The sequence below is a fragment of the Mus caroli genome, unplaced genomic scaffold (genome assembly GCF_978045245.1).
Source record: "Mus caroli unplaced genomic scaffold, Mus_caroli_1 scaffold_4, whole genome shotgun sequence".
In the NCBI taxonomy this organism is placed as follows: Eukaryota; Metazoa; Chordata; class Mammalia; order Rodentia; family Muridae; genus Mus; species Mus caroli.
This window is the reverse complement of record NW_028227259.1, coordinates 99,243,769-99,387,947: the sequence shown is the minus strand read 5'-3', so window position 1 is coordinate 99,387,947 and position 144,179 is coordinate 99,243,769. Positions and strand designations below refer to the sequence as shown.

At 40.9% G+C, this 144,179-nt stretch overlaps 6 protein-coding genes and 1 pseudogene across 6 annotated transcripts; 5 read left to right on the top strand and 2 right to left on the bottom strand.

The window, feature by feature from the left end:
* Positions 1-7,989: 7,989 nt before the first annotated feature.
* LOC147005280 (AMMECR1-like protein) lies at positions 7,990-9,294 on the top strand. The gene is made up of 2 exons (XM_085836283.1): positions 7,990-8,924; positions 9,041-9,294. Exons 1-2 carry the CDS (start codon positions 8,092-8,094, stop codon positions 9,150-9,152), a joined length of 945 nt encoding a protein of 314 aa, XP_085692409.1. The 5' UTR covers positions 7,990-8,091; the 3' UTR covers positions 9,153-9,294.
* A 7,887-nt stretch (positions 9,295-17,181) lies between these two features.
* LOC147005279 (PRAME family member 8-like) lies at positions 17,182-21,143 on the bottom strand. The gene is made up of 3 exons (XM_085836380.1): positions 21,061-21,143; positions 18,499-19,089; positions 17,182-17,548 (listed from the first exon to the last, which is right to left on the bottom strand). The coding sequence occupies exons 1-3, from the start codon at positions 21,141-21,143 to the stop codon at positions 17,182-17,184; spliced, it is 1,041 nt and encodes a 346-aa protein (XP_085692506.1).
* A 9,042-nt stretch (positions 21,144-30,185) lies between these two features.
* On the top strand, positions 30,186-32,562 carry LOC147005278 (PRAME family member 20-like; annotated as a pseudogene).
* Positions 32,563-66,856: 34,294 nt separating this feature from the next.
* LOC147005277 (PRAME family member 8-like) lies at positions 66,857-69,601 on the bottom strand. Its single transcript, XM_085836282.1, has 3 exons — positions 69,294-69,601; positions 68,252-68,842; positions 66,857-67,424 (listed from the first exon to the last, which is right to left on the bottom strand). Exons 1-3 carry the CDS (start codon positions 69,578-69,580, stop codon positions 66,857-66,859), a joined length of 1,446 nt encoding a protein of 481 aa, XP_085692408.1. The 5' UTR covers positions 69,581-69,601.
* A 5,704-nt stretch (positions 69,602-75,305) lies between these two features.
* Positions 75,306-77,953, top strand: LOC147005276 (PRAME family member 8-like). The gene is made up of 3 exons (XM_085836281.1): positions 75,306-75,592; positions 76,033-76,623; positions 77,386-77,953. The coding sequence occupies exons 1-3, from the start codon at positions 75,306-75,308 to the stop codon at positions 77,951-77,953; spliced, it is 1,446 nt and encodes a 481-aa protein (XP_085692407.1).
* Positions 77,954-90,283: 12,330 nt separating this feature from the next.
* LOC147005275 (PRAME family member 8-like) lies at positions 90,284-92,931 on the top strand. The gene is made up of 3 exons (XM_085836280.1): positions 90,284-90,570; positions 91,011-91,601; positions 92,364-92,931. The coding sequence occupies exons 1-3, from the start codon at positions 90,284-90,286 to the stop codon at positions 92,929-92,931; spliced, it is 1,446 nt and encodes a 481-aa protein (XP_085692406.1).
* A 12,283-nt stretch (positions 92,932-105,214) lies between these two features.
* Positions 105,215-107,862, top strand: LOC147005274 (PRAME family member 8-like). Its single transcript, XM_085836279.1, has 3 exons — positions 105,215-105,501; positions 105,942-106,532; positions 107,295-107,862. The coding sequence occupies exons 1-3, from the start codon at positions 105,215-105,217 to the stop codon at positions 107,860-107,862; spliced, it is 1,446 nt and encodes a 481-aa protein (XP_085692405.1).
* The last annotated feature ends 36,317 nt before the right edge of the window (positions 107,863-144,179 follow it).

Here is a 144,179-nt window from a genome sequence, read left to right as displayed (position 1 = left end):
GGAAACAGGAGGGAACATGTTAGTCATAAAGATCTGATTTCTACCTTACCAAGACTCACATGGCTAAAAACATAGAGCATACTTGTCTCAAAAAATTATATGGAAATATACACTCTATAATAGAAATACATTGGTAATGAGGCTAAAACTTTATTTTGAATGAAAGCCAACATCTTCAACGTGTTCCTCTAAAGAGACAGAAATTAAAATTTGGAATCCTATCCTGGAGTCTAAATTTCTCTACTTCAAACTGCATGACTGAAGGGAAAATAATGACATGCCTATTGTAAGCCCTGCAGATCGGTCTCTGAGTCCCAGATGAACCAGGCAGCTATCCAGGCTCCAGCTCTCTGAATATTATAAATGTCTCCACTGAAGCCTTTATAAACCTCTCTGCCTACTGCTCCCTGTTGCATCCATTCCTCCAAACACAAACTGGAATTGAATTAGATTTTTAAACTCCACCCTTTCAATTGTATTCATAACATCCATTATACTAATTGAATCAGAACTCATTGTGAGTATACCTCTATATCACCCTACGCCTCAAACATTTCACTTATTAACATCACATCACTTAATTTGTGATATTTTTCCTTCATTTGCTTAATTATTGTGTAGTTTTGAGTTTGGTATGACAGGAATGTGTCTTGCTCTAAAGCTAAGGTTTTATAAATCTAAGTTCTAGCAATCCTCCTGCCTCAGCATCCCTTTTCCTGCTAGTATTACTGTTTTGGATCACTGTACCTGGGTGAATGTTGTTCATATGATTAAATCAGTCTGATTTGCCTCGGAACAGTGTTTAGTCTGTTGCTGATAATAGACATAAAATAATTCATAGATATTATTGTCACTCTATTTGGGAAAAAATAATTTTTTAATAGTCAGGAATATGTTCTGGATCTCAAGGACTGAATTAGATGCTTTTGCAATAAACTGCAGTAATACCTACAGAAAATTTAGAGGAAGGGGCAAGGCTTGATTCCATTAACATTGTCCCAGAATTCTGGGTGTGTATTCAGTTTGTAAAGAGTTATCCAGCATACAGGAAGTCCTCTCTCCAGACCACATGCAAACAATATGACCATGCCTAGAACATCACACTTCAAGAGTTGGAAGCAAAAGGATCAATTCAAGGCCATCCTCAGCCATATTGTTAATAGAAGGATAGCCTGAGCCTTATAATTGGGCCCACTTCTAAACAGAGCCAAAGACAATCAGAAAACGGTGGGTCTGAGAGAGATGCTAACCTTAGCAGACAGAAAACAGATAATGTGCCAGGAAGGATCATGCCAGCACGGTTTCTCAAGATGAAATCAGGTGTGGGATCGGTGCTGTGGAGTTAGCTGCCCAATAATGAGCACCTGTTAATCTTCTATTCCCAGCACCTACTTGATCATGTGACTCCAGTTTTTTTTTTTTTGAAATATGAAGCCTCCTTCTGACCTTCTTGGCATACATGTGGTGCACATTCATATATGCAGGGAAAACACCAAAACAAAGAGAACAAATCATTAATAGAAATAAATCTGTAAGTAGAACAGTGGCAAACCCCTTTAATCTCTCAAATCTGGAGGCAAAGGTAGCCTGGGTTCGATGAGTTTGAGACTAGCCTTATCTAAGTAGATATTTATTAACTAGTGAAGCCTATGGAGTAAGCATCTGTTTTAGAATTTAACTAGAGCAGGCTGGGCTGGCATGTGATTCTAATCCTAGCACCCTGCAGACAGGAGATGGAGCTTTACAGTGCAGACCAATCTACATAAAGAAATGTGAGACGGGGGGGGGGGGGGGACTCTAAAATAGAGAAACACACTCTCAAAAACCGAACCAAACCAAACAATACAAAAATCTAATTTAGCTGGGGGGTGCTACTACAGGCCTTTAATCCAAGCATTTGCGAGGCAGAGGTAGGTAGACCTCTGACTTTGAGCTAGCTTAGTCTACCAAGTGAGTTCTGGGACAGTCAGTCCTGTTAAACAGAATGCCTGTCTCAAAAATGTAAAAACAAAAAATGAAAAATAAATGTTTTCTAAGAAAAAAAACTTTAAGAGATCTTAGTAGGCTGTGAGATGGCTAGTGGTCAATGGTACTTCCTACCAAGCCTGAACGCCACAATGGGACCACAGGTGTAAGGAGAGAAATCACTTCAGGTTCTAGTGCTCCCAAGCCTACATGCAAAGTCCTCTGCCAACACACCAACACATTCCTTGCACTCAGGTAAACTATGAAGGCCTGGATGGAATTTAAGGCCTAGGTAACTCTTACCTGGCTAGTCTGTCAAGTATAAGGCAACTTTCTCATATGTTCCTGCTCACACTAGGAAACTGTCCAATCCCAAAATCAATTACAGATTCTGTTATGTACTGTGCCAATAGAAATAGATCATGATAGAAGTCAGTAGATCTGTTTTGTATAGTTACCCACAATAAACTAGGACCCAAACCAACCACCCAACAGCACTACATGCACTTATGTATAAGATTTATGGTACTTTCCTTTACTTTTTTTCTGTTTCTTTTTTTTTAATTGAGTATTTATTTCAATTACATTTACAATGCCATCTCAAAAATCCCCCACATGCTCCTAAATCAGATAGGGGACTAATATCCAATATATATATTATATTATATATATTCAGGTTTTAGTTAAAGAATCAGCTCTGATGAACAAGTCACCAGAACAACTAAAGTGAAACCTTTGCTTTCCTGAAATATCAATACAGGTTAGCTGGGGCTTAAGAATCAGCAGAGTTACATTAAGAGACCAGCATTATTGAGATGAAGTCATCTGTAAAGTGTTCTCTCAGAATCCAAAGAAGCTGTATTCCAAGATTAGCAGCTGAACTTGGTAGTGAAAGAGTTACCCAGGTGGTGCTGGTTTTGAAGGTAATTAGGGGAGAACAGATGAGGCTTGGCATTGGAGAGCAGTTCTGGAGTCTTGGAGTCTATGAAAGGCTATGGGTGAAAGTGCTATCCAGTTGAAAGACCCCCAGCATTTGTAGATGCAGTACCTAGGCATGAGTACCAAGAACAAGTATGGAGTTGATCCAGCCTGAGCCTAGAAGACAAGATTTGTGTTCTGTACAGGGAAGAGTGAAGAAGTGACTCAAGCCCTTTAAAAGAGCCCAGAAGAGAGTGAGTCGATCCCAGATATAAGACATTGAGTACTTTACTCTATTGCAGTTGAGGTTTGCTCTAACCTAATTATGACTGTGGCCTGGTTCTCTCCTCTTAAAGTACAAATTTAATCTTTTTTATTATTTAAATGCATTTTACACTCAAACAAAATAATATTGAGCATTTTGAGAATCAAATACTACATAAAAATTATTCAACTTTTATATTCATATCTTTTTATACCCTAAAATATCATTAATGAATATTTAATACTATCCATAACTGAGGATTCTACATATAATGATGAATAATAAATTGTTTCAAAACATGAAAAATAAGCATAGTAAAATAGCATAAAATATTAATAATGAATCATTAAGAAATATATTCAAAAGCCCTCATGTAATATCAGCTGATATAGTGAAAGAGTTTTTAAAATGCATTGTACATTTGTGTGCATTGTCTAACGATCAGTTTACACATAAAAGATTATGAGTGTTTCTAGGAGATACATTTTATTATTCGTAAGTATATTTTAAAAATTTCTAAATAGGATCGGTGGGAGACATCTTGGTTACGGGACTCTGCTGAGAGTACTCTGCACAGGTAAGAGTGTGGACGAGAGCCACAGAGCTTCTGAGGCAGCCCCCTTTTCGGGCTCCAGACATCTGGGTACCTTCCCTGCCAGAGGAGAGTTGTCTGCCCTGCCTGGGAGGGCTTTGCAGGAGCACCTGGGGAGCCATCTTGGTTCCCGGATCCCTTTGAGACTAGTTTGTGCAGGTGAGAGTGTGGACTACAGAAGGTAACAGCTTCTGGGACAGGCCGAAGCAACACAGCTTCTGGGACAGGTCCTGTTTTGGGCCTTCATCTTCAGCCAGGAGGCATTCCGAATACCAGATAGCTGTGCACCTTCCCTGTAAGAGGAGAGCTTGCCTGCAGAGAGTGCTCTAACCACTGAAACTCAGAGGAGAGAGCTAGTCTCCCATGTCTGCTGATAGAGGCTAACAGAAACACAAGAGGAACAATCTCTAACAAGAGACAACATAGCAAGTAACTCCAGATATTACCAGATGGCGAAAGGTAAACGTAAGAATCTTACTAACAGAAACCAAGACCACTCACCATTATCAGAACTCAGCACTCCCACCTCGCCCAGTCCAGGGCACCCCAACACACCGGAAAAGCTAGAGGTGGATTTAAAAGCATATCTCATGATGATGGTAGAGGAAAACAAGAAGGACTTTAATAACTCACTTAAAGAAATACAGAAGAACACTGCTAAACAGGTAGAAGACCTTAAAGAGGAAGCACAAAAATCCCTTAAACAATTGCACGAAAACACGACAAACCAGATGATGGAATTGAATAAAACCATACAAGACCTAAAAACAGAAGTAGACATAATAAAGAAAACCCAAAGTGAGGCAAGGCTAGAGATAGAAACCCTAGAAGAGAACACTGAAACCATAGATGCAAGCACCAGCAAAAGAATACAAGAGATGGAAGGGAAAATCTCAGGTGCAGAAGATTCAATAGAGAACATCCACACAACAATCAAAGAAAATGGAAAATAAAAAGAGATCCTAACTCAAAACATCCAGGAAATCCAAGACACAATGAGAAGACCAAATCTACGGATAATAGGAGCAGATGAGGATGAAGATTTTCAATTCAAAGGGCCAGCAAATATCTTCAAAAAATTATAGATGAAAACTTCCCAAACCTAAAAAATGTGATGCCCATGAACATACAAGAAGCCTACAAAACTCCAAATAGACTGGACCAGAAAAGAAATTCCTCCTGACTCATAGTAATCAGAACAACAAATGCACTAAATAAAGATAGAATATTAAAAGCAGTAAGGGAAACAGGTCAAATAACATATAAAGGCTAGCCTATCAGAATTACATCAGAGTTTTCACCAAAGATTATGAAAGCCAGAAGAGCCTGAACAGATGTTATGCAGACACTAAGAGAACACAAATGCCAATCCAGGCTACTATACCCAGCCAAACATTAAATTACCTTAGATGGAGAAACCAAGTGTTTCAAGAGTGAACCAAATTCACACTTTATCTTTCCATGAATCCACAAGAACAGAATGTCAACTTTAACAAAAAATAATAGGAAGCAACAATTACTTTTCCTTAATATCTCTTAATATCAGCGGACTCAACTCTCCAATAAAAAGACATAGACTAACAGACTGGCTACACAAACAGGACCCAACATTTTTCTGCTTACAGGAAATCCATCTCAGGGAAAAAGATAGACACTACCTCAGAATGAAAGGCTGGAAAACAATTTTCCAAACAAATGGTCTGAAGAAACAAGCTGGAGTAGCCATTCTAATATCTAATAAAAGCGACATCCAAACCAAAGTTATAAAAAAAGACAAGGAGGGACACTTCATACTCATCAAAGGTAAAATATTCCAAGAGGAACTCTCAATTCTGAATATCTATGCTCCAAATACAAGGGCGGCCACATTCATTAAAGAAACTTTAGTAAAGCTCAAAGCACACATTGTACCTCATACAATAATAGTGGGAGACTTCAACACACCACTTTCACCAATGGACCGATCATGGAAACAGAAACTAAACAGGGACACAGTGAAACTAACAGAAGTTATGAAACAAATGGATCTAACAGATGTCTGCAGAACATTTTATCCTAAAACAAAAGGATAAACCTTCTTCTCAGCAGCTCATGGTACCTTCTCCAAAATTGACCATATAATTGGTCACAAAACAGGCCTCAACAGATACAAAATTATTGAAATTGTCCCATGCATCCTATCAGATCACCATGGACTAAGGCTGATCTTCAATAACAACATAAATGATAGAAAGCCATAATTCAGGTGGAAACTGAACAACACTCTCCTCAATGATACCTTGGTCAAGGATGGAATAAAGAAAGAAATTAAGGACTTTTTAGCGTTTAATGAAAATGAAGCCACAACATACCCAAACTTATGGGACACAATGAATGCATTTCTAAGAGGAAAACTCATACCTCTGAGTGCCTCCCAAAAAAGAAACTAGAGAAAGCACACATGAGCAGCTTAACAACACATCTAAAAGCTCTAGAACAAAGGGAAGCCAATTCACCCGAGAGGAGTAGATGGCAGGTAATAATCAAACTCAGGGGGGAAATCAAACAAGTGGAAACAAGAAGAACCAACCCAAACGAGGAGCTGTGTCTTGTGAGACTATGCCAGGGCCTAGCAAACACAGAAGTGGATGCTCACAGTCAGCTATCGAATGGATCACAGGGTCCCCAATGGAGGAGCTAGAGAAATCACCCAAGGAACTAAAGGGAACTGCAACCCTATAGGTGGAACAACAATATGAACTAACCAATACTCCGGAGCTCTTAACTCTAGCTGCATATGTATCAAAAGATGGCCTAGTAGGCCATCACTGGAAAGAGAGGCCCATTGGACTTGCAAACTTTATATGCCCCAGTACAGGGAAACGCCAGGGCCCAAAAGGGGGATTGGCGGGTAGGGGAGTGGGGAGGTGGGTATGGGGGACTTTTGGGATAGCATTGGAAATGTAAATGATGAAAATACCTAATTAAAAAATTTAAAAAAAAGAAAAAAATTTTAAAAAAAGAAAAAGAAAAGAAAGAAAGAAAAAAAAGCAATCTACAGCAAACCAGTAGCCAACATCAAAGTAAATGTTGAGAAGCTGGAAGCAATCCCACTAAACTCAGGGACTAGACAAGGCTGCGCACTTTCTACCTACCTATTCAACATTGTACTTGAAGTCTTAGCCGGAGCAATTCGACAAGAAAAGGAGATCAAGAGGATACAAATTGGAAAGAAGTCAAAATATGACTTTTTGCAGATGATATGATAGTATATATAAGTGACCCTAAAAATTCCACATGAGAACTCCTAAACCTGATAAACAGCTTCAGTGAAGTAGATGGATGTAAATTACCTCAAACAAGTCAATGGCCATTCTCTACACAAAGGATAAACATGCTGTGAATGTAATTAGGGAAACAACACCCTTCTCAATAGTCACAAATAATATAAAATACCTTGGTATGACTCTAACTAAGGAAGTGAAAGATTTGTATGATAAGAACTTCAAATCTCTAATGAAAGAAATTAAAGAAGATTTCAGAAGATGGAAATATCTCCCATTCTCATGGGTTGGCAGAATCAATACAGTAAAAATAGCTATCTTACCAAAAGCAATCTACAGATTCAATGCAATCCCCAACAAAATCCCAACTCAATTCTTCAGCGAATTAGAAAGGGCAATCTCCAAATTTATCTGGAATAACAAAAAACCTAGGATAGCAAAAACTCTTCTGAAGGATAAAAGAACCTCAGGAGGAATCACCATGCCTGACCTAAAGCTGTACTACAGAGCAATTGTGATACAAACTGCATGGTACTGGTATAGTGACAGACAAGTAGACCAATGGAATAGAATTGAAGATCCAGAAATGAACCCACACACCTTTGGTCACTTGATCATTGACAAAGGAGCTACAACCATCCAGTGGAAAAAAGACAGCATTTTGAACAAATGGTGTTACAACAACTGGCAGTTATCATGTAGAAGAATGCGAATTGATCCATTTCTATCTCCAGGTACTAAGGGCAAATCTTAGTGGATTAAGGAACTCCACATAAAACCAGAGACACCCTTCTTTTGCCTGCTTGCACACGTTTGCCAGCAAATCCGTTAGATCTTAGAAGACCGGCTGAAAATCCTGTTGGGACTGAGAAACTACTAGATTCTTGAATTTCTCATCACAACTGACCTTTGTTGGGTTAGTTGGACTACGGACTGATTGCATTGGAAGAAGGAATGGAATTGGAAGAAAGAAGATTCATTCCAGAGACAAAATAGCTTCCCTTTCCTATTGTAGCTATTTCATCTGGGACTATAACCTTTCTGCTTTCAGGTTCTGCAGCATTCCAGATCACGAACACCAAATCAGGATGGGAAAAAGACGTTGTGTTCCTCCCCTTGAGCCCAAGTTGGCAGCAGGCTGTTGTGGGGTCAAGAAGCCCAAACTATCTGGAAGTGGAACACACAGTCACGGGAACCAGTCTACAACTGTTCCTGGCTCAAGTTCAGGACCTTTTCAAAACCACCAGCATGTGGACAACAGCAGTGGTCGGGAAAATGTATTGGACTTAACTCTGGGACCTGGAAACTCTCCTATTACACGAATGAATCCTGCATCTGGAGCCCTGAGCCCTCTCCCCCGGCCCAATGGAACTGCCAATACCACTAAGAACCTGGTGGTGACTGCAGAAATGTGCTGCTACTGCTTTGATGTACTCTACTGTCACCTCTATGGCTTTCCACAGCCACGACTTCCTAGATTCACCAATGACCCCTATCCTCTCTTTGTGATCTGGAAGACAGGGCGAGACAAGCGGCTTCGTGGCTGCATTGGGACCTTCTCAGCCATGAATCTTCATTCAGGACTCGGGGAATACACATTAACCAGTGCACTTAAGGACAGTCGATTCCCTCCCCTGACCCGAGAGGAGCTGCCCAAACTTTTCTGTTCTGTCTCCCTCCTTACTAACTTTGAAGATGCCAGTGACTACCTGGACTGGGAGGTAGGGGTCCATGGAATTCGGATTGAATTCATCAACGAAAAAGGCATCGAACGCACAGCCACATATTTACCTGAGGTTGCTAAGGAACAAGACTGGGATCAGATCCAGACAATAGATTCCTTGCTCAGGACAGGTAGTTTTAAGGCTCCAATTACCAGTGAATTCAGAAAATCAATCAAACTCACAAGAGCAAAACCAAAGTGCTATGAATTCTGTTCTGATGGCCCCGTGATGTGGCATATTCACCTGGGGATTGAGACCTTCCTATAGCCAAGGATCCATTAACCTGCTTCATCAGAGTTTGACCCAGAATTAGGTATCGAAGTGAGAAGGTGACAATCAGTTATGCAGAGTATATTGCTTCTCGACAGCACTGTTTCCGGAATGGCACTCTTCATGCCCCGCCCCTCTACAATCATTACTCCTGACACACGGCTACATGACCAGTCCCACCCCCCTGTGGCCACCAATGGCTATGACATCATTGGAGCAGATGCCTCCTCTTCCTGGTCCAGTTACTTCTATTACTGCACCATTTTATGATGCTAGCTTCCCTTGCCAAGTCTGCCTCCTGCTGAATGGAGGGTGTGGGGATACATTGAATGCAACAGAACATGAGGGGCCCAAGCCTTATATCAGCCTTTCCTCAATCTGGGGTTCTGTTGGATCAGGGCTCCCCAATAACCAGTGAGAATGGCTGTGTGGGTTCAGAAGACGTTGTCTAGTGATTTCCCACAAATATTGGCCACACACTGAAAACTGGAATTGACTGTGATCCATGGAGGCTTCTTCCCCAATCCCCCACAGCCCACCACATCAATTAGGTGTACTCCCTGGCAGTCTGGGCAACAGAGACCAACATGAACCACTTTTAGGTTGTTTTAAATTCCTTTTTTTAAACTTCCAGTTTATTGTGTACCAAGAGTTGATCGATCCACAATCTCCATGCTTCAGAAGTGAACACCATGTTAGGGTTGAACGTGGGCACCATGAGCCCCTGTGAGTCCTGGATAAGATTCTCAAACCAAGATCAGAAGTCCTGTGATGGCATTTCATCGTACAGTAAGCTGTAAAGGTTTTCATGCTTACCTGACTCTCAGTGGACATTCTGGTACTCTTCCTGCATTGAGTCTCCTGGTGTGATCTCTGTGGCATAGCCTGCTGATGAATGAAATGGAGATGCCTATAGAGGTCCCAATGTCATCGTCGTAAGCAGGTGTGAAAGGAGAGATCTCTTCCTAACCACCCGGCTACCTCAACTCTTTTTCTGGTAGCAGTGCCTATGTAGCTGCATCTCGGTTCTCAGAAGCACAGGCATGTAGACAGGTGGTTGGGTTGGGCCTTAGCACATACTGTCACAGGAGAGCTTTCAGGGTCTCTGAGCTGGGTTTCTTCACAGGCAGACATCCCGAGGGACCTTTAAGTAGGGGAGGTCTTTATTCTGATTTGCCTGCAGAAGTAGGAAGACTTGCTACATCAGTCCTCAGTAGAACTAGAACAATGCTGTGTAATAAAACAAGGTGAACCTTTAACTTGCCTACCATACTGGGACTCCTCACCTCACCAGTGCAAATGTCCAAACTGTTCGTGTTGCTCATTTAAACTCTTGACATTCCCCCTCCCATCTTTACTCATTCCAAAATAGCTGATAGCAAATTCTTTTCATTCACTTGGTGGCAAAACATGTAGTACTAGGAAACTAGGGAGGTGCTTTGACAGCTCTGTCTCAAAGGCACTGCTCAGGCAACTCAAAGGAAATGGCCGGCTGGAAGAAAGGATCCTGAGGATGGTGCACTGGTTTTCAGCAATGTTCATAGAGACTCGGGAGGCAGATGTGGCCTCAACTTGGTGAACATCTGTTTTGATTTCTTTTTTAGGATTGATGTGGTGATGGTGTGGCTTTCCAAAATGGGCAAATATTCAAGTCATAGCTCATAAGTTCCTTGTGCCAGGAATGGAGGAAGGGAAGTAGGTGTACTTCCATATGTGCTATTCTAGGCATCACTTCAAAGTTCCTGTGGTTTTTGTTTTGTTTTAAAACTGGGCAGAGAGGTTGTACCAGGAGTGATGACAGACCTGGAATGGATGAGGGAAGTGCTGATAACATTGGAATGCCCAGGATGCATGGCCCTTACTGCCAGGGTGGGTTCCTTCACATACCTAGGATGAAGGGGTCTCATGCTGCCTGCTGAGGAGAATAAAGGCTATGTTATCGACATGTGATAGCAGGTGCTCTCAGGTGCCATGGATTGATGCAGGGTGCTCAGCTCTGGACTGAGGTACCCACTTCCAATTTGTAAAACAGTATTGATACATAGGGCTACACTCATTACTGTTCAAGTGTTCTATGTTAAGAGTTGTTTGATTTCTAAAGATTTAAAGCAAAATGCAAAAAAAAAAAAAATGGTGCTAAACTTCACCCCTGAGCACTCAGTGAGACTGGTCATGCAAGCATCTACAGTGCCATGCTCCTCAAGCCTGTTTTTCTTGTAGAAATGTTGCCCTATCTTGTCTTTCCCAATGTATAGTGTGTATTTTGTTTTATTGAGGGTGGGGTAGAATACTTGCCAATTAAGAAAATGAACAGAAAGACCCAGAAAGGTGGGGTTGTGGAATCGGTAAACAAGAATCCAGCTGGCAAGGCCCAGCATCACACTGAAGTGGACTCAGTGGTTTCAGAGGGAAGAAGCCTTACTCCTGCACATTCCCTCCTGTTCCCAAAGCAGTTCTGCAATGCAAATGCTCAAGTTCCTCCTGCCTTGTCAAGGAGACCCGGAAATCAGGCAAGGGAAATTATTTGCCCCCAAAAACATGGGCTCTATTGGTGTCAGTCCTGACTTGAGCATAGGCATTCACAAGTTGAAGCACACAGTCTTGGTCACCATGGGAACATGTGGCAGATAGCTCTCAGGAAAAAGCAATTGTGGATTGTCCACTTGGGAGCTTTGCATAGGGAGGTAAAGCTCTGAATTAGAACTGAGCTGCCTTTCATACATTGACCAAAGCAGTGATAAGGGTGGCCAGTTAGTGGTGGTAGTGGAAAGGGAAAGTTTCCTGCCCTGGGTTTCCTTTAGCTATAGGCTGCAAGGTACCCACTGCTCTCAGAGAACCAGCTAAACTGCTGGCTTGGTTTGGAATTTGTTTCATCCCTAGCTGTGAGTGCCTTTTGGTCTGGAAAGATGGCTTGTCTCATCATACCCACAGCTAGGACATATACTCTGTAATTATGAATTGTTCTTGTTTTCCTGAGCTAAAATCGAATGTCTTTGATCATTAGAGTTTGTTAGTGTTGGGTTGTTTCCACTGTGAGGTTCTTAAAATGTTTTTGCTTCCTAATGTTAAAATAACTCATGTTAGAAACCCTGTACACATGAAAAAGGGTTTGTAGTTGAGACATATTTTACTGTTTATAATAAATCATCTATACAAAAAAAAAAACTAGAGACACTGAAACTTATAGAGGAGAAAGTGGGGAAAAGCCTCAAATATATGGGCACTGGGGGAAAATTCCTGAATAGAGCTGCAATGGCTTGTACTATAAGATCGAGAATCAACAAATGTGACCTCATAAAATTGCAAAGCTTCTGTAAGGCAAAAGACACCGTCAATAAGACAAAAAGGCCACCAACAGATTGGGAAAAGATCTTTACCTATCCTAAATCAGATAGGGGACTAATATCAAATATGTATAAAGAACTCAAGAAGGTGGAATCCAGAAAAATCAAATAACCCCATTAAAAAATGGGGCTCAGAGCTAAACAAAGAATTCTCACCTGAGGAATACCGAATGGCTGAGAAGCACATGAAAAAAAAAATGTTCACCATCCTTAATCATCAGGAAAATGCAAATCAAAACAACCCTGATATTCCACCTCACACCAGTCAGAATGGCTAAGATCAAAAATTCATGTGACAGCAGATGTTGGCGAGGATATGGAGAAAGAGGAATACTCCTCCATTGTTGATGGGATTGCAAGTTTGTACAACCACTCTGGAAATCAGTCTGGTGGTTCCTCAGAAAATTGGACACAGTACTACCAGATGATCCCACAATACCTCTCCTGGGCATATATCCAGAAGAGGTTCCAAATAGTAAGAAAGACACATGCACCACTATGTTCATAGCAGCCTTATTTATAATAGCCAGAAGCTGGAAAGAACCCAGATGCCCCTCAACAGAGGAATGGATACAGAAAATGTGGTACATTTACACAATGGGGTACTACTCAGCTATTAAAAAGAATGGGTTTATGAAATTCCTAGGCAAATGGATGGACCTGGAGGGCATCATCCTGAGTGATATAACCCAATCACAAAAAATAAAGCTCACATGATATGTACTCACTGATAAGTGGATATTAGCCCAGAAATTTAGAATACCGAAGATATAAAATACAATTTGAAAAACACAGGAAACTCAAGAAGAACAAAGAGCAAAGTGTGGACACTTTGCCTCTTCTTAGAATTGGAAACAAAACACCCATGGAAGGAGTTACAGAGACAAAGTTTGGAGCTGAGACGAAAAGATGGACCATCTAGAGACTGCCATACCCTGAGATCCATCCCATAATTAGCCTCCAAACGCTGACACCATTGCATATACTCGCAAGATTTTGTTGAAAGGATCCTGATATAGCTGTCTCTTGTGAGACTATGCCGTGCCTAGCAAACACAGAAGTGGCTGTTCACAGTCAGCTATTGGATGGATCACAGGTCACCCAATGGAGGAGCTACAGAAAGCACCCAAAAAGGTGGGGTTGGGGGGATCTGCAACCCTAGAGGTGGAACAACAATATGAACTAACCAGTACAACCGCAGAGCTTGTATCTCTAGCTGCATATATATGTCAGAACATAGCCTAGTCGTCCATCATTGGAAAGAGAGGCCCATTGGTCACGCAAACTTTATATGCCTCAGTACAGGGGAATGCCAGGGCCAAGAAGTGGGAGTGGGTGGGGGAGGGTGTGGGGGACTTTTGGGATAGCATTAGAAATGTAAATGAGGAAAATTCCTAATAAAAAATTAAAAAAATAAGAAAGTATAGTAAAGTTCTGCACTAAAACAGTCTGGCCCTTAGCCATTTTTTTTGGATGCAAGACTTTTAATGATTACTAGTAGTTCTGTAGGGGTTATAGGACTAGACAGTTAACTTGACATTGAGTTTTAAACTTTGTAAGTTGCATTTGTGTTGAAAATAATCCATTTCATTTAGATTTTCCAATTTTGTAGAGTACAGGTTTTTGCCTTAAAACCAAAAGATTTCCTTGGTGTCTGGTGTCCCGTCTCCCTTTTCTTTTTTATTACTGGATATTTTCTTTATTTCCATTTCAAATGTTATCCCAGTTCCTGATTTCCCCTCTGAAAAGACCCTCCTCCATCGTGTTCTACTTTCCCCTTGCTAAGTCTGTGGCTAATTCTTCCTTTTCTTTTCTGATTTTATTAATTTAGATTCTTGCTCTGTGCCCTTTATAGTTTGGCTAAGAGTATATCCATTTTAGTGCTTTTACTCAAAGAATCAGCTCTTCGTTTTGTTGATTCTTCATATGATTCTCTTTGTGTTTTGTTTATTTGTTGGTTTTTTGGTTTTTTGTTGCTGGGGATTTTGTCTCCGATATTTTCTATATTTACATTTCAAATGTTTTTCCCTTTTCATGTCTCCCTTTTGCAACCCCCCTTTCCCATCTTCCTCACTCTGCCCCTGTGAAGGTGATTACCCAACCACTCAGAACATGGGGGTTTTGGGTCAATATCTTAGAGATGATATGCCCTGATCTACTTTCCATACATATTTCTTTATTTTTGAGTCATCTGATGTAGACTAACCTAGCCTGCAGGTAATTATGAAGCTGAGGCTAGCTTGAATACTTACCCTGATGCTACCACCCTTAAATCCTGAGAGTGGGGCTGTGGACCACCACAGCCAGCAGTGAAAACAGTTCCTGTGTAACTGCGTACTCTTGTTCTACATTAAGGAGAAATTGGAGAGTAAAAAGCACCTTTGGTACTGCAAGCTACTGTTTGTAATGAGCGGTCTAATTTCAAAAGCCATTGAAAACCTTGCTGGAGACTGGGCTTGGTATATTGACCTCTTGCCTTCACATGGAAAGAAGAGGGAGGAGTATCAGGAGTACACAGCTGTCTTACTGCAGAGGCAGCTCATACATGACAGCCCATCTCAACAGCAACAAAGAGCCCCAAAGAAGCTAGTATAGAGACTGATTTTCTGAATGAGATCATGTTCTGTTTTCTTGGTCACAGTGTGCTCTGCTTACCTGGTTCAGTGTGCCCATCTCTTGACCAAATGGGCAAGCACACATTACAGATCTTCTGGCTGTCTCTAAGACTAGCATGTGGCCCAAGGTGACTCTGAATATTTTTCTTTCCTCATATAAAGACATTTGTGACATTGGCTTAAAATGATGTTTATTAGTATGAGGAATGAGGCAGGAGATTTGTAAATTTGACCAAACCTGATCTGAAGAATAAGTGGCCCCCAGATAAAAAAAAATCTCTTAGGGACTGCACATCCTCTTAAGTAGACAGAATTATCAGCCAGGATAGACTATGATGTAAGACCCTGGAAGTACATCAGAAATGAACAACTAAATGAGTAGATCAAAGTCAACATGAGATGTATCTCAGTGGTTCGATGCTTGCTTGGCATGTATGATGTCTTGGGACTCCATCTCACATAGTATGAAAAGAATTTGAAATTTTCAAATTTGATGGATCAGCTCAGTGACTAATTAACACTATAGCTCAAGTCTAGTTACTGGTCTTTCTCTCTCCAGACTGGGTAAACTAAGGATGTGAGGAATTGCTATAGGTAAAGTAATTGGATATATACAATCAAGAGTTTATTTCACATACAGAGAATATTTGGAATTTTCTTTAAATTTTCATTCCCAATACTTTCTTGTTTTCATTTGTTTAGTGTGTGTGTGTGTGTGTGTGTATGTGAATGTATGTGTGTATTGTAGATTCTTTAGGCAGGAACCCAGTATGTAGAACTGTTGAGCAATACTAAGAGTCCCAACCACTGTCTTGAAAAGGACTGACAGGAAAATAGACAGAAAGATAGATATGTTCTAGGATGAAGTCCTAGTATTCTTTCAAACATCCAAGGTGCAGGCCTCAAACCAGAGCCCAGAAAAAACTGGGCTACTACTCCCCAGTTAAGCTCAATGAAAATACCTGAATCTTCACACATTCTCTTCACACTGTGGTGGAGGGGGAATACCATTGAAGACACACAAAACTCAGGTAACTGCTACTGACCAATGTCATTTATTCAATTACTTCATTTTTCTGAAGTCTTTGTGAAATGGTGTGATTTTTGTCTACAACATTCTCAATTTTGTGTATACGCAGATTTATTGTACATATTGTGCATGTAAATGCCAGGATCCACAGATGTCTGAAGAAATGATATTAACACCTGAAGCCTGAGTTGCAGCTGGAAGCACCTGATGATAGTTCTGAAAACAAATTTTGCCCTCTTCTAAAGCAACATGTACCATTAAAACATGATTCATTGCACTTTTGGGCTCCTGAGTTTTGTTTGTTGACTGGTTTGTTTTTCTGAAGAGCCTGAGAGGAATTTTCTGTGAGCAAACTTCCAGCAAGTTCACATGTTCCAAGCAACAAGGCCTGTGAAGGTGAAAGGCAGTCAGGGAGACAGGGTGAATGAAAGAAAGAAAAAAAGGAGTGTGAGAGACATGGAGATTGTATTTTGACTTCTTTACCACCGGCCAATCAAGATATCCATATGTGAACCACCTTAGCTGATAACTTTATCCACCTACCCAAGATTTTGAATCATGATATGTCTGGCATCCATGTGTTCATTTTGACTCTCAACAGAGGGCAGTTGCTACAGAATGCTTAAAATTAGATACTTTATTCTACTCAGACAACAGGAATAACATCTAAAGAACCCATGTTCTATGTATTCACTTAATAGTATAGTGAAGAACAAAAAGTTTACAAGTCAATGACAAAGGATCTAGTTAATCTGTCCTGACAGAGTCCACTTAAATTAAACAAGTTGTCTTTATCACTGCACAAGGCACCTGGACACACAGTCCATCTGTCTGTTCCCCAGGTCAAGCTCAGCCTCCAAGATCCCAGTTATTGTTCATCCTTTTCTTTCCAAGTATCTGTACACTGCCTGAAGTCACATTCTCTGAGCAACCCACATCAGAGATGTGTCCCAAACCTGTCATTTATTCACATGCAGAAGTTCTGTATCCATGTTCACCCCCAGCAAAAACATAGTCTGACTCCCAGGCCATAGACACAGCACTCGCCACATTTGTGGCATATATGTGTAGCAAAAGATGGGCTCTTGGGCTGCCTAATTGCCCTCAGTGTATCCATGAGATCCTGACACAGTTGGGCAAATCTTTCTATAGAGACATGGCCCAACTCATTATAGCACTCCAGAGGGGCAGGGTATTATTCCACATTCATCTTGCTCCAGCTGGCTGTGTGCTGTAAAAGGTCCTTCAGGATGGGCATGGAGAAGTCATTGTTGTAGAAGTTGATCTTGGTGAGCTGAGAGCATTGTATGAGGGAAGGTAGGAGTGCATTGAACTGGGAGTCCTTAATCTTACATCCCTGCAAATTCAGAGTCTCAAGAGTTTTTACCACTTTCTCTAAGAGACCTCTCAGAGGCATCACATCCAAAACCTGTAAGACCACACCTTTCATCTCCAGATGTTTTAGCTGAAAGAGACTCTGGCAGCAAGAGAAGGAATCCAAGTCTGACTGTGAAATTTGGTAGTGAGTGATGAAGAGGGACTCCAAGGATGTCATCAGGCACCTAGGGATAAATGAGACCAGATGGTTAGATCAGGAAAATGGTAAGGGAAAGCATGTATGGGGTTTACACAGTCATAGAAGTGACCAGGTGACCAAGCTCAGTGTGATCAAATGACCATAGATATTATCTGAGATGCTTCCTTTTGAAATCAGCTTAGTCAAGTCAAACACACAGGAAATCAGCTGGCTTCAGTCTCAAGCAGAAAACCAGTTTAGCCCCTAAGACACATAGAGGAATTTCCATAGCAAGAGAGTCCTGACAGGATCTAGGGATATTACATGTAGGCTCATTCAAAGCTGCATTTAATCGCAGCATCTGAACTGTCACTCTTGCTATCCCTTACAGTTCCATACAATCCCTCATGTCCCTTGTACTGCACAGTACTGGGGCTCAAAACCCTTTACTCATGGGAAAACAGGGGAATATAGTAGGCTGTTCCCGCATATCTTAGCACAGAGCTCACCTCCTCACGTTGATGATATCTCCCATCTCCTAAATACATCCTCACCTCCCTGTTGGCCGTGATTCCTCCCGCATATCTTAGCACAGAGCTCACCTCCTCACGTTGATGATATCTCCCATCTCCTAAATACATCCTCACCTCCCTGTTGGCCGTGATTCCTCCCGCATATCTTAGCACAGAGCTCACCTCCTCACGTTGATGATATCTCCCATCTCCTAAATACATCCTCACCTCCCTGTTGGCCGTGATTCCAAGAAGAATTACAGTTCCTTCTGACCTGATCTGAGCTACTCCTTACCTCCCTTCAGTCTTCTGCTTCAAGAGTAATTATTTGAGACTTTGAATCATTACACATAACATCCATATTCTAAAGGGTCCCTAAATTTTGTTCCAGGTGGCTGACTGTAAGGCATCGTATATGAATAATCCTTAAAATGGACAAGCAAAAGTGCTCTGCTAGGTAATCCAGCTCTCCCTCCTTGCTTACCTGAAGACCTGATTCATGTGGTCTGTGAGAAAGTGGACACCACACATGGAGAGATGCTGGAGACAAATGAATTTGGAGAAGATAGAAATGAACTCCTTGACACACTTGTCTTCTCTGTGTCCTGTCCTATTGGCAATCTTGAAGACGTTCTTATAGAGGGGTGCCAGGAGAAGTTTGCAAAGATTTCTCATCTTCCCGAAGCAGGGAGCAAAATGGGCCAGATTGAACACATTCCACTCAGTGTTCAGTTCCAATTCCTCTATGTGCTCTGGATGAAAGGCATTCAAAATCTCTAAGACAAAGTTCATGGGCATAGCCCAGATCTTCATGTTTATACAGCACAAATGTAGGGAGTCCTTTCTCTGCTGGGCCCACTTCAAGAAGTATGCTTGTGACTCATCCTGGCGGGGCCTGAGGCACAGGTCAGCCACCACCTTCAGCTGCCTCCTCCATGCATATCTTGGAAGGACTTTCACTACTTTAGGCTTCTCATCCAAGGGCTCTGATGAACAGCTACCATCCTCTGCACCAGCCCATATGTCCCAGAAGGCATGGTGCACATTCCTCAGGTCCAGAACCTGAAGGTTTCCCCTGCCGGGAGTGAAACATGTCAAATGTCAGCAGACATGACTACTCTTAGTCAGCTTTGATTACCAAACTCTAAACTCAAGTCTCTCCCACCTTGGTAAGGTACAATTTCTTTAAACAGTACAATGTGCACACAAACATAGTACAGAATCTTTCCTTGAGCTGCATGTGTAGACCTGACCACTTTCCTTCCACTAAGGTACTATTATTTTTCTCCTCAATACCATTAATCATGCTTGTGGGAAAACTAGGGATAGGCTCATTCTAGAGGTTACTTATAGTAAGTTGCAATCCACTGATAACTGTCCTTAGTCCAAGAAGACAATAGCTTCAAGGTTCCTGCACCACTGCCTGATGATCCCATCAGAAACCATTCTCCTTGACCCCACAATCTCTACTGTGTACCCAAATGCTCCCTTATAGACGACTTGATTATTACTCACCTGGGGTGAGATTCTCTTGTCAGTCACATATCTATTTCATCCAGCACAGCCTACAAGGTCTCCAGGTTAGGTGACTTCATCAAAGACCCCACAGGGAGACAAGGAAAAGTCCAGGCTGCCACCATTGCCTTAATGAGCTTCTTAAGTCTGCCAGTGAAGGCGTCCTTCAACAGTGCTGGCAAGAGCAGAAAAGGTACCTCCTCCAGAGAGGACAAGGCCAAATCCTCATCTCTCAGCAGAGCCTGCAATGCCAGCTTTTGGAGTGTGGATGGAGTCTGAACACTTATCCTCTTCAGTCTCCAGTCAGAAGGCTTCTTGGGAAGGATTCAGAAAAAAATATACTTTCAAGACAAAGTGTGCAAAACTTCCACACCATTACATAAACCACTAAGCTTCAGAGTTACTACTCTGACAATGACAGAGAAATCAATTTACGTCTTCAACCTAAACTGGTGGTGGAAAGATAGAATCTCACAACCGGGTTCTTTCTATCAAACAAATGAGCACATAATTTTCAAATCAAAATCCTTTTTGTATGACCCTTTCTCAAAAACAATCTTAAAAAAAAAATTCAGAAATCAAACAAAACCAACCTACCGACCAACCAACCAACCAACCAAACATAAATTCTTGTGTTGGGGATTAATATTAATTCCCAGTAAGCAGAATGACTTCAGTGCATTTCTACAATTTTTAGGGTTTCCTGTGTCTGGGAAGCAAATCATGTACACAGAGCAAAGCTATGTGGAAAAAATGAAACGCAAAGCCTAAAGCAATACATATGTATAACTCAAAAGTTTCACTTGAGCATTGAATGAGATCAAAGATACATGGTCTACAGGACTACAGTGTGAGCCAGGATCTCTCTCCTCTCTCTCCCTGTCCCTCTCTCTACCCCCCTCTCTCTCTCTCTCTGTCTCACACACACACACACACACACACACACACACAAACACACACAAACACACACAAACACACACACAAACACACACACAAACACACACAGACACACACACACACACACACACACACATACACACAAACACACACAAATTCAGTGAAGGGTTAACCTGAGGGAACAGGTTAGTCAGAATGATCTGCTTTCCAGCTTACCAGGAGTCACATGGCCAGTTCTAAGAGAGTTTGATCAAGATGCAGGATCCTTGTCTCAAAAAAAAATTATATGAAACACACTAATGAAGTATGAAAGTTATCACAGAAATATATCGGTGATGAGGCTAAAAATTCATTTGGAATGAAACTCAAGGACTTCAACCTATTCCCCTAAAGAACTCTAAACTTCTCTACATCAAACTGCATTATCCAAGGAAAAACCAGTACATACCAGTTGAGCACTGCAGATATTTCTCCAAGTCACCGCTGCACCAGGCAATTACTCAGGCTGCAGGTCTCTAAGTGTGTTCTCTGGATCCACTGGTTCCTTTATATACCTGTCTGCTCACCCCTCCCTATTGTAGCCACACCCTCCAATCCAAAACTGGAATTGGATTTCCTGGTTTAATCTCCACACCTTAAATTCCGGATTAAAGATCTAATCATTTCATTGGTTGAATCAGAAGGACTTGTGTTCACATACTCTCCACTCTTCTCCATCTTCAAAAGTTTCATGGAGAAATACAAATATTCCACTTGTTAATTAACCATAAAACATCAAGTTTGTTGACTTGTTCCTTCATTTACTTAAGGCTTACTTAGTTTGCAATTTGTTCCGGGGATCTTGTCATGCTCAGAAGCCAAGGGTGTTTTAGAAGTCTAATTCTAGAACTTCTCCTGCCTCAGGATCCTTCTTATTGATAGGATTACTTTTATGAATAAACACATCTGGTTGGATTTTATTCATGGGACCAGAGTCATTTCCAGTTTTCATCAGCTAAGGGTTTAATCTGTTGTTGATCAGAGACATAGCATAATTCAAAGGTATTATTTTGTGCTGGATTTGGGACAGAATACAGAGTCAGAGTTAGGAATATGTACTGGAGCTCAAGGGCTGAAGTGGATGCTCTGTCAGTAAAATGTAGCAGCAGCCACGCAAATGGTAGGGCAGGAGCAAGGCTTGATTCCATTACTATAGTAGCCAGGGTGTTGTGTGTGTACTCAGTTGGTAAGGAGCTACCCAACATTCAGGGATTCCTCTCTAAAACTCTCTTTGCAATAGACAAGATGGGGCATGCCGGTAAGCTCAAAATTTGAAGTGGGAGGTAGGAGGCTCATTTTAATGTCATCTTCAGCCAAATTTTAAGCTGAAGTATAGTCTGATCTAAATGGACAAAGACCTGTGTATTAGTCAGGGTTTTACTGCTGTGAACAGACACCATGACCAAGGCAAGTCTTATAAAAAACAACATTTAATTGGGGCTAGCTTACAGGTTCAGAGGTTCAGTCCATTATCATCAAGGTGGGAGCATGGCAGCATCCAGGCTGTCATGGCTCAGGCAGAGCTGTGAGTTCTACGTCTTCATCTAAAGGCTGCTAGTGGAAGACTGACTTCCAGGCAACTGGGGTGAGAGTTTTAAGCCCACACTCACAGTGACACACCTGTTCCAGCCATGTCACACCTATTCCATCAAAGCCACAACTCCTGATGATGCCACTCCCTGGCCCAAGAATATACAAACCATCACATTCCACTCCCTGGTCCCCATAGACTTGTTCAAAAACATGAGTCTATGGGGGCCATACTTAAACATAGCATAATGCAAATGCATTTTGTCCAACTTTCTTTTTTTTTAAGATTTATTTATTTATTATATGTAAGTACACTGTAGCTGTCTTCAGACACTCCAGAAGAGGGCGTCAGATCTCGTTACGGATGGTTGTGAGCCACCATGTGGTTGCTGGGATTTGAACTCTGGACCTTCGGAAGAGCAGTCGGGTGCTCTTACCCACTGAGCCATCTCACCAGCCCTTGTCCAACTTTCAAAGTCCTCATAGTCTTTAGTAGTCTTAATAATGTTAAAAGTCCAAAGTTCAAGGTCTCTCCTGAGATGCATCCAACTAATTTAACTGTAATCCCCAAAGCAAGGCATTAAACCAGCTGGGCAAACTACAAACTCTGCATCTCCATGGCTGATGTCAAAGCAGTCTCCAGATCTCCACTTCTTTTTCATCTTTGTTGACTGCAACAAACCGCTTTCTCCTGGGCTGTTTCCACTCCCTGTTATCAGATTTCCTCAGCATATATCTGAAGCTGCCGAGTTCTGCTGCTGGCAGGAAATAGAACATGACCCAATTGTACTATTATATTGTCACTGGCTTTCTGTTTTCCAAATCCTTCACTGCCTAAGCTTGGCTATCCTGGATCTTGCTCTGTAGATTGGCCTTGAATGCAGAGATCAGCATGCCAGTCTCCTGGTATTAAAGGTGTGTATCACCATGCTTAGATCTAAATTTATCTGGGTAGGATCTTGCCCCAAGGTCCCACTCCCTTAATCTGTTATCTCCTAGAACACAAGATTTTGCTCCATTCCACTCCCTGGTACTCCTTTAATCATGTATTTTATATTTTTCCTTTCTATGCTTACTATGCTTGTTCAATCTTCTCTTCATAAGACTTAACCGGAGAAAAAAGCCTTTGCTAGGCTTTTTTGAGACTTCCTTTGACAAAGCAATTAATCTGAGTCTTCACACCTCCAGATGGTGTCACTCCTTGGTCCAAGAATATACAAACCATCACAACCTGCTTTCTAAATGGACAAAGGAAAACATGAAAAGGAAGGTGTGAGAGAGATGGTACCCTTGGCTGCTCAGGAAACTTAAGTAGAATCAGCCCGACAACATTCCTCAGGGCTATGAGATGTGATGTGGGTCTTGGGCTGGAGACTTGGCTTAGAAAGAAGGAACACCCGTCAACCTTCTATTCCTATCATCTACATGGTGGCTTGAAATGATCTGTGAGTCCAGTTCCAGCAAATGTGAAACTGCCTTCTGACCTCAAGGGCAGCAGGCATGTGAGGGCTGCCCATTCATAGTTGTAGGCAAAACACCCCTACATATAGAACAAATCTTACTAAAGCAATACATCTATAGTCGGAATGGTGGCATACACATTTATTCCCTCCTCTCAGGAGTCAAAGTTTGACTGATTCAGGGAGTTCAGAGCTACCCTTATCTAAATAACAAATCACCAACCAGTGAAACCTATGGAGTGAGGATCTTTCATAAAATTGAACCAGAGCTGGGCAGGGTGGCACAGGACATTAATCCCAGCACTACAGTCAGAGACAGGAGCATCTTTGATTTCGAGGCCAGACTGCTCCTCAGAGTGGCTTATGGGACATGTAGGGCTCTTAAACAAAGACACCCTGTCTCAAAACAACAAAACAAACAAACACACAAACAAGGGTAAGTTTCCCAGACTGTGCAGGTTCAGACGTAAACCCCAGGATTAGGGCGGTAGAAGCAGGTGAATCTCTGAGGTCAAGGTTAGTCTGGTCTACAAAGTGAGTTCAGGAAGAACCAGAGATGGGTAAACTGACCAGCCCTGTCAAAAAAATCAATCAATCAATCAATCAATCAATCAATCAATCAATCAATCAATCAAACAGAGAGGCAAAAACAGAACAAAAAATGCCCAAAACACAAAATAAAATTCTTAAATAAAACCTCAAGAGACCTGATGTGCATACTCTATTTAGCATGCATGAACAATGTCACACATCAGAAGGAATGGAGGCCTTTGTATACATACCCAATGGTGGGAAAAAATCTTTCTTCAGGCTTTGTGCTCAATGGGAGGGGGTAGATCCCTGATCCTGTTATATTGCTATGAGTTTACTTCTAGAGATTTTCTGTAATTGACCTGTGTCCCTCTGAGCACTTTGTGCAGGCTGTCCTTGGGGAATTTCATGTAGAGTAGAATCTGTTGTTTGGGTGTCATTATTTCACCAAGGTTCTAGGAGCCCTGTCCCGGTGAGGTTGACCTTCTGTTCCATGCTCATCAGAGTAGAAGGATAGAAAGCCTCAAAGGTATTCTTGTTATTTGTTTCTTGTTTCTTTGTGGGGTTTTTTTTTGGGGGGGAGGGCGGTATTTTTTACTTCTGTCTTTGTTTCCAGTGTTTCCTCTGGACTTGGCTGAAGCTGAGATCCTGCTACTAAGCCTTGTTCTCTGTCTGGCTATGAAACTTCTAGCCCCCTTGCTCATTTGGTGCACAGAGCTTTTATTCTGGTAGCTTGGTGCCCACTACCACCTATGCAGATGTAGCAGCTCCTTCAACAACCGTGCCTATAGTATTTAGCCATTCACATCTTCCTAGCACACACAATTCCTTTCTGTTTACACCTCTGAGTCACACCAGTAGGACCAGGGAAGGAACAATGTGAGCCTAAGAGCAACACCTGTTTGCTGCCCAAAGCTATGAGCAATCATTTTCTTCCTTGACTGACAATTGAATTTTACAGGCATAAGTCAGAGACTAAAATCTAGAAATCCAATGGAACTGATAAGCTCGGCTTCTCTCATTTATGTTCTCCAGAAATTTGGCTGTGACAGGACAATGGCCACATCTAGGCTTGGTCCTCAACCTTTGCATATCTTGAAAATCTCTACCAGATGTGTCTAGAGAGTAACCTCAGAGATCATTTCAGAATCACTTCTTCCAGGTGAACACAGCATCAATGACACAGGTTCCTATGAAAGTAGAAAACATATATCAGCTTCCTTCCAGTCCAGTGGACACCTTGTAAAGGCTTACCAGCTACAAGTCTTGGAACAACTTCTCTTGAGGCACTCTCCTCAATACTGTGCCTCATTCAAGGAGCCACTGGTCTTCTCCATGTTGGGGGCTCTATCATGACCAAGAGTGCTATAGCTCCCAAATTTCAAGATTCTAAAATTGTACTATCTTACTTATCAGGTCTAGATATTGAGATCCTTTCCTGTAATGAACCCCATATTATTCGTTATGGCTGCCTAGGTGAAATAGTTTCCATGTATAAACCCGTCTACACTCCAATTAAAGAAGATACTATCTCTGCCTCTTTGTGTAGTATGAGCCTTTTGCCCGTCTAGTTCCTATCTTGGTGGCATTATCTGTTGACAATGTGCTAAGATTACACTCCTTCATGTTAACCACATATGGGATAAAGAGATGGTTCAGGAGTTAGGAGCATGGGGGATAAAGACAGAGGAGCTGACACAGAGAAGCTTGGAAATGATCCTGAGGTATCTGTTAGAGAAGCCAGTGCTCTAACTATTCAGTCATATCTCCCTCCCCTTTTCTTTGCTTTTTCCTTAGTGAAAATATTTTTTTTTCATACAATGTGTTGTGATTATGGCTTCAACTCCCCCAACTCCTCTGAGATCATTCCCACATTATTTTCCATCTCAATCCACACCCTTTGTATCTCTCCTGAGAAAAGAAACAGGCACTTAAAGAATCCTGAAACATGTGTGGCAGTATACAAGTGTACTCCCAGGACAGGGGAGAAAGAGGCAGGACCACCTCCAGCCTGGCCTAGGAAGTGAGTTACAGAACAGTTGAACTTACAATCAGACCCTGCTTGAAAAACAAACACAGAAATTAACAAATCAACAAAAAAGCAACAGAAAACCAAAAGAAAAGAAAAACACACAAGTTGGAACAGGACAAAATAAATAAACCAACAGAAAAAAGGGAGCCAATCCCACCCCCTCAAAAAAAAAAAGTAGAACCACCAACAACAGCAAAAACAAATCCCAAAGAAATACAGAATACATTCAAAGACACAGAAATCCCAGAAAAACAGGAAAATGGTAGCTGTAATAGACAAGCAAAGAACTTATAATCTAAAATTAAAACAATATAAATAAACAAAAGTACATGACACAACTTTCTAACACTCAGATTTGCTAAAAAGTCTTTGAGTTTGTTTTGCTTTCCTACCTACAACTGGTCAATTAGTCTCCCATTAAGAGAGAGATTTGCACAGGGCATGGTGGCGCATACCTTTAATCCCAGCACTGGGGAGGCAGAGGCAGGCAGATTTCTGAGTTCAAGGCCAGCCTGGTGTACAAAGTGAGTTCCAGGACAGGCAGAGCTATACACAGAAACCCTGTCTCGAAAAACCAAAAAAGAAAAAGGAAAAAAGTAAAAGAGAGAAGAGAGAGAAGAGAGAGAGAGAGAAAAGAGAAAAGAGAGAAAAGAGAAAAAAGAGAAAAAAGAGAAAAAAGAGAAAAAAGAAAAGAGAGAAAAAAGAGAAAAAAAGGGAAAAAAGGGAAAAAAGAAAAAAAGAAAGAGTGAGATTTGCATCCACAGGAAATTCCCATTTAACTCCAGGCAGAGGTGGCACACACCTTTAATCCCAGCACTTTGGAGGCAGAGGCAGGCAGATTTCTGAGTTCCAGGCAAGCCTGGTCTACAGAGTGAGTTCCAGGACAGCCAGGCCTACACAGAGAAAAGCTGTCTCGAAAAAACCAAAAAAAAAGAAAAAAGGAAAAGAAGTTTCCATTTAACAAGGTTAGTGTTTCATTTTTAAGACTTTATGGATTGGAGACAGCTTTTGGGTTAGGAAGGGGAGCTTCTCTCAGTACTGTCATGTGGTATAAATCTGTACATGCCCTGTGCCCGCTGATTCAAGCTCTCTGAATTCATATGTGAATCAGGTCTGCTGTGTTTTAGAAGGCCTGGTATCTTCAGTGGAAGGACGGCTACTATGAACATAGTCAAGCAAGTGTCTTTGTGGTGTTGTGGGTCCTCTTTGGCTTTCTGTCTGGGAGTGGTAAAGCTGGCTCTAGAAGGTAGAATGAATCTCAAATTTTGAGAAACTGTCAGATTGATCATACAAGTGGTTGTACAAGTTTGCACTCTCTCCACCAATAGAGATGTGTTCCCCTTGTTCCATAACCTCCCCACATGAGCTCTCAAATGAGGTTGAGAGCTCTGACTCAATATCTGAAAAGGCTGCATGTTACAAAAAGAATTAAAAGGGTGGAGTTTACCCATCTAATTCAATTCCAGTTTGGGATTGGTAGGTGTGGATACAAAAGGGAGGGGTGAGCCATAGGTATATAAAGGCTTCAGTGGAGCCAGAGAACACACTCAGAGATCTGCAGCCTGGATAAATGACTTGTTTGGCCAGCACTGAGAGACCTATCTACAGTGTTCAGAAGTAGTAGGTAAGGATATTCCCCTGGGTCATGCAGTTGGATGTAGAAACCTTTAGTCTCCCACATATGACCAAAAAATGTTAATTTTTATCTCCTTACAGGAACACATTGAACATCTGGTATTTAATTCCAAATGAAGTTTTAGCTTCATCACAAATATATATGTTAAGCAGTTGATTTCATTATTATGGTTGATTTTTTAAAAAGAAGGTCTTTCTATTTTGTTTAAGCTCTCCTAGAAATGACCATGTGGCATTGGGTAGGCTGAAATGCAAGAACCTCCTTACTCATAAGCCTCCTCAGTGCATAGATTACTAGTGCATTCCCTCACATTTCCATTCACTCAAATGTTTGTGTTTGTTTTTGTGAGTCACTGGCTCATACTGGAGTCCTGGAGACCATGTATCTTTGAACACCTTTAACTCACAATAGCTGGAGTTACACTTGGAGAACATACTCAATGTCTTACCTTAGGCTTTGCCTTACATCACTTTCACATAGCTTTGATTTTTTTGATATGGTCTTCATTAGGGACCCAGGAAACCCTGATAACTATAGGAACCCATTGTCATCATCATGCTTAGTGGGTCACTATTGATCCAAGACACAAGGGTTTGTGTGTGTGTGTGTGTGTTTACTGTTTCCATGATCATTGTTTGTTGCATTTTTGTTTTGTTGGTTGTTTTCGTTTTCTTTTTTTTTCCTTTTTTGTTGATTATTTAATTACATTTGAATTGTTGTTCTTTTTCCCAGTCTTCCCTGACCATCGTCTATCCACTTTGACTCTAAGACAATACTCCCTTACACACACACCCAATTCCCAAAAAGCCTCCAGAGGACCAAGCATCTCCCTTCCCATGGATATGAGATAATTCAAACATCAGCTACATATTTATCCAGAGCCATGGATGCACCCATGTACAAACTTTCGGTGGTGGTTTCATCCATCATAGCTCTGAGGGGTCAAGTTAGTGGATAATGTTGTTCTTCCTATGGGGTTTCAATCTCTTTCACCTCTTCTGTTCTTCCCTAAGCCTTCCATTGTGTTCCCCTGGCTCAGCCTTATAGTTGCCTATAAGTGCCTGCAATTGTCTTATATACTGGCACAACCTCTCAGAGAACAGCCATACCAAACTCCTGTCTGTAAGCACATCTTGGCATCAGCTATAGTGTCGGAGATTGGTGTCTGCTGATGGGATGGATCCCAGGGTAAGCAGTCTCTGGATGGTCTTTCCTTCAATCTCTGATTTATATTTTGTCCACACTTTTCTTTAGATGGGAACAATTCTAGTTTAAAAATGTTGAGATGGATAACTGGGCCCTTCCCTCACCTGGGGACACGCCTATCCACTGGGGCTGGTCTCCTAAGGTTCTATATCCTTTGTGCTGCACATTTTGGTTTGGGCCATCCACATTAAGTCCTGTGATGCTTGTCAATTCAATATTTCTTTCATGCTTTTTTTTTTTTTTTTTTTTTTTTAAGAGTGGATCACAAACAAAAAAAAATTTTTTTTTTTTTGAGACAGGGTTTCTCTGTGTAGCCCTGGCTGTCCTGGAACTCACTTTGTAGACCAGGGTGGCCTCGAACTCAGAAATCTGCCTGCCTCTGCCTCCCAAGTGCTGGGATTAAAGGTGTGCGCCACCACGTCCGGCTACGAACAAAATTTTTGTTCCAAAAATTAGATACCCATTTTTGTGGTAGAGAGGCTGCCATGATGCCAGTGTGGGGGACTGTCTTTCCATCACCAGTATAGGATGAATAGGTAACTTGAAGTCTCTAGCATTGCATGAGCAGTAACTCACTAGCTTAGTGGTTGATGTGATGGTGAGGAAGTTTTATAAACTTTGTCTTAAATGAATATTCATTTCTGACTCCTTCCCCAGGATCCTTCTGATTGGAGACCTTTAGAAGATGTGTGTTCAGGGGACCCTGGCGGGTGACAGTCCGGGAAGCATGGTCGAGGCTGGCAGGGCCAGGCCCCTGCAAGGTTCCCCCTGGACCCTGGCCACCACTGCCAGGAGCTCTGCTTCCTGTGGACCAGTGCCCGCGGGCAGGTCTGAGGGAACCAGAAGAGGCAGCTTGGCCTGGATCGCTGAGAAGAAGGTGCAGCTGTGCTCTGCTTCATGGGCAAAGAAGCTGGAGAAACTCGGCGTGTACTCTGCCTGCAAGGCAGAGGAGTCCTGTAAATGCAATGGCTGGAAGAACCCTAACCCTTCTCCTATTCCACCAAGAGGAGACCTCCAGCAGATAATCGTCAGTTTGACAGAACCCTGTCAAAGCTCTAGCCATGCCCTTGCTGCTCATGTTTCTCACTTGGAGAATGTGTCAGATGGTTTCTTCTATATTGAAAGCATTTTTATGTTTTCTAATTTAAAATTAATATTTTCTTATAGATATTGTGCAATAAAACAGAAGTAGAATGTGGTTTTTGCAAAGGCTTTAATGGCTGACAAAAAGTTTACATTTGAAAAATTAATATATTGTACTGGTACAAAATAGTTTTAAATTATATTTTGAAAGCTAAAAAAAAAAAAAAAAAAAAAAAAGGAAAATGAGTGTTCATACCCCACCCACAATCCAAAAGCTGGCAATTCAGACTCTGGTGTGAGAGGAGGCTTTAGGCATGTCTGATCTGGAGGAGATGGCCCATGGACTCTTCCCAGCACTGTTCAAGGAAGCCTTCAATGGCAGACATGTAAAGCTCATAAAGGCATTGGTGATAGCCTGGCCTTTCCATGGTCTACCTGTGGGGGCATTGATGAAGACTATTAATGAAACATGGAAACATGGCAGGCTGTGCTAGATGGAGTAGACATTCATCGAACAAGAGGGTTTCACTGCAGGTAAGCAGTTTCCAAGTCCTGTAGAAGGGAGCAGAAGGAGTACACATTAGACATGGTCAGGGAGATTAGTTTTGTCATAAATGGATCAGATGCTTCTGATGTCATCATCAGGCATGGATACAGGGTTCTTGACAGCTACTGCTTACTTGTACTGAGGATAGTTGGCTCTGGATTAGATTTGAATATGGACTAGAGTAAATGTGACCTCACAGTAGAATGTGCCTATCCCTGACATCCCCACAAGAACTAATAATATAAGTAAGGAGAAATAAAGTGTACCTTACTGAAAGAAAACTATACAGAAGCACAGGAAAGCTTCTGTAGCATGCCAGAGTCCAACGTGGATATCAGGTCCTGAAAAAAACATACAAATTAGTAGGGAAGAGAGCCGAGTTTAGATTTAAGTAGTAAAAGCTAATTCAGGGTCTGCCATCATTCATATGTGTCACCTGCAGGAGGAAAAAACTGCAGTTTCTCGACCTGCGGAACGTGTACCATAACTTCTGGAGCATAAGAACTGAGTCAGAGGATAGTGACTGTTCAGCAGATATCTTGGATGAAAAGCAAGCCATGAAGGTCCGTCCCACATATGCACTGAGGCAGCATCTGAAGGTCACAGTTGACCTGTGCATCAGGCCGTGCCTTGATGAAGCACAAGCATGGTTCTTGAAGTGGGCCCAGAAGAGAAAGGGCTCCCTATATTTCTGCTGTACAAAGATGAAGATCTGGGCTCTGCCAGTAAAAGATCTCAGACATATCTTCCATGTTTTTCATCCAGAGCACATCATGGAGTTAGAACTAAATACTGAATGGAGTCTGTTAGAGTTGGCACATTTTGCCCCCTATTTAGGGCAGATGGGAAATGTTCACAATGTATTCCTGGCACCCCTTCACAAGACCACCTTCCCTATTATCAATAGAACAAGAGTCAGAGAAGCCAAGTGTATCAACAAGTTTATTTCTCAGTTCTCCAAATTCAACTGTCTCTAGCATCTCTTCATGTTCTACATCTATTTTCTCAGAGACCAGATGAATCAGGTCCTAGGTTAAGCAAGAATAGACAGTTGGATCAGCTACCAAAGCAAATTTGTCTGTCTTATCTAAAAGATTAGTGGTACATGATGCCAGTCAGTCACTAGGAACAAGCATTTAGAGATTCATAAGACTCTGAACGTTGTCTCTTGTTTCCATGTTCACTGAGATATACAAGGGAAATTTTACAAGTTAAATCAGTTTCTGAAATGAGCACTCATGATATAGAGAAGTGATTTGGTGTAAAGAGAAGGTCAGAACTAGTAAGAATAGGATGTCATTCTTTCTGGAATCAAACCCACATAATCAAATGGAAAGGGAAGAGAAACGGGAGTCTATAGTGAGGAGTCAGGGTACTCATTAGCACAGTGTGAACTTGAGTTATATGCTCAGAACTAGAAGAGTAGCCTTCTATCTTCTTTCAGTCACCATGAGTAATATATTTTGAGGCCAAGTAGTGCTGAGTGCATTGGGCAGAAGGACGAGCCTGGGATGTAATGAGAGCAAGTATGACTGCAGAGAGTATGATAAAATGCAGATTCAGTGAGCGCACAGCAAATATTAACATCCTGTGAGAATTTTATTGGGATGGAGTTTCTTCTGTGTGCTTTCTGGGATTAGAGGACAAACCAGTTCTCAGGTTTAGAGTAAGGCCATGAGATAAATTGCGAGGTTGACATGACTGAGCAGTTTCCAAAAGGAAGCATCGTAGATGATGTCCTTGACCATTTAGTCAAACTGACACTAGGGCACTTGGTTCCTTCTACAACTTTGTATATCCCAGTCAAACCTCTACAAGACTATTTGCCAGAAATAACCATCTGTCTACTTTATCTCTAGGTGCCTGAATACACCCTTGAAGACCCTCTCCATTAGTTACTCCCTGATTTCACAGAGAAATTTGGATTCCTTCGCCTGCTGTCAGAGCCTCTTTCAGCTAAAACATCTGGAGTTGAGAGGGGTGGCCTTACTTGATTTACATCTTATGCCTCTGAGAGGTTTCCTCATGAACGTGGTAGGCACTCTGGAGACTCTGGATTTTCAGGAGTGTAGAATGAAGGACTCCAAGCTCAGTGTCTTCCTACCTGCATTCAAACAATTCTCTCAGATATCCAATGTCAACTTCTATAGCAATGACTTCTCCATGCCTATCTTGAAGGACTGTTTGTGGCACACAGTCAACTGGAGCAAGATGAATGTGGAACAATACCCTGCTCCTATGGAATGCTATGATGAGTTGGGTCATGTCCTGTAGAAAGATTTTCCCAACTTTGTCAGGATCTTATGGATACACTGAGGATAATTAGGCAGACCAAGAACAGCTCCTTTGCTACAGATATCTGCCATACATGTGGGATGCACCAAGTCTTTGACCAGGTGTCCAGACTTTGTCGTTGCTGGCAGTAAATTGGAAACGTTCTGGATTCAAATGAACAATAGGCTTGGGACACATCTCTCACCTAGGGAACTCAGAGCCTGTGGCTTCTGACACCGTTCAGATGGTTAGAAACTAAAGGATGTTCATTGACTGGTATCTGGGAAACTGAGCTTGACAAGGGGAACAGTTGGATGGACTGTGGGAACAGGGCCCTAGTGTAGTCAGAAACACAGCTTGTCATTGTTACATGTCTTCTCCCTGGACAGACTAACTAGTCTGGATACCTATAAACCTGGATACCTATAAACCTGGATGTTCTCTCAGTGTGGTCCTTGACTGTTACCAACCTCACTACCAGGTTCAGGGTCAGGAAGGTTCAATGGGTAGAGAAATGGAAAGACACTGGTATTTCATGAGTGAAGCAAAGGTATTGGTAAAATTAACGTGATATATTAAAATGAAAGTTTTCTTGCACTTCTCTTCCTTGTCCTTTGCCTGGGCTACATGTACAACAAACCTGTGTGGCTGAACAGTTACATGCACAAAACATTTAAACTAATGGGAGCAACATAGACACACCTACTATGAAGGAGAATTAAAAGGATCACAGATAATTAACATCTAGTACATTCAGACCACAAGGAACCTTGGACCCATCAGACATGCCTAAAGTGAAGAAGAGAACATAGTGCAAAGTAAACAGGATTTCCAGTCTGGCATTGTAATCTTGACCTTTTTGTAAAGCTTTACAGAGATGACTAATGGAACCACTAAATCCATCTGTTATGTCATATGTCCCTAAATCCTTATTCCAATGTACTCCCAAACTCTATGAAGTACCCATATTTATTTAAAGATATCCAATGAAATGCAGGTTTCTCTTCTCCATAAACCATTTACTGTACAAAAAAAAATGTATTTTAAGTCTTCAGTTGTAATCAAAAGAAGAGAGAAATATCACCCTCTGCCTTGTCATTATATCCCCTTTCTGTATAGTAACCTCTTAATAAAATAATTTGTTACTCTATATTTATTGAACACTTAAAACAGGAGTTCTTTCTTTAAATATCATTGTCATTGTCCAAATTGAATAAAGCATGTAAATTTAATGGCTATGCAACAATCACCCTCTGGAGTGAAGTACAGGTCACAAACTTGGGAAGGTGGATAAAGTTATCAGCTATGGTGGGAAACATATGAACTTCTAGGCTGGCCTAAAGTAAAGAGGAAGACAAAAAATAAAGAACATACCTCTCTCAGGCTCGTTCTTTCTCTCTTCCTCCTCAACCTGTCTCCCTGTCTGAATGTCCAGTTACCTGACCTTGTTCCTTAGGACCAGTAAACTCACCTGAGATTTTCTGACACTTAAAATGTTTTCATATTCTTAAAAAAAACAATGTGTAGATGGAGAGAGATTATTCACGGTGAAGAGCACACACTAATTTTGCAGAGAACCAAAGTTCTATTTCAGAGCTAATTATAAGTTGGCTGTCAAATGGAACTCAGGGTTCAGGTGCTAGGAACCTCATTTCTGTCCTCTATTGATCCCATCTTTCACATGCACAAATCCACATAATACACATACATGTAGCTATTCAAAGAGCTGAAGAAGTCTTTAAAAAATGGACTTAATTTCACGAAGGAATAAAAAATGGCCCAATTAATTAAAATGATCATTTTGATCAGGACCAGTTGTTCGGCTCTTTCATGAGAGCATGTGGAGTTTAAGGCATATCCTTTGAGCTCCATTGGTGAGCAATAGTGTAGGGTGGTCTGGGCTCCAGAAGTGGACCTCTGGCACCATGGGTGAGTGAGAGGAAATTAGGAGTTTGTCACTGTACAACATTTCCTTCTGTATGCATTTTATGTATATTCCAGTTCTATTTGCATGTATCCTTGCATGACAGAAAAAGGTATCAGAATCTTGTATAGATGGTTGTCAGCTACCAGATGGTTCTCTAGAACTGAACTCCAGTTGTCTGAAAGAGCAGACAGGGCTCTTGCTTACTGAGGGAGGATTCTTACAGGCCCATGTGTGACAATGGTAAACACACTCATGGATACACAATCACAAGGAATCAGGAGTCTCTTTTGGACAAAAGCTTATGATTTGACATTATCTTTAATTCATTTCAATTAAAACATTTTGTGTACATGTGTGTGTTGCTGGTTTGCTTGATTGTTTGCTTTTTTTTAGATAGTCACTATGTAGATCTGCCAATGTAATACCAATATCCTGAGTCATTCCAAGAATGGTCTGGATGTGCATCATTTCATAGAATGTTTACCTAGCCATTCACAGGATCTGTGAACCACATTAAACAGGGTGTGATAATATGTAACAGTTATCTCAGCACCCTATAGGTTGAGAATTCAGAGCAGAAATTCAATATCATTCTATGTACTTATCTAATACCTAATTTAAAAATTCTAGAAACTTCTTCTTGACTTGGAGTTAGAGTCCCTGAGCACTTTCCTTGTGCTGTCTCTTGACTTCATGTTATCCCTGATCAGGAACGGAATAAAAACTGTGCAAAATAGGTAAATAAAAATCAAAATAACAAAAACACCTAGACGATTTCTATATTATGAACTTTAAGGGTATGTTGATAACAGAAGAGAATGCAACCATGTACAGATGGAGGGAGATAAGGACTAAAATAAATATGACCATGGCTATTTATGTCTGAGGGAAACGTCTGACTGAAACAACATTCTTTGTAAAATTTACATAATCTAATGATCAGTTATAAGTACATACTAACTATAGATACAAAGCTTCACACCAATGTTCAGAACTTTATTTTATATCAAAATAATTGCTATTTTCAAGATTATTTAGTGTAATTATAATTGCCTCGTGAGAATATATGTTGCTAATACATATCAGGAAAACTTTTTTCTATTTAGTTTGTGCCAAGTTTAAATGCTAACACATCTATCTCCCTGTTGATCATTCCCTTTTTTTTTTCATTAATTCATTTGTGTATTCACTTTACCACCTGATCACCTTTCGCCTTTCCTTTCCACTAAGTCCTACCGTCTGACCTTTTCCCCTAATTTCCTTCTCCCATTCTCAGGAGAATGGTGCCACACAACCCTGACACACCAGGTTGCATCAGGATTAAATGCATCTCCCTCTAAAGCTAGACAAGTCAGTCCACAATCAAAAAGGTTCCAAATGAAGAGAAAAAGTTCAAAAACAGAAAACGCCCAATCTCATTTTTGGGATACCCACATTAAGACCAAGCTTCACATTTGTTCCATGTGTGTAGAAGGCCTAGGTCTAGGCCATGCATGCTCTTTGGTTGGTTCAGTCTTTCTGAAGCTCAATGGGTCCGAATGGCTTAGCTCTGTAAGTCTCTTTCTGGTATACTTGACCACATTGTAAGACATTGATGACCCATACCTACTGGAGACTGCTAAGTAAAGACTCAGAGCCAGTGATCAATTCAAGAGCAAGAGAAATTGATTATACCAGTTTCCTGGGGTTGTCCTACAACTCAAGAAGTGGTGCCAATCCCACATGGCCCATTTGGCCAGGTTTTACACAATAACTAGGCACAATATCATTGGTGGAACATTATGACTTTTAAACTGTTTGGGCAATAGGGAATGAGGTGGCAAGGATTTCTCTTGTCTGTAGGTGGCCAACAGAGTCTGCCCTGAGGTTCTCCTGAGAAATGTAATCCACAAAAGAAGTGGTTCCTACATGCTTCATGACATCCTCTGTCTTCCAGGAAAGGTTGGGTCCTTAGGCTCTTTTGTTTGGTGGAATTTGGTAAAAGCCCTGGACTAATCACTTCACCATCAGGCTCCGTCTATCCTTCCTCTGATCTTTCCACAAGACTCAAAGAATTCTGCTTAATTTTTGGCTGTGGGTATCCATCTGTTGCCATCAGGTGCTGGATGAAGCTACTCAGAAGACACTATGCATGGCTTCTGTCCTATAGCATAACCAAGTATTGAGAGTGTCAGAGTTTGGCTCTCATCCATGGGGTAGGTCTCAAGTTTGGTTAATCATTGGTTGTTTATTCCTTCAATCTCTGCTTTATCTTTATCCCTGCATATCTTGTAGGCAGGGAAAATATTGGATGGAAAGATTTGTGGGTGGGTTTGTGTCCCCTTCCCTCCATTGGAAATCCTGCCTGGCTAGAGGAGGTGGCTACTTCATCTCTATACCCATCTGCTGTGTTCTGAGCCAAGGTCATTCCCATATCCTCCCAGCAGCCTGCCCCAACCCAGGTCTCTGGCTTCTTCCTGAGATGCCCCCACATGAATGGGTTTTTCCTCTCCCAGTCCTTTGGAGACAGCTCTTCCCACCACACCTGATCCCCAAAACTTTTCCTGTCCCCATATCCTCTAACATCCAGGTCCCACTAATCAAACACTATTCATATACATTTTATTTCCCCTTTTGAGTGAGATGCAATCATCATCTTACCTTGGGCCCTACTGTTTCTTAGCCTCTTTGGGTGTTTGGATCATAGTATAGTTATCCTGTATTCTATGGGTAATATTCACTTATCACCAGTACACACTATGCAAGTTCTTTTGCATCTGGGTTACTTCACTCACAATGATATTTTCCAGTTTTCTCCATTGGCCTGGAAATTATAAAATAGTCCTTATTTTTAATGGTTGATTGGTATTTCATGGCATAAATGTACAAGATTTTTCTTATCCATTCTATGGGTGCTGGAGAGGTGGGCTGCTTCCAGTTTCTAGTTATTATGAATAAATATGCTATGAATGTACTTTAGCAAGTGTCCATATACTCTGGGGGAACATATTTTCAATATATTCCCAGGAGTGGTATATCAGGGTCTAAAAGTAGAATTATTTCTGAGAATTACCCAGATTAATTTCCAAATCTGTTGCACAAGTTTGCAAACACTTATCGCAACAGTTGGATGGTATTCCTAGCTCCACATCCTCACTAGTTTGTGCTCTTACTTGAGTTTTGATCTTAGCCATGATAATGTGTATAGGATGGAATCTCGGGGTCCTTTCAGTTTGCATTTGACTAGGAATAGTAAATATTTTTAAGTGCTTCTTGACCATTAAAGATTCCTCTTTTGAAAATTCTGTTGACCTCTGCACCCCTTTTTAAAATGGGGTATTTGGTTTGCTGATGTCTAATTTCTTGAGGTGTTTATAATGTTTGTATATCAGCACTCTGTCAAATATACAGTCAGTAAAGTTAATTTTTCATTCTTTAGGCTACCATTTTGTCCTATTGATGCTGTTGTTTGCCTTACAGAGGCTTTTCAGTTCCATGAAGCCCATTTGTTGTTGATCTTAATGCATGAGCTATGGATGTTCTGGTCAGGAAGTGGTCACCTTTTACAATAACATAGAGGGCCCTGACACTATTAATGATATTCTTCTACCAGGAACAAGTAGGAGTGGACGGTATTGAAGTATTTACACTATTGCAGTTTGGTTTCCTTCTAATCTGATTGTGACTGAGCACCTTTCTTTTCTCTTGAAGTAAGAAAGTATTTCATACCCAAGAGCCACCATGAGCTATAGCGTAAAGAGGACGTTCCTCTTACTCTGAACTGGGGACCACTGTGCAAGAGTGAGGGAGAGGGACTGGCATTTCTTATCACTGGTTTCCTGAAAGACCAAGGTCCGTTGCCAGGAAAGGCAGAAGAATCCAAAGAGAACATGTGGAATAAAATCACCCTGAGGCCCAGGTGAGTTAAACAACCTTGATGACAGACACATGAGGGCATTGCAGCCCATTTCCCACTGCCAGAAGAATCAGTACAAGCTCAGCTTTTGTTAGCTTCATTTCTAATGGATTTCCATCTAGTTATATTTTCAAGTACAAATTAATCATGGTTGCAAGAGCTGGGGAGAGGGTGGTGGTGTATGGAAGCTTCTCAACCTAGCCCTTGGTGAGAACACACAACTACCCTAGGCACCATTTATATTCAGTGTCAGTTCTGCCCCCTACTGGAATCTAGGTTGATCTTGGTCACAGGATTGTTTCAGAGAATTAAAGAACCTACTACCTGCACTCCCAGCCAGTAAGGATCATTCTTCAAAATAACATGTATTTTCTAAGACAGAAAAATCACAATCCATTACTAACTGCATTGTATGAACTTAGCGGAACTTACAAACCATATTATCTTACTTAGTGTTTCTATTTCTGAAATAAAAAATCATGACCAAGCCAGGCAGGGGTGGTGCATGAGTTTCATCCCAGCACTTTGGAGTCAAAGGCTGGTGCATTTCTGATATCAAGGCCAGCCTGGTCTACAGAGTGAGTTCTGGGACAGCCAGGGCTGCACAGAGAAAATATGTCTCTATAAGGACAAAAAAAAAATTACGACCAACAAAAATCAGGGACGTTTATTTGGCTTCCCATCAGAGAAGGGGAGGCCTCAGACAAACACACATTAGCTTATCAAGGTGCATATTTTTCTATTGAGGCTAGGCAAGTCATCCCACATGGAGGATAGGGACCAATGAGAGCCAAAATTCTTTTTCAGTATCCCCTTCCAGGTTCCTGGTTACTGTCTTGCTCTAATTCCCCTCAATTAAGGACTGTGACCTGAGGGATGTAAGAGGAAAAAAAATCCTGTCTCCTCATGTTACTTTTGGTCAGATTGTTTTGTCACACAGCAGAAAACTGATTAAGTAAGACAGCATGTCCCAAATCCAGATGCCTTGTCTACATTGACAGAGCACACATATGGTAATATGTATCTTATAGAGAGGCCAACTGGTCCAGGGAATACAGAGTAATGACAAAAATCCTATGCTTTCCCATCATATCTACTGTACCTCTAACTGAGTCTTGCTTCAAGAAATGCTATCTAATTGAATGGAGAGAGATCTGTGTTTACATGCCAGGCTCTTGTAGGACTGAGGAAGCAGTACCTGAGACTCTTGTGGAAATTCCTTCCTCAAGGATTCTTTGGAAATTGCTTCTCTCATTGTAACTCATAATGTATCTGTCACACTTCAAGAATATGTTGGGGGTGACAACTAACATGACAGCATAAAACAGAATCTGTGGTCATAGCTGCAAGGAAAGCATGTGGGGGGGGGACCTGGGTGAGAAGAGAAGTGAAGCAGGTACAACCCTGATGACAGTCCTGTGCACTACACAGTTTTGTCTTTCTCTTTGTCTGTGGAAACTAAAAAGGGGCCAGTGGAGGAGGATAGCCACTCCTGGCCCGATTCTCTCCTATGCTCTGGGCAGGCAAAGGCGGGAGGGGTGCCAGACTCCCTCCACTCTGCCCCAGGTGAGCATCAAAGCCATTGACCCCACTCAAGGGTGGGTGGACAAGGGGCAGTCCCTGATCAGGGTCCAGGGACAACACCCTGTTTCCCCGGGATTATGGGAGAGACGGCTTAGGGAGAGAGGCACAGCGGGCCTTGACTGGAGCACAGGAAGGCCTTCCATCGGGAGATTAGAAATGGCTCATTAGGTGAAAGCCTATCCCATTATCTAAGCTCAGTGGTCCCTGATGAAAAGAGACAGTCTATGGTTATAGTTTAGAAAGGCAGGGAGAAATGAGAGGAGAGAGAGAGAGAGAGAGAGAGAGAGAGAGAGAGAGAGAGAGAGAGAGAGAGAGAGAGAGAGAGAGAGAGAGCAGTCATGGCCAAGAGGAGACAAAGGGAAAGAGAGAGAGAGAGAAGAAAGTCTAGAGAGTAAGAGGGAGAGAGGAAGGGAAGGAGAGGAGAGGAGAGGAGAGGAGAGGAGAGGAGAGGAGAGGAGAGGAGAGGAGTGAGAGAGTAAGAGGAGTGTAAGGGAGTAAGAGAGCAAGGTGGGGCCAAGCAGCCCCTCTTATGGTCTTTACTGTTGCTAGGTAACTTGGCAGGAGTTTAACCTGAAGGTCAAAAGCTAGGGACATTGCCTATATGACTACTAACCATGCTTCTCCTTTGGGACATGAGGGGGAGGTAACTTAGGAGCCAGAGTTCGAGGAGCAGGAGAAAACTCCTTCCATACCAGGTAGGTAAATTATCAGCACTGGGTCCCGGGGTTCAGACCTCAGCTCAACTGGAGACCAGACTGTGTATAGCCCAATGCCCAACATTTGTCCACCTCTACCTTGGGCCAGACAAGAAAGCACTGCTCTGAACCTGTAAAAAGAGTTAGATCTATTCAGATCAGTGAAAGGCAAATCTTGTGAATTCAGAGGAGAAGTCTGCAACTAAAATCTGGACAGCTTAAATGTACAGTTGGTTCCAAGGCATGCTGAATAAGTGGCCATTTTTGCAAGAACTAGATTTGCCTTTTTGATTATTTTTATAACCTTTGTAAAAAAAATGTGCTCATGATTAGGGTTATATTTAAGACTCAAACGATTATATTTATAAAGAAGAGTGTGTATACAAAACATATATGGGCCCAATAACAACTAAGCAGAAAACTGGCCATGAAGCTGAAGACAGGTGTAGAAGAATATAAAGGAGTTTGGGAGGAGAAGAAAAATGTTGTCATTGAAAATATTTCAATATTGAAGAAAACTGTTTCCCCCATACATTTATTACAAGTCCACAGATACAGATGTATATATTGACTTCTTATACTACATTTAGCTATACAACTTATGTGGCTTTTTCTTTTAATCCTAGATTCTGGTGTTTCTCCTGGTTGTCACACTTCCCAGAGCTGTGATGCAATCCACAGGACAAACGCTCTTCTCATCTGCCTGTCTAGACTAGAGGCTTCTTCCCTGTGACTATCCTGGCAGGAATGAAAGGGAAATGAAAGGAATGAAAGACAGTCTAGACCAGTGGGTCTCAATCTTCTTAATGCTGTGACCCTTCTTCAATGCACTTCCCATTGTTGTGGGAACCCCCACCAAAAAGTTATTTCATGGTTAGTTTTTAACTGCAATTTGCTATTGTTATGAATTGTAGTATAAATGTCTGATATGCAAGATATTTAATATGGTACATCAAATGAGTCCTGTTACATAAGTTGAGAACCACTGATTGAGAAGATGGGCTGAAGAAAATTGAGCAATAGATGTAATTCATTTTAAACTCATTAAAATGCCAGTATCTGCTAATAAAAGCTCTTCTCAAAAAGAGATTTGTATCTGCACTGGAGTTTTGATCACACACTCCCACATGGTCCTCAGCCAAGAATGTTCTCCCAGCAGATAAGGAACCAGTGCTACCTTTTGGCATTTCTACCCAGATACCCAGGGATATTATTAGAACTCTTGTTCTGGGTCCTTGCACAGAAAATCCTCAGTAAACTCATATCTCCTGATCTGATGAATTTCTTGTTTTATTGACTTATTAGGGGAGAGTGACCACACTTGGATTTTTAGATCTCTCAAACATCAGGCTCTGACCCTTACTTGCTGCAATAACAACTGCTGTCACCAGAACACTCACAAGAAGTAATTTAAAACAGAAAGAGTTCTCTTTAACCAACTGTTCTTGGGATACTCTCCAGCATGGTATTGTGAGAAAGGAGTTGTGGAAAGAGGAGAGCCCTGGTCACATTGTATTCTAATGGGAAGCCAAGAGAATGTGGTGCTCAGCTTGATTTCTCTCTTTAATTCAGTCCTGGACTCTAGCCCATTAGATGCTGCCACTCCCACTTAAATTGGTTCAAATTCCTTCTCAGACACAGGTCTTAGGAAAGAGTTGTGTTTCCATAGAGATTCTAAATCCCATCAACATGCTTAGCCATCACACTGAACCTAAACACCAAAAGTAGATGAGTGGATATTTTGATTGGCATTGGGAAGAAGTGTAATGTTTTGGCAAATGGGATTATCTGTCAACTAGACAGGCTCTAATCACCTAAGAAGATGGTATCTTGGAATCCAGGAGAGGTAGTTTATGGATTGAATTAAAGTTTAAAGGAGAGAAATCAAGTTCTTTTTCCAGATATACTGCTTCTTGGTGGGTATTTCATCACAGCAATTATCACTGGTCTTACTAGGGATTAGGCAGAGGAACTGGGATTCTTAACAGTTGTTAAAAGAAAGCTACTTTCTCTTGGGTATAGAATAGGATATGAGTTTGACCACTGACCCTGAGAAAAACCTGTCACTGTACTCTGTACCAAAGATTAGAACATTACATTGATACTCCAAATTTCATATTTCAACATAAGAGCAGTTTCATGATTTTTTTTGGTAAGAAGTTTTAAAAAACCTTAAATTAAAGCAGTTCTTAGATACATTTTTAAAAATCAAAAAATATTTAATTTTAAAAAGATATATCCCTTTATCTTAGGTGTTAATCCAAGTTCTTGTAAATCACTTCACCAAGCTGACCATCCCACAGGAGAGCTGGTTCACCTGAGGATACTCCAAGGACATGGGAGGAATGATCATCCCCTTAATAAGCTGCTGTTCTTATACTTTCCTCCTACCTGTTGCTCAGTCTTCTTCACTGCCGAACCAGCCTGTTGCCTGGGTTCTAACTCAAAGTTGTTAGTGCAGTCTTTACCCTTTCTCTCTCTAATACCTGTGTAAATTCTAAACATGCCAGCTGAGATATTCTAGGTTTTTGCTCTTGTCTTCTGTAGACCTTACCTGTATTTTCTATTATGTTTGCAGACCTCCATTGCTGCCCCTAACTCTAAAGACATGACTCTCTCTAATTATCTCCTTCCTCATCTGGTATTTTCTGAAATTTATAGCAGGCCTGTCTTCCTCTTAGACTCTAATAAGATGATAAAGGAGTTTCTTTCTGAATTTCTTCATGAATTATTTTTAATGTGCATCATCTCAGTGAGAAGGGCTATGACGTAATTCCTGGGAAGATTCAGTGACTACAGAGGCTGACTGACTGACTGACTGGCATGCAGTGACATGAGGAGGATGGAATGCATCAGGCAGGAAAATGAACAGACTTTACTTGGAAGCTTTAGGGTATTAAATAGCTGTGCCTTGTCTCACTCCACATGTCCCACTGAACATCCTGTTACTACAAATAAAACAGGACCTAATATCCTAACAGATTTTTTAAAAAATCTTATAGTATATTAAATTAAAAACACTAGTCCCAACAATCAAAATGCTTTAGAATGTTCTCAGATGGCATCTGAGGCTGATATGAGAGATTTTTCAGCTTTTCTAAACCTACCCATTAAATTTTCCAGCAATGTAAATATTTTTAAATTTTTACCAATGTATCTAAGAACTGCTTTAATTTAAGATTTTTTTTAAACTTACCAAAAAAACATAATGAAACTGCTTTTATGTTGAAATATGAAATTTGGAGCATTTTAAATCTTTTTTTTCAAAACATGGTTTATTCTATTTGCCTCCAGAATAAAGGTATTAATTAATTTATTTTGAGATGAAACCTGTTTGATTTGTTGTTGTTGTTGTTGTTGTTGTTGTTTGTATCCTCTTCTCTCCATTGATGTGTCAATCTTAACACTTTGTTCATGATACAAAGTACCTGAGCACTGCATTGTGGAACATCCTAGGATCACTTCCAGTAATAATCATTGAGCTATAAAAAACTACATCTTGCTTGCAAACAGACTTTCTCTGGGATCAGAGTCGTGAACCAGAAAACTCAAGAAATTAAAACAAAATAAAAACCACCTTTGTTAGGTTGAAGACAAACACTCTACTGTGGAGTTAAGCCACATAATATTTTCAACATTGTCTTTCAATTTTCTGTTAATATTTATGTTTAAAACGTTTAATTATGCATTTCTATATGTGTATGAGTGGAGTCCCAGGGGAAGCCAGAAGGTGATGGATCCCCCTGAATCTAGAGTTACAAGGGTTTGTGAACTACCGTAAAGTGGTCCTGGGAACCCAAGTATGGTACCCTGAAAGAGCAGACAGTGCTCTTCGCTGTGTAGTCATCTACTTATTCCCCGTTTTTATTAATTGCTAATATTTTAAATTAAAATATATTTATACCACTTCCTTTGTCTCACTCCAACCCTTTCCATGTATGTACCTCTGATCCACATCAAATGCAGTGCTTCTATTTCTGTTTTACACACACACACACACACACACACACACACACACACACACACACACACTCACACACACAGACACACAGAGGCACAAACACAATTACACATACACATGTGAACATACGAGTATGGATATAGATGCCTAATATATAAATATAACCTGCTGAGTCTTATATATGTGTTTTGGTAAACTGAAACATGGTGTCCTATAACAGACTACCCCAGAAAGATATATGTGTCTTAGATGTGTGTGAGCAGCAGAGACCTTCTGCCTCTACCTCCTAAGTGGTGGTACAGAAAGTCTAATCACTGTGGTCCCTTAACAGAGTGTGGTGTTGGAGAGTGCTCATAGCATGCTAGGCAAGCCTTTCAGGAATTCAATACATCTCTAGTATCTACCTTTAAACTTTCTTTCATTTACTTTTTGTTAACATTCAGGGAACATAGACTCATTAAAGAAAAATGAAGTTCTCAAGGGTGAGAGAAATGTAAATAAAAATACTTAAAATATCTTCAAGAGGGGTTTTACTCTGTTACTAGTGAAAGAAAACACTGTGGTATTGGAATTTGTGTGTGATTGTGTGTAAGTCTGTGTATGTGTGTGTCTTGGAGAGTTTGGAGAGTTTTGTGAAAACTTGACACTTGCTAAAATCATCTGAGAATAGGGACTATGGGTTGAGAAAAAGCCTCAATAAGATTGAGATACAGCTCTTCTGGTTGGACCAGCACGGGTGTAGCTAGGGCGCAGGGTCAGCTGACACTCGCCAGCTACCCACATCACCCGCCACAAGATCTTAAGACTTCTGGTGAGTGGAACACAGCTTCTGCTCCAATCCAATTGTGCGGGACCAGAGAGTGCATCAGTTAGGGAAGCAGAAAACCGGCCTGAGTAGGGCCACAAGCCTCTTCCGGTCGGACCAGCACCGGGGTAGCTAGAGCGCAGGGTCTGCTGACACCCACCAGCTACCCACGACACCCTCCACAGGATTTGGAAACTTCTGATGAGTGGAACACAGAGTCTGCTCCAATCTTTAAACAGTGACAACGATAACAACTAACCCCAGAGATTACCAGATGGCGAAAGGTAAACGTAATAATCTTACTAAAAAAAAACCAAGACCACTCACCATCATCAGAACCTAGCACTCCCACTTCACCCAATCCAGGGCACCCCAACACACCGGAGAAGCTAGACACGGATCTAAAAGCATATCTCATGATGATGGTAGAGGACATCAAGAAGGACTTTAATAACACACTTAAAGAAATACAGGAGAACACAGCTAAACAGGTAGAAGACATTAAAGAGGAAGCACAAAAATCCATTAAAGAATTGCAGGAAAACCAGACCAAACAGGTGATGGGATTGAATAAAACCATCCAAGACCTAAAAAGGGAAGTAGAGACAATGAAGAAAACCCAAATTGAGGCAACGCTGGAGATAGAAACACTAGGAAAGAAATCTGGAACCATATATGCGAGCATCAGCAACAGAATACAAGAGATGGAAGAGAGAATCTCAGATGCAGAAGACTCCATAGAGAACATCAGCACGACAATCAAAGAAAATACAAAATCCAAAAAGATCCTAACTCAAAACATCCAGGAAATCCAGGACAAAATGAGAAGACAAACCTACGGATAATAGGAGTAGATGAGAATGAAGATTTTCAACTCAAAGGACCAGCAAATATCTTCAACAAAATTATAGAAGAAAACTTCCCAAACCTAAAGAAAGAGATGCCCATGAACATACAAGAAGCTTACAGAACTACAAATAGACTGGACCAGAAAAGAAATTCCTTCCGACACATAATAATCAGAACAACAAATGCACTAAATAAAGATAGAATACTAAAAGCAGTAAGGGAAAAAGGTCAAGTAACATATAAAGGCAAGCCTATCAGAATTACACCAGATTTTTCAACAGAGACTATGAAAGCAAGAAGAGCCTGGACAGATGTTATACAGACACTAAGAGAAGACAAATGCCAGTCCAGGTTACTATACCCAGCCAAACTCTCAATTACCATAGATGGAGAAACCAAAGTATTCCACGACAAAACCAAATTCACACATTATCTTTCCACGAATCCAGCACTTCAAAGGATAATAACAGAAAAAAAACCAATACAAGGACGGAAACCACGTCCTAGAAAAAGCAAGAAGGTAATCCCTCAACAAACCTAAAAGAAGACAGCCACAAGAACAGAACACCAACTAAAACAACAAAAATAAAAGGAAACAACAATTACTTCTCCCTAATATCTCTTAATATCAATGGACTCAACTCCCCAATAAAAAGACATAGAATAACAGGCTGGCTACAGAAACAGGACCCAACATTTTGCTGCTTACAGGAAACTCATCTCAGAGAAAAAGATAGACACTACCTCAGAATGAAAGGCTGGAAAACAATTTTCCAAGCAAATGGTAGGAAGAAACAAGCTGGAGTAGACATTATAATATCTGATAAGATTGACTTCCAACCCAAAGTCATCAAAATAGACAAGGAAGGGCACTTCATTCTCATCAAATGTAAAATCCTCCAAGAGGAACTATCAATTCTGAATATCTATGCTCCAAATACAAAGGCAGCCTCATTCATTAAAGATACTTTAGTAAAGCTCAAAGCACACATTGCACCTCACACAATAATAGTTTGAGACTTCAACACACCACTTTCACCAATGGACAGATCATGGAAACAGAAACTAAACAGGGACACAGTGAAACTAACAGAGGTTATGAAACAAATGGATCTGACAGATATCTACAGAACATTTTATCCTAAAACAAAAGGATATACCTTCTTCTCAGCACCTCACGGTACCTTCTCCAAAATTGACCACATAATTGGTCACAAAACAAGCCTCAACATATACAAGAATATTGAAATTGTCCCATGCAGCCTATCAGATCACCATGGACTAAGACTGATCTTCAATAACAAAATAAATAATAGAAAGCCAACACACACGTGGAAACTAAACAACACTCTTCTCAATGATATCTTGGTCAAGGAAGGAATAAAGAAAGAAATTAAGGACTTTCTGGAGTTTAATGAAAATGAAGCCACAACATACCCAAACTTATGGGACACATTGAAAGCATTTCTAAGAGGAAAACTCATAGCTCTGAGTACCTCCAAAAAGAAACTAGAGAGAGCACACTTTAGCAGCTTGACAACACACCTAAAAGCTCTAGAACGAAAGGAAGCAAATTCACCCAAGAGGAGTAGATGGCAAGAAATAATCAAACTCAGGGGTGAAATCAACCAAGTGGAAACAAGAAGAACAATTCAAATAATCAACCAAACGAGGAGCTGGTTCTTTGAGAAAATCAACAAGATAGATAAACCCTTAGCCAGACTCACTAGAGGGCATAGGGAAAGTATTCTAATCAACAGAATCAGAAATGAAAAGGGAGACATAACAACAGACCCTGAAGAAATCCAAAACACCATCAGATCCTTCTACAAAAGGCTATACTCAACAAAACTAGAGAACCTGGATGAAATGGACAAGTTTCTAGACAGATACCAGATACCAAAGTTAAATCAAGATCAGGTTAATGATCTAAACAGTCCCATATCCCCTAAAGAAATAGAAGCAGTCATTAATAGTCTCCCAACCAAGAAAAGCCCAGGACCAGATGGGTTCAGTGCAGAGTTCTATCAAACCTTCAAAGAAGATCTAATCCCAGTTCTTCACAAACTATTCCACAAAATAGAATCAGAAGGTACTCTACCCAACTCATTCTATGAAGCCACAATTACTCTGATACCTAAACCACATAAAGACCCAAGAAAAATAGAGAACTTCAGACCAATTTCCGTTATGAATATTGATGCAAAAATCCTCAATAAAGTTCTCGCTAACCAAATTCAAGAACACATCAAAACAATCATCCATCCTGACCAAGTAGGTTTCATCCCAGGGATGCAAGGATGGTTCAATATAGGAAAATCCATCAATGTAATCCATTGTATAAACAAACTCAAAGACAAAAACCACATGATCATCTCATTAGATGCTGAAAAAGCATTTGACAAAATCCAACACCCATTCATGATAAAAGTCTTGGAAAGATCAGGAATTCAAGGCCCATACCTAACCATGATAAAAGCAATACAGAAAACCAGTAGCCAACATCAAAGTAAATGGTGAGAAGCTGGAAGCAATCCCACTAAAATCAGGTACTAGACAAGGCTGCCCACTCTCTCGCTACCTATTCAACATTGTATACTTGAAGTCCTAGCCAGAGCAATTATACAGCAAAAGGAGATCAAGGGGATACAAATCAGAAAAGAAGAAGTCAAAATATCGCTTTTTGCAGATGATATGATAGTATACATAAGTGACCCTAAAAATTCCAACAGAGAACTCCTAAGCTTGATAAATAGCTTCGGTGAAGTAGCTGGATATAAAATTAACTCAAGCAAGTCAATGGCCTTTCTATACACAAAGGATAAAGAGGCTGAGAAAGAAATTAGGGAAACAACACCCTTCTCAATAATCACAAACAATATAAAATACCTTGGCGTGACTCTAACTAAGGAAGTGAAAGATCTGTATGACAAAAACTTCAAGTCTCTGAAGAAAGAAATTAAAGAAGATCTCAGAAGATGGAAAGATCTCCTCTGCTCATGGATTGGCAGGATCAACATTGTAAAAATGGCTATCTTGCCAAAAGCAATCTACAGATTCAATGCAATCCCCATCAAAATTCCAACTCAATTCTTCAAGGAATTAGAAAGGGCAATCTGCAAATTCATCTGGAACAACAAAAAACCTAGAATAGCAAAAACTCTTCTCAAGGATAAAAGAACCTCTGGTAGAATCACCATGCCTGACCTAAAGCTGTACTACAGAGCAATTGTGATAAAAACTGCATGGTACTGGTATAATGACAGACATGTAGACCAATGGAACAGAATTGAAGACCCTGAGAAGAACCCACACACCTATGGTCACTTGATATTTGACAAGGGAGCAAAAACCATCCAGTGGAAGAAAGACAGCATTTTCAACAAATGGTGCTGGCACAACTGGCGGTTATCATGTAGAAGAATGCGAATTGATACATTCCTATCTCCTTGTACCAAGGTCAAATCTAAGTGGATTAAGGAACTCCACATAAAACCAGAGACACTGAAACTTATAGAGGAGAAAGTAGGGAAAAGCCTCGAAGATATGGGTACAGGGGAAAAATTCCTGAATAGAACAGCAAAGGCTTGTGCTGTAAGATCGAGAATCAATAAATGGGACCCCATAAAGTTGCAAAGCTTCTGCAAGGCAAAAGACACCGTCAATAAGACAAAAAGACCACCAACAGATTGGGAAAAGATCTTTACCTATCCTAAATCAGATAGGGGACTAATATCCAATATATATAGAGAACTCAACAAGGTGGACTCCAGAAAATCAAATAACCCCGTTAAAAAATGGGGCTCAGAACTGAACAAAGAATTCTCACCTGAGGAATACCGAATGGCAGAGAAGCACCTGAAAAAATTCAACATCCTTAATCATCAGGGAAATGCAACTCAAAACAACCCTGAGATTCCACCTCACACCAGTCAGAATGGCTAAGATCAAAAATTCAGGTGACAGCAGATGCTGGCGAGGATGTGGAGAAAGAGGAACACTCCTTCATTGTTGGTGGGATTGCAAGCTGGTACAACCACTCTGGAAATCAGTTTGGCGGTTCCTCAGAAAATTGGACATAATACTACCAGAGGAGCCAGCAATACCTCTCCTGGGCATATATCCAGAAGATGTTCCAACCGGTAAGAAGGACACATGCTCCACTATGTTCATAGCAGCCTTATTTATAATAGCCAGAAGCTGGAAAGAACCCAGATGCCCCTCAACAGAGGAATGGATACAGAAAATGTGGTACATTTACACAATGGAGTACTACTCAGCTATTAAAAGGAATGAATTTATGAAATTCCTAGGCAAATGGATGGATCTGGAGGGCATCATCCTGAGTGAGGTAACATATTCACAAAGGAACTCACACAATATGTACTCACTGATAAGTGGATATTAGCCCAAAAACTTAGGATACCCAAGATATAAGATACAATTTGTTAAACGCATGAAACTCAAGAAGAACGAAGGCCAAAGTGTGGACACTGTGCCCCTTCTTGGAGTTGGGAACAAAACACCCATGGAAAGAGTTACAGAGATAAAGTTTGGAGCTGTGAAGAAAGGATGGACCATCTAAAGACTGCCATATCCAGGGATCCATCCCATAATCAGCTTCCAAACACTGACACTATTGCATACACTAGCAAGATTTTGCTGAAAGGACCCAGATATAGCTGTCTCTTGTGAGACAATGCCGGGGCCTAGCAAACACAGAAGTGGATGCTCACAGTCAGCTATTGGATGGATCACAGGGCCCCCAATGGAGGAGCTAGAGAAAATTCCCAAGGAGCTAAAGGGAACTGCAACCCCATAGGTGGAACATTATTATGAACTAACCAGTTCCCCAGAGCTCTTGACTCTAGCTGCATTTGTATCAAAAGATGGCCTAGTCGGCCATCACTGGAAAGAGAAGCCCATTGGACTTGCCAACTTTATACGCCCCAGTATAGGGGAATGCCAGGGCCAAGGGGTGGGGGTGGGTGGGTGGGGTACTGGGGGGGGGTGTATTGGGGACTTTTTGGATAGCATTGGAAATGTAATTGAGGAAAATACCTAATTAAAAGAAAAAGAAAAAAAAAAGATTGAGATACAGGTAAGCCTGTAGAGCATTTTCTTAATAATTAATTATTGGGGGAGGGCCATCCTATTATGGGCAGTCCACCCCTGGGCTGGTGTATCTGGTTCATCACAGCAAAATATATATATATATATCACCAAGACATAAGCTGGTACCAGTATAGTGGTCAGTTTCTTTGATGGGCCTGATAATGTTTTAGGGAGGATTTTGGAAAGACTTTGGAAATTTGGGCTAGAGAATCCATTGAGTAAGGAGAGATCAGTCGTATGTACTATAGGAGGTTGGAAGTTTTGAGAATAGTTCAGATGATGGAAGCATGGGTTGTGATGCTTCAGAGGGAAGTCAAGACTCTACTGAGCCATTTGTGTTAAAACTTCATGGTTCAGGTTTTAGTTAAAGAATCAGCTCTGATGAACAAGTCTCCAGAACAGGTAAAGTGAAACCTTTGCTTTCCTGAAATATCAATACAGGTCAGCTGGGGCTGAAGAATCAGCAGAGATACATTAAGAGACCAGCATTATTAAGATGAAGTCATCTGGAAAGTGTTCTCTCAGAATCCATAGAAGCTGTATTCCAAGATTAGTAGCTGAACTTGGTAGTCAAAGAGTTACCCAGGTGGTGCTGGTTTTGAAGGTAATTAGGGGAGAACAGATGAGGATTGGTACTGGAGAGCAGTTCTGGAGTCTTGGAGTCTAGGAAAAGCTATGGGTGAAAGTGCAACCCAGTTAAGATACCCCAGCATTTGTAGATGCAGTACCAAGGCATGAATACCAAGAACAACAAGTATGGAGTGGAGCCAGCCTGAGCCTAGAAGACAAGATCTGTGTGCTGTACAGGGCAGAGTAGAGAAATGACTCAAGCCCTTTAAAATAACCCAGAAGAGAGGGAGTAGATCCCAGATATTAGACATTGAGTACTTTACACTATTGCAGTTTAGGTTTGCTCTAAACTGATTATGACTGTGCCTTGGATCTCTCCTCTTGAAATACAAATTTAATGATTTTTATCATTTGAATGCATTTTACACTCAAAATAATATTGAGCATATTGAGAATCAAATACTACATAAAAATTGTTCAACTTCTATATTCATATCTTTTTATACCCTAAAATATCATTAATGAATATTTAACACTATCCATAACTGAGTATTCTACATATAATGATGAATAATAAATTGTTTCAAAACATGAAAAATAAGCATAGTAAAATAGCTTAAATATTAATGATGAATCATTAAGAAATATATTCAAAAGCCTTTATGTAATATCACCTAACATAGTAAAAGAGTATTTAAAATGTATTGTACATTTGTGTATTGTCTAATAATCAGTTTACATATAAAAGATTATCAGTGTTTCTAGAGATAAATTTTATTATCAGTAAGTATATTTTAAATTTTTTTCTAAATAGGAAAAACTCTATGAAGTTAAACATTAAGAAAGTGCTAATTTCAAGTACAGTGAGGTAAATTACCATAATATTTCCATGATGTTTGAGAACATGATCTTAATATTTTCAACTGTTAATATTCAACAAACATAATAATTATTTTAAGATATATTTCATTGTAATGTCTCCCTTTTCATTTCTGATTTTATTAATTTGGATATTGTCTATGTGCCCTCTGTTTAGTCTGGCTAAGGGTTAATCTATCTTGTTGATTTTCTCAGCTCCTGGTTTGGTTGATTCTTTGTAAAGGTCTTTCTGTTTCTATTTGGTTGATTTCAGCCCTGAGTTTGATTATTTGCTGCAGTCTACTCCTCTTGGGTGTATTTGCTTCTTTTTGTTCTAGATTTTCAGGTGTGCTGTCAATCTACTAGTGTAAACTCTCTTCACTTTCTTTTTAGAGGCACTTAGAGCTATGGGTTTTCCTCTTACCACTACTTTTATTGTGTCCCACAAGTTTTGGTACAATGTGTCTTCATTTTCATTAAATTCTAAAAAGCCTTTTATATCATTCTTTATTTCTTCCTTGACCACATTATAATTGAGTAGAACGTTGTTCATCTTCCATATTTATATGTGCTTTCTGTGTTTTTGTTGGTATTTAAGACCAGCCTTAGCCCATGGTGATCTGATAGGGTCCATGGGATTATTTCATTCTTCTTGTATCTGTTGAAGCCTGTTTTGCAACCAATTATATGGTCAGTTTTATAGAAGGTATCATGACCAAGATCTGCTCAGGTTACCTCTAATCCTATGATCCTGGGAGTGTTATAGCTCCAGGGAGTGCATTTTCACCTGGGTGTTTTGGGACTGGCTGCAGAGTTCACACCCAACATTGGCTCAGGGCACCAGTCAAGACCAGAAGGAACCTGTGCCACTGGTCAGGCAGAGTTCCTGGGGGACTGAGTCACAGTCTTGCCAGTTACTTCTTGTGTAAGGGCAGATGTTATGTCCTCCTCACCTCTGATCCTATCAAGAATTCAATTTACATTTAATTTTTACAGGAGCCAGACTTAGCGACTTTGCACTTTGAAAGGAGATTTCGAATTTTAAAAGAGACTGGATATTTTGTTTAAAATGTTCTTTAATCTATATGATGCACCCCAAGCACAGTTTCCCCTTCCTCCACTCTTCCTAGCTCCCTCTCAAAACATATCCCCTACTCCCTGGATCCAATCTTCCTTAGTTTTCTCTTCAGAGAAAAGCAGGTCTCCCAGAGATGACAGCCAGGGAGAACAAAACAAAGGACCCCATGTTAAGGTGATACAAGTCAAGCCAATAGGAGGAAAGAGAGACTGAAGGATTTCCATTAACTTATGAATTTATTTATTTTACATCCAGAACTCAGCATTGCCCCCCCTCCTCCCAGTCACTCCCTCTAAACTCTCTACCATCCACTCTACTTCACTTCTCCCCAGAGAAGTGGAGGCCTCTCATGGATATGCCTTGGTATATCAAGTTGCAGTGCGGTAGGTGCATCTTTTTTTTATTGAGGCTAGACAAGGCAGCCCAGTTAGGGGAAAGAGATCTGAAGTCAGTTACAGTTAAACAACCCCTGGTCCTGCTATTAGGGGTCCCATGGAAAGAACAAGGTGCACATCTGTTACATCTGTGTAGGGAGTCTAGAACTATCCCATGTATACCCTCTGGTTTGGTAATTCTGTCTCTGTGAGCCCCTATGAGGATAGCTTGGTTGAATCTGTAGGTTTTCTTAAATCCTTGGCTTATCTAATTCTCCAATCCTTCCCCTTTTTCCACATATTCTCCAAGCTCTGCCTAATGTTTTCCTGTGGGTCTCTGCATCTGTTTCCATCAGTTGCTGGGTGAAGCCTGTCAGATGACATGTATGCTAGGCTTCTGTTTGTAAGTATTTCACAATATAATATCAATGATGGTGTCTTTCTCATGTCATGGGTCTCACATTGAGCCATTCTTGTTAGGCATTCCCAAATTTCTTCACTTTACTTATCCATGCATATTTATATGTAGGAAAAATTTTTTGAGTCAAAGATTTGAGACTGGGTTGTTGTCTCCATCAAAAGTCTTGCCTAGTTACAGGAGGTGATTGGTTCATGTTCCATATGTCCTATTGCAAGAAGTCATAGCTGGGGTCACTCTCATCGATCCTGGGAATTTCCATTGTCCTGAGTTTCTAGCTCATCTCAGAGATTCTCCACAACCACAGATTCCATTTCATACTCCCCACACATGAGTCCTCTGATTACCATCCAGAATTTCTCTCACACACAGTTCCCTCCATCCATCTACCACTGGTGTGTACTTTATTTCTGTTCTTAGTAAGATTCAAGCATCCTCTGCTGGGCCTTCCTTGTCAGTTTCTTTGGTCTATGGATAGCATAATTATCCTATACTTTCTGACTAATATTCACTTAGAAGTACATACCACGGTTATCTTTCTGGATCTGGGTTTGGCCTACAAATTTCATGATGTCCTTGTTTTTAACCAGTGAGTAGTACTCTGTTGTGTAAATGTTCTCTTGAGGGACATTTTGGTCATTTTAAGATTCTGGTTATTACAAATAAACATAGTTAAAACACTGTCCTTGAGGTATAGTGAAGCATCTTTTAAGTATATGACCAGGAATGGTATAAATAGTCCTGTGAGAAACATTTATAGTTATTTGAGAAAGCACTGAATTGATTTCCAGACTGGGTGTACAAGTTTGCACTCCTACTAGCAAAGGAAGAGAGTGTTCACCATGCTCTATACTCTAGTCACCATGAACTGTTGCCCTTCTAAAGGGAGTAAAATGAAATCCCAGAGTCATTTTGATTTGGATTTCCCTGATGACTAAGGATTTTGAACATTTCTGTAAATGCTTCTCAGTCATTAAATATTCCTCCGTTGAGAATTCTAACTACCTATGGGCCCCATTTTAAAAATTTGGGTCATTTGGTTTGCAGGTGTCTACTTTTTAAATTTTTTTCTTTTCTTTTTTTTAAAATTAGGTATTTATTTCATTTACATTTCCAATGCTATCCCAAAGTCCCCCACATGCTCCAACTCCCACTCCCCCACCCACCCACTCCCACTTCTTGGCCCTGGCTTTCCCCTGTACTGAGGCATATAACGTTTGCATGACCAATGGGCCTCTCTTTCCACTGATTACTGACTAGGCCATCTTCTAATACACATGCAGCTAGAGACACGAGCTCTGGGGGGTACTGGTTAGTTCATATTGTTGTTCCACCTATAGGGTTGCAGACCCCTTTTGCTCCTTGAGTACTTTCTCTAGCTCCTCCAGTGGGGGCCCGGTGATCCTTCCAATAGCTGACTGTGAGCATCCACTTCTGTGTTTGCTAGGCCCCAGCATAGTCTCACAAGAAAGAGATGACAGTGGAGAAGGTAGAAGGAAAGTGGAACAGAAGCATGTGGCCTGGAGAAACTGCAAGTTATAAGGGGTCTCATAGATGGTGAAGATGGTAGTGTAGTGGTAGATCTGCCCAATCTAGGCAAACAGCTTGTATTTATATTAATTGAGTTGCGTTTTCATTGCTGTGGCATGTTTGGATTAGAGGATTACCAAAACAGCCTTAAAAAAAAAGAAATTAATAAATCCCTTCAAGTAGTATGGGAAAATACAATGAAACGGGTCAAGGAAATGAATAAAACTGTTCAGGACATAAAAATGGGAATAGAAGCAACAGAGAAAACAAACTAAAGATGGGAAACATAGGGAAGAGAATAGGAACAACAGATGCAAGCATCACCAATAGAATACAAGAGATGGATGAGAGAATCTCAGGTGTAGGGATACAATAGAAGAAATTGATACACCTGTCAAAGAAAATGTTAACTCTGAAATATTCTTGACACACATGTCCAGGAAATTTGGGCATTATGAAAAGAGCTAAATTAAGAATAATAGAAATAGAAGGTGAAGAGTCCAAGATCCAAGGCCTAGGAAATATTTAACATAATCATAGAAAAATTCCCTAACATAAAGAAAGGGATGCAAGCCAGGCATGATGGCACACACCTTTAATCCTAGCACTCGGGAGGTAGAGGAGGGTGGATTTCTGAGTTTGAGGCCAGCCTGGTCTACCTATACAGAGAAACCCTGTCTCGAAAAAACCCAAAAACCAAAACCACTACCACCACCACCAACAACAACAACAAAGAAAAATGAAAAGAACGAAAAAAAGAAACAAGAAAGGGATGCCTATAAACATACAAGAAGCTTACAGAACACCAATTAGATTGGATCAAAATAATGGTCCTGGCACAAAAGCAAAACACCAATTGTACAGAACAGAGAAAGAATATTAAAAAACTGCAAGGGGGTAAAATAACATACAAAGGCAGACCTATCAGTATTACACTTGACTTTTCAACAGAGACTCTAAAAGATAGAAGGGCTGGACAGATGTCTTACAGCTTCTATGGACTGCAGATGCCAACATAGACTACTATCCCTAACAAAACTCTCAATCACCATAGATGGAAAAATAATTTTAAATAATATCTATCCAGAAATCTAGACCTACAGAAAATTTCAGATGAAAATCTGCAACCCAACAGGTTAACTACACTCAAAAAAATATCACAGGATATAATTCCATTACAGCAGAGCCAAAATAAGGAAAGCACACACAACCCCCACCCACAACACACACCCAGAAGGAAGTTGACTGCTGAACTTTACCAGGTCCAAGGTGGGCAAATCCTTCATAATTCCTGCTTCACACACACACACACACACACACACACACACACACACACACACACACACACACAAATCTCTCATACTGGGCCACAAGACTTAAGATGGATAGTTCAATATTATAGAGAAATTTTTGGTAGTTCTCCATGTAGCCAGCTGTCATTTCTATAGTTTTAGAAGCTGCTTGCTCTGCACTTTTTGCATGCTAAGGTAATATTCCTTCTCACTTTCTGATGAGGTTTAAGACTAGATGCTATAGTCTCACAATTAAGCTTAAGATATTTAGGATTTAACAATTTTTTTAACAAAATATTTTGAGGTCTAAGTAGATTTTTTTTCAGGATGACAACTGCAAGCTATGATAGAAAATGAGTTAAGTACAGGACTCTGAACTCAACGAGAGAGGATAGAGAGTACAGTACATTCTCCAAAGTTGGCTAATACAAATGGACTGGATATTATGACTAATTCTTACCTGATAGTTTTCATAATTTTTTCATCATTGTTCTTATTGTATAGTTATAAGGATCAAGTCTTTTTTTAGACTAAAGGGGGGATATTGGAGGAGGCTCTTGTTTAGATGCTGATTTCTGTATCTTGAGAACTGGTTACAGTCTAGACACAGGAATTATCATGAATATTGAACCATTTCCTGTATCATTGTGGTATAAAAATGCTCCCCAATTACTTCTGTGTGGGAAGCCACATGTGCTGTTGCAGGGTGGCACAGGCGACTGCTGGCCACCATTCATAAGTTTGGGCAAACAACCAATGCATACTTATGCAGTAAAGTTTTTTCGCCAAAACACTGCCTGGCCAGGGCATGATAATGAGGCTCTGCAAAGTACTAAGAGAGTTAACCAATCAGATGTGAGACATGCAAATGAGGTATGTTAATGAGGTTTTGTGAGGTACTGAGAGAGAATAACCAATCAGATGAGGAACATGCAAATGAGGTAGAATGCACAACCAATCCCTATATAGGCCTCTCCTAGGCCTATATAAGCAGCACCAGTTCTGGGCTTGGGGTCTCTTCACCTCTACAATCAAGCTCTCCCAATAAACGTGTGCAGAAGGATCCTGTTGCAGTGTCGTTCTTGCTGGCAAGTCGGATGTGTGCAAGAAGTGGTGCCGAGAAACCCAGGAAAAGAAACATCTTCAGGCACGAGCAAAGATCCCATGCTACAGGGAGGGTTCAGAACTGCATCACGGGGAAGGAGCGGTTAATGAAGTGTTCTTGCAAAACAGACTGCTGAGAAGGATCCGGCGTGGATTCAGAACTCTTCAACTGGAGAACGGTGGTACCGGTAAGTATAAAGAAAATAATGTAAGTCTCTGAGAGGTATGCTTTCTTACACAGTAGGTCCGGTAATTGTTGCTGGGTTTGGGTTGAACCAGCTGTTAAGGAAGGGCAGTGACTTTGCAGGAGTATCAGGAAGGCATATCAGAAACAGAGAGAAAGGAAAAAGAAGACGCGCACAGAAAATTAAGTAACTTAAGAAATATAAAAAGAGAAAAAGAAAGGAAGCTAAAAAATAAAAATACAAAGGATAATATAAAATATAAGATATGAAGGATAATATAAAAAAATGACAAACAAAAAATTAAGTCAATTTACCCTCCTCTCGAGGACTTTGATTAAAGAGGCAGCATTCATCAAAGCTTAAAGATAGCTCTCAGGGAAAGAGGAGTAACTATTAGAAGCAGCCACTGTGCAGAATTCCTAGAAGAAGGCAAAAAAATGAAAATAAGCTATTTCAGAGCCCTCCTAGGGACTGAAGGAAAACGGGAGATGTCCTGCTTCCTCTCTGGCTCCTATGGAGAGATTTTTAGTGCTGGATAGGATATCTGTGTCCCTTTGAGACATCAAGTTCTATTCCCGTCTATTGTCTGTTTTTGGTGCACCAAATTGTCTATTTGTCTGTCAATTCATATTTGTTTTTGTTTGGGTGATTGAATGATTGTTGTTCTGTGTTTCCTGTTGAAAAATATAAAAAGCACTCTCAGTCTGAACAGCAGATACTGATAAGTTAGCTCCACAGTGTCTGGGAGTCAAGTACAGCTGAAAAAGCCCTGCTAAAGGCCTATTGCAAATGGAGCTCTTAAAGGGGCAGGCAGCCTTTTGCTTGTAACAGAAAGTTAGCTTAAAATTGGAAACTCAAGGTTGGAGTCATTCTAAACAACATGAACGAACCCAAGAAAACAGGTCATATGCAAAAGCAGTGTACAAAGGGTAGAAAGAGTAGGTTTGAAAAGAAAGTACATATCTTTACAAATAGAAGGGAAAACCTTTCAAGGTATAATGGATACAGGAGTGGATAAAAGCATTCTATCCAGTAAATTATTCTCAGAAAAGCAAGGAAATAATGAAAGGAATGAGATATATACCTGGACTAGTTCTAGGAAAAAAAAAACTTACAAGGTAGAATTTCACCAGTTAAAGCCACAGTGAAAGCAGATAAGAAAGGGCTGGGGTTTTTCTAGGGGCCGCTGAGGAGCCTTTGCCCATTCCATGGTGTACGGAGGACACGGTGTGGGTGCCTCAGTGGCCTTTACCCTCTGAGAAGTTAAAAACAGCTAAAGAGTTAGTACAAGAACAATCAGACCTGGGGCATGTGGAACCCACACAGTCACCCTGGAATACCCCTATTTTTGTAGTAGAAAAGAAGTCAGGTAAATGGAGATTGTTACATGACCTCAGAGCCATTAATGCACAAATGCAAGTTATGGGTCCTGTACAAAGAGGACTCCCCCTACTTTCAGCTCTACCTAAGGATTGGAGAATTATAGTAGTAGATATTAAGGATGGTTTCTTATCTATTCTATTAAATAAGAAAGATAAACCTAGATTAGCATTTACCCTACCTTCTGTTAATCATATGGAGCCTGATAAAAGGTATCAATGGCAAGTGTTACCCCAAGGAATGGCAAATAGCCCTACCATATGTCAATTATATGTAGGAAAAGCTTTACAACCAGTTAGAGATGGGTTCCCCTCCTTAAAAATTTGACATTATATGGACGATATTGTGATTTGTAGACCTAAAGAAGAAAGTATACAGCAAGCTTATGGCTTGCTTAATGAAACTTTAAAAAATAATGTCTTGATTATTGCACCAGAAAAAGTACAGCAGTCTAATGTTAGTCAATTTTTAAGGGCCACTATTACTTTACGGAGTGTCACCCCACAAAAGATTAGTATAAGAAAAGATCATCTAAAGACATTAAATGATTTTCAAAAATTATTAGGAGATATAAATTGGATTCGACCTTATTTAAGGATCCCTACTTCAGAATTAAAGCCTTTATTTCAAATTTTAGAAGGAGAATCACATATAACCTCATTGAGACAATTAACACCCGAGGCTTCTGATGTTCTTAGGAAGGTAGAAAAAGCGATCCAAACAGTACAACTAAATCGTATAAATGAGCAAAAACCTTTTCGCCTATGCATATTACGAATCATAAATTTGCCAATTGCTGTGTTATGGCAAGATGGTCCTTTAGTATGGATACATCCACATATATCCCCTAATAAGACTATAGAGCATTATCCCACCATGGTGGCAAATATGGCCCACAAAGGTATAAAAAGTTCAATTACTCACTTTGGAAAAATGCCTGATAGCATAATTATTCCCTATATTGCCACACAAATGCAAACATTGTGTGTGACTATAGATGAATGGGCCATTCATTCTTAGATGCAGTTATTCTGGTTTAATTGATAATCATTATCCTAAACATCTTTTATTACATTTTCTGTTATTGCATCCAGTGATATTTCCAAAGGTAACGGCTAATACTCCTATAAAGGGAGCCATTGATATTTATACAGATAGATCCAAAACAGGAATTGGAAGTTATATGATTAATGAAAAGGCTGTACGGTTGCAATTTACACCAGGAGCCCCTCAATTGGTAGAATGTTTGGTGGTTTTAGAAGTCTTTAAAAGATTTCTTACGCTCATAAATATTATCTCTGATTCTGTTTATGTGGTTAATGCTGTACTAGCATTAGAGACTGCCGGAAATTTTAAGAAGTCTAGTCCTGTATCTAAAATTTTGATGAAAATACAAAATTGTATTTTGATGCGTGAGCATCCCTTTTATATTCAACATACTAGAGCACATACATCATTACCTGGACCTATGGTTAAGGGAAATGCAATTGCTGATTCAGCCACCAGAGATATGGTTTTCCTATCACAAAATTCTGTAGACAGTGCTAAAAATTTTCATCAACTTTATCATGTCCCTGCTTCTACATTACGAAAAAAAAGTTTAAACTCACACGAACAGAAGCTTGAGATATTGTCCTACAGTGTGGTCGGTGTGTAGAATTTATTAATGCACCTTCCGTGGGCGTTAATTCTCGCGGATTGCAAACCCTAGATGTTTGGCAAATGGACGTTATGCATATCCCAGCTTTTGGGAAATTACAATATGTACATGTGTCCATTGATACGAGTTCTGGTGTCCTACATGCCTCACCCTTGTTAGGGGAAAAAGCAGTTCATGTCATATGTCACTGCTTAGAGGCTTGGGCTGCATGGGGCAAGCCCCTAGTGCTAAAAACAGATAATGGTCCTGCGTATACTTCTTCTAAATTTAGCCAATTTTGCAAACAAATGCAAGTGAAACATATTACTGGGCTGCCCTATAATCCACAGGGCCAAGGCATAGATAACCCCGAGCTCAATGGTGCCACATACAGGTATCCACCCCGCATTGTAAGTGTGGCTCCAAGAGGGTTTCCTCCAGCGATGGAAGGGATCATCCCTGGAGGCATCCCCGTGACTCACAACCTCCCCACAGTGGCACACCCTTCCCAAGCTCCTTCCCCCAACCAGCCCACAAAACATGGGGACAATTGAGAGTACCCCAATGAGCAATAGCAGAGAATGCCTGAAGCTAATCAGATAAACTTGGGACCAAGAGACAGTAGAAAACGGATGAATTTGATGGTCTTTTAAACCGATCCTGGACATCACTGATACTCCAGTGTTAAAAGCTACAAAAGCTAGAAAACTGAAGATGGTATCTGCTTCCAGAAGTGTGGGGAGACTAGGATGTGATTATTAACGACCAACTTCTGTTATTGTATGTGAAGTTTTTCATCTGTGCGTCAAATCACAAAGAATAAATAGAGCTTTTCCTTTATCAATCCCCTGGGCACAGCAGGTCCTGCAGAGCTTGCTCTAGAATGTTGCATCAAGAGCTCTGAATATCAATAAAAAGTTGAGAGGAAATCCCCATCAAGACTAGTCCCTTTGGTCTCCAAGGGCTGGTGCCTCTGCTGATAGGAAGATTAAAATTAAGCCAAGATGGGGAGGACATTGTTTGCCTGTGTAGACATCTTCACGCACAGGATTGAAGAAGTAAAAACTCCTATACAGAAGGTTTCACATCTGAGCAGCAGAGTCGGTTCAGCAAAACCCTCTGATACAAAAACAAAACAAAAACAAAAAAAAGGAAAAGAATAAAAGAAAAAAGTATTAAGTTTCAGAAGCTGTTTGTACTCAATTCTATTTTCTCAGTTTCAGATCCTCAGCTATTTTGTTGAGTGGAAAGTATTGGACAAGAAGGGTTCAAGAAGAATAATGTTGCATTTCCTTATGTCTCAGGAAACACTTTTTATGGTAACTTGTCAGATTGTCTATGAACAAACCCACTTTTTTAGACATTTATAAATTCTTTTCTTCACGTGATATTTTATACAAGAACACTTCAGATGTGCTATTAGATGTGACTGATTTTAACAAATCCTATTAGATTTGTATCAGCTAGTTACATGTTCTATTCATAGTCTTTTGTGAATCATTGCCGTTTTGTTTTTAAAGATGGCCTATTTTGAGCCTTTCTATAGGTACATTCCTGTTTTTGTGACACAAAAGAAAAAAAAAACAAAAACTTTAAACTGTCCCAAACAGAAAAATAATGGCTATCAGAAGTATGTTTTGTTTTACTGTGAGTTATCATTACTGTATTTGTTTATTGTAAAGGTGGACATTTTAGCATTCAGTGCAGTTTTGAATAAAAAGTAATTAAAATTTAAAAAAAGAAATATTTACTATTCCTAGTCAAATGCAAACTGAAAGGACCCCGAGATTTCATCCTATACACATCATCATGGCTAAGATCAAAACTCAAGTAACAGCACAAACTAGTGAGGATGTGGAGCTAGGAATACCATCCAACTGTTGTGAGAAGTGTGCAAACTTGTACAACAGATTTGGAAATTAATCTGGGGATTTCTCAGAAATAATTTCACTTCAAGACCCTGATATACCACTCCTGGGAATATATTGAAAATATGTTCCCCCAGAGCATATGGACACTTGCTAAAGTACATTCATAGCACATTTATTCATAATAATCTGAAACTGAAAGCAGCCCACCTGTTCAGCACCCATAGAATGCATAAGTAAAATCTTGTATCTTTATGCCATGAAATACCAATCAACCATCAAAAATAAGGCCTGTTTTATAATTTTCAGGCCAGTGGGGAAAACTGGAAAATATCATTGTGAGTGAGGTAACCCAGACTCAAAAGGACTTGCATAGTGTGTACTCAGTGATAAGTAAATATTACCCATAGAGTACAGGATAACTATACTATAATCCAAACACCCAAAGAAGCTAAGAATCAGTAGGGCCCAAAGTAAGATGATGATTGAATCTCACTCAAAAGGGGAAATAAAATGTATCAATAGTGTTTGATTAGTGGGAACTGTATGGGAGAGGGTATAGGGACAGGAAAAGTTTTGGGGATCAAGTGTGGTGGGAAGAGCTGTCTCCAGAGTACTGGGAGAGGAAAAAGCCATCCATGTGGGGGCATCTCAGGAAGAAGCCAGAGACCTGGTTTGGGGCAGGGTGCTGGGAGGATAAGGGAGTGACCTTGGCTGAGACCCTACTAACTGGAGATAAAGACTGAAGTGGCCATCTCCTGTAGCCCATCAGGATTTCCAATGGAGGTAGGGGGACACCAACCTTCCCACAAAAACTTCCATTCAAATTTTCGCTGCCTACAAGATATAAAATTTAAAAGCTGTAGCAGAGATTGAAGGAGTATCCAACCAGAGTGAACAAACTTGAAACTTACCTCATGGAAGAGAGCCAAACTCTGACACTCTTGATGATACTTCGTTATGCTTAAGAACAGTAGCCTAGCAGAAGTGTCATGTGATTAGTTTACAGTTCATAGCATATCCTCAGTCACTTCCACTCTTCTCAATCACTCCCTATCCTTTTCCACACCTTGCTTCCCATTCTCCTCAGAAAAGGAGAGACCTTCCATGGATAAATATTAGCTTATCAAAGTTTATCTTTTTCAATTAAGGTTGACAATGCTGCCAAAGTAAGGGAAAGCGATCAAAAGTTAGGCAGCAGTCAGTAACAGCCCCTTGTACTGTCCTTTCATTGCCAGATGAAGGCCAAGCTTCAGAACTGTTAAATATGCATAAGGGGCCTAGGTCTGTCTCAGGAAAGTTCTCTGGTTGGTAGTTCAATCTCAGTAATCCCAACTGTGTAGGTTAGTTCTGTAGGGTTTTTTTTTTTTTTTTTTTTTTTTTTTTTTTTTTTTTTTTTTTTTTTTGTCGTGTCTTTGACCTCTCTGGCACCTTCAATCCTTCCTCCCCCTCTCTACAAAATTTCCTGAACTCTGTTTGACTGGGGTCTCTGTATGTATTTCTATCTATGGCAGTGTGATTCCTCTCCAAGGACAGTTGTGCTATGCTCCTGTCTCCAGAATATCATTAGTAATGTCAGGGCTCTTGAACAGATTGGAAAAGGTGATGACTTCCTGAACACCCATGGCTCAGTCACTCAGTTCAACAATTAATAAAAGGGACCGCATTAAACAGAAAGTCCTTTGGATGACAATGGACAGCATTAGTATGTCAAAACAGCAGCCTTTAGAATGAAAAAAACATATGTTTACCAACTTTTCATTTCTGAGAGTGCTGATATCCAAACAAAATAAATATCTCAAGGAACCAGATATCTACAAACCAAATACCCCATTTAAAAATTGGGTACAGTGCAAACTTTATATGGCTCAGTACAGGGGAATTCCAGGGCCAAGAAGTGGGAGTGGGTGGGTAGGGGAGTGTGTGTGGGGGAGGGTATGGTGGACTTGAAATGTAAATGAAGAAAATATCTAATAAAAATAAAATAAAATAATAAAAATTGGGTACAGAGGTCAACAGAGAATTTTTAACAGATGTGAAACTAGGCCTTAAAGTGGCTATCCTAAAAATGAGATTGCGGGTTGTCTGTTTTTGAACTTCGTCTCTTCATTTGGACCTGCATTTCACTGGATATCTTTAATTAAATATGGGTACTTCATAAAGTTTTGTTGGAAAAAGGAATTGGAATAAGGCTTTAGGGACATGTGGCATAACAGATGAATATAGTGGTTCCATTAGTCAACTCTTTAAAGCTTTACAAAAAGGTCAAGATTACAGCGCCAGACTGGAAATCCTGTTTACTTTGCACTATGTTGTCTTCTTCACTTTAGGCATGCCTAATGGTTCCAAGGTGCCTTGTGGTCTGAATGTACTAGATGTTAATTATCTGTGATCCTTTTAATTCTCCTACTTAGTAGGTGTGCCTGTGTTACTCACATTAGTTTAAATGTTTTGTGCACGTAACTGTTCAGCCACACAGGTGTGTTGTACATGTAGTCCAGGCAAAGGACAAGGGAAAGAAGTGTCAAGAAACTATCATTTTAATGGAACATATTAATTTTACCAATACCTTTGCTTCAATCATGAAATACCAGTGTCTTTCCATTTCTCCTCCCATTGAATCTTCCTGACCCTGAACCTGGTAGTGATGTTGGTAACAGTTATAGACCATACTGAGAGAACATCCAGGTTTATAGGTATCCAGGTTTATAGGCATCCAGACTAGTTAGTCTGTCCAGGGAGAAGACATGTAACAATGCCAAGCTGTGTTTCTGACTCTACTAGGCCCCTGTTCCCACAGTCTATCCAACTGTTCCCATGTCAAGCTCCATTTCCAAGATACCAGTCAATGAACATCCTTTAGTTTCTAACTATCTGAGCAGTGTCAGAAGCCACAGGCTCTGAGTTCCCTGGTGAGAGATGTGTCCCAAGCCTATTGTTCATTTGAATCCAGAACTTTTCCAATTTACTGCCAGCAATGACAAAGTCTGGACACTTGGCCAAAGACCTGGCGCTCCCCACATGTATGGCAGATATCTGTAGCAAAGGAGCTGTTCTTGGTCTGCCTTATTGCCCTCAGTGTATCCATGAGATCCTGACAAAGTTGGGCAAATATTTCTATAGAGACATGACCCAACTCATCATAGCATTCGAGAGGGGCAGGGTATTGTTCCACATTCATCTTGCACCAGTTGGCTGTGTGCCGCAAAAGGTCCTTCAGGATGGACATGGAAAAGTCATTGCTGTAGAAGTTGACATTGGAGATCTGAGAGAATTGTTTGAATGCAGGTAGGAGGACACTGAGCTGGGAGTCCATCATTCTACATCCCTGAAAGTCCAGAGTCTCAAGAGTGCTTACCACTTTCATGAGGAGACCACTCAGAGGCAGAAGATCTAAATCAAGTAAGTTTACCCCTCTCAACTCCAGATGTTTTAGCTGAAGGAGGCTCTGACTACAGTTGAAGGAATCCAAATCTCTCTGTGAAATCAGGGAGTAAGTAATAGAGAGGGTCTTCAAGGGTGTCATCAGGCACCTAGGGATAAGGTAGACAGATGGTTATTTCTAGCACATAGTCTTGTAGAGGTTTGACTGGGATATACAAAGTTGTAGAAGGAACCAAGTGCCCTAGTGTCAGTTTGACTAAATGGTCAAGGACATCACCTATGATGCTTAGTTTAGGATACTGCTCAGTCATGTCAACCTCACAATTTATCTCAAAGCCTTACTCTAAATCTGAAAAACCAGTTTGTCCTCTAATCCCAAAAAGCACACAGAAGAAACTCCGTCCCAATAAAATTCTGACAGTATCTCAATATTTGCTGTGGGCTCACTGAATCTGCATTTTATCATTCTCTCTGCAGTCATACTTGCTCTCATTACAGCCCAGGCTCATCCTACTGAGCCATGCACTTAGCACAACTTGGGCTCAAAATATTTTACTCATGGTGACTGGGGAAAGATAGAAGGCTACTCTTCTAGTTCTGAACATATAACTCAAGTTCACACTGTGCTGGTGAATACCCTGACTCCTCACTATAGACTCCCCTTTCTCTTCCCTTTCCATTTGATTATGTGGGTTTGATTCCAGAAAGAATGACATCCTATTCTTACTAGTTCTGACCTACTCTTTAAACCAAATCACTTCTCTATATCATGAGTGCTCATTTCAGATACTGATGTAACTTGTAAAATTTCCCTTGTATATCTTAGTGAACATGGAAACAAGAGACAACGTTCAGAGTCTTATGAATCTCTAAATGTTTTTTCCTAGTGATTGACTGGCATCATGTACCACTAATCTTTTAGATAAGATAGACAGATTTGCTTTGGTAGCTGATCCAACTGTCTATTCTTGCTTACCTTAGGACCTGATTCATCTGGTCTCTGAGAAAATAGATGTAGAACATGAAGAGATGCTGGAGACAGTTGAATTTGGAGAACTGAGAAATAAACTTGTTAATACACTTGGCTTCTCCATCTCTTGTTCTACTGATAATAGTGAAGGTGGTCTTGTGAAGGGGTGCCAGGAAGACTTTGTGAAGATTTCTCATCTGCCCTAAATAGGGGGCAAAATGTGCCAACTCTAACAGAGTCCATTCAGTATTTAGTTCTAACTCCAGGATGTGCTCTGGATCAAAAATATTGAAGATCTGTCTGAGAGCTTTTACTGGCAGAGCCCAGATCTTCATCTTTGTACAGCAGAAATATAGGGAGCCCTTTCTCTCCTGGGCCCACTTAAAGAACCATGCTTGTGCCTCATCAAGGCAGGACCTGATGCACAGGTCAACTATGACCTTCAGACGCTGCCTAAGTGCATATCTGGGATGGACCTCCACGGCTTGCTTTTCATTCGAGATCTCTGCTGAACAGTCATTGTCCTCTGAATCACTGCATATATTCCAGAAGTTATGGTGCACATTTCGCAGGTCGAGAAACTGTAGTTTTTTCCTCCTGTAGGTGAAACATAAGAATGATGACCGACCCTGAATTAGCTTTTACTACCTATGTCTAAACTCGGCTCTCTTCCCTACTAGTGTGTATGTTTTTTTCAGGATCTGATATCTAAGTTGGACTCAGGCATGCTAGAGAAGCTTTCCTGTGCTTCTGTACACATGAGTACTTTTCTTTCAGTAAGGTACACTTTATTTCTCCTTACTTATTAGTTCTTGTGGGGATGTCAGGGATAGGCTCATTCTACTGTGTGGCCACATTTACTCTAGTCCATATTCAAATATAGTCCATAGCCAACTGTTCTAGGTACAAGTACTTGTCAAGAATGCTGTATCCCTGCCTGATGATGCCATCAGAAGCATCTGATCAATTTATGACAAAGCTAATCTCCCTGACAATGTCTAATGTGTACTCCTTCTGCTCCCTTCTATAGTACTTGGAAATTGCTTACCTGGAGTGAAACCCTCTTGTTAGATGAATGTCTACTCCATCTAGCACAGCTTGCAATGTATCCAGGTCAGGAGTCTTCATCAATGCCCCCACAGGTAGACAGCGGAAAGGCCAGGCTATCACCAATGCCTTTATGAGCTTGATATGTCTGCCATCAAAGGCCTCCTTGAACAGTGCTGGGAAGAGTCCATGGGCCATCTCCTCCAGATCAGACATGCCTAGAGCCTCCTCTTTCACCAAAATTTGAATTACCAGCTTCTGGAGTGTGGGTGGGGTATGAACACTCATCTTCTAAAGGTCTCCAATCAGAAGGATCCTGTGGAAGGAGTTGAAATGCATATACATTTAAGACAAAGTTTATAAAACTTCCTCACCATCACATTAACCACTAAGCCTGTGAGTTACTGTTCAAGCAATGATAGAGACATCAATTTACCTCTTCATCCTAAACTGGTGATGGAAAGACAGTCCTTCACACTGGCATCATGGTAGCTTCTCTATCACCCAAATGGGTATATAATTTTTGGATCAAAAATTTTGTTTGTGACACTCTTTAAAAAAAGAAAGCATGAAAAAATATTGAATGACAAGACTCTGAGGACTTTATGTGGATGGTCCAATCCAAAATGTGAAGCACAAGGGAGATAGAACCTTAAGAGAGCAGCCCCAGTGCATAGGAAAGGTTCTCCAGGTGAGGGAAGGACACAGTCACACATCTCAATATTTTTAACCTAGAATTGTTCCTATCTAAATGAAAACATGGACAAAAAAATGAATCAGAGATTGAAGCAAAGATCATCCAGAGACTACCTACCCTGGGATCCATCCCATCAGCAGACACCAATCCCTGACATTATAGCTGATGTCAAGATGTGCTTACAGACATGAGCCTGGTATGGCTGTTCTCTGAGAGGCTGTGCCAGCATGTAAGACAATTGCAGACACTTACAGGCAACCATTGGACTGAGCCAGGGGAACCCAATGGAAGGCTTAGGGAAGAACAGAAGAGGTGAAGGAGATTGAAACCCCATAGGAAGAAAAACATTATCCACTAACTTGACCCCTCAGAGCTCTGATGGATGAACCACCATCCAAAGTGTGCACCTGTGGAGGCTTGTTGCCCCCCTGGGAATGGGGATGCTAGAGGGGTGATTGGGGACTGGGTTTGGGTGTAAGGGATTATTGTATTCAAATCCAAGTGGATAGAGGATGGTAGGTGTGCTTGCAAAGGGAATACTGGAAAAGAGAACAACAATTCAAATGTAATTAAATAATCAACAAAAAAAGGAAAAAGGAAAAAAAAACAACAAAACGTCCAACTAAACAAAATGCAACAAACAACAATCAAAAAACTATAAACACAAAAAGTCAATATTGATCTACTAAGCATGATGATGGCAATGGGTTTCTATAATATTCATGGTTTCCTGGGTCCCTAATGAAGACCATATCAAAAAATCAAAGCTATGTGAAAGCGATGTAAGGCAAAGCCTAAGGTAAGACATTGAGTAGGTACTCCAAGTGTAATTCCAGCGATTGTGAGTTAAAGGTGTTCAAAGTTACATGGTCCCCAGGTCTCCAGGTGAGCCAGTGACTCACAAAAACAAGCACAAACATTTGAGTGAGTGGAAATATAAGGGAACACACTACTAATCTTAGCACTGAGGAGCCTTATGAGTAAGGAGGTTCTTTCTTTTCAGCCTACCCAATGCCACATGACCATTTCTAGGAGAGCTTAAACAAAATAGAAAGACATTCTTTAAAAAAAAATCAACCATAATAATGAAATCAACTGGTTAACATATACATTTGGGATGAAGCTAAAACTTCATTCAGAGTTAAATCCCAGGTGTATAATGTGTTCCTCTAAGAAGATAGAAATTAACATTTTTTGGTCATATCTTGGAGTCTAAATATCTCTACATCAAACCGCATGACCCAAGGGAATATCATTACCTACTACTTCTGAACACTGTCGATAGGTCTCTCAGTGCTGGCCAAACAAGGCACTTATTCAGGCTGCAGTTCTCTGAGTGTGTTCTCTGGCTCCACTGAAGCCTTTATATACCTCTTTGCTCACCCCTCCCTTTTGTTGCCACACCCTGCAATCCCAAACTGGAATTGGATTAGATGGTTAAACTCTACCCTTTTAATTCTATTTGTAACATGCAGCCTTTTCAGATATTGAATCAGAGCTCTCAACCTCATTGGACAGCTCATATGGGGAGGTTATAGAACAAGGAGAACACATATCTATTTTTGGGGAGAGTGAAAACTTGCACAACCACTTGAAAGATAAATCTGACAGTTTCTCAAAAATTTGAGATTCAATCTACCTTCTAGAGCCAGCTTTACCACTGAGGACCCACAATTGTCTTCAAATCCAAGTGGATAGAAGATGGTAGGTGTGCTTGCAAAGGGAATACTGGGAAAGAGAACAACAATTAAAATGTAATTAAATAATCAAAAAAAAAAAAAGGAAAAAGGAAAAAAACCAACAAAACATCCAATTAAACAAAATGCAACAAACAACAATGAAAGGACCCACAATACCAAAAAGACACTTGTTTGACTATGTTCATAGCAGCTTTACTTCCTCTGCAGATACCAGGCCTTCTAAAACACAGCAGAACTGATGCACATATGAATTAAGAGACCTTGAAGCAGCAGGCAAAGGGAATGCACAAATTCGTACCACATAACAGTATTGAGAGAAGCTCCCATTCCTAACCCAGAAGCTGTCCCCAATCCATAAAGTGTTGCAAAGGAAACACTAACCTTGTTAAATGGAAATTTCTTTTCCCTTTTTTTTTTGGGGGGGGTGTTCAAGACAGGGTTTCTCTGTGTAGGCCTGGCTGTCCTGGAACTCACTCTCTAGACCAGGCTAGCCTTGAAATCAGAAATCCGCCTGCCTCTGCCTCCCCAGTGCTGGGATTAAAGGTGTGTGCCACCACTGCCTGGAGTTAAATGGGAATTTCCTGTGGATGCAAATCTTACTCTTTTTTTTTTTTTTTTTTTTTTTTTTCGAGAGAGGGTTTCTCTTTATAGCTCTGGCTGTCCTGGAACTCACTTTGTACACCAGGCTGGCCTTGAACTCAGAAATCCGCCTGCCTCTGCCTCCCCAGTGCTGGGATTAGAGGTGTGTGCCACCAAGCCCCGTACAAATCTCCCTCTTAACGGGAGACTAATTGACCAGATGTATTTGGTTTTGTTTCTCTCTTTGTTTGTTGGATTTATTTTTGACAGGGTTGGTCAGGTTACCCATCTCTGGTTCTTCCTGAACTCACGTTGTAGACCAGACTAACCTTGACCTCAGAGCTTCTCCTGCTTCTACCTCCCTAATCCTGGGTTTTAAGTCTGTAACTGCACCGTCTGGGAAATTTCACCTTGCTTCTGTTTTTGTTTTATTGTTTTGAGACAGGGTGTCTTTGTTTAAGGGCCCTAAATGTCCCGTAAGCCACTCTGAGGAACAGTCTGGCCTTGAAATCAAAGATGTTCCTGCCTCTGACTGTAGTCCTGGGATTAATGTCCTGTGCCACCCTGCCCAGCTCTGGTTCAATTTTATGAAAGATACTCACTCTATAGGTTTCACTGGTTGGGAATTAGTTATTTAGATAAGGGTAGTTCTGAACTCCCTGAATCAGTCAAACTTTGACTCCTGGGGGGAGGGAAAAATGTGTATGCCACCATTTCCAGTATAGATGTATTGTTTTAGTAAGATTTGTTCTATGTGTAGGGGTGTATTGCCTACAACTAAGAATGGGGAGCCCTCACATGCCTGCTACCCTAGAAGGTCAGAAGGCAGTTTAACATTTGCTAGAACTGGAGTCAGAGATCATTTCAAGCCACCATGTAGATGATAGGGATAGAAGGTTGACAGGTGTTCCTTCTTTCTAAGCCAAGTCTCCAGCCCACGACCCACATCACATCTCATAGCCCTGACGAATGTTGTTGGGCTGATCCTACTTGTCATACTCTAAGTTTCCTGAGCAGCCAAGGGCACCATCTCCCTCACACCTTCCTTTTCATGTTTGCCTTTATGTATTTAGAAAGCAGGTCTTGTAGGGATCAGACTATACTTCAGCTTACAATTTGGCTGAAGATGACATTAAAACTAGCCTCCTACCTCCCACTTCCAATTTTGAGCTTACAAGCATGCCCCATCTTGTCTATTGCAAAGAGAGTTTTAGAGTGGAATCCCTGAATGCCAGGTAGCTCCTTATGAACTGAGTGCACACACAACACCTTGGCTAGTATAGTAATGGAATCAAGCCTTGCTCCTACCCTAACTTTTGAGTGACTGCTGCTACAGTTTACTGACAGAGCATCCACTTCAGCCCTTGAGCTCCAGTACATATTCCTAACTCTGACTCTGTATTCTGTCCCAAATCCAGCAAAGAAGAATAACGTTGAATTATGCTATGTCTCTGATCAACAACAGATTAAACCCTTAGCTGATGAAAACTGGAAATGACTCTGGTCCCAAGAATAAAATCCAACCAGATGTGTTTATTCATAACAGTAATCCTATCAATAAGAAGGATCCTGAGGCAGGAGAATTTCTAGAATTAGACTTCTAAAACACCCTTGGCTTCTCAGCATGACAAGATCCCTGGAACAAATTGCAAACTAAGTAAGCCTTAAGTAAATGAAAGAACAAATCACCAAACTTGATGTTGTATGGTTATTTAACAAGTGGAATGTTCATATTTTTCCATAAAAGTTTTTTTGGGGGGGGTCTGGGGATGAGGAAGAGTGGAGAGTATGGGAACACAAGTCCTTCTGATTCAACCGATGAAATGATTAGATCTGTAATCTGGAATTTGAAAGGTGGAGATTAAACCAGGAAATCCAATTCCAGTTTGGGATTGGAGGGTGTGGCTACAATAGGGAGGGGTGAGCACAGAGGTATATAAAGGCACCAGTGGATCCAGAGCACACATTCAGTGACCTGCAGCCTGGATAACTGTCTGGTGCAACTGGAACTTGGAGACCTATCTGCAGTGCTCAACTGGTATGTACTGGTGTTTCCTGGAGGAATGCAGTTTGATGTAGAGAAGTTTAGACTCCTTTAGAGGAACAGGTTGAAGACCTTGAATTTCATTCCAAATGAATTTTTAGCCTCATCACCGATATATTTCCATGATAGCTTGCATAGTTCACTAGTGTGCTTCATATAATCTTTGGAGACAAGGATTCTGTATCTTGATCAAACTCTCTTAGAACTGGCCATGTGGCTCCTGGGAACCTGGAAATCAGATCATTCTGACTAACCTGTTCCTCATGATTCCCCTTCACTGAATTTGTGTGTGTGTGTGTGTGTTTGTGTGTGTGAGAGAGAGAGAGAGACAGAGACAGAGACAGAGACACACACACAGAGAGAGAGAGAGAGAGAGAGAGAGAGAGAGAGAAGCTGGCTCATATGGTAGACATGTGTTCCATGTATGTTTGATCTCCTTCAATACCCATTTGTTGGAGTGATACTTGTGAGTTATGCATATGTATTGCGTTAGACTTTGCTTTTCATCTTTTCCACATAGCTTTGCTCTGTGTACATGATCTTTTTCCCAGACACAAGAAACCCTAAAAATTGTAGAAATGCACTGAAGTCATTCTGCTTACTGGGAATTAATATTGCTCCGCATCACAAGGATTTATGTTTGGTTGGTTGGTTGGTTGGTTGGTTGGTTGGTTGGTTGGTTGGTTGGTTGGTTTTGTTTGATTTCTGATTTTTTTTTTTAAGACTGTTTTTGTGAAAGGGTCATACAAAAAGGATTTTGATTTGAAAATTATGTGCTCATTTGTTTGATAGAATGACCCTGGTTTTGGGAGTCTGCCTTTCCACCACCAGTTTATGTTGAAGAGGTTAAATGATTTCTCTGTCACTCTCAGAGTAGTAACTCTGAAGCTTAGTGGTTGATGTAATGGTGAGGAAGTTTTAAACACTTTGTCTTGAAAGTATATTTTTTTCTGAATCCTTCCCAAGGAGCCTTCTGACTGGAGACCAAAGAGGATGAGTGTTCAGACTCTGTCCACACTCCAGAAGCTGGCATTGCAGGCTCTGCTGAGAGATGAGGCTTTGGCCTTGTCCTCTCTGGAGGAGGTGCCTTTTCTGCTCTTCCCAGCACTGTTCAAGGAGGCCTTCGCCTGCAGACTTAAGAAGCTCATAAAGGCAATGGTGGCTGCCTGGACTTTTCCCTGTCTCCCTGTGGGGGCTTTGATGAATTCACCTAACCTGGAGACGTTGCAGGCTGTGCTAGATGGAATAGACATGCTACTGACAAGAGAATCTCACCCCAGGTGAGTAATAATCATGTCGTCTATAAGGGAGCAATTGGGTACACAGTAGAGATTGTGGGGTCAGGGAGAATGGCTTCTGATGGGATCATCAAGCAGTGGTGCAGGAACCTTGAAGCTATTGTCTTCTTGGATTAAGGACAGTTGTCAGTGGATTACAGCTTACTATATGTAATCTCTAGAATGAGCCTATCCCTGGTTTCCCACAACCACTATTACTGGGACTAAGGAGAAATAAAGAGTAACTTAGTGGAAGGAAAGTGGTCAGGTCTACACATGCAGCTCAGGGAAAGATTCTGTAGCATGCTTGTGTGCACATTGCACTCTGTTTAAAGTAATTACACCATAACAAGATGGGCGAGACTTGAGTTTAGAGTCAGGTACTCAAAGCTGACTGACTGTAGTCATGTCTGCTGATATTTGACATGTTTCACTCCAAGCAGGGGAAAACTTCAGGTTCTGGACCTGAGGAATGTGCACCATGCCTTCTGGGACATATGGGTTGGTGCAGAGGATGGTAGCTGTTCTTCAGAGCCCTTGGATGAGAAGCCTACGGTAGTGAAAGTCCTTCCAAGATATGCACGGAGGAGGCAGCTGAAGGTGGTAGCTGACCTGTGCCTCAGGCCCCGCCAGGATGAGTCACAAGCATACTTCTTGAAGTGGGCCCAGCAGAGAAAGGACTCCCTACATTTGTGCTGTATAAACATGAAGATCTGGGCTATGCCCGTGAACTTTGTCTTAGAGATTTTGAACGTCTTTCATCCAGAGCACATAGAGGAATTGGAACTGAACACTGAGTGGAATGTGTTCAATCTGGCCCGTTTTGCTCCCTGCTTCGGGCAGATGAGAAATCTTCGCAAACTTCTCCTGGCACCCCTCTATAAGAACGTCTTCAAGATTTCCAATAGAACAGGAGACAGAGAAGACATGTGTGTCAAGGAGTTCATTTCTATCTTCTCCAAATTCAATTGTCTCCAGCATCTCTCCATGTGTGGTGTCCACTTTCTCATAGACCATATGAATCAGGTCTTCAGGTAAGCAAGGAGGGAGAGCTGGGTTACCTAGCCGAGCGTTTTTTCTTGTCCATTTAAAGGATTATTCGTGTTCCCAGCCTGACAGTTAGCCACCTGGAACAAATTTTAGGGACCCTTTAGAATATGGATGTTATGTGAGATTCAAAGACTCAAATAATTACTCCTGAAGCAGAAGACTGAAGGGAGGTAAGGAGTAGCTCAGATCAGGTCAGAAGGGACTGTAATTCTTCTTGGAATCACGGCCAACAGGGGGGTGAGGATGTATTTAGGAGATGGGGGAGATCATCAAAGTGAGGAGGTGAGCTCTGTGCTAAGATCTGTGGGAACAGCCTACTATCTTCCCCTACTTTCCCATGAGTGAAGGGTTTTGAGCCCCAGTACTGTGGAGTACAAGGGACGTGAGGGATTGTATGGAACTGTAAGGGATAGCAAGTGTGACAGTTCAGATGCTGCGATTAAATGCAGCTTTGAATGAGCCCACATGTAATATCCCTAGATCCTGTCAGGACTCTCTTGCTATGGAAATTCCTCTATGTGTCTTAGGGGCTAAACTGGTTTTCTGCTTGAGACTGAAGTCCGCTGATTTTGTGTGGGTTTGACTTGACTAAGCTGATTTCAAAAGGAAGCATCTCAGATAATATCTATGGTCATTTGGTCACACTGAACTTGGTCACCTGGTCACTTCTATGACTGTGTAAACCCCACTCCATGCTCTTCATTACCATTTGCCTGAACTAACCATCTGGTCTCATTTATCCCTAGGTGCCTGATGACATCCTTGGAGTCCCTCTCCATCACTCACTACCAAATTTCACAGTTAGACTTGGATTCCTTCTCTTACTGTCAGAGTCTCTTTCAGCTAAAACATCTGGAGATGAAAGGTGTGGTCTTACAGGTTTTGGATGTGATGCCTCTGAGAGGTCTCTTAGAGAAAGTAATGAACACTCTTGAGACTCTGAATTTGCAGGGATGTAGGATGAAGGACTCCCAGCTCAATGCACTCCTACCTTCCCTCATACAATGCTCTCAGCTCACCAAGATCAACTTGTACAACAATGACTTCTCCATGCCCATCCTGAAGGACCTTTTACAGCACACAGCCAGCTGGAGCAAGATGAATGTGGAACAATACCCTGCCCCTCTGGAGTGCTATAATGAGTTGGGCCATGTCTCTGTAGAAAGATTCGCCCAGCTCTGTCAGGATCTCATGGATACACTGACAGCAATAAGGCAGCCCAAGAGCCTCTCTTTTGCTACACGTAAATGCCACAAATGTGGCGAGCGCTGTGTCTATGGCCAGGGACTCAGACTTTGTTTTTGCTGGAGGTGAACATGGATACAGAACTTCTGCATGTGAATAAATGACAAGTTTGGGACACATCTCTGATGTCGGTTGCTCAGAGACTGTGACTTCAGGCAGTGTACAGATGCTTGGAAAGAAAAGGATGAACAATAACTGGGATCTTGGAGGCTGAGCTTGACCTGGGGAACAGAGAAATGGACTGTGCAGTGATAAAGACAACTTGGGTGGCTTGAGTGGACTCTGCCGGGAAAGATTAACTAGATCCTTTTTCATGGACTTGTAAACTTTTTGTTCTTCACTGTACTATTAAGTGAATGCATAGAACATGGGTTCTTTAGATGTTATTCCTGTTGTCTGAGTAGAATAAAGTATCTAATTTTAAGCATTCTGTAGCAACTGCCCTCTGTTGAGAGTCAAAATGAACACATGGATGCCAGACATATCATGATTCAAAATCTTGGGTAGGTGGATAAAGTTATCAGCTAAGGTGGTTCACATATGGATATCTTGATTGGCTGGTGGTAAAAAAGAAGTCATAAATACAATCTCCATGTCTCTTACACTCCTTCTTTCTTTCTTTCCCTCACCCTGTCTCCCTGTCTGCCTCTCAACTTCACAGGCCTTGTTGCTTGGAACCTGTGAACCTGCTGGAAGTTTGCTCACAGAAAATTCCTTTCATGCTCTTCAGAAAAACAAACAAATCAACAAACAAAAGCTCAGGAGCCCCAAAGGGCAATGGATCATGTTTTAATAGTACATGTTGCTTTAGAAGAGGGCAAAATTTGTTTTCAGAACTGCAGATGCAACTCACGCTTCAGGTGTTAGTCCCATTTCTTCAGACATCTGTGGATCCTGGCATTTACATGCACATTATGTAAAATAAATCTGAGTATACACAAAATTGAGAACATCTTAGACAAAAATCACACAATTTCACAAAGACTTCAGAAAAATGAAGTAATTGAATAAATGACATTGGTCAGTAGCAGTTGCCTGAGTTTTGTGTGCCTCCAATGGTATTTCCCCTCCACCACAGTGTGAAGAGAATGTGCGAAGCTTCAGGTGTTTTCATTGAGCTTAATTGGGGAGTAGTAGCCCAGTTTGTTCTGGGCTCTGGTTTGAGGCCTGCACCTTGGATGTTTGAAAGAATACTATGACTTCATCCTAGACCAATATCTATCTTTCTGTCTATTTTCCTGTCAGTCCTTTTCAAGACAGTGGTTGGGACCCTTAGTATTGCTCAACAGTACTACATACTGGGTATCTGTCTAAAGAATCTACAATATACACATACATTCACACACACACACACACACACACACACACACACACACACACACACATAAACACACACTAAACAAATGAAAACAAGAAAGTATTGAGAATGAAAATTTAAAGGTAATTCCAAATATTCTCTGTATGTGAAATAAACTCTTGACTGTATACCTCCAAGTACTTTACCTATAGCAATTCCTCACATCCTTAGCTTACACAGTCTGGAAAGAGAAAGACCAGTAACTAGACTTGAGCTATGGTGGTAATTAGTCACTGAGCTGAGCCATCAAGTTTGAAAATTTCAAATTTTTTCACACTATATGAGATGGAGTCCCAAGACATTATACATGCCAAGCAAGCATCAAACCACTGAGGTACATCTCAGGTTGACTTTGATCAACTCATTTAGTTTTTCATTTCTGATTTACTTCCAGAGGGTCTTACTTCGTAGCCTTTTCTGGCTGATAATTCTGTCTACTTAAGAGGATGTGCAGTCCCTTGGAGATTTTTTTTATCTGGTGGCCACTTATTCTTCAGATCAGGTTTTGTCAAATTTACAAATCTCCTCTCTCATTTCTCATGCCAGTATACATCATTTTAAACCAATGTCACAAATATCTTTATATGAGAAAAGAAAAATATTCAGTGTCACCTTAGCCCACATGCTAGTCTTTGAGACTGCCGGAAGATCTGTAATGTGTTCTTGTCCATTTGGTCAAGGGATGGACACACTGAACCAGGTAAGCAGAGCACTTAGTGACCAAGAGACCAGAACATAACCTCATTCAGAAAATCATTCTCTCTACTAGCTTCTTTGGGGCTCTTTGTTGCTGTTGAGACAGGCTGTCATGTATGAGCTGCATCTGCAGTAAAACAGCTGTGTACTCCTGATACTCCTCCCACTTCTTTCCATGTGAAGGCAAGAGGGCAATACTCTCCAATTTCTCCTTAATATAGAACAAGTGTATTCAGTTCCACAGAAACTGTTTTCACTGCTGGCTGTGGTGGTCCAAGCTCCACTCTCAGGATGCAGGGGTGGTAGCATCAGGGTAAGTATTCAGGCTAGCCTCAGCTTCATAATTGCCTGCAGGCTAGGTTAGTCTACATCAGATGACTCAAAAATAAAGAAATAAGTATGGAAAGTAGATCAGGGCATATCATCTGTAAGATATTGACCCAGAGCCCCCATGTTCTGAGTGGTTGGGGAATCACCTTCACAGGGGCAGAGGGAGGGGGATGTGAAAGGGGGATTGCAAAAGGGAGACATGGAAAGGGAAAAACATTTGAAATGTAAATATAGAAAATATCGGAGACAAAAACAAACAAACAAACAAACAAAAACCAAAGAGAATCATATGAAGAATCAACAAAACCAAGAGCTGATTCTTTGAGTAAAAGCACTAAAATGGATAAACCCTTAGCCAAACTAAGTAAAGGGCACAGAGTAAGAATCCAAATTAATAAAATCAGAAAAGAAAAGGAAGACAGCCACAGACTTAGCAAGGGGAAACTACGACAGGAAGTGGGAGGGTGTTTTTCAGAGGGGAAATCAGGAACTGGGATAACATTTGACATGGAAATAAAGAAAATATCCAGTAATAAAAAGGAAAAGGGAGACAGAACAACAGACATGAAGGAAATCTTTAGGTTTTAAGTCAAAAACCTGTACTCTACACAATTGGAAACCTAAATGAAATGGATTATTTTCAAGACAAATGTAACTTACAAAATGTAAAACTCAATGTCAAGTTAACTGTCTAGTCCTATACCCCCTACAGAACTACTAGTAATCATTAAAAGTCTTCCATCCAAAACAATGGCTCAGGGCCAGACTGTTTTAGTGCAGAACTTTACCATACTTTCTTTTTTTTTTTTTTTAATTTTTTATTAGGTATTTTCCTCATTTACATTTCTAATGCTATCCCAAAAGCCCCACACCCTCCCAGACCCACTCCTCCACGCACCCACTCCCACTTATTGGCCCTGGCATTCCCCTGTACTGAGGCATATAATGTTTGCACGACCAATGGGCCTCTCATCCACTGATGGCCGACTAGGCTATCTTCTGATATATATGCAGCTAGAGACACAAGCACCGGGGGATACTGGTTAGTTCATATTGTTGTTTCACCTATAGGGTTTCTGATCCCCTCCAGCTCCTTGGGTACTTTCTCTAGCTCCTACATTGGGTGCCCTGTGATCCATCCAATAGCTGACTGTGAGCATCCACTTCTGTGTTTGCTAGGTCCCGGCATAGTCTCCAAAGACACAGCTATATCAGGGTTCTTTCAACAAAATCTTGCTAGTGTATGCAATGGTGTCAGCATTTGGAGGCCGATTATGGGATTGATCTCTGGGAATGCCAGTCTCTTGATGTCCATCCTTTCATCTCAGCTTCAAACTTTTTCTCTGTAACTCCTTCCATGGGTGTTTTGTTGCCAATTCTAAGAAGGGGCAAAGTGTCCACAATTTGGTCTTTGATCTTCTTCAGATTCCTGTGTTTTTCAAATTGTATTTTATATCTTGGGTATTCTAAGTTTCTGGGTTAATATCCACTTATCAGTGAGTACATATCATGTGAGGTTTTTTTTTTTTTTTTTTTTTTGTGATTGGGTTATCTCACTCAGCATGATGCCCTCCAGGTCCATCCATTTGCATAGGAATTTCATAAATTCACAAAAACAAACACAAACATTTGAGTGAATGGAAATGTGAGGGAACACACTAGCAATCTTAGCACTGAGGAGGCTTATGAGTAAGGAGGTTCTTGCTTTTCAGCCTACCCAATGCCACATGGCCATTTCTAGGAGAGCTTAAACAAAATACAAAGACCTTCTTTTAAAAAATCAACCATAATAATGAAATCAACTGCTTAACATATATGTTTGTGATGAGGCTAAAACTTCATTTGGAATTAAATACCAGATGTTCAATGTGTTCCTGTAAGTAGATAAAAATTAACATTTTTTTGGTCATATGTGGGAGACTAAAGGTTTCTACATCCAACTGCATGACCCAGGGGATTATCCTTACCTACTACTTCTGAACACTGTAGATAGGTCTCTCAGTGCTGGCCAAACAAGTCCATTATCCAGGCTGCATGACAGTATTGAGATAAGCTCCCATTTTTAACCCAGAAGCTGTCTCCAATCCATAAAGTCTTGCAAATGAAACACTAACCTTGTTAAATGGAAATTTCTTTTCCCTTTTTTTTGGGGGGGGGGTGTCGAGACAGGGTTTCTCTATGTAGGACTGGCTGTCCTAGAACTCAGTCTATAGACGGAGCTTGCCTGGAACTCAGAAATCTGCCTGCCTCTGCCTCCCACCTGCTGGGATTAAAGGTGTGTGCCACCGTGCAAGGTGCAAATCTCACTCTTAACGGGAGACTAATTGACCAGTTGTAGGTAGGAAAAGAAGACAAACTCAAAGACTTTTTAGCAAATCTGAGTGTTAGAAAGTTGTGTCATGTACTTTTTTTTATTTATATTGTTTTGCTTTTAGATTATAAGTTCTTTGCTTGTCTATTACAGCTACCATTTTCCTGTTTTTCTGGGATTTCTGTGTCTTTGAATGTATTCTGTATTTCTTTGGCATTTGTTTTTGCTGCTGTTGTTGGTGATTCTACTTTATTGTTTTGATGGGATGGGATTGGCTCCCTTTTTTCTGTTGGTTTATTTATTTTGTCCTGTTCCATCTTGTGTGTTTTTCTTTTCTATTGATTTTTCTGTTGCTTTTTTGTTTATTTGTTCATTTCTGTGTTGTTTTTCAGGGTCTGATTGTAAATTAACCTGTTCTGTAACTCACTTGCTAGGCCAGGCTGGAGGTGGTCCTGCCTCTTCCTTCCCTGTCCTGACAGTACACTTGTGTACTACCACACATGTTTCTGGATTCTTTCAGTGCCTGTTTCTTTTCTCAGGAGAGATACAAAGAGTGTGGATTGAGATGGAAAATAATGTGGGAATGATCTCAGAGAAGATGGGGGAGTTGAAACCATAACCACAACCCATTGTATGAATAAAAATATTTTCAGTAAGGAAAAAGCAAAGAAAAGGTGAGGGAGATGTGACTGATTAGGTAGAGCACTGGCTTCTCTAACAGATACCTCAGGATCATTTCCAGGCTTCTATGTGTCAGCTACTGTATCTTTTCCCCCCATGCTCCTAACTCATGAACCATCTCTTTATCCCATATGTGGTTAACATGAAGGAGTGTAAGCTTAGCACATTGTCTACAGATAATGCCACTGAGATAGTAACTAGACAGGCTGAAGGCTCATACTACACAAAGAGGCAGAGATAGTATCTTCTTTAATTTGCATGTAGACAGTGTTATAGATGGAAACTATTTCACCTAGGCAGCCATAACGAATAGTGTGGGGGTTCATTAAAGGAAAGGATCTCAGTATACAGACTTCATAAGTGAGATAGTAGAATTTTAGAAGCTTGAAAGTTGGGAGCTATAGCACTCTTGATCATGAGAGAGACCCCAACATGGAGAAGACCAGTGGCTCCTTGAATGAGGCACAGTCTTGAGGGAAGTGCCTGAAGAGAAGTTGTTTCAAGACATGTAGCTGGCAAGACTTTACAAGGTGTACACTGGCCTGGAAGGAAACTGATCTCTGTTTTCTACTTTCATAGGAACCTGTGTCATTGATGCTGTCCCCTGGAAGAAGTGATTCTGGAATGACCTCTGAGGTTACTCTCTAGGCACATCTGCTAGATATTTTCAAGATATGCAAAAGTTGAGGACCAAGCCTAGATGTGGCCATTGTCCTGTGACAGCCAAATTTCTGGAGAAAATAAATGGAAGAAGCCAAGCTTATTAGTTCCCTTGGATTTCTAGTCTCTAGTCTCTGACTTATGCCTGTTAAATTCAATTGTCAGTCAAGGAAGAAAATGATTGCTCATAGCTTTGGGCAGCAAACAGGTGTTGCTCTTAGGCTCACAATGTTCCTTCCCAGGTCCTACTGGTGTGACTCAGAGGTGAAAACAGAAAGGCACAGTTGTGGAAGCAGCTGCTATACCTGCTTAGAGGTGGTAGAGGGCAGCAAGCTACCAGAATAAAAGCTCTGGGCACCAGATGAGCAAGGGGGCTAGAAGTTTCATGGACAGACAGAGAACAAGGCTTAGTAGCAGGATCAAGTCAAGTCCAGAGGAAACCCTAAAACAAAGACAGAAGTAAAATCACTGCCCCCCAAAAGACCTCACGAAGAAACAAGAAACAAATAACAACAAGAAAACCTTCAAGTCTTTCCATCCTTCTACTCTGATGAGCATTGAACAGAAGGTCAACATCACCAGGACAGGGCTCCTAGAACCTTGGTGAAACAATGGCACCCAAACAGCAGATTCTACCGTGCATGAAATTCCTCAAGGACAGCCTGGACCAGCTGCTCACAGAGTCACAGGTCAATTACAGAAAATCTCTAGAAGTAAACTCATAGCAATATAACAGGTTCAGGGATCTATCCCCTCCCATTGAGCACAACCTCTGAAGAAAGCCTTTTTCCCACCATTGGGTATGTATACAAAGGCCTCCATTCCCTCTGATGTGTGACATTGTTCACGCATGCTAAATAGAGTATGCACATCAGTGTCTGGTTTCAGTGATTGTAAATAGGATGGATCCCCAGGTGAGTCAGTCTCTAAATGGTCATTTATTCACTATCTACTCCACATTTTGACTCTGTAACTCTTTCCATGGGTCCCCCCCCTTCTAAGATGGATAGAAGTATCCACACTATGGTCTTCCTTCTTCTTGAGTTTCATGTGGTTTATTTATTGTATCTTGGATATTCTGAGCTTCTGGGCATCTGGGATAATATCCACATATCTGTATGCCCCAGTGTGGGGGAATGCCAGGGCCAGGAAGCAGGAGTGGGTGGGTTGGTAAGCAGGGAGAAGAGGAGGGCATAGGGGAAGGGTGTTTTTCACAGGGGAAATCAGGAAAGGGGCTAACATTTGAAAATGTAAATAAAGAAAATATCCAATAAAAAGGCGTGTCATTGTCTTTATCTCTAGCCACGGGTCCTTGTGGCTCTTCCATTAAAAACTGTATTGGCTGTTAACTTGGCAAGGTCAATGCTAGCCCCTAGGCTCCGGAATTCCCTGGTCATGAGCCCCATCCAGCTCAAAGTCTCCTTTCTCTTGGTCCCATTTTATTCTGAAAATCTTTCTTTCCACTTTGGATTTCTCCTTACTTTTCCAAGGAGACTTCATTAGCTCTTTGGAGAAAGCCTTTTTCTCTTGACCCCAGGAGTTTTACTGCAGATATTTTAATTCATGAAGCCCAGAACAAGAGGCTGAGCTGCCAATCAAACACCCAGCTCCCATTGTTGGTATTTGAATGGGAGACACAGAATTACATTATATAGTTTGGGGGTCATCCTTCATCAGTTCACTGAAACTTGCACTACCACCCTAGATCAGCTCTCCTGCTCTTCTGTGCATGCTGACTGTCTTAGTTCATTTGTGAATTGGTGTATCAGCAGGGGCATATGCACATAGAGTGGGTGGACTGTAAACTGAAGTGGTCTCTCTCAATACAGCTGTGGGTCCCACTACTGAACTCAGGCTTGACAGCAAGTGCCATTCCCCTCTGAGCCATCTCACTGGCTCTTAAGCTCTCTTGAATTTTTATTTAAGAATTTTATTTTGCGTTTTGGGTATTTTTTATTTGGTTTTGTTTCTCTCTTTGTTTGTTGGATTTATTTTTGACAGGGTTGGTCAGGTTACCCATTTCTGGTTCTTCCTGAACTCACGTTGTAGACCAGACTAACCTTGACCTCAGAGCTTCTCCTGCTTCTACCTCCCTAATCCTGGGTTTTAAGTCTGTAACTGCACCGTCTGGGAAATTTCACCTTGCTTCTGTTTTTGTTTTATTGGTTTTTTTTTGATTTTTAATATTTTTATTACATATTTTCCTCAATTACATTTCCAATGCTATCCCAAAAGTCCCCCATAGCGCCCCCCACTTCCCTACCCACCCATTCCCATTCTTTTGGCCCTGGCATTCCCCTATATTGGGGCATATAAAGTTTGCAAGTCCAATGGGCCTCTCTTTCCATTGATGGCCGACTAGGCCATCTTTCGATACATATGCAGCTAGAGACAAGAGCTCCGGGGTTCTGGTTAGTACATCATGCTGTTCCAACAATAGGGTTGCAGATCCCTTTAGCTCCTTGGGTACTTTCTCTAGCTTCTCCATTGGGAGCCCTGTGATACATCCAATAGCTGACTGTGAACATCCACTCCTGTGTTTGCTAGGCCCCGGCATCGACTCACAAGAGACAGCTATATTTGGGTCCTTTCAGCAAAATCTTGCTAGTGTATGCAATGGTGTCAGCGTTTAGAAGCTGATTATGGGATGGATCCCTGGATACGGCAGTCTCTAAATGGTCCATCCTTTCATCACAGCTACGAACTTTGTCTCTGTAACTCCTTCCCTGGGTGTTTTGTTCCCAATTCTAAGAAGGTGCACAGTGTCCACACTTTGGTCTTCATTCTTCTTGAGTTTCATGCGTTTAGCAAATTGTATCTTATATCTTGGGTATCCTAAGTTTTGGGCTAATATCCACTTATCAGTGAATACATATTGTGTGAGTTCTTTTGTGATTGTGTTACTTCACTCAAGATGATGCCCTCCAGATCCATCCATTTGGCTAGGAATTTCATAAATTCATTCTTTTTAATAGCTGAGTAGTACTCCATTGTGTAAATGTACCATAATTTCTGTATCCATTCCTCTGTTGAGGGACATCTGGGTTCTTTCCAGCTTCTGGCTATTATAAATAGGGCTGCTATGAACATAGTGGAGCATGTGTCCTTTTTACCGGTTGGGACATCTTCTGGATATATGCCCAGGAGAGGTATTGCTGGGTCCTCCGGTAGTACTATGTCCAATTTTCTGAGGAACCGCCAGACTGATTTCCAGAGTGGTTGTACAAGCTTGCAATCCCACCAACAATGGAGGAGTGTTCCTCTTTCTCCACATCCTCGCCAGCATCTGCTGTCACCTGAATTTTTGAGCTTAGCCATTCTGACTGGTGTGAGGTGGAATCTCAGGATTGTTTTGATTTGCATTTCCCTGATGATTAAGGATGTTGAACATTTTTTCAGGTGTTTCTCTGCCATTCGGTATTCCTCAGGTGAGAATTCTTTGTTCAGTTCTGAGCCCCATTTTTTAATGGGGTTATTTGACTTTCTGGAGTCCACCTTCTTGTGTTCTTTATATATATTGGATATTAGTCCCTTATCTGATTTAGGATAGGTGAAGATCCTTTCCCAATCTGTTGGTGGTTTTTTTGTCTTATTGATGGTGTCTTTAGCCTTGCAGAAGCTTTGTAGTTTCATGAGGTCCCACTTGTCAATTCTCGATCTTACAGCACAAGCCATTACTGTTCTATTCAGGAATTTTTCCCCTGTGCCCATATTGTTTTATTGTTTTGAGACAGGGTGTCTTTGTTTAAGGGCGCTAAATGTCCTATAAGCTACTCTGAGGAACAGTCTAGCCTTGAAATCAAAGATGTTCCTGCCTCTGACTGTAGTCCTGGGATTAATGTCCTGTGCCACCCTGCCCAGCTCTGGTTCAATTTTATGAAAGATACTCACTCTATAGGTTTCACTGGTTGGGAATTAGTTATTTAGATAAGGGTAGTTCTGAACTCCCTGAATCAGTCAAACTTTGACTCCTGGGGGGAGGGAAAAATGTGTATGCCACCATTTCCAGTATAGATGTATTGTTTTAGTAAGATTTGTTCTATGTGTAGGGGTGTATTGCCTACAACTAAGAATGGGGAGCCCTCACATGCCTGCTACCCTAGAAGGTCAGAAGGCAGTTTAACATTTGCTAGAAATGGAGTCAGAGATCATTTCAAGCCACCATGTAGATGATAGGGATAGAAGGTTGACAGGTGTTCCTTCTTTCTAAGCCAAGTCTCCAGCCCACGACCCACATCACATCTCATAGCCCTGACGAATGTTGTTGGGCTGATCCTACTTGTCATACTCTAAGTTTCCTGAGCAGCCAAGGGCACCATCTCCCTCACACCTTCCTTTTCATGTTTGCCTTTATGTATTTAGAAAGCAGGTCTTGTAGGGATCAGACTATACTTCAGCTTACAATTTGGCTGAAGATGACATTAAAACGAGCCTCCTACCTCCCACTTCCAATTTTGAGCTTACAAGCATGCCCCATCTTGTCTATTGCAAAGAGAGTTTTAGAGTGGAATCCCTGAATGCCAGGTAGCTCCTTATGAACTGAGTGCACACACAACACCTTGGCTAGTATAGTAATGGAATCAAGCCTTGCTCCTACCCTAACTTTTGAGTGACTGCTGCTACAGTTTACTGACAGAGCATCCACTTCAGCCCTTGAGCTCCAGTACATATTCCTAACTCTGACTCTGTATTCTGTCCCAAATCCAGCAAAGAAGAATAACGTTGAATTATGCTATGTCTCTGATCAACAACAGATTAAACCCTTAGCTGATGAAAACTGGAAATGACTCTGGTCCCAAGAATAAAATCCAACCAGATGTGTTTATTCATAACAGTAATCCTATCAATAAGAAGGATCCTGAGGCAGGAGAATTTCTAGAATTAGACTTCTAAAACACCCTTGGCTTCTCAGCATGACAAGATCCCTGGAACAAATTGCAAACTAAGTAAGCCTTAAGTAAATGAAAGAACAAATCACCAAACTTGATGTTGTATGGTTATTTAACAAGTGGAATGTTCATATTTTTCCATAAAAGTTTTTTTGGGGGGGGTCTGGGGATGAGGAAGAGTGGAGAGTATGGGAACACAAGTCCTTCTGATTCAACCGATGAAATGATTAGATCTGTAATCTGGAATTTGAAAGGTGGAGATTAAACCAGGAAATCCAATTCCAGTTTGGGATTGGAGGGTGTGGCTACAATAGGGAGGGGTGAGCACAGAGGTATATAAAGGCACCAGTGGATCCAGAGCACACATTCAGTGACCTGCAGCCTGGATAACTGTCTGGTGCAACTGGAACTTGGAGACCTATCTGCAGTGCTCAACTGGTATGTACTGGTGTTTCCTGGAGGAATGCAGTTTGATGTAGAGAAGTTTAGACTCCTTTAGAGGAACAGGTTGAAGACCTTGAATTTCATTCCAAATGAATTTTTAGCCTCATCACCGATATATTTCCATGATAGCTTGCATAGTTCACTAGTGTGCTTCATATAATCTTTGGAGACAAGGATTCTGTATCTTGATCAAACTCTCTTAGAACTGGCCATGTGGCTCCTGGGAACCTGGAAATCAGATCATTCTGACTAACCTGTCCCTCATGATTCCCCTTCACTGAATTTGTGTGTGTGTGTGTGTGTTTGTGTGTGTGAGAGAGAGAGACAGAGACAGAGACAGAGACAGAGACACACACAGAGAGAGAGAGAGAGAGAGAGAGAGAGAGAGAGAGAGAGAGAGAGAGAGAGAGAGAGAGAGAGAAAGAGAGAGAGAGAGAGAAGCTGGCTCATATGGTAGACATGTGTTCCATGTATGTTTGATCTCCTTCAATACCCATTTGTTGGAGTGATACTTGTGAGTTATGCATATGTATTGCGTTAGACTTTGCTTTTCATCTTTTCCACATAGCTTTGCTCTGTATACATGATCTTTTTCCCAGACACAAGAAACCCTAAAAATTGTAGAAATGCACTGAAGTCATTCTGCTTACTGGGAATTAATATTGCTCCGCATCACAAGGATTTATGTTTGGTTGGTTGGTTGGTTGGTTGGTTGGTTGGTTGGTTGGTTGGTTTTGTTTGATTTCTGATTTTTTTTTAAGACTGTTTTTGTGAAAGGGTCATACAAAAAGGATTTTGATTTGAAAATTATGTGCTCATTTGTTTGATAGAATGACCCTGGTTTTGGGAGTCTGCCTTTCCACCACCAGTTTATGTTGAAGAGGTTAAATGATTTCTCTGTCACTCTCAGAGTAGTAACTCTGAAGCTTAGTGGTTGATGTAATGGTGAGTAAGTTTTAAACACTTTGTCTTGAAAGTATATTTTTTTCTGAATCCTTCCCAAGGAGCCTTCTGACTGGAGACCGAAGAGGATGAGTGTTCAGACTCTGTCCACACTCCAGAAGCTGGCATTGCAGGCTCTGCTGAGAGATGAGGCTTTGGCCTTGTCCTCTCTGGAGGAGGTGCCTTTTCTGCTCTTCCCAGCACTGTTCAAGGAGGCCTTCGCCTGCAGACTTAAGAAGCTCATAAAGGCAATGGTGGCTGCCTGGACTTTTCCCTGTCTCCCTGTGGGGGCTTTGATGAATTCACCTAACCTGGAGACGTTGCAGGCTGTGCTAGATGGAATAGACATGCTACTGACAAGAGAATCTCACCCCAGGTGAGTAATAATCAAGTCGTCTATAAGGGAGCAATTGGGTACACAGTAGAGATTGTGGGGTCAGGGAGAATGGCTTCTGATGGGATCATCAAGCAGTGGTGCAGGAACCTTGAAGCTATTGTCTTCTTGGATTAAGGACAGTTGTCAGTGGATTACAACTTACTATATGTAATCTCTAGATTGAGCCTATCCCTGGTTTCCCACAACCACTATTACTGGGACTAAGGAGAAATAAAGAGTAACTTAGTGGAAGGAAAGTGGTCAGGTCTACACATGCAGCTCAGGGAAAGATTCTGTAGCATGCTTGCGTGCACATTGCACTCTGTTTAAAGTAATTACACCATAACAAGATGGGCGAGACTTGAGTTTAGAGTCAGGTACTCAAAGCTGACTGACTGTAGTCATGTCTGCTGATATTTGACATGTTTCACTCCAAGCAGGGGAAAACTTCAGGTTCTGGACCTGAGGAATGTGCACCATGCCTTCTGGGACATATGGGTTGGTGCAGAGGATGGTAGCTGTTCTTCAGAGCCCTTGGATGAGAAGCCTACGGTAGTGAAAGTCCTTCCAAGATATGCACGGAGGAGGCAGCTGAAGGTGGTAGCTGACCTGTGCCTCAGGCCCCGCCAGGATGAGTCACAAGCATACTTCTTGAAGTGGGCCCAGCAGAGAAAGGACTCCCTACATTTGTGCTGTATAAACATGAAGATCTGGGCTATGCCCGTGAACTTTGTCTTAGAGATTTTGAACGTCTTTCATCCAGAGCACATAGAGGAATTGGAACTGAACACTGAGTGGAATGTGTTCAATCTGGCCCGTTTTGCTCCCTGCTTCGGGCAGATGAGAAATCTTCGCAAACTTCTCCTGGCACCCCTCTATAAGAACGTCTTCAAGATTTCCAATAGAACAGGAGACAGAGAAGACATGTGTGTCAAGGAGTTCATTTCTATCTTCTCCAAATTCAATTGTCTCCAGCATCTCTCCATGTGTGGTGTCCACTTTCTCATAGACCATATGAATCAGGTCTTCAGGTAAGCAAGGAGGGAGAGCTGGGTTACCTAGCCGAGCATTTTTTCTTGTCCATTTAAAGGATTATTCGTGTTCCCTGCCTGACAGTTAGCCACCTGGAACAAATTTTAGGGACCCTTTAGAATATGGATGTTATGTGAGATTCAAAGACTCAAATAATTACTCCTGAAGCAGAAGACTGAAGGGAGGTAAGGAGTAGCTCAGATCAGGTCAGAAGGGACTGTAATTCTTCTTGGAATCACGGCCAACAGGGGGGTGAGGATGTATTTAGGAGATGGGGGAGATCATCAAAGTGAGGAGGTGAGCTCTGTGCTAAGATCTGTGGGAACAGCCTACTATCTTCCCCTACTTTCCCATGAGTGAAGGGTTTTGAGCCCCAGTACTGTGGAGTACAAGGGACATGAGGGATTGTATGGAACTGTAAGGGATAGCAAGTGTGACAGTTCAGATGCTGCGATTAAATGCAGCTTTGAATGAGCCCACATGTAATATCCCTAGATCCTGTCAGGACTCTCTTGCTATGGAAATTCCTCTATGTGTCTTAGGGGCTAAACTGGTTTTCTGCTTGAGACTGAAGTCCGCTGATTTTGTGTGGGTTTGACTTGACTAAGCTGATTTCAAAAGGAAGCATCTCAGATAATATCTATGGTCATTTGGTCACACTGAACTTGGTCACCTGGTCACTTCTATGACTGTGTAAACCCCACTCCATGCTCTTCATTACCATTTGCCTGAACTAACCATCTGGTCTCATTTATCCCTAGGTGCCTGATGACATCCTTGGAGTCCCTCTCCATCACTCACTACCAAATTTCACAGTTAGACTTGGATTCCTTCTCTTACTGTCAGAGTCTCTTTCAGCTAAAACATCTGGAGATGAAAGGTGTGGTCTTACAGGTTTTGGATGTGATGCCTCTGAGAGGTCTCTTAGAGAAAGTAATGAACACTCTTGAGACTCTGAATTTGCAGGGATGTAGGATGAAGGACTCCCAGCTCAATGCACTCCTACCTTCCCTCATACAATGCTCTCAGCTCACCAAGATCAACTTGTACAACAATGACTTCTCCATGCCCATCCTGAAGGACCTTTTACAGCACACAGCCAGCTGGAGCAAGATGAATGTGGAACAATACCCTGCCCCTCTGGAGTGCTATAATGAGTTGGGCCATGTCTCTGTAGAAAGATTCGCCCAGCTCTGTCAGGATCTCATGGATACACTGACAGCAATAAGGCAGCCCAAGAGCCTCTCTTTTGCTACACGTAAATGCCACAAATGTGGCGAGCACTGTGTCTATGGCCAGGGACTCAGACTTTGTTTTTGCTGGAGGTGAACATGGATACAGAACTTCTGCATGTGAATAAATGACAAGTTTGGGACACATCTCTGATGTCGGTTGCTCAGAGACTGTGACTTCAGGCAGTGTACAGATGCTTGGAAAGAAAAGGATGAACAATAACTGGGATCTTGGAGGCTGAGCTTGACCTGGGGAACAGAGAGATGGACTGTGCAGTGATAAAGACAACTTGGGTGGCTTGAGTGGACTCTGCCGGGAAAGATTAACTAGATCCTTTTTCATGGACTTGTAAACTTTTTGTTCTTCACTGTACTATTAAGTGAATGCATAGAACATGGGTTCTTTAGATGTTATTCCTGTTGTCTGAGTAGAATAAAGTATCTAATTTTAAGCATTCTGTAGCAACTGCCCTCTGTTGAGAGTCAAAATGAACACATGGATGCCAGACATATCATGATTCAAAATCTTGGGTAGGTGGATAAAGTTATCAGCTAAGGTGGTTCACATATGGATATCTTGATTGGCTGGTGGTAAAAAAGAAGTCATAAATACAATCTCCATGTCTCTTACACTCCTTCTTTCTTTCTTTCCCTCACCCTGTCTCCCTGTCTGCCTCTCAACTTCACAGGCCTTGTTGCTTGGAACCTGTGAACCTGCTGGAAGTTTGCTCACAGAAAATTCCTTTCATGCTCTTCAGAAAAACAAACAAATCAACAAACAAAAGCTCAGGAGCCCCAAAGAGCAATGGATCATGTTTTAATAGTACATGTTGCTTTAGAAGAGGGCAAAATTTGTTTTCAGAACTGCAGATGCAACTCACGCTTCAGGTGTTAGTCCCATTTCTTCAGACATCTGTGGATCCTGGCATTTACATGCACATTATGTAAAATAAATCTGAGTATACACAAAATTGAGAACATCTTAGACAAAAATCACACAATTTCACAAAGACTTCAGAAAAATGAAGTAATTGAATAAATGACATTGGTCAGTAGCAGTTGCCTGAGTTTTGTGTGCCTCCAATGGTATTTCCCCTCCACCACAGTGTGAAGAGAATGTGCGAAGCTTCAGGTGTTTTCATTGAGCTTAATTGGGGAGTAGTAGCCCAGTTTGTTCTGGGCTCTGGTTTGAGGCCTGCACCTTGGATGTTTGAAAGAATACTATGACTTCATCCTAGACCAATATCTATCTTTCTGTCTATTTTCCTGTCAGTCCTTTTCAAGACAGTGGTTGGGACCCTTAGTATTGCTCAACAGTACTACATACTGGGTATCTGTCTAAAGAATCTACAATATACACATACATTCACACACACACACACACACACACACACACACACACACATAAACACACACTAAACAAATGAAAACAAGAAAGTATTGAGAATGAAAATTTAAAGGTAATTCCAAATATTCTCTGTATGTGAAATAAACTCTTGACTGTATACCTCCAAGTACTTTACCTATAGCAATTCCTCACATCCTTAGCTTACACAGTCTGGAAAGAGAAAGACCAGTAACTAGACTTGAGCTATGGTGGTAATTAGTCACTGAGCTGAGCCATCAAGTTTGAAAATTTCAAATTTTTTCACACTATATGAGATGGAGTCCCAAGACATTATACATGCCAAGCAAGCATCAAACCACTGAGGTACATCTCAGGTTGACTTTGATCAACTCATTTAGTTTTTCATTTCTGATTTACTTCCAGAGGGTCTTACTTCGTAGCCTTTTCTGGCTGATAATTCTGTCTACTTAAGAGGATGTGCAGTCCCTTGGAGATTTTTTTTATCTGGTGGCCACTTATTCTTCAGATCAGGTTTTGTCAAATTTACAAATCTCCTCTCTCATTTCTCATGCCAGTATACATCATTTTAAACCAATGTCACAAATATCTTTATATGAGAAAAGAAAAATATTCAGTGTCACCTTAGCCCACATGCTAGTCTTTGAGACTGCCGGAAGATCTGTAATGTGTTCTTGTCCATTTGGTCAAGGGATGGACACACTGAACCAGGTAAGCAGAGCACTTAGTGACCAAGAGACCAGAACATAACCTCATTCAGAAAATCATTCTCTCTACTAGCTTCTTTGGGGCTCTTTGTTGCTGTTGAGACAGGCTGTCATGTATGAGCTGCATCTGCAGTAAAACAGCTGTGTACTCCTGATACTCCTCCCACTTCTTTCCATGTGAAGGCAAGAGGGCAATACTCTCCAATTTCTCCTTAATATAGAACAAGTGTATTCAGTTCCACAGAAACTGTTTTCACTGCTGGCTGTGGTGGTCCAAGCTCCACTCTCAGGATGCAGGGGTGGTAGCATCAGGGTAAGTATTCAGGCTAGCCTCAGCTTCATAATTGCCTGCAGGCTAGGTTAGTCTACATCAGATGACTCAAAAATAAAGAAATAAGTATGGAAAGTAGATCAGGGCATATCATCTGTAAGATATTGACCCAGAGCCCCCATGTTCTGAGTGGTTGGGGAATCACCTTCACAGGGGCAGAGGGAGGGGGATGTGAAAGGGGGATTGCAAAAGGGAGACATGGAAAGGGAAAAACATTTGAAATGTAAATATAGAAAATATCAGAGACAAAAACAAACAAACAAACAAACAAAAACCAAAGAGAATCATATGAAGAATCAACAAAACCAAGAGCTGATTCTTTGCGTAAAAGCACTAAAATGGATAAACCCTTAGCCAAACTAAGTAAAGGGCACAGAGTAAGAATCCAAATTAATAAAATCAGAAAAGAAAAGGAAGACAGCCACAGACTTAGCAAGGGGAAACTACGACAGGAAGTGGGAGGGTGTTTTTCAGAGGGGAAATCAGGAACTGGGATAACATTTGACATGGAAATAAAGAAAATATCCAGTAATAAAAAGGAAAAGGGAGACAGAACAACAGACATGAAGGAAATCTTTAGGTTTTAAGTCAAAAACCTGTACTCTACACAATTGGAAACCTAAATGAAATGGATTATTTTCAAGACAAATGTAACTTACAAAATGTAAAACTCAATGTCAAGTTAACTGTCTAGTCCTATACCCCCTACAGAACTACTAGTAATCATTAAAAGTCTTCCATCCAAAACAATGGCTCAGGGCCAGACTGTTTTAGTGCAGAACTTTACCATACTTTCTTTTTTTTTTTTTTAATTTTTTATTAGGTATTTTCCTCATTTACATTTCTAATGCTATCCCAAAAGCCCCACACCCTCCCAGACCCACTCCTCCACGCACCCACTCCCACTTATTGGCCCTGGCATTCCCCTGTACTGAGGCATATAATGTTTGCACGACCAATGGGCCTCTCATCCACTGATGGCCGACTAGGCTATCTTCTGATATATATGCAGCTAGAGACACAAGCACCGGGGGATACTGGTTAGTTCATATTGTTGTTTCACCTATAGGGTTTCTGATCCCCTCCAGCTCCTTGGGTACTTTCTCTAGCTCCTACATTGGGTGCCCTGTGATCCATCCAATAGCTGACTGTGAGCATCCACTTCTGTGTTTGCTAGGTCCCGGCATAGTCTCCAAAGACACAGCTATATCAGGGTTCTTTCAACAAAATCTTGCTAGTGTATGCAATGGCGTCAGCATTTGGAGGCCGATTATGGGATTGATCTCTGGGAATGCCAGTCTCTTGATGTCCATCCTTTCATCTCAGCTTCAAACTTTTTCTCTGTAACTCCTTCCATGGGTGTTTTGTTGCCAATTCTAAGAAGGGGCAAAGTGTCCACAATTTGGTCTTTGATCTTCTTCAGATTCCTTGTTTTTCAAATTGTATTTTATATCTTGGGTATTCTAAGTTTCTGGGATAATATCCACTTATCAGTGAGTACATATCATGTGAGGTTTTTTTTTTTTTTTTTTTTTTGTGATTGGGTTATCTCACTCAGCATGATGCCCTCCAGGTCCATCCATTTGCATAGGAATTTCATAAATTCACAAAAACAAACACAAACATTTGAGTGAATGGAAATGTGAGGGAACACACTAGCAATCTTAGCACTGAGGAGGCTTATGAGTAAGGAGGTTCTTGCTTTTCAGCCTACCCAATGCCACATGGCCATTTCTAGGAGAGCTTAAACAAAATACAAAGACCTTCTTTTAAAAAATCAACCATAATAATGAAATCAACTGCTTAACATATATGTTTGTGATGAGGCTAAAACTTCATTTGGAATTAAATACCAGATGTTCAATGTGTTCCTGTAAGTAGATAAAAATTAACATTTTTTTGGTCATATGTGGGAGACTAAAGGTTTCTACATCCAACTGCATGACCCAGGGGATTATCCTTACCTACTACTTCTGAACACTGTAGATAGGTCTCTCAGTGCTGGCCAAACAAGTCCATTATCCAGGCTGCATGACAGTATTGAGATAAGCTCCCATTTTTAACCCAGAAGCTGTCTCCAATCCATAAAGTCTTGCAAATGAAACACTAACCTTGTTAAATGGAAATTTCTTTTCCCTTTTTTTTTTGGGGGGGGGGTGTCGAGACAGGGTTTCTCTATGTAGGACTGGCTGTCCTAGAACTCAGTCTATAGACAGAGCTTGCCTGGAACTCAGAAATCTGCCTGCCTCTGCCTCCCACCTGCTGGGATTAAAGGTGTGTGCCACCGTGCAAGGTGCAAATCTCACTCTTAACGGGAGACTAATTGACCAGTTGTAGGTAGGAAAAGAAGACAAACTCAAAGACTTTTTAGCAAATCTGAGTGTTAGAAAGTTGTGTCATGTACTTTTTTTTATTTATATTGTTTTGCTTTTAGATTATAAGTTCTTTGCTTGTCTATTACAGCTACCATTTTCCTGTTTTTCTGGGATTTCTGTGTCTTTGAATGTATTCTGTATTTCTTTGGCATTTGTTTTTGCTGCTGTTGTTGGTGATTCTACTTTATTGTTTTGATGGGATGGGATTGGCTCCCTTTTTTCTGTTGGTTTATTTATTTTGTCCTGTTCCATCTTGTGTGTTTTTCTTTTCTATTGATTTTTCTGTTGCTTTTTTGTTTATTTGTTCATTTCTGTGTTGTTTTTCAGGGTCTGATTGTAAATTAACCTGTTCTGTAACTCACTTGCTAGGCCAGGCTGGAGGTGGTCCTGCCTCTTCCTTCCCTGTCCTGACAGTACACTTGTGTACTACCACACACGTTTCTGGATTCTTTCAGTGCCTGTTTCTTTTCTCAGGAGAGATACAAAGAGTGTGGATTGAGATGGAAAATAATGTGGGAATGATCTCAGAGAAGATGGGGGAGTTGAAACCATAACCACAACCCATTGTATGAATAAAAATATTTTCAGTAAGGAAAAAGCAAAGAAAAGGTGAGGGAGATGTGACTGATTAGGTAGAGCACTGGCTTCTCTAACAGATACCTCAGGATCATTTCCAGGCTTCTATGTGTCAGCTACTGTATCTTTTCCCCCCATGCTCCTAACTCATGAACCATCTCTTTATCCCATATGTGGTTAACATGAAGGAGTGTAAGCTTAGCACATTGTCTACAGATAATGCCACTGAGATAGTAACTAGACAGGCTGAAGGCTCATACTACACAAAGAGGCAGAGATAGTATCTTCTTTAATTTGCATGTAGACAGTGTTATAGATGGAAACTATTTCACCTAGGCAGCCATAACGAATAGTGTGGGGGTTCATTAAAGGAAAGGATCTCAGTATACAGACTTCATAAGTGAGATAGTAGAATTTTAGAAGCTTGAAAGTTGGGAGCTATAGCACTCTTGATCATGAGAGAGACCCCAACATGGAGAAGACCAGTGGCTCCTTGAATGAGGCACAGTCTTGAGGGAAGTGCCTGAAGAGAAGTTGTTTCAAGACATGTAGCTGGCAAGACTTTACAAGGTGTACACTGGCCTGGAAGGAAACTGATCTCTGTTTTCTACTTTCATAGGAACCTGTGTCATTGATGCTGTCCCCTGGAAGAAGTGATTCTGGAATGACCTCTGAGGTTACTCTCTAGGCACATCTGCTAGATATTTTCAAGATATGCAAAAGTTGAGGACCAAGCCTAGATGTGGCCATTGTCCTGTGACAGCCAAATTTCTGGAGAAAATAAATGGAAGAAGCCAAGCTTATTAGTTCCCTTGGATTTCTAGTCTCTAGTCTCTGACTTATGCCTGTTAAATTCAATTGTCAGTCAAGGAAGAAAATGATTGCTCATAGCTTTGGGCAGCAAACAGGTGTTGCTCTTAGGCTCACAATGTTCCTTCCCAGGTCCTACTGGTGTGACTCAGAGGTGAAAACAGAAAGGCACAGTTGTGGAAGCAGCTGCTATACCTGCTTAGAGGTGGTAGAGGGCAGCAAGCTACCAGAATAAAAGCTCTGGGCACCAGATGAGCAAGGGGGCTAGAAGTTTCATGGACAGACAGAGAACAAGGCTTAGTAGCAGGATCAAGTCAAGTCCAGAGGAAACCCTAAAACAAAGACAGAAGTAAAATCACTGCCCCCCAAAAGACCTCACGAAGAAACAAGAAACAAATAACAACAAGAAAACCTTCAAGTCTTTCCATCCTTCTACTCTGATGAGCATTGAACAGAAGGTCAACATCACCAGGACAGGGCTCCTAGAACCTTGGTGAAACAATGGCACCCAAACAGCAGATTCTACCGTGCATGAAATTCCTCAAGGACAGCCTGGACCAGCTGCTCACAGAGTCACAGGTCAATTACAGAAAATCTCTAGAAGTAAACTCATAGCAATATAACAGGTTCAGGGATCTATCCCCTCCCATTGAGCACAACCTCTGAAGAAAGCCTTTTTCCCACCATTGGGTATGTATACAAAGGCCTCCATTCCCTCTGATGTGTGACATTGTTCACGCATGCTAAATAGAGTATGCACATCAGTGTCTGGTTTCAGTGATTGTAAATAGGATGGATCCCCAGGTGAGTCAGTCTCTAAATGGTCATTTATTCACTATCTACTCCACATTTTGACTCTGTAACTCTTTCCATGGGTCCCCCCCCTTCTAAGATGGATAGAAGTATCCACACTATGGTCTTCCTTCTTCTTGAGTTTCATGTGGTTTATTTATTGTATCTTGGATATTCTGAGCTTCTGGGCATCTGGGATAATATCCACATATCTGTATGCCCCAGTGTGGGGGAATGCCAGGGCCAGGAAGCAGGAGTGGGTGGGTTGGTAAGCAGGGAGAAGAGGAGGGCATAGGGGAAGGGTGTTTTTCACAGGGGAAATCAGGAAAGGGGCTAACATTTGAAAATGTAAATAAAGAAAATATCCAATAAAAAGGCGTGTCATTGTCTTTATCTCTAGCCACGGGTCCTTGTGGCTCTTCCATTAAAAACTGTATTGGCTGTTAACTTGGCAAGGTCAATGCTAGCCCCTAGGCTCCGGAATTCCCTGGTCATGAGCCCCATCCAGCTCAAAGTCTCCTTTCTCTTGGTCCCATTTTATTCTGAAAATCTTTCTTTCCACTTTGGATTTCTCCTTACTTTTCCAAGGAGACTTCGTTAGCTCTTTGGAGAAAGCCTTTTTCTCTTGACCCCAGGAGTTTTACTGCAGATATTTTAATTCATGAAGCCCAGAACAAGAGGCTGAGCTGCCAATCAAACACCCAGCTCCCATTGTTGGTATTTGAATGGGAGACACAGAATTACATTATATAGTTTGGGGGTCATCCTTCATCAGTTCACTGAAACTTGCACTACCACCCTAGATCAGCTCTCCTGCTCTTCTGTGCATGCTGACTGTCTTAGTTCATTTGTGAATTGGTGTATCAGCAGGGGCATATGCACATAGAGTGGGTGGACTGTAAACTGAAGTGGTCTCTCTCAATACAGCTGTGGGTCCCACTACTGAACTCAGGCTTGACAGCAAGTGCCATTCCCCTCTGAGCCATCTCACTGGCTCTTAAGCTCTCTTGAATTTTTATTTAAGAATTTTATTTTGCGTTTTGGGTATTTTTTATTTGGTTTTGTTTCTCTCTTTGTTTGTTGGATTTATTTTTGACAGGGTTGGTCAGGTTACCCATTTCTGGTTCTTCCTGAACTCACGTTGTAGACCAGACTAACCTTGACCTCAGAGCTTCTCCTGCTTCTACCTCCCTAATCCTGGGTTTTAAGTCTGTAACTGCACCGTCTGGGAAATTTCACCTTGCTTCTGTTTTTGTTTTATTGTTTTTTTTTATTTTTAATATTTTTATTACATATTTTCCTCAATTACATTTCCAATGCTATCCCAAAAGTCCCCCATAGCGCCCCCCACTTCCCTACCCACCCATTCCCATTCTTTTGGCCCTGGCATTCCCCTATATTGGGGCATATAAAGTTTGCAAGTCCAATGGGCCTCTCTTTCCATTGATGGCCGACTAGGCCATCTTTTGATACATATGCAGCTAGAGACAAGAGCTCCGGGGTTCTGGTTAGTACATCATGTTGTTCCAACAATAGGGTTGCAGATCCCTTTAGCTCCTTGGGTACTTTCTCTAGCTTCTCCATTGGGAGCCCTGTGATACATCCAATAGCTGACTGTGAACATCCACTCCTGTGTTTGCTAGGCCCCGGCATCGTCTCACAAGAGACAGCTATATTTGGGTCCTTTCAGCAAAATCTTGCTAGTGTATGCAATGGTGTCAGCGTTTAGAAGCTGATTATGGGATGGATCCCTGGATATGGCAGTCACTAAATGGTCCATCCTTTCATCACAGCTACGAACTTTGTCTCTGTAACTCCTTCCCTGGGTGTTTTGTTCCCAATTCTAAGAAGGTGCACAGTGTCCACACTTTGGTCTTCATTCTTCTTGAGTTTCATGCGTTTAGCAAATTGTATCTTATATCTTGGGTATCCTAAGTTTTGGGCTAATATCCACTTATCAGTGAATACATATTGTGTGAGTTCTTTTGTGATTGTGTTATTTCACTCAAGATGATGCCCTCCAGGTCCATCCATTTGGCTAGGAATTTCATAAATTCATTCTTTTTAATAGCTGAGTAGTACTCCATTGTGTAAATGTACCATAATTTCTGTATCCATTCCTCTGTTGAGGGACATCTGGGTTCTTTCCAGCTTCTGGCTATTATAAATAGGGCTGCTATGAACATAGTGGAACATGTGTCCTTTTTACCGGTTGAGACATCTTCTGGATATATGCCCAGGAGAGGTATTGCTGGGTCCTCCGGTAGTACTATGTCCAATTTTCTGAGGAACCGCCAGACTGATTTCCAGAGTGGTTGTACAAGCTTGCAATCCCACCAACAATGGAGGAGTGTTCCTCTTTCTCCACATCCTCGCCAGCATCTGCTGTCACCTGAATTTTTGATCTTAGCCATTCTGACTGGTGTGAGGTGGAATCTCAGGATTGTTTTGATTTGCATTTCCCTGATGATTAAGGATGTTGAACATTTTTTCAGGTGTTTCTCTGCCATTCGGTATTCCTCAGGTGAGAATTCTTTGTTCAGTTCTGAGCCCCATTTTTTAATGGGGTTATTTGACTTTCTGGAGTCCACCTTCTTGAGTTCTTTATATATATTGGATATTAGTCCCTTATCTGATTTAGGATAGGTGAAGATCCTTTCCCAATCTGTTGGTGGTTTTTTTGTCTTATTGATGGTGTCTTTAGCCTTGCAGAAGCTTTGTAGTTTCATGAGGTCCCACTTGTCAATTCTCGATCATACAGCACAAGCCATTACTGTTCTATTCAGGAATTTTTCCCCTGTGCCCATATTGTTTTATTGTTTTGAGACAGGGTGTCTTTGTTTAAGGGCGCTAAATGTCCTATAAGCCACTCTGAGGAACAGTCTAGCCTTGAAATCAAAGATGTTCCTGCCTCTGACTGTAGTCCTGGGATTAATGTCCTGTGCCACCCTGCCCAGCTCTGGTTCAATTTTATGAAAGATACTCACTCTATAGGTTTCACTGGTTGGGAATTAGTTATTTAGATAAGGGTAGTTCTGAACTCCCTGAATCAGTCAAACTTTGACTCCTGGGGGGAGGGAAAAATGTGTATGCCACCATTTCCAATATAGATGTATTGTTTTAGTAAGATTTGTTCTATGTGTAGGGGTGTATTGCCTACAACTAAGAATGGGGAGCCCTCACATGCCTGCTACCCTAGAAGGTCAGAAGGCAGTTTAACATTTGCTAGAAATGGAGTCAGAGATCATTTCAAGCCACCATGTAGATGATAGGGATAGAAGGTTGACAGGTGTTCCTTCTTTCTAAGCCAAGTCTCCAGCCCACGACCCACATCACATCTCATAGCCCTGACGAATGTTGTTGGGCTGATCCTACTTGTCATACTCTAAGTTTCCTGAGCAGCCAAGGGCACCATCTCCCTCACACCTTCCTTTTCATGTTTGCCTTTATGTATTTAGAAAGCAGGTCTTGTAGGGATCAGACTATACTTCAGCTTACAATTTGGCTGAAGATGACATTAAAACTAGCCTCCTACCTCCCACTTCCAATTTTGAGCTTACAAGCATGCCCCATCTTGTCTATTGCAAAGAGAGTTTTAGAGTGGAATCCCTGAATGCCAGGTAGCTCCTTATGAACTGAGTGCACACACAACACCTTGGCTAGTATAGTAATGGAATCAAGCCTTGCTCCTACCCTAACTTTTGAGTGACTGCTGCTACAGTTTACTGACAGAGCATCCACTTCAGCCCTTGAGCTCCAGTACATATTCCTAACTCTGACTCTGTATTCTGTCCCAAATCCAGCAAAGAAGAATAACGTTGAATTATGCTATGTCTCTGATCAAGAACAGATTAAACCCTTAGCTGATGAAAACTGGAAATGACTCTGGTCCCAAGAATAAAATCCAACCAGATGTGTTTATTCATAACAGTAATCCTATCAATAAGAAGGATCCTGAGGCAGGAGAATTTCTAGAATTAGACTTCTAAAACACCCTTGGCTTCTCAGCATGACAAGATCCCTGGAACAAATTGCAAACTAAGTAAGCCTTAAGTAAATGAAAGAACAAATCACCAAACTTGATGTTGTATGGTTATTTAACAAGTGGAATGTTCATATTTTTCCATAAAAGTTTTTTTGGGGGGGGTCTGGGGATGAGGAAGAGTGGAGAGTATGGGAACACAAGTCCTTCTGATTCAACCGATGAAATGATTAGATCTGTAATCTGGAATTTGAAAGGTGGAGATTAAACCAGGAAATCCAATTCCAGTTTGGGATTGGAGGGTGTGGCTACAATAGGGAGGGGTGAGCACAGAGGTATATAAAGGCACCAGTGGATCCAGAGCACACATTCAGTGACCTGCAGCCTGGATAACTGTCTGGTGCAACTGGAACTTGGAGACCTATCTGCAGTGCTCAACTGGTATGTACTGGTGTTTCCTGGAGGAATGCAGTTTGATGTAGAGAAGTTTAGACTCCTTTAGAGGAACAGGTTGAAGACCTTGAATTTCATTCCAAATGAATTTTTAGCCTCATCACCGATATATTTCCATGATAGCTTGCATAGTTCACTAGTGTGCTTCATATAATCTTTGGAGACAAGGATTCTGTATCTTGATCAAACTCTCTTAGAACTGGCCATGTGGCTCCTGGGAACCTGGAAATCAGATCATTCTGACTAACCTGTCCCTCATGATTCCCCTTCACTGAATTTGTGTGTGTGTGTGTGTGTTTGTGTGTGTGAGAGAGAGAGAGAGACAGAGACAGAGACAGAGACAGAGACAGAGACACACACACAGAGAGAGAGAGAGAGAGAGAGAGAGAGAGAGAAGCTGGCTCATATGGTAGACATGTGTTCCATGTATGTTTGATCTCCTTCAATACCCATTTGTTGGAGTGATACTTGTGAGTTATGCATATGTATTGCGTTAGACTTTGCTTTTCATCTTTTCCACATAGCTTTGCTCTGTATACATGATCTTTTTCCCAGACACAAGAAACCCTAAAAATTGTAGAAATGCACTGAAGTCATTCTGCTTACTGGGAATTAATATTGCTCCGCATCACAAGGATTTATGTTTGGTTGGTTGGTTGGTTGGTTGGTTGGTTGGTTGGTTGGTTGGTTTTGTTTGATTTCTGATTTTTTTTTTAAGACTGTTTTTGTGAAAGGGTCATACAAAAAGGATTTTGATTTGAAAATTATGTGCTCATTTGTTTGATAGAATGACCCTGGTTTTGGGAGTCTGCCTTTCCACCACCAGTTTATGTTGAAGAGGTTAAATGATTTCTCTGTCACTCTCAGAGTAGTAACTCTGAAGCTTAGTGGTTGATGTAATGGTGAGGAAGTTTTAAACACTTTGTCTTGAAAGTATATTTTTTTCTGAATCCTTCCCAAGGAGCCTTCTGACTGGAGACCGAAGAGGATGAGTGTTCAGACTCTGTCCACACTCCAGAAGCTGGCATTGCAGGCTCTGCTGAGAGATGAGGCTTTGGCCTTGTCCTCTCTGGAGGAGGTGCCTTTTCTGCTCTTCCCAGCACTGTTCATGGAGGCCTTCGCCTGCAGACTTAAGAAGCTCATAAAGGCAATGGTGGCTGCCTGGACTTTTCCCTGTCTCCCTGTGGGGGCTTTGATGAATTCACCTAACCTGGAGACGTTGCAGGCTGTGCTAGATGGAATAGACATGCTACTGACAAGAGAATCTCACCCCAGGTGAGTAATAATCATGTCGTCTATAAGGGAGCAATTGGGTACACAGTAGAGATTGTGGGGTCAGGGAGAATGGCTTCTGATGGGATCATCAAGCAGTGGTGCAGGAACCTTGAAGCTATTGTCTTCTTGGATTAAGGACAGTTGTCAGTGGATTACAGCTTACTATATGTAATCTCTAGAATGAGCCTATCCCTGGTTTCCCACAACCACTATTACTGGGACTAAGGAGAAATAAAGAGTAACTTAGTGGAAGGAAAGTGGTCAGGTCTACACATGCAGCTCAGGGAAAGATTCTGTAGCATGCTTGTGTGCACATTGCACTCTGTTTAAAGTAATTACACCATAACAAGATGGGCGAGACTTGAGTTTAGAGTCAGGTACTCAAAGCTGACTGACTGTAGTCATGTCTGCTGATATTTGACATGTTTCACTCCAAGCAGGGGAAAACTTCAGGTTCTGGACCTGAGGAATGTGCACCATGCCTTCTGGGACATATGGGTTGGTGCAGAGGATGGTAGCTGTTCTTCAGAGCCCTTGGATGAGAAGCCTACGGTAGTGAAAGTCCTTCCAAGATATGCACGGAGGAGGCAGCTGAAGGTGGTAGCTGACCTGTGCCTCAGGCCCCGCCAGGATGAGTCACAAGCATACTTCTTGAAGTGGGCCCAGCAGAGAAAGGACTCCCTACATTTGTGCTGTATAAACATGAAGATCTGGGCTATGCCCGTGAACTTTGTCTTAGAGATTTTGAACGTCTTTCATCCAGAGCACATAGAGGAATTGGAACTGAACACTGAGTGGAATGTGTTCAATCTGGCCCGTTTTGCTCCCTGCTTCGGGCAGATGAGAAATCTTCGCAAACTTCTCCTGGCACCCCTCTATAAGAACGTCTTCAAGATTTCCAATAGAACAGGAGACAGAGAAGACATGTGTGTCAAGGAGTTCATTTCTATCTTCTCCAAATTCAATTGTCTCCAGCATCTCTCCATGTGTGGTGTCCACTTTCTCATAGACCATATGAATCAGGTCTTCAGGTAAGCAAGGAGGGAGAGCTGGGTTACCTAGCCGAGCATTTTTTCTTGTCCATTTAAAGGATTATTCGTGTTCCCTGCCTGACAGTTAGCCACCTGGAACAAATTTTAGGGACCCTTTAGAATATGGATGTTATGTGAGATTCAAAGACTCAAATAATTACTCCTGAAGCAGAAGACTGAAGGGAGGTAAGGAGTAGCTCAGATCAGGTCAGAAGGGACTGTAATTCTTCTTGGAATCACGGCCAACAGGGGGGTGAGGATGTATTTAGGAGATGGGGGAGATCATCAAAGTGAGGAGGTGAGCTCTGTGCTAAGATCTGTGGGAACAGCCTACTATCTTCCCCTACTTTCCCATGAGTGAAGGGTTTTGAGCCCCAGTACTGTGGAGTACAAGGGACGTGAGGGATTGTATGGAACTGTAAGGGATAGCAAGTGTGACAGTTCAGATGCTGCGATTAAATGCAGCTTTGAATGAGCCCACATGTAATATCCCTAGATCCTGTCAGGACTCTCTTGCTATGGAAATTCCTCTATGTGTCTTAGGGGCTAAACTGGTTTTCTGCTTGAGACTGAAGTCCGCTGATTTTGTGTGGGTTTGACTTGACTAAGCTGATTTCAAAAGGAAGCATCTCAGATAATATCTATGGTCATTTGGTCACACTGAACTTGGTCACCTGGTCACTTCTATGACTGTGTAAACCCCACTCCATGCTCTTCATTACCATTTGCCTGAACTAACCATCTGGTCTCATTTATCCCTAGGTGCCTGATGACATCCTTGGAGTCCCTCTCCATCACTCACTACCAAATTTCACAGTTAGACTTGGATTCCTTCTCTTGCTGTCAGAGTCTCTTTCAGCTAAAACATCTGGAGATGAAAGGTGTGGTCTTACAGGTTTTGGATGTGATGCCTCTGAGAGGTCTCTTAGAGAAAGTAATGAACACTCTTGAGACTCTGAATTTGCAGGGATGTAGGATGAAGGACTCCCAGCTCAATGCACTCCTACCTTCCCTCATACAATGCTCTCAGCTCACCAAGATCAACTTGTACAACAATGACTTCTCCATGCCCATCCTGAAGGACCTTTTACAGCACACAGCCAGCTGGAGCAAGATGAATGTGGAACAATACCCTGCCCCTCTGGAGTGCTATAATGAGTTGGGCCATGTCTCTGTAGAAAGATTCGCCCAGCTCTGTCAGGATCTCATGGATACACTGACAGCAATAAGGCAGCCCAAGAGCCTCTCTTTTGCTACACGTAAATGCCACAAATGTGGCGAGCGCTGTGTCTATGGCCAGGGACTCAGACTTTGTTTTTGCTGGAGGTGAACATGGATACAGAACTTCTGCATGTGAATAAATGACAAGTTTGGGACACATCTCTGATGTCGGTTGCTCAGAGACTGTGACTTCAGGCAGTGTACAGATGCTTGGAAAGAAAAGGATGAACAATAACTGGGATCTTGGAGGCTGAGCTTGACCTGGGGAACAGAGAGATGGACTGTGCAGTGATAAAGACAACTTGGGTGGCTTGAGTGGACTCTGCCGGGAAAGATTAACTAGATCCTTTTTCATTGACTTGTAAACTTTTTGTTCTTCTCTGTACTATTAAGTGAATGCATAGAACATGGGTTCTTTAGATGTTATTCCTGTTGTCTGAGTAGAATAAAGTATCTAATTTTAAGCATTCTGTAGCAACTGCCCTCTGTTGAGAGTCAAAATGAACACATGGATGCCAGACATATCATGATTCAAAATCTTGGGTAGGTGGATAAAGTTATCAGCTAAGGTGGTTCACATATGGATATCTCGATTGGCCGGTGGTAAAAAAGAAGTCATAAAAACAATCTTCATGTCTCTCACACTCTTGTTTTCTTTCTTTCCCTCACCCTCTTTCCCTGCCTGCCTGTCAACTTCACAGGCCTTGTTGCTTGGAACCTGTGAACCTGCTGGAAGTTTGCTCACAGAAAATTCCTTTCATGCTCTTCAGAAAAACAAACAATCAACAACAACAACAAAAAAAAGCTCAGGAGCCCCAAAGGGCAATGGATCATGTTTTAATAGTACATGTTGCTTTAGAAGAGGGCAAAATTTGTTTTCAGAACTATCATTAGGTGCCTCCAGCTGCAACTCAGGCTTCAGGTGTTAGTTCCATTTCTTCAGACATCTGTGGATCCTGGCATTTACATGCACAATATGTACAATAAATCTGCATATACACAAAATTGAGAACGTTTTAGACAAAAATCACAGTATTTCACAAAGACTTCAGAAAAATGAAGTAATTGAATAAATGACATTGTTCAGTAGCAGTTGCCTGAGTTTTGTGTGCCTCCAATGGTATTCCCCTCCGTCACAGTGTGAAGAGAATGTGTGAAGCTTCAGGTGTTTTCATTAACCTTAATTGAGGAGTAGTAGCCCAGTTTGTTCTGGGCTCTGGTTTTAGGACTGCACCTTGGATGTTTGAAAGAATACTATGACTTCATCTTAGAACAATATCTACCTTTCTGTCTATTTGCCTGTCATTCCATTTCAAGACAGTGGTTGGGACCCTTAGTATTGCTCAACAGTTCTACATACTGGGTTTCTGTCTAAAGAATCTACAATATACACATACATTCACACACACACACACACACACACACACACAATCACACAAACACACACTAAACAAATTAAAACAAGAAAGTATTGAGAATGAAAATTTAAAGGTAATTCCAAATATTCTCTGTATGTGAAATAAACTCTTGATTGTATAACTCGAAGTACTTTACTTATAGCAATTCCTCACATCCTTAGTTTACCCAGTCTGGAAACAGATAGTCCAGTAACTAGACTTGAGCTATGGTGGTAATTAGTCACTGAGCTGAGCCATCAAGTTTGAAAATTTCAAATATTTTCACACTGTGTGAGGTGGAGTCCCAAGTCATCATACATGCCAAGCAAGCATCGAACCACTGAGGTAAATCTCAGGTTGACTTTGTTCAACTCATTCAATTGCTCATTTCTGATATACTTCCAGAGGGTCTTACATCATAGCCTATCCTGGCTGATAATTCTGTCTAATTAAGAGGATGTGCAGTCCCTCAGAATTTTTTTTTGCCTGGTGGCCACTTATTCTTTAGATCAGGTTTGATCAAATTTACAAATCTCCTGCCTCATTCCTCATACCAAAACAACATTTTAAACCAATGTCACAAATATCTTTATATGAGGCAAAAAAATATTCAGTGTTACATTGGGCCACATGCTAGTCTTAGAGACAGCTGGAAGGTCTGAGACGTGTGCATGTCCAGCTGGTCAAGAGATGGGCACACTGAACCAGGTAAGCAGAGCACTCAGTGACCAAGAGACCAGAATGTGACCTCATTCAGAAAATGAGTCTCTCTACTAGATTTTTTGGGGCTCTTTGTTACTGTTGAGATAGGCTGTCATGTATGAGCTGCCTCTGCAGTGAGACAGCTGTGTACTCCTGATACTCCTCCCTCTTCTTCCCATGTGAAGGCAAGAGGGCAATATATCAAGCCTAGTCTCCCGTAAGGTTTTCAATTGCCTTTGAAGTTATACTGCTCATTTCAAACAGTAGCTTGCAGTTCCAAAGGTGCTATTTACTCTCCATTTTCTCCTTAATAAAGAACAAAAGTATGCAGTTTCACAGGAACTGTTTTCACTGCTGGCTGTTGTAGTCCACAGCCCAACTCTCAGGATTTAGGGGTGGTAGCACAAGGGTAAATATTCAAGCTAGCCTCAGCTTCATAATTGCCTGCAGGCTAGGTTAGTCTATATTAGATGACTCAAAAATAAAGAAATAAGTATGGAAAGTAGATCAGGGCATATCATCTCTAAGATATTGAACCAGAACCCCCATGTTCTGAGTGGTTGGGGAATCACCCTCACAGGGGCAGAGGGAAGGGGATGGGAAAGGGGGGTTGCAAAAGGGAGACATGGAAAGGGAAACATTTGAAATGTAAATATAGGAAATATCGAAGACAAAAACAACAACAAAAAAACCCAAAAAACAAACAAATAAACAAAACACAAAGAGAATCACATGAAGAATCAACAAAATGAAGAGCTGATTCTTTGAGAAAAAGCACTAAAATGGATAAACTCTTAGCCAAACTAACAAAAGGGCACAGAGTAAGAATCCAAATTAATAAAATCAGAAAAGAAAAGGAAGACTTAGCCACGGACATAGCAAGGGGAAAGTAGAACAGGATGGGGGAGGGTCTTTTTCAGAGGGGAAATCAGGAACTGGGATAACATTTGAAATGGAAATAAAGAAAATATCCAGTAATAAAAAAGAAAAGGGAGACGGGACACTAGACACCAAGGAAATCTTTTAGTTTTAAGTCAAAAACCTGTACTCTACAAAATTGAAAAACTTAAATGAAATGGATTATTTTCAAGACAAATTCAACTTACAAAATGTAAAACTCAATGTCAAGTTAAATGTATAGTCCTATAACCCCTACAGAACTACTAGTAATTATTAAAAGTCTTGCTTCCAAAAAATGGGTAATGGCCAGACAGTTTTAGTGCAGAACTTTACCATACTTTTTAAAAAAAAATTTTTATTAGGAATTTTCCTCATTTATATTTCTAATGCTATCCCAAAAGTCCTCCACACCCTCCCCCACCCACTCCTCCACCCACCCACTCCCACTTCTAGGCCCTGGAGTTCCCCTGTACTGAGGCATGTACAGTTTGCAGGAAAAATGGGCCTCTCTTTCCACTGATGGACAACTAGGCTATCTTCTGACATATATATGCAACTAGAGACACAAGCTCCGAGGGTGTAATGTTTAGTTCATATTGTTGTTCCACCTATAGAGTTGCAGATCCCCCCAGCTCCTTGCGTGCTTTCTCTAGCTCCTCCATTGGGTGCCCTGTGATCCATCCAATAGATGACTGTGAACATCCACTTCTGTGTTTGCTAGGCATGGGCATAATCTGACAAGAGACATCTATATCAGGGTCCTTTCAACAAAATCTTGCTAGTATATGCAATGGTGTCAGCGTTTGGAGGCTAATTATGGGATGGATCTCAGGGTATGGCAGTCACTAGATGGTCCATCCTTTCGTCTCAGCTCCAAACTTTTTCTCTGTAACTCCTTCCATGGGTGTTTTGTTCCCAATTCTAAGAAGGGGCAAAGTATCAACACTTTGGTCTTCGTTCTTCTTGAGTTTCCTCTGTTTTTCAAATTGTATTTTATATTTTGGGTATTCTAAGTTTCTGGGCTAATATCCACATATCAGTGAGTACATATCATGTGAGTTTTTTTTGTGATTGGGTTATCTCGGTCAGGATGATGCCCTCCAGTTCCATCCATTTGCCTAGGAATTTCATAAATCCACTCTTTTTAATAGCAGAGTAGTACTCCATTGTGTAAATGTACCACATTTTCTGTATCCATTCCTCTTTTGAGGGGCATCTGGGTTCTTTCCAGCTTCCAGCTATTATAAATAAGGCTGCTATGAACATAGTGGAGCATGTGTCTTTCTTACTAGTTGGAACATCTTTTGGATATATGCCTAGGAGAGGTATTGATGGATCCTCTGGTAATATAATGTCCAATTTTCTGAGGAGCCACCAGACTGATTTCCAGAGTGGTTGTACAAGCTTGAAATCCCACCAACAATGAAGGAGTGTTCCTCTTTCTCCAAATCCTCACCAGCATCTGCTGAAATCTGAATATTTTTTTAACGTTCAAAATAATACAATATTTAATCTCATCCAAAGTAGCAATAATTAAAAATTCAAAGCTCTGTTATATATGTTGCCCTATGTCTATCTTACATAAACTGTTGTCTATTGAATTATCAAATACATATTCTTTTTAGATACAAGTGTATTTTTAACTCTGCATATTTTTCTTTTTTTATAATTAAGTATTTTCCTCATTACCATTTCCAATGTTATCCGAAAAGTATCCCATATACTCTCCTCCCCACTAAGGAATTCATCCACTCCCACTCTTTGGCCCTGGCGTTCCACTGTACTGGGGCATATAAAGTTTCAAGTCCAATGGGCCTCTCTTTCCAGGGATGGCCGACTAGGCCATCTTTTGATACATATGCAGCTAGAGACAAGAGCTCCAGGGTACTGGTTAGTTCATATTGTTCCAGCTATAGGGTTGAAATCCCTTTAGCTCCTTGGGTACTTTCTCTAGCTCCTCCATTGGGTGCACTGTGATCCAACCAATAGCTGACTGTGAGCATCCACTTATGTGTTTGCTAGGACCCAGCATAGTCTCACAAGAGACAGCTATATCAGGGTCCTTTCAGCAAAATCTTGCTAGTGTATGCAATGGTGTCAGCGTTTGGAGGCTGATTATGGGATGGATCGCTGGATATGGCAGTCTCTAGATGGTCCATACTTTTGTCTCAGCTCCAAACTTTGTCTGTGTAACTCCTACCATGGGTGTTTTGTTCCCAATTCTAAGAAGAGCAAAGTGTACACACTTTGGTCTTCGTTCTTCTCCAGTTTCATGTTTTTTGCAAATTGTATCTTATATCTTGGGTATTCTAAGTTTCCGGGCTAATATCCACTTATAAGTGAGTACATATCATTTGAGTTCTTTTGTGATTGGGTTAACTCACTCAGGATGATGCCCTCCAGGTCCATCCATTTGCCTAGGAATTTCATAAATTCATTCTTTTTAATCGTTGAGTAGTACTCCATTGTGTAAATGTACCATGTTTTCTGTATCCATTCCTCTTTTGAGGGGCATCTGGGTTCTTTCCAGATTCTGGCGATTATAAATAAGGCTGCTATGAACATAGTGGAGCATGTGTCCTTCTTATTGGTTGGAACATCTTCTGGATATATGCCTTGGAGAGTTATTGCATGATCCTCCGGTAGTACTATGTCCAATTTTCTGCGGAACTGCCAGACTGATTTTCAGAGTGGTTGTACAAGCTGTCAATCCCACCAACAATGGAGGAGTGTTCCTCTTTCTCCACATCCTCGCCAGCATCTTCTATCACCTGAATTTTGGATCTTAGCAATTCTGACTAATGAGTGTGAGGTGGAATATCAGGGTTGTTTTGATTTGCATTTTTCTGATGATTAAGGATGCTGAACATTTTTTTCAGGTGCTTCTCAGCCATTAGGTATTTTTCAGGTGAGAATTCTTTGTTTAGCTCTGAGCCCCATTTTTTAATGGGGTTATTTGATTTTCTGGTGTCCACCTTCTTGATTTCTTTTTTTTTAAACTATTTTTTATTACATCTTTTCCTCAATTACATTTCAAATACTATCCCAAAAGTCCCCCATACCCTCTCCCCTACTTCCCTACCCACCCATTCCCATTTTTTTTTTTTGACCCTGGCGTTCCCCTGTACTGGGGCATATAAAGTTTGCATGTCCAACGGGCCTCTCTTTCCAGTGATGGCAGACTAGGCCATCGTTTGATACATATGCAGCTAGAGTCAAGTGCTCCCGGGTATTGGTTAGGTCATAATGTTGTTCCACCCATAGGGTTGCGAATCCCTTCAGCTCCTTCGGAACTTTCTCCAGCTTCTCCATTGGGGGCCCTATGATCCATTCACTAGCTGACTGTGAGCATCCACTTCTGTGTTTGTCAGGCCCCGGCATAGTCTCACAAGAGTCAGGTATATCTGGGTCCTTTCAGCAAAATCTTGCTAGTAAATGCAATGGTGTCAGCGTTTGGATGCTGATCATGGGATGGATCTCTGGATATGGCAGTCTCTAGATGGTCTATCCTTTTGTCACAGCTCCAAACTTTTTTTCTGTAACTCCTTCCATGGGTGTTCTGTTCCCAATTCTAAGGAGGGGCATAGTGTCCACACTTCAGTCTTCATTCTTCTTGAGTTTCATGTGTTTAGCAAACTGTATCTTATATCTTGGGTATCCTAAGTTCTGGGCTAGTATCCAATTATCAGTGAGTACATATTGTGTGAGATTTTTTGTGATTGTGTTACCTCACTCAGGATGATGCCCTCCAGGTCCATCCATTTGGCTATGAATTTCATAAATTCATTCTTTTTAATAACTGAGTAGTACTCCATTGTGTAAATGTACCACATTTTCTGTATCCATTCCTCTGTTGAGGGGCATCTGGGTTCTTTCCAGCTTCTTGCTATAATAAAGAAGGCTGTTATGAACATAGTGGAGCATGTGTCCTTCTTACCGGTTGGGACATCTTCTGGATATATGCCCAGGAGAGGTATTGCTGGATCCTCCAGCAATACCTCTGGCAATTGGACATAGTACTATGTCCAATTTTCTGAGGAACTGCCAGACTGATTTCCAGAGTGGTTGTACAAGCATGCAATCCCACCAACAATGTAGGAGTGTTCCTCTTTCTCCACATCCTGGCCAGCATCTGCTGTCACCTGAATTTTTGATCTTAGCCATTCTGACTGGTGTGAGGTGGTATATCAGGGTTGTTTTGATTTGCATTTCTCTGATGATTAAGGATGATGAACATTTTTTCAGGTGCTTCCCTGCCATTCGGTATTCCTCAGGTGAGAATTCTTTGTTCAGTTCTGAGCCCCATTTTTTAATGGGGTTATTTGATTTTCTGGAGTCCACCTTCTTGAGTTCTTTATATATATTGGATATTACTTCCCTATCTGATTTACGATAGGTAAAGATCCTTTCCCAACCTGTTGGTGGTCTTTTTGTCTTATTATTAATGAATGTGGCTGCCCTTGTATTTGGAGCATATATATTCAGAATTGAGAGTTGCTCTTGGAGGATTTTACCTTTGATGAGTGTGAAGTGCCCCTTCTTTTTCTTTTTTTATTATTTTGGGTTTGAAGTCGATTTTGTTAGATATTAGAATGGCTACTCCAGCTTGTTTCTTCATACCTTTTGCTTGGAAAATTGTTTTTCAGCCTTTCATTCTGAGGTAGTGTTTATCTTTTTCTCTGAGTTGAGTTTCCTGTAAGCAGCAAAATGTTGGGTCTTGTTTGTGTAGCCAGTTTGTTAGTCTATGTCTTTTTATTGTGGAGTTGAGTCCATTGATATTAAGAGATATTAAGGAAAAGTAATTGTTGCTTCCTGTTATTTTTGTTGTTAAAGTTGGCATTCTGTTCTTGTGGCTGTCTTCTTTTAGGTTTGTTGAGGGATTACCTTCTTGTTGTTTCTAGGGCGTGGTTCCTGTCCTTGTATTGGTTTTTTTCTGTTATTATCCTTTGAAGGGCTGAATTCGTGGAGAGATAATGGGAGAATTTGGTTTTGTAGTGTAATACTTTGGTTTCTCCATCTATGATAATTGAGAGTTTGGCTGGGTATAGTAGCCTGGGCTGGAATTTGTGTTCTCTTAGTGTCTGTATAACATCTGTCCAGACTCTTCTGGCTTTCATAGTCTCTGATGAAAAATCTGGTGTAATTCTGATAGGCTTGCCTTTATATGTTACTTGACCTTTTTCCCTTACTGCTTTTAGTATTCTATCTTTATTTAGTGCATTTGTTGTTCTGATTATTATGTGTCAGGAGGAATTTCTTTTCTGGTCCATTGTATTTGGAGTTCTGTAGGCTTCTTGTATGTTCATGGCCATTTCTTTCTTTAGATTTGGGAAGTTTTCTTCAATAATTTTGTTGAAGATGTTTGCTTGTCCTTTGAGTTGAAAATCTTCATTCTCATCCACTTCTATCATCGTGTCCTGGATTTCCTGGATGTTTTGAGTTAGGATCTTTTTGCATTTTCCATTTTCTTTGATTGTTGTGTTGATGTTCTCTATGGAATCTTCTGCACCTGAGATTCTCTCTTCCATCTCTTGTATTCTGTTGCTGATGCTGGGATCTATGGTTCCAGATTTCTTCCCTAGGTTTTCTATCTCCAGCGTTGCCTCACTTTGGGTTTCTTTATTGTGTCTACTTCCCTTTTTAGGTCTTGGATGGTTTTATTCAATTCCATCACCTGATTGGTTGTGTTTTCCTGCAATTCTTTAAGGGATTTTTGTGTTTCCTCTTCAATGTCTTCTACCTGTTTGGTTATGTTTTCCTGCAATTCTTTAAGGGATTTTTGTGTTTCCTCTTTAATGTCTTCTACTTGTTTAGCAGTGTTCTCCTGTATTTCTTTAAGTGAGTTATTTAAGTCCTTCTTGATATCCTCTACTATCATCATGAGATATGCTTTTAAATCCAGGTCTAGCTTTTCAGGTGTGTTGGGGTGCCCTGGACTGGACGAAGTGGGAGTGCTGGGTTCTGATGATGGTGAGTGTTCCTGGTTTCTGTTAGTAAGATTCTTACGTTTACCTTTCGCCATCTGGTAATCTCTGTAGTTAGTTGTTATAGTTGTCTCTGTTTAGAGATTGTTCCTCTGGTGATTTTTGTTACCCTCTATGAGCAGACCTGGGAGACTAGCTCTCTCCTCTGAGTTTCAGTGGTCAGAGCAGTCTCTGTAGGCAAGGTCTCCTCCTTCAGGGAAGGTGCACAGTTATCTGGTGTTTGGACCTTCTCCTGGTCAAAGATGAAGGCCCAAAACAGGATCTTTCCCAGAAGCTGTGTTGCTTTGGCCTGTCACAGAAGCCGTTGTTTCAATAGTCCACTCTCTCACCTGTGTAGACTACTTTCCGCGGAGTCACAGAACCAAGGTGGCTCCCACGGAACCTGAGGCAGAAGCCTCTCGGGCCCAGCGGACACCTGTGCTCTGACTAGGAAGGTGGCCGGTTGTCTGGAGCCGAAAATGGTGCCGCCTCAGAGGGTCTGTGGCTCTCGCCTGTCCCAGAGACTTCTGGTCTCTGTATTCCACAAGCTCACCTGTGCAGACTGCCCTCCGCAGAGTCCCAGAACCAAGCTGGCTCCCACGGAACCTGAGGCAGAAGCCTCTTGGGTCGGGCGGACACCTGTACTCTGACCAGGAAGGTGGCTGGTTGTCTGGAGACCGAGGCTTATTCTTAAGTTACTATTTTTAATATGAACTGGTGGAACTGTATGTGTGTGGGGAGGGGTTGGTTTGGAGGGTAATATTGGAAAGTTCGAAAGGAGGAAATGGAAGAGAGTGATATTGTAATCATTATCTCAAAAATAAAATTTTATAGTGTTTATTATAAGAACTTTGCAAATAAAATCTCACATCAAAGCCAACCAGACTCAAACTCTATAAATCTTTATAGACTTCTACATTAAAGACAGCATTCTGATCTGTGGAACTTCACAATTGATTCCATACTTTCAATAAGGAATATATTCTAGTGCACCTATCTACCACAAAGACTGAAAATTCCATGACATTTGAATGAGAAAACCATGTGATGAATATCCTCTTTACAATGTACAGCTCATGTCAGTCAGCCCTTTTGTCCTCCCTGGTCCTCTAGTATTTAGTCCTTTTGTCCTCTTTCCTACTGCTTCTACTGTAACCACATGACTACTTATGTACATATATGGGCAGATAATGCATAGGAGAGAGAACATGCATTTTCCTTTCTGATATTGGGTGACCTCACTTGGTGTTAATCATTTTATACCTATGTCTTTTCTGCATATTTTAAAACTTTGTTCTTCTTTGGAGCTGACCTCGAACTCAGAAATCTACCTGCCTCTGCCTTCCAAGTGCTGGGATTAAAGGTGTGCTTTGTCAGAGTTTTTGATGATTACAATTCTACAGGGGTTTGGTAGCTTCTCAATCATTTTAAGTGGTTTTTCATCGTGCTCTGTGATATTTGGCACATTTCAAAATAATTATTTCCCATTTCAGATCTTTTACTATTTTTGTTTCATGTTATGTATATATCAGCCTTTCATTTTTATTCCATCTGTTGATGAACTACTAGTTGTAATGTAATTCAATGCACTAGTGAACACAGCAGCAGCAAACATTGGGGTTTGAAGTAGTTCTGGAGTAGGGCATATAATCCTCTCTACATATGCCCAGAAGTGAAAAAGCTGGGTCAGGTAGTACTGTTAGTTTTAGCTCATTCTGCGGCATCTCCAGATGCTTTCCCACAATTCTTGTATATTTTGCAGTATAGACAACCATGACTAGTGCTCCATTCTCTCTCTACATACTCACCAACACTTCGTGTCACTTTTTTTTTTTTTTTTTTTTTTTTTTTTGGTTTTTCAAGACAGGGTTTCTCTGTATAGCCCTGGCTGTCCTGGAACTCACTTTGTAGACCAGGCTGACCTCAAACTCAGAAATGTACCTGCCTCTGCCTTCCAAGTGCTGGGATTAAAGGCATGCTTTGTCAGAGTTTTTGATGATTATAATTCTACTGGGGTTTGGTAGTTTCTCAATCATTTTAAGTGGTTTTTCCCCGGTGCTCTGTGATATTTGGCACATTTCAAAATAATTATTTCCTATTTCAGATCTTTTTCTATTTTGGTTTCCATTAATTTTTTTTCATGTGCACTGGTGTTTTGCTTGCATATGTGTGTGTGTGAGGGAGTGCCAGATCCTGGTACTGTAGGGGCAGTCATGAGTTTTCATGTGGGTAATGGGAAATGAACCCAGTAGTCTGAAAGAGCAGCCTCTTAACCACTGGGTGGTTTCTCTAAAACACCCCCATTTTTTAAAAATTCAAACCCATCCCTAGTGGCAAATGTCCCCCAGCATGATCATAGCTACTGAGACTTCCCAAACAGTGCCACCAACTTGAGAGCAGGTATTCAGATACCCCCAAGACTAGAAACAGCATCATATACAAACCATCAGAGATTGTTCATTCACAAAATTCAGCATCAGCTTATAATTCATTTTCTTGGATGTAAATTGCAAAAAGAAAGAGTGAATGAGGCACTCGGTTGTTGAGTAAAGTCTTTAATAAAATGTAGACTTTCCAAAAGTAACATTGCTTTTTCTTTGACTTGTCTTCCTTTATCTTCTAGATTGTAAACAATAGGAGGACCAGTAACTTCCTGTATGAGGGGCCATCATTAGACCTGACAACTGTGAAGCAGATGAACAGGCTGAAGTCATCAATTCCTCATGTTCCTTTCTGAATCTGTCCCTCTGGTGTTCTCATTAGGTAATTACAAGTCATGTGACTCAGCATAGAATTATTCTCTTTGAGAATAATGACTGTGGTGACGAGACTCCTTGGACACTCTGAAAAGGCTTCAAGGGATCTTACCAGTCAGCATGCAGGTGTGCCAGCTGGGATGAGGAGCTGTTCTTTGGAAGAAGGGCTGGGATTACTCAGTGTGTTTTCCACCAGCTTAGTTGATAAGCACAGCTCACTTGTATTGAATCTGAAATTGAGAGCCACCTTAACTTTCTGATTGCAAATGTATCCCCTCCACACACATAAGAACCAATTTCCCATGCCACTGTGAGGTCATTCACTCCTGTAACACTGTTGTCAGATTGGCTTGTGAAAGTAGTGCTGGTTTCACAATTTAGTCAAGTTTCCCCTTTTCTGTGGTGTCCTGGTACTCCGTATAGGGTGATTTGTTTTGTGCCTACTCACTGATGAAAGAATAAGTCCCCTTTTGTAGACTTTGCCTGTTATTTTTTTCGCTGTGCAGCCTTCATTCCTTCTGGACCCCGGTTTTTAGATCTGGCATTAATGTTTAACAATGTTATCCTCCTACTCTGCAGACTCAAGGAATTTTTTTTTTTTTTTTTTTTTTTGCTTGAAACATGAAAAAGACACAAAACTGGTAAAGTTGGTCAAGCTTTGGGAGAAACTTTCCTATGAAGACAGAAAAGGAACATTTATTCACCAACCCTCCCCATAGAAAGAGGCAGTTAATAGAACAAAAAGATTGCATCCATTTAGGTAAGGAGCAGCTGTACATTGGAAAAAATTTCCTGCACTTTTTATAAAACACACCTGTGTGTTTCAGCTGCTCTAAGGTTTTCATAGCTGTCCTAAATGCATGGTGACTTAGGACAAGTGAAATTTTCTTAGGAAAGGCCTCAGGAGAATCTGACTTTCCTTCCCTCTCCAGCAGGGTTTGATAGCAGATCCACTTGACCCTGATCTCTGATGTCTAGCTCTGTTTTGGTGTGTGACTACAGGTCAAGGAATGTTGAAGGTCACCACAGCTGCATCTGTTTCTCATTGCATCAGTGACATCAAGCTCATCAATTCTGCACTGCACAGATTTACTATATGAATACAATACATTCCTCTTTTTGGATGGCTCAGGACTGGAGTCTAGTTCTGGGATGTTAATTGAAAAATGATTCATGTTTCCTGATAACCCCTGCCATCAAGTGAGTTCCTGTGCCTGCCTGAGATTCTTGTGTCAGAGTAACTGATGAAGGAAGGGCTGAGATATACTCTGTTAAAAGTGACACCTTTATTGGTATTCCTAGCACCTCTGTGTTAAGACAGAAATATGACACCCATGTCTAGTACATGCATGTCATGGATTTTGCTCTGTAGCCTGTGGTATTCTGGGTCACTGAGCAGATGGCAGGCTCCTGGGCACAGTCTGAGCTCTGTGGAATAATCAGTGTCATAGGCTTGGAATATCAACTGTTTGGTTCTAGTGAAGCAGATGGAGCAACCAATCAACAAATTTCCTGCCAATAGACCTGGAGCTGCATCTTCCTCGATTCTCAAAACCATTGGAAAGAAACAAGTTTCTGAAGGGTAAGATGCTATATCTTCATCAGGCATTCAGGCACCAAATTGTATCTGTATTTTTCTCAATGTGTTTTAGGGATGCTGACATCTTTGTGATGTATTGCTAAATGTAGAATAATAGGTCAAAATATACATCAGTATCTTTGGCCTTGTAATAATAGGTGTGTGGGGTAAACAATTTTCTTCAATATTGAAATATTTTCAATAACAACATTTTTCTTCTACTCACAAACCCCTATATATTCTCCTACACCTGTGTTCAGCTTCATGGCCACTTTTTTGCTCAATTGTTACTGGACCCATATATGTTATATACACACATACTTGTTTATAAATATAAACTATTAAATCTTAAATATGATTCTATTCATGAGCATTTTTTTTTTACAAATGGTATAAAAGAATAAAGAAGGCAAATCTAGTTGTTTCCAAAGTGGACTCTTATCCAGCATGCCTTGTTGCCAACTGTACTTTTAGTCTATCCAGATTGTATTTGCAGAATTCTCCTCTGAATTCACAACATTTGCTTTTTCACTGAGCTGAATAGATCTACTTCTATTTTAGAACAGTTCTTTCTTCTATGGCCCATGATAGAGACTGACAAAAAATAGAAAACTAACTGTAGAGTGCACAGTACCATCACCAGGGTTGTTTCTGCTTAACTTCTCTTCTCACCAAGGGTCCCCTCCCCAACACCTGCTTCCATTGCAGCTATGACCCCAGCTTCCGGTTCATGCTCTCATGTTAGTTATCACCCCAACATTGTCTTAAAGTGTGACAGATACATAATGAGTTACAATAAGAGAAGGAATTTCCAGAGAGTCCTTGAGGAAGGAATTCCCACAAGAGTCTCAGGTTTTGCATCCCTAGTCCAACAATTGCCTGACATGTAAATGCAGCTCTGTCTCCTTTCAATCAGTGAGCATTTCTTGAAACAAGACTCAGTGAGAGGTACAGTGAATATGTAGACAGAGCATAGGCCTTCTGTCTTTACTCTGTAGTCTATGGAGCAGTTGGGCTCTCTATAAGATCCATATTATCATATGGGTGCCCTGTCAATGTAGACAAGGCATCTGGATTTGGGACATGCTGTGTTAACCAGTTTTCTGCTGTGTGACAAAACATCCTGACCAAAAGCAACTTGAGGAGTCAGGATTTCTTTCCTCTTACAGCCCTCAGGTTCCAGTCCTTAATGGAGGTGCATCAGGGGAGGAAGGCAAGCAGGAACCTGGAGGGGTATACTGGAGAAAGCACTAGAGATGACTTGTTCCACGGGTCTTTCTTTGTCTAAGTTCTCATACAACTCAAGGTCACTTGCATTCAGGTGGGCCTAAACCACAGGGAGTTAGGTCCACCCCCAGCAGTCATTAATCAAGAAAATACCCCCCTTAGATGCATTGCCTACATGTAATGTGAGGAAGACATTTTTTCAGTAGAGTCTACTTCCCAGATAATTCTAATCAGATTTGTGTCAAGTAAATGAAACACCACCAGGGAAGTCTTAGCATTCAGCATGTTTCCAGTGTTACCATTCCAGTTTTCTTAAGTCTTCATGAACACACTAAGGGGCATCATGTACATGGCATAAATTTCAAACCTTAGATAATCTTAGAATCACCATGTAGTAGGTCACAGACATGGCATAAAATTCTAAACCTAGTGCACTGGCAGTCAAATTTTGGAGTTTAAGAGTCATCAAGGCTGTACTGACTTAGAAGACATGAAGGGTATAGGAGAACATCTGAAGTTTGGCACTGTGAGAAGCCAGGAGAGGACACTGGTGAAGGTAAAGCCTCAGTGACATTTGAAGGCACATGTTTGAAGGGGTGATGGAGAGAAGTTGAAGCTTGGACCATGAAGAGAGCCTATGAGATCCTATTGCTAAAAGTGCAGTCTTGTCACAGCAGAAGTCTCCAACGTGTTGAAGCTGCCAGTATCATGTTATGACCCTAAGAACAACAGTAACATTGAGTATAGCAAGCCAGTAAACAGCACCTTCCATGGCCTCTGCATCAGGTTCTGCCTTCATGTTCCTGCCCTGTTTTAGTTCCAGATCTGAAGTCCTCTAGTGTTATAAGTCGTCCAGCGACTCACAAGGACTGGTACACCTGAATAGCAGGCTGGTGCTGAAAGAGAGGGAATCTAGGCGACAATAGAGAGGTGGAACCAAGACAGTGTTCTGATCAAGGTTTAAATTTTTAATAGCACACATATTTTATAAAAGAGAGGGTAAGCCCAATCCTGCCAAATCATCCTTGGAGCCCAACTGCAGGTGACCATGTGTAGGATCAGATATGGAATCCAGAACAGCTATGTCAACTCCCAGCAGGTAGCAGCAGCCACAGAGGCTGAACAATAGAGTGATCTAGGTAGACAGGCTCCACCTTGGATAATCTCCTTAATGACAACAAATGACAACAAAGTGGAGGTCTTGTTCAGTGAACTTCAGGCTGGGGCGGGGTGTTGGGCAAAGGATTACACTCTAATGACTCCTCTGACTATTGCCTGCCTTTGGTCCCTTTCCCCTAACTGGGATACCTTGTCTAGCCTCAATAGAAAAAGATTCACCTTGATAAGCTAATGTGTATTTTTGTGAGGACTCTTCTTCTCTGAGGGGAAGCCAAATAAACCTCCCCAATTTGTTTTGGTTATGACTTTTAGCACAGCAATAGAAACCTTAAATAAGATAATGATTTTCGTCTGTAAGATCTGCTCAAATTCATAGAATGCAGATATTAATGGACTGAGATTTTTCTGTCTCAGAAAATACATGTGATTTTGAAGAATGATCCTTACTGGCTTGGAGTGCAGGTAGTAGGATCCTTGAGTCTCTGAAGCAATCCTGTGGCCAAGATCAACCTGGTTTCCAGTAGGGGGCAGCACTGACACAGAATATAAATGAAGCCTAGGGTAGTTGTGTGTTCTCACCAAGGGCTAGGCTGAGAAGCTTCTGTACACCACCACCCACTCCGATCTCTTGCAACCATAATTAATTTGTACTTGAAAATATAATTATTTTCATAAAGTTATATTATATGGAATATATATGGAAATATATGTATGGAAATATGTATGGGTATATATATGGAAATATAACTAGATGGGTCTCAGGATAATTTTATTCTATATGTATTCTTCTTTTGGTTCTTCTGCCTTTCCTGGCAGCAGAGTATTGTCCTTCAGGAAACCATTGATAAGAAATGCCAGTCCGCCCTTCCAGGCCTGCTGAGTCACCGGACACCCGCAAGGACCCCACAGGACCCTCCACGGGATCTTAAGACCTCTGGTGAGTGGAACACAGCATCTACTCCAATCCAATCGTGTGGGACCTGAGACTGCATTAATTAGGGAAGCAGAAAACCCGGCCTGATCAGGATCACAAGTCCTTTCTGGTCCACGTCAGCACTGGGGTTCCTTGGGTGCAGAGTCTCCGGAAACCTGCAAGTACCCCACAGGACCCTGCATGGAATCTTAAACCTCTAATGAGAAGATCACATCTTCTTCCAGGAGGCAGGTTCGAACACCAGATCTGGGCAACTTCCCTTCAAGAGGAGAGCTTGACTGCAGAGAGTATTCTGACCACTGAAACTAAGGAGAGAGCTATTCTTCCAGGTCTGCTGATAGAGGCTAACATAATCACCTGAGGAACAAGTTCTAAACAGAGACAACTATAACAACTAAATCCAGAGATTACCAGATGAAGAAAGGAAACATAAGAATCTTACTAGTAGAAACCAAGACCACTCACCATCATCAGAACACAGCACTCCCACCCGACCCAGTCCTGGGCACCCCAACACAGCCGAAAATCTAGACCCAGATTTAAAAGTATGTCTTATGATGAAGGTAGAGGACATCAAGAAAGACTTTAATAACCCACCTAAAGAAATACAGGAGCACATAGCAAAACAGGTAGAAGACCTTAAAGAGGAAACACAAAAATCCCTTAAGGAATTGCAGGAAAACATGAACAAACAGGTGATGGAATTGAATAAAACATCTAAGACCTAAAAAGGGAAGTAGACACAATAAAGAAAACCCAAAGTGAGGGAAAGCTGGGAATAGAAACCCCAGGAAAGAAATCAGGAACCATAGATGTGAGCATCAGCAACAGAATACAAGAGATGGAAGAGAGAATCTCAGGTGCAGAAGTTTCCATGAAGAACATCTGCACAACAATAAAAAAAAAAAATACAAAACGCAACAAGATCCTAACTCAAAACATCCAGGAAATCCAGGACACAATGAGAGATCAAACCTATGGAAAATAGGAGTAGATGAGAATGAAGATTTTCAACTTAAAGGGCCAGCAAATATCTTCAACAAAATTATAGAAGAAAACTTCCCAAACCTAAAGAAAGACATGCACATGAAAATATAAGAAGTATACAGAACCCCAAATAGACTGGACCAGAAAGGCAATTCCTCCCAAAACATAATAATCAGAACAACAAATGCACTAAATAAAAATAGAATATTAAAAGCAGTAAGGGAAAAAGGACAAGTTACATATAAAGGCAGGCCGATCAGAATTACACCAGACATTTTACCAGAGACTATGAAAGCCAGAAGAGTCTGACAGATGTTATACAGACACTTAGAGAACACAAATTCCAGCCCAGGCTACTATACACAGCCAAACTCTCAATTACCATAGATGGAGAAACCAAAGTATTCCACGACAAAATCAAATTCACAAATTATCTTTCCACGAATCCAGCCCTTCAAAGGATAATAACAGAAAAAAAACAATACAAGGATGGAAATCACACCCTAGAAAAAGCAAGAAGGTAATCCCTCAACAAACCTAAAATAAGATAGCCACAAGAACAGAATGCCAACTTTAACAACAAAAATAATAGGAAGCAACAATAACTTTTCCTTAATATCTCTTAATATCAATGGACTCAATTCCCCAATAAAAAGACATAGACTAACAGACTGGCTACACAAACAGGACCCAACATTCTGCTGCTTACAGGAAACACATCTCAGGGAAAAAGACAGACACTACCTCAGAGAGAATGGCTGGAAAACAATTTTCCAAGCAAATGGTATGAAGAAATAAGCTGGAGTAGCCATTCTAATACCGAATAAAATCGACTTCAAGCCTAAAGTTATCAAAAAATACGAGGAGGGACACTTCATACTCATCAAAGTTAAAATCCTCCAAGAGGAACTATCAATTCTGAATATCTATGCTCCAAGTGCAAGGGGAGCTCCATTCATTAAAGAAACTTTAGTAAAGCTTAAAGCACACATTGCACCTCACACAATAATTGTGGGAGACTTCAACACAGCACTTTCATCAATGGACAGATCGTGGAAACAGAAACTAAACAGTGACACAGTGAAACTAACAGAAGTTATGAAACAAATGGACTTAACAAATATCTACAGAACATTTTATCATAAAACAAAAGGATATATATTCTTCTCAGCACCTAACGGGACCTTCCCCCAAATTGACCATATAATTGGTCACAAAACAAGCCTCAAAAGATACAAAATATTGAAATTGTCCCATGCATCCTGTCAGACCACCATGGACTAAGGTTGATCTTCAATAACAACATAAATAATGGAAAGCCAACATTCACGTTGAAAATGAACAACACTCTTCTCAATGATACCTTGGTCAAGGAAGGAATAAAGAAAGAAATTAAAGACGTTTTAGAGTTTAATGAAAATGAATCCACAAAATACCCAAACACATGGGACACAATGAAAGCATTTCTAAGAGGGAAACTCAGAGCACTGAGTTCCTCCACAAAGAAAGTAGAGAGAGCACACAATAGCAGCTTGACAACACAATTAAAAACTCTAGAAAAAAAAGGAAGAAAATTCACCCAACAGGAGTAGATGACAGGAAATAATCAAACTCAGGGGCGAAATCAACCAAGTGGAAACAAGAACTATTCAAAGAATCAACCAAACCAGGAGCTTGTTCTTTGAGAAAATCAACAAGATAGATAAACCGTTATCTAGACTCACTAGAGGGCACAGGGACAGAATCCTAATTAACAAAATCAGAAGTGAAAAGAGAGACATAACAACAGATCCTGAAGAAATCCAAAACACCATCAGATCCTTCTACAAAAGGCTATACTCAACAAAACTGGAAAACCTGGACGAAATGGATAAATTTCTAGACAGATACCAGGTACCAAAGTTACATCAGGATCAAGTAACAATATAAACACTCCCATATCCCCTAAAGAAATAGAAGAAGTCATTAATAGTCTCCCAACCAAAAAAAGCCCAGGACCAGATGGGTGTAGTGCAGAGTTCTACCAGACCTTCAATGAAGATCTAATTGCAGTTCTGCACAAACTATTCCACAAAATAGAAGTAGAAGTTACTCTACCCAACTCATTCTATGAAGCCAAAATTACTCTGATACCTAAACCACCGAAAGATCCAACAAAGATAGAGAACTTCAGACCAATTTTCCTTATGAATATCGCTGCAAGAATACTCAATAAAATTTTCACTAACCAAACCCCAGAACACATTAAAACAATCATCCATCCTGACTAAGTAGGTTTTATTCCAGGGATGTGGGGATGGTTTAATATACGGAAATCCATCTACATAATCCATTATATAAGCAAACTCAAAGACAAAAAAAACACATGATCATCTCCTTAGATGCTGAAAAAGCATTTGACAAGATTCAATACCCATTCATGATAAAAGTCTTGGAAAAATCAGGAATTCAAGGCCCATACCTAAACATGATAAAAGCAATCTACAGCAAACCAGTAGCCAACATCAAAGTAAATGGTGAGAAGCTTGAAGCAATCCCACTATAATCAGGGACTAGAAAATGCTGTCCACTCTCCCCATACCTATTCAATTTTGTACTTGAAGTCCTAGCAAGAGCAATTCAACAACAAAAGGAGATCACGGGGATACAAATTGGAAAAGATGAAGGCAAAATATTACTTTTTTTTTTTGGCTTTTTAAAAATTTATTTAAAGAAGACGTATAATGGGTTCAGCTGAGCAGGTCTGAAAATGGAATCCTTCATCTGTTTCATTTCATAAACCCTCTGCCAATGGGCACTGTGCTAATCCTTCCTCTCCCCATCCCTGCCCGCTAGCCTAGCCCTAGACTTAGGTTCCATCAATAAGTATTGTTTGTTTTTCTTTTCTTTTTTTTTGATTTTTAATATTTTTATTACATATTTTCCTCAATTACATTTCCAATGCTATCCCAAAAGTCCCCCATAGCGCCCCCCACTTCCCTACCCACCCATTCCCATTCTTTTGGCCCTGGAATTCCCCTATATTGGGGCATATAAAGTTTGCAAGTCCAATGGGCCTCTCTTTCCATTGATGGCCGACTAGGCCATCTTTCGATACATATGCAGCTAGAGACAAGAGCTCCGGGGTTCTGGTTAGTACATCATGTTGTTCCAACAATAGGGTTGCAGATCCCTTTAGCTCCTTGGGTACTGTCTCTAGCTTCTCCATTGGGAGCCCTGTGATACATCCAATAGCTGACTGTGAACATCCACTCCTGTGTTTGCTAGGCCCTGGCATCGTCTCAAAAGAGACAGCTATATTTGGGTCCTTTCAGCAAAATCTTGCTAGTGTATGCAATGGTGTCAGCGTTTAGAAGCTGATTATGGGATGGATCCCTGGATATGGCAGTCTCTAAATGGTCCATCCTTTCATCACAGCTACGAACTTTGTCTCTGTAACTCCTTCCCTGGGTGATTTGTTCCCAATTCTAAGAAGGTGCACAGTGTCCACACTTTGGTCTTCATTCTTCTTGAGTTTCATGCGTTTATCAAATTGTATCTTATATCTTGGGTATCCTAAGTTTTGGGCTAATATCCACTTATCAGTGAATACATATTGTGTGAGTTCTTTTGTGATTGTGTTACTTCACTCAAGATGATGCCCTCCAGGTCCATCCATTTGGCTAGGAATTTCATAAATTCATTCTTTTTAATAGCTGAGTAGTACTCCATTGTGTAAATGTACCATAATTTCTGTATCCATTCCTCTGTTGAGGGGCATCTGGGTTCTTTCCAGCTTCTTGCTATAATAAAGAAGGCTGTTATGAACATAGTGGAGCATGTGTCCTTCTTACCGGTTGGGACATCTTCTGGATATATGCCCAGGAGAGGTATTGCTGGGTCCTCCGGTAGTACTATGTCCAATTTTCTGAGGAACCGCCAGACTGATTTCCAGAGTGGTTGTACAAGCTTGCAATCCCACCAACAATGGAGGAGTGTTCCTCTTTCTCCACATCCTCGCCAGCATCTGCTGTCACCTGAATTTTTGATCTTAGCCATTCTGACTGGTGTGAGGTGGAATCTCAGGATTGTTTTGATTTGCATTTCCCTGATGATTAAGGATGTTGAACATTTTTTCAGGTGTTTCTCTGCCATTCGGTATTCCTCAGGTGAAAATTCTTTGTTCAGTTCTGAGCCCCATTTTTTAATGGGGTTATTTGACTTTCTGGAGTCCACCTTCTTGAGTTCTTTATATATATTGGATATTAGTCCCTTATCTGATTTAGGATAGGTGAAGATCCTTTCCCAATCTGTTTGTGGAAATCCAGGACACGATGAGAAGACCAAACCTACGGATAATAGAAGTGGATGAGAATGAAGATTTTCAACTCAAAGGACCAGCAAACATCTTCAACAAAATTATAGAAGAAAACTTCCCAAACCTAAAGAAAGAGATGCCCATGAACATAAAAGAAGCCTACAGAACTCCAAATAGACTTGACCAGAAAAGAAATACTTCCCGACACATAATAATCAGAACAACAAATGCACTAAATAAAGATAGAATACTAAAAGCAGTAAGAGAAAAAGGCCAAGTAACATATAAAGGCAAGCCTATCAGAATTACACCAGATTTTTCACCAGAGACTATGAAAGCCAGAAGATCCTGGACAGATGTTATACAGACACTAAAAGAACACAAATTCCAGCCCAGGCTACTATACCCAGCCAAACTCTCAATTAACATAGATGGAGAAACCAAAGTATTCCACGACAAAACCAAATTCACACATTATCTCTCCACGAATCCAGCCCTTCAAAGGATAATAACAGAAAAAAACCAATACAAGGACGGGAACCACGCCCTAGAAACAACAAGAGGTAATCCCTCAACAAACCTAAAAGAAGACAGCCACAAGAACAGAATGCCAACTTTAACAACAAAAATAACAGGAAACAACAATTACTTTTCCTTAATATCTCTTAATATCAATGGACTCAACTCCCCGATAAAAAGACATAGACTAACAAACTGGCTACACAAACAAGACCCAACATTTTGCTGCTTACAGGAAACTCATCTCAGAGAAAAGGATAGACACTACCTCAGAATGAAAGGCTGGAAAACAATTTTCCAAGCAAATGGCATGAAGAAACAAGCTGGAGTAGCCATTCTAATATCTGATAAGATTGACTTCCAACCCAAAGTCATTAAAAAAGACAGGGAGGGACACTTCTTACTCATCAAAGGTAAAATCCTCCAAGAGGAAATATCAATCCTGAATATCTATGCTCCAAATACAAAGGCAGCCATATTCATTAAAGAAACTTTAGTAAATCTCAAAGCACACATTGCACCTCATACAATAATAGTGGGAGATTTCAACACACCACTTTCACCAATGGACCGATCATGGAAACAGAAACGAAACAGGGACACAGTGAAACTAACAGAAATTATGAATCAAATGGATCTGGCAGATATCTACAGAACATTCTATCCTAAAACAAAAGGATATACCTTCTTCTCAGCACCTCATGGTACCTTCTCCAAAATTGACCACATAATTGGTCACAAAGCAGGCCTCAACAGATACAAAAATATTGAAATTGTCCCATGCATCCTATCAGATCACCATGGACTAAGGCTGATCTTCAACAACAAAATAAATAATAGAAAGCCAACCTTCACGTGGAAACTGAACAACACTCTTCTCAATGATACCTTGGTCAAGGAAGGAATAAAGAAAGAAATTAAGGACTTTTTAGAGTTCAATGAAAATGAAGCCACAATATACCCAAACTTATGGGACTCAATGAAAGCATTTCTAAGAGGAAAACTCATAGCTCTGAGTGCCTCCAAAAGGAAACTAGAGAGAGCACACATTAGCAGCTTGACAACACACCTAAAAGCACTAGAACAAAAGGAAGCAAATTCACCCAAGAGGAGTAGAGGGCAGGAAATAATCAAACTCAGGGGTGAAATCAACCAAGTGGAAACAAGAAAAACTATTCAAAGAATCAACCAATCAAGGAGCTGGTTCTTTGAGAAAATCAACAAGATAGATAAACCCTTAGCCAGACTCACTAGAGGGCACAGGGAAAGCATCCTAATTAACAAAATCAGAAATGAAAAAGGAGACATAACAACAGATCCTGAAGACATCCAAAACACCATCAGATCCTTCTACCAAAGGCTATACTCAACAAAACTGGAGAACCTGGATGAAATGGAGAAGTTCCTAGACAGATACCAGGTACCAAAGTTGAATCAAGATCAGGTTAATGATCTAAACAGCCCTATATCCCCCAAAGAAATAGAAGCAGTCATTAATAGTCTCCCAACTAAAAAAAGCCCAGGACCAGATGGGTTTAGTGCAGAGTTCTATCAGACCTTCAAAGAAGATCTAATCCCAGTTCTTCACAAACTATTCCACAAAATAGAAACAGAAGGTACTCTACCCAACTCATTCTATGAAGCCACAATTACTCTGATACCTAAACCACAAAATATCACTTTTTGCAGATGATATGATCGTATATATAAGTGACCCTAAAAATTCCACCAGAGAACTCCTAAACCTCATAAACAACTTCAGTGAAGCAGCTGGATATAAAAGAACTCAAACAAGTCAATGGCCTTTCTCTACACGAAGAATAAACAGGCTGAGAAAGAAATTAGGGAAACAACACCCTTCTCAATAGTCACAAATAATATAAAATACCTTGGCGTGATTCTAAGGAAATGAAAGATCTGTATGATAGGAACTTCAAGTCTCTGAAGAAAGAAATTAAAGAAGATCTCAGAAGATGGAAAGATCTCCCATGCTCATGGATTGGCAGGATCAACATTGTAAAAATGGCTATCTTGCCAAAAGCAATCTACAGATTCAATGCAATCCCCATCATATTTTGAACTCAATTCTTCAACAAATTAGAAAGAGTAATCTGCAGATTCATCTGGAATAACAAAAAACCTAGGATAGCAAAAACTCTTCTCAAGGATAAAAGTACCTCTGGCAGAATCACCATGCCTGACCTAAAGCTTTACTAGAGAGCTATTGTGATATAAACTGCATTGTACTTCTATAGTGACAGACAAGTAGACCAATGGAATAAAATTGAAGACCCAGAAATGAACCCACACAGCTCTGGTCACTTGATCTTGGACAAGTGAGCTAAAACCATCGAGTGGAAAAAATACAGCCTTTCAAACAAGTGGTGCTGGCACAACTGGTGGTTGTCATGTAGAAGAATGTGAATTTATCCATTCCTATCTACTTTACTAAAGTCAAATTTAAGTGGATCAAGGAACTCCACATAAAACCAGAGACACTGAAACTTATAGAGGAGAAAGTGGGGAAAAGCCTTGAATATATGGGCACAAGGGAAAATTTCTGAATAGAACAGCAATGACTTCTGCTGTAAGATTGAGAATTGACAAATGGGAACTCAAGAAACTGCAAAGCTTCTGTAAGGGAAAAGACACCTTCAATAAGACAAAAAGGCCACCAACTGATTGGGAAAGAATTTTTACCTATCCTAAATCAGATAGGGGATTAATATCATACAGATATAAAGAACTCAAGAAGGTGGACTCCAGAAAATCAAAAACCCACCATTAAAAATGGGGCTCAGAGCTAAACAAAGAATTCTCACCTGAGGAATACCGAATGGCTGAGAAGCATCTGAAAAAATGTTCAGCATCCTTAATCATCAGAGAAATGCAAATCAAAACAACCCTGAGATTCCATATCACACCAGTCAGAATGGATAAGATAAAAAATTCTGGTGACAGCAGATGCTGGCGAGGATGTGGAGAAAGAGGAACACTCCTCCATTGTTGGTGGGATTGCAAGCTTGTACAACCACTCTGGAAATCAGTCTGGCAGTTCCTCAGAAAACTCGGCATAGTACTACTGGAGGATCCCGCAATACCACTTCTGGGCATATATCCAGAAAATGTTCCAACTGGTAAGAAGGACACATGTTCCACTATGTTCATAGCAGCCTTCTTAATAATAGCCAGAAGCTGGAAAGAACCCAGATGCCCCTCAACAGAGAAATGGATACAGAAACTGTGGTACATTTACAAAACGGAGTACTACTCAGCTATTAAAAAGAATGAATTTATGAAAGTCCTAGGCAAATGGTTGGACCTGGAGGGCATCATCGTGAGGGAGGTAACACAATCATAAAAGAACTCAAATGATATGTACTCACTGATAATTGGATATTAGGCCAGAAACTTAGTATACCCTAGATATAAGGTACAATTTGCAAAATACATGAAACTGAAGAAGAATGAAGACCAAAGTGTGGACACTTTGCCCCTTCTTAGATTTGGGGGTTAAACACCCATGGAAGGAGGTACAGAGACAAAGTATGGAGCTGACACAAAAGGATGGACCATCTAGAGACTGCCATATCCAGGGATCCTTCCCATAATCAGCCTCCAAACGCTGACACCATTGCATTCACTAGCAATAGTTTGCTGAAAGGACCCTGATATTCCTGTCTCTTGTGAGACTATGCCAGGTCCTAGCAAACACATAAGTGAATGCTCACAGTCAGCTATGGGATGGATCACAGGGCTCCCAATGGAGGAGCTAGAGAAAGTATTCAAGGAGCTAAAGGGATATGAAACCCTATAGGTTCAACAACATTATGAACTAACCAGTACCTTGGAGATCTTGACTCAAGCTGAACATGTATCAAAAATGGCATAATAGGCCTTCACTGGAAAGACAGGCCCATTGGACATGCAAACTTTATATGCCCTAGTACAGGGGAACGCCAGGGCAAAACAGTGGGAGTGGATGGGTAAGGGAGTGGGGGGGAGGGTATCGGGGACTTTTGGGATAGCATTGGAAATGTAATTGAGGAAAATACCTAATAAAATTATTTAAAAAAAAATTCCAGACCCTTAGAATACCGAAAATACAATTTGAAAAACACATGAATCTCAAGAAGGAAGTCCAAATGTGGATACTTCCTTCCTTCTTTGAATGAGGAACAAAATACTCATGGAAGGAGTTACAGAGTGAAATTTCAGAGCATAGCCTGAAGGAATGACCAAGCAGAGACTGCCCCACTTGGGGATCAACCCCATAAACAGCTACCAAACCCAGACACTAGGCAGATGCCAACAGGAGTCTGCTGACAAGAATCTGATATAGCTGTCTCCTGCAAGGCTCTGCCAGTGCCTGGCAAATACAGAAGTTAATGTTCATAGTTGTCAATCAGTCAGAGCACAAGGTCCCCAATGAATGAGCCAGAAAAATACCCAGGGAGCAAAGGGAACTGAAGCCTCATAGAAAAAACATCAATATGAACTAACCAGTACACTCAGAGCTCCTTGTAACTATACCACCAACCAAAGAAAACACATGGTGGAACTTGTGGCTCTAGCTATATTTGTAGCAGAGGATGGCCTAGTCTGTCATCAATGGGAGGAGAGTCCCTTGGTTCTGCGAAGACTCTATGCCCCAATATAGGGGAATGCCAGGACCAGTAATGGGAATGGGTGGGCTGGGGAGCAGGGGGAGGGGTAGGAGATAGGGGATTTTTGGAGGGGAAACTAGGAAAGGGGGTAACATTTGAAATGTAAATAGAGAAAATATCTAATAAATATAATATCAAAAAGAGAAAAGAAAAGAAAAGAAAAGGAAAGAATAAAGAAAAGGAAAGAAAAGAAAAGAAAAGAAAAGAAAAGAAAAGAAAAGAAAAGAAAAGAAAAGAAAAGAAAAGAAAAGAAAAGCCAGTCCTTCTCCCTCACTCTTGCTCAGGGGTCCCCAGTTCAGAGTAAGAGGAACTTCCTCTTTAGGCTATAGCTCATGGTGGCTTTTGGGTATGAAAGACATTCTTACTTCAAAAGAAAAGAAAGGTGCTCAGTAACAATCAGATTAGAAGAAAACAAAGCTGCAATAGTATAAATACTTCAATATCGTCCACTCCTACTTGCTCCTGGTTAAAGAATATTATTAATAGTGTCAGGACCCTCAATGTTATTGTAAAAGGTGACTACTTCCTGAACAGAACTCCCACAGCTCATACATTAAGATCAATAATAAATGGGCTTCACAAAACTGAAAATCCTCTGTAAGGCAAAGGACAGCATCATTAGGACAAAATGGCAGCATTAAGAATGGAAAATGAACTTCATCAACTGTACATTTGACAGAAAGCTGATATCCAAACATTGTAAATACCTCAAGAAGTTAGACATCAACAAACAAAATACCCCATTTAAAAAAGGTGTGCAAATGGAATCTCTAATGGTTAAGAAGCACTTAAAGGAATATTTACTATTCCTAGTCAAATGCAAATTGTAAGGACTCTGAGACTCCATCCTGTACACATAATCATGGCTAAGATAAAAAACTCAAGTGACAGCACATGCTGGTGAGGATGTGGAGCTAGGGAGATAGTCCTCCCTTTGTGGGAAGTGTACAAACTTGTACAACAAATTTGGCAATCAATCTTGTTATTTCTCACAAATAATTCTACTTCAAAACAAAATTATTACTCCTGGGAATATACTCAAAAGATGTTCCCCCATAGCACATGGATATTTGTTCAACTACATTCATGGACTCTTTATTCATAATAGCTAGAAACTGGAAGAAGCCCAAATTTCTCTCAACCATACAATGCATAAGGGAAAACTTGTACATTTGTGCTATGAAATACTAATCAACTATTAAAAATAGGAACATTTTATAATTTTCAGGCAAATGGACAGAACTGGAAAACATCATTGTGAGTGAGGTAACCCAGACCCAAAAGACCTTCCATAGTATGTACTCAGTGATAAGTGAATATTACCTATAGAATACAGGATAACTCTACTATAACCCAAACACCCAAAGAAGCCAAGTAACAGTAGGGCCCAAGGTAAGATGATTGAATCTCACTTTAAAGGGGAAATAAAATTGTTGTCAATAGTGATTGATTAGTGAGAACTTTATGTGATAGGGTATGGGGACAGGAGCAGTTTTGCAGATGAGATGTGGTGGGAAGAAATGTCTCCAAAGGACATTCATGTGGGGGCATCTCAGGGAGAAGCCAGAGACCTTGTTTTGAACAGGCTGCAGGGAGGATAAGAGAGTGATCTTGGCTGAGACCCTACTAACTGGAGATAAAGAGACTGAAGTGGCCACCTCCTGTAGCCCATCAGGATACCCAATGGAGGTAGGAGGACACCAACCTTCCCACAAAAGCTTCCATCGACAATTTTCCCTCCTTACAAGAGGGAATTTAAATTTATACAATTTAAAAGATGGAGCAGAGATTGAAGGAGTATCCAATCATTGAGTGGACAAACTTGAAACCTACCTCATGGAAGAGAGCCAAACTCTGACACTCTTGATGATACTTGGTTATGCTTAAGGGCAGAAGCCTAGCAGAAGTGTCGTGTGATTAGTTTACAGTTCATAGCATACCCTCAGTCACTTCCTATCCTCTCAGTCACTGTCTATCCTCTTCCACACCTTGCCTCCCATTCTCCTCAGAAATGGAGAGACCTCCCATAGATATATGTTACCTTACCAAAGTGCATCTTTTTTGATTAAGGCTAGACAAAGCTACCCAAATAAGGGAAAGTGATCAAAAGTTAGGCAACAGTCAGTAACAGCCCCTTGTCCTGTTGTTTCAATGCCATATGAAGGCCAAGCTTCAGAACTGTTAAATGTGTGTAAGGGGCTTAGGTCTGTCTCATGAAAGTTCTCTGGTTGGTAGTTCAATCTCAGTGATCCCAACTGTGGCTAGGTAGCTTGATTCTGTAGGTTTTTCTTGTGGTGTCTTTGACCTCTCTGGCTCCTTCAATCCTTCCTCCCCCTCTACAAAATTCCCTGAACTCTGTTTGGCTGGGGTCTCTGCATGTGTTTCTATTCATGGCTGTGTGATTCCTCTCCAAGGACAGTTGTGCTAAGCTCCTCTATGCAGAATATCATTAGTAATGTCAGGGCTCTTGAACAGATTGATAAAGGTGATTACTTCCTGAAATGAACACACATGGCTCAGGCACTCAGTTCAACAATTAATAAAAGGGACCCCATTAAATGGAATATCCTCTGGAAGACAAAGGACAGAATTAGTATGTCAAAACAGAAGCCTAGAGAATAAATAAACCATATTTACCCTCTATTCATTTGTCAGAGGGCTGATATCCAAACAAAATAAATATCTCAAGGAACCAGACATCTACATACCAAATACCCCATTTAAAAATAGGGTACAAAGGTCAAGAGTGCATTTTCAACAGAGGATTCTCTAATGGTCAAGAAGCAATTCAGGACATATTCTACTTTCCTAGTCAAATGCAGATTGAAAGTACTTTGATAGTTCATCTTATAAACATCAGCATGGTAAGACTAAAATCTCAAGAAGCAGTACATGCTGGTGAGCATGTCGAGTAAGGGAGACAGTCTTCAAATTCTGGTGAGTGTGTCAACTTTTACACTACATTTGCAAATCAATCTTGGTATTTCTCACAAATTATTCTACCTCAAAACCCAGTTATATAACTCCTGATCATATGAACATGATCATATGAACAAAACTTGCTTCCCCATAATACAAGGACACATGCTCAAGTACATTCATAGCACCTTTATTCATAATAGGCAGAAAGTGGAAACAACCCACTTGTCCCTCTACCATAGAGTTGATAAGGTATATCTTATACATTTATGCCATGGAATACTAGTCATCTATTAAAAATAAGGAATAATATGTAATCTTCAGGCAGATTGATGGAACTGTAAAAGATCATTTTGAGTGAGGTAACAGACCCAGAAGAAATTGCATGGTATGTAGTCACTGTTAATGCATTATTACTTATAAAGTATAAAATGACCATGCTACAATCCAAATACCCGAACAAGCTAAGTAACAGTAGGGCACAAGGTAAGGTGATTGAATCTCACTCAAAAGAGGAAATAAAATCGGTATCAGAAATTTCATAGGGAGAACTGTATAGTAGATGGTACAGCAACAAGAACATTTTGGGGTAATAGGTGTGGTGGGAAGGATTGGGCGATTGAGAGATTTGGGAGATAGAAAAGCAATCCATGTGGGGGCTTTTCAGGTACAAACAAGAGACCTGGGATGGAACAGGCCGCTGGGAGTATATGGGGGGGGACCTTGGCTGAGACCCCAGCAGATGGGTATAAAGAGATGAAGTAGCCACCTCCTCTAGCTAGTCAGGATTTCCAATGGAGGGAGGGGGACACCAATCCACCCAGAAATCTCTCTATCCAAAAATTTCCTTGCCTACAAGATATGCAGGTATAAAGATAGATTGAAGGAATAAACCACCAATGATTAACCAAATTGAGATCCACATCATAGAATAGAGCCAAACTCTGACACTCTCAATGATACTTGGTTATGCTTAAGGACAGAAGCCTTGCATAACTGTCTTGTAAGTGGCTTCATCCAGCACCTGATGGCAACAGATGGATACCCCCAGCCAAAATTTAGGCAGAATTCGTGGAGTCTTGTGAAAAAGTCAGAGGAAGGATAGAGGGAGCCAGGTGGTGAAGAGATCAGCCTAGGACTTTTAGCAAATTCCACCAAATAGCAGAGCATAAAGACACAGCCCTTCCTGGAAGACAGAGGAGGTCGTGAAGCATGTAGGCATCCCTCCCTTCCTGGATTACATTTCTCAGGAATACCCATGGGCACAGTGTCCATTTGCCACCTACAGACAAGAGAAGTCCTTGGCACCTCATTCCCTTAAGCTCATCAGTTTGAAAGTCATACTGTTCCATCAATGATATTGTGCCTAGTTGTATAAAAACTGGCCAAATGGGTCATGCATGGTTGGGACCTCTTCTTGAGGTGCATCACGACCCTAGCATACTGGAACAATAAATTTCTCTTCATTTTGAAATCATCAACTTCTACGAGTTCTTCACTCGAGGGTCCCCAGTAGCTAAGTGTCATTAGAGTTTTATAACAGGGTCAAACATTCCAGAAGGAGACCTACAGAACTAAGTCATGTGGACCCATTGGAGGTTCACGCAGACTGAACTACCGATCAAAGAGCATGCATGGTCTAGACCTAGGCCTCCTACTCATATGAAACAGTTGTGAAGCTTGGTCTTAAATGTGGGTCTCTAAAAATGAGACTGGGTGTTATCTCTTTTTGAACTTTGTTCTCTGCCTTTGGAACCTTTTCCCCTTCTTGGGCTGACTTGTCTGGCTTCAGTGGGAGAGGGTGGATTTAGTCCTGATGCAACTTGGTGTGTCAAGGTGGTGTGGAACCTGGTAGGGGTGGGGAGTGGGTGCCTCACCTTCACTGAGGAGAATGGCAGAAGAAAATGAGATGAAAAGGTCAGACGGTAGGACTGGGAGGAAAGGACAGGAAGGAGGTGATCAGGTGGTAAAGTGAATACATAAATGAAATAATGAAAACAAAAAGAAATGATAAACAGGGAGCTAGACATGTTAGCATTTAAATTTTGCTCACCACAAACTGAATAGAAACAAGTTTTTCCTGAAACATGTTAGCAACATATATTCTCATGAGCCACTTATAATTACGCTAAATAGTCATGAAATATGCAATTATTTTGATATAAGACAAAGTTCTGAACATTGGATTGAACCTTGGTGCCTTAAGTTAGTAAGTACTTATAACTGATAATTACCATATGTCAATTACACAAAGAATGTTGTTTCAGTGAGACATTTCCCTAAGACATAAATAGGTAAGGTTATATTTAGTTATTTCCCATCCCATGCACATTGTTTCTATCTCTTCTCTGATCAACATATGGTTAAAGTCTATGCTATAAAAATTGTTCAGTTTTTAAAATTATTTTGATTTTTATTTACTTATTTTGAACAGTTTTGTTCCTTTCCTGATCAGGAATAAGATGAAGTCAAGAGACATCAAAAGGAAAGTGCTCAGGGAGTCTAGCTCCCTGTCAAGTGGAAGCTTTTTGAATTTTTATATTAGGTATTAGATAAGTAGATAGAATGATATTGAATTTCTGCTCTGAATTCTCAACCTATAGGGTGCTGAAATAACTGTTACATATTATCACACCGTGTTTAATGTGGTTCACAGATCATGTGAATGGCTAGGTAAATATTCTATGAAACGAAGCACATCCTGACCATTCTTGGAATGACTCAGGATATTGGTATTGCATTGGCAAATCTACATAGTGACTATCTAAGAAAATGAAACAATAAAGCAAACCAGCATCACACTCATTTACATAAAACATTTGGATTGTAATGAATTAAAGATAATTAATGCCAAAGTCTTAAGCTTTTCTGCAAAATAAACTCCTGATTCCTTTTGATTATCTATCCATGAGTGTGTTTTCCATTCTCAAACATGGGCCTGTAAGGATCAACAATTATGAGTCCTGTTTGCTCTTTCAGACAACTGGAGTTCAGTTCTAGACAACCACCTGGTAGCTGACAACTATCTATACAAAGTTCTGATGCCTTTTTCTGTCATGCAAGGATACATTCAAATAGAACAGGAATATACATAAATGCATACAGAAATAAATGTTGCAGAGTGACAAACTCCTAATTTCCTCTCACTCACTCATGGTGCAAGAGTTCAAACTCTGGAACCCAGAGCATCCTACACTATTTATCACCAATGAAGCTCAAAGGATATGCCTAAAACTCCACATACTCTCTTCAGATACACACAACTGCTAATGATCAACATCACGATTTTAATTAATTGGGCCGTTTTATATTCCTTTGTGAAATTAAGTGCTTTTTTATTTAAAGACTTCTTCAGCTGGTTGAATAGCTACATGTGTAGTATGTGGATTTGTGCATGTGAAAGGTGGGATCCACAGAGGACAGAAAGGAGGGTCCTAGCACCTGAAGCCTGAGTTCCATTTGACAACCACCTGGTTATTAGCTCTGAAAGAGAACTTTGGTTCTCTGCGAAAGCAGCGTGTGCTCTTCACCTGTGAAGAGTCTCTCTCCATCTATGCATTGTTTGTTTTTAGAATATGAAAGCATGCCCTTCAGGTCCACTCAAGCACCGTGGTGCCTTGCCAGCGGAGTATCCGGACACCCGCAAGGATCCACACAGGATTCCCTAGGGATACTAAGACTTCTGGTGATTGGAATACAACTTCTGCCAAGAGGCAGGCTCGAACACCAGATATATGGGCACCTTCCCAGCAAGAAGAGAGCTTGCCTGTAGAGAATACTCTGACCACTGAAACTAAGGAGAGAGCTAGCCTCCCAGGTCTGCCAATAGAGGCTAACAGTCACCTGAGGAACAAGGTCTAACCAGAGACAACTATAACAGCTAGCTTCAGAGATTACCAGATGGCAAAAGGCAAACGTAAGTATCCTACTAACAGAAATAAAGACCACTCACCATCATCAGAACGCAGCACTCCCACCCCACCTAGTCCTAGGCACCCCAACACAACCGAAAATCTAGACCCAGATTTAAAAGCATATCTCATGATGATGGTAGAGGACATCAAGGAGGACTTTAATAACTCACTTAAAGAAATAAAGGAGAACACTGCTAAAGATTTATAGGTCCTTAAAGAAAAACATGAAAACACAACCAAACAGGTAGAAGTCCTTAAAGAAAAACAGGAAAACACATCCAAACAGGTGATGGAAATGAACAAGACCATACTAGACCTAAAAAGGGAAGTAGACACAATAAAGAAAGTGAGGCAACACTGGAGATAGAAAACCTAGGAAGGAAATCTGGAACCATAGATGCGAGCATCAGCAACAGAATACAAGAGATGGAAGAGAGAATCTCAGGTGCAGAAGGTTCCATAGAGAACATCAGCACAACAATCAAAGAAAATACAAAATGCAAAAGGATCCTAACTCAAAACATCCAGGAAATACAGGACACAATGTGAAGACCAAACCTACAGATAATAGGAGTAGATGAGAATGAAGATTTTCAACTTAAAGGGCCAGCAAATATCTTCAACAAAATAATAGAAGAAAACTTCCCAAACCTAAAGAAAGAGATGCCCATGATCATACAAGAAGCCTACAGAACTCCAAATAGACTGGACTAGAAAAGAAATTCATCCCAACACTTAATAATCAGAACAACAAATGCACTAAACAAATATAGAATATTAAAAGCAGTAAGGGAGAAAGGTCAAGTAACATATAAAGGCAGGCCTATCAGAATTACACCAGACTTTTCACCAGAGACTATGAAAGCCAGAAGATCCTGGACAGATGTTATACAGACACTAAGAGAACACAAATGCCAGCCCAGGTTTCTATACCCGGCTAAACTCTCAATTACCATAGATGGAGAAACCAAAGTATTCCATGACAAAACCAAATTCACACATAATCTTTCCACAAATCCAGCCCTTCGAAGGATAATAACAGAAAAAAATGGAAATCACGCCCTAGAAAAAGCTAGAAAGTAATCCCTCAAAGAACCAAAAAGAAGACTGCCACAAGAACAGAATGCCAACTCTAACAACAATAATAAAAAGAAGCAACAATAATTTTCCTAATATCTCTTAATATCAATGGACTCAATTCCCCAAAAAAAGACAAAGACTAACCGACTGGCTACACAAACAGGACCCAACATTCTGCTGCTTACAGGAAACCCATCTCAGGGGAAAAAACAGACACTACTTCAGAGTGAAAGGCTGGAAAACAATTTTCCAAGCAAATGGTCTGGAGAAACAAGCTGGAGTAGCCATTCTGATATCGAATAAAATAGACTTCCAACCCAAAGTTATCAAAAAAGACAAGGAAGGACACTTCATACTCATCACAACACGAACGGTTCACTGAGAATGGCAGTTCCCTGCAAAGAGAGGAATCTAGACGGGGCGGAAGAAACAATGGAGTCAAGACAACATTCGGATCAAGACTCAATTTAATATTTCCAGACACTCAGTTTATAAAGGAAGGGGGAGGGAACCCAATTTCCCGCCAAGTAACTCAGGGTCCAGTAGCAGGACGAACACGTGTGTGCCTCCAGGCAGCAAGGGCAGGTTCCAGCAGTGGGCGTGGCAGGACGAATGAGCCGGTAGCTCCACCCTTGAGCAGGCAGGTTCCAGGCTGGGGGGAAGGGAGACCACATTTCCCCCCATTAGATAACAAAACAAAAATAAAAAAGGGGGTGGCCTGTGGCAGAAAAATTATCTATGTTCAATAGTTCTGCCTGAGTTCCTAGGGCTAAAGAAAAAACCTATTTCCGTGGGATTCCCTAACTATTCTAATGGTAAACTGTATCTGGCTGAGACTGTCTTAAAAGCACTGACTGACTAGCAGCCTACTGGGCTGTAGGCTCTGACTTTATAATGCTAATTAATGCTGAATAGGTAGCTACCTGTTTGCCTTTTAAGTAGGGCGTTGGAACCCTGGCTGAGTTTAGCTAAACAATTTTAGAATAACACTGAACTGATAATTATCCACAATTTTGGGTGACAGGCAGGGGAACAGTGAGAAGAGGTTAAGACCAGCTCTTTAGTACAAGGCCAATTGGCTTTTTTATTTTTTGGGTGGGAGGCAGTGAAGGGCCTGCTCTTACAACAGCAAGGTCTCCAATCTCTCTCCCCCCTATTAATTAAGTTTAAATAGGCAATGCTTAACAGAGGTGATCAAATGATTTTCTCATCCGTAGATGAGTGGGCCTTAACCTTGACTTGGGTGGACATTAGCCTGATTCCTCCCGTGAGCATTGTAACAACTCACATCTGTGGCTCTTGGTATCTTTTGGGGAGGGGAGGCAGAGCCGTAAGTATTTTTGGTTTTTAGCTGGAGTCAGATACCAACCTCTTTCAAATCAGGTGTGTCACACAGGGAACTCAGAAACGGTCAAACTGGACCTTCCCTCCGCAGTGATCTCCTGCGCCAAGCGGTACCCATACCG

Excerpts from the sequence above, each read along its gene's own strand:
- LOC147005280 (XM_085836283.1), top strand. The coding sequence starts at position 8,092 with ATGGGAAAAAGACGTTGTGTTCCTCCCCTTGAGCCCAAGTTGGCAGCA. Across the intron at positions 8,925-9,040 it reads CTCACAAGAGCAAAACCAAA|GTATCGAAGTGAGAAGGTGA; the intron begins GTGCTATGAATT and ends ACCCAGAATTAG.
- LOC147005279 (XM_085836380.1), bottom strand. The coding sequence starts at position 21,143 with ATGGAGAAGAGTGGAGAGTATGTGAACACAAGTCCTTCTGATTCAACC. Across the intron at positions 19,090-21,060 it reads TCTTTAATCCGGAATTTAAG|GGGAAACCTTCAGGTTCTGG; the intron begins GTGTGGAGATTA and ends CACTCCCGGCAG. Across the intron at positions 17,549-18,498 it reads CACATGAATCAGGTCTTCAG|GTGCCTGATGACATCCTTGG; the intron begins GTAAGCAAGGAG and ends ATTTATCCCTAG.
- LOC147005277 (XM_085836282.1), bottom strand. The coding sequence starts at position 69,580 with ATGAGTGTTCATACCCCACCCACACTCCAGAAGCTGGTAATTCAAATT. Across the intron at positions 68,843-69,293 it reads ACAAGAGGGTTTCACTCCAG|GAGGAAAAAACTACAGTTTC; the intron begins GTAAGCAATTTC and ends TTTCACCTACAG. Across the intron at positions 67,425-68,251 it reads CAGATGAATCAGGTCCTAAG|GTGCCTGATGACACCCTTGA; the intron begins GTAAGCAAGAAT and ends CCTTATCCCTAG.
- LOC147005276 (XM_085836281.1), top strand. The coding sequence starts at position 75,306 with ATGAGTGTTCAGACTCTGTCCACACTCCAGAAGCTGGCATTGCAGGCT. Across the intron at positions 75,593-76,032 it reads ACAAGAGAATCTCACCCCAG|GGGAAAACTTCAGGTTCTGG; the intron begins GTGAGTAATAAT and ends CACTCCAAGCAG. Across the intron at positions 76,624-77,385 it reads CATATGAATCAGGTCTTCAG|GTGCCTGATGACATCCTTGG; the intron begins GTAAGCAAGGAG and ends ATTTATCCCTAG.
- LOC147005275 (XM_085836280.1), top strand. The coding sequence starts at position 90,284 with ATGAGTGTTCAGACTCTGTCCACACTCCAGAAGCTGGCATTGCAGGCT. Across the intron at positions 90,571-91,010 it reads ACAAGAGAATCTCACCCCAG|GGGAAAACTTCAGGTTCTGG; the intron begins GTGAGTAATAAT and ends CACTCCAAGCAG. Across the intron at positions 91,602-92,363 it reads CATATGAATCAGGTCTTCAG|GTGCCTGATGACATCCTTGG; the intron begins GTAAGCAAGGAG and ends ATTTATCCCTAG.
- LOC147005274 (XM_085836279.1), top strand. The coding sequence starts at position 105,215 with ATGAGTGTTCAGACTCTGTCCACACTCCAGAAGCTGGCATTGCAGGCT. Across the intron at positions 105,502-105,941 it reads ACAAGAGAATCTCACCCCAG|GGGAAAACTTCAGGTTCTGG; the intron begins GTGAGTAATAAT and ends CACTCCAAGCAG. Across the intron at positions 106,533-107,294 it reads CATATGAATCAGGTCTTCAG|GTGCCTGATGACATCCTTGG; the intron begins GTAAGCAAGGAG and ends ATTTATCCCTAG.